At 38.1% G+C, this 144,179-nt stretch overlaps 8 protein-coding genes across 14 annotated transcripts; 5 read left to right on the forward strand and 3 right to left on the reverse strand.

Moving 5' to 3' along the window:
• The first annotated feature begins 25,542 nt into the window (after positions 1-25,542).
• On the forward strand, positions 25,543-28,850 carry LOC104441369 (ankyrin repeat-containing protein At2g01680). The gene is made up of 4 exons (XM_010054499.3): positions 25,543-25,913; positions 26,139-26,770; positions 26,849-27,357; positions 28,070-28,850. The coding sequence occupies exons 1-4, from the start codon at positions 25,819-25,821 to the stop codon at positions 28,742-28,744; spliced, it is 1,911 nt and encodes a 636-aa protein (XP_010052801.2). The 5' UTR covers positions 25,543-25,818; the 3' UTR covers positions 28,745-28,850.
• Positions 28,851-36,771: 7,921 nt separating this feature from the next.
• LOC108959211 (ankyrin repeat-containing protein ITN1-like) lies at positions 36,772-37,359 on the forward strand. The gene has a single exon (XM_018872620.2). It carries the CDS (start codon positions 36,772-36,774, stop codon positions 37,357-37,359), a length of 588 nt encoding a protein of 195 aa, XP_018728165.2.
• An 8,382-nt stretch (positions 37,360-45,741) lies between these two features.
• On the forward strand, positions 45,742-60,402 carry LOC104429733 (ankyrin repeat-containing protein At5g02620). 2 transcript variants are annotated; one of them, XM_039310600.1, is made up of 4 exons: positions 45,742-46,095; positions 46,321-46,931; positions 58,387-58,895; positions 59,615-60,402. In XM_039310600.1, exons 2-4 carry the CDS (start codon positions 46,322-46,324, stop codon positions 60,290-60,292), a joined length of 1,797 nt encoding a protein of 598 aa, XP_039166534.1. In that variant the 5' UTR covers positions 45,742-46,095; position 46,321; the 3' UTR covers positions 60,293-60,402. The 2 variants fall into 2 exon arrangements, with proteins under 2 accessions (XP_039166534.1, XP_010040863.2); XM_010042561.3 differs by lacking the exons at positions 45,742-46,095; positions 46,321-46,931 and adding exons at positions 57,000-57,474; positions 57,701-58,311.
• Positions 60,403-62,171: 1,769 nt separating this feature from the next.
• Positions 62,172-66,981, reverse strand: LOC104429734 (origin of replication complex subunit 5). Its single transcript, XM_010042562.3, has 5 exons — positions 66,938-66,981; positions 65,583-66,452; positions 65,064-65,483; positions 62,841-63,156; positions 62,172-62,748 (listed from the first exon to the last, which is right to left on the reverse strand). The coding sequence occupies exons 2-5, from the start codon at positions 66,419-66,421 to the stop codon at positions 62,698-62,700; spliced, it is 1,626 nt and encodes a 541-aa protein (XP_010040864.2). The 5' UTR covers positions 66,422-66,452; positions 66,938-66,981; the 3' UTR covers positions 62,172-62,697.
• Positions 66,982-72,173: 5,192 nt separating this feature from the next.
• LOC104441373 (COP9 signalosome complex subunit 7) lies at positions 72,174-78,967 on the forward strand. Of its 2 annotated transcripts, none has more exons than XM_010054503.3 (9): positions 72,174-72,632; positions 74,176-74,251; positions 74,764-74,852; positions 75,776-75,865; positions 76,146-76,190; positions 76,296-76,366; positions 77,141-77,279; positions 77,777-77,888; positions 78,484-78,967. In XM_010054503.3, the coding sequence occupies exons 1-8, from the start codon at positions 72,474-72,476 to the stop codon at positions 77,849-77,851; spliced, it is 744 nt and encodes a 247-aa protein (XP_010052805.2). In that variant the 5' UTR covers positions 72,174-72,473; the 3' UTR covers positions 77,852-77,888; positions 78,484-78,967. The 2 variants fall into 2 exon arrangements, with proteins under 2 accessions (XP_010052805.2, XP_010052804.2); XM_010054502.3 differs by having other exon boundaries at positions 77,797-77,888.
• A 2,336-nt stretch (positions 78,968-81,303) lies between these two features.
• Positions 81,304-86,207, reverse strand: LOC104441374 (zinc finger CCCH domain-containing protein 1). 5 transcript variants are annotated; one of them, XM_010054508.3, is made up of 7 exons: positions 86,063-86,207; positions 85,851-85,942; positions 84,814-84,956; positions 83,884-84,713; positions 82,798-82,894; positions 81,854-81,918; positions 81,304-81,768 (listed from the first exon to the last, which is right to left on the reverse strand). In XM_010054508.3, exons 3-6 carry the CDS (start codon positions 84,890-84,892, stop codon positions 81,908-81,910), a joined length of 1,017 nt encoding a protein of 338 aa, XP_010052810.2. In that variant the 5' UTR covers positions 84,893-84,956; positions 85,851-85,942; positions 86,063-86,207; the 3' UTR covers positions 81,304-81,768; positions 81,854-81,907. The 5 variants fall into 5 exon arrangements, with proteins under 5 accessions (XP_010052810.2, XP_039167595.1, XP_010052807.2 ...); XM_039311661.1 differs by lacking the exon at positions 85,851-85,942 and having other exon boundaries at positions 84,838-84,956; positions 85,992-86,182; XM_010054505.3 differs by having other exon boundaries at positions 84,838-84,956; positions 85,851-86,181.
• A 5,240-nt stretch (positions 86,208-91,447) lies between these two features.
• On the forward strand, positions 91,448-99,136 carry LOC104441375 (palmitoyl-protein thioesterase 1). Its single transcript, XM_010054511.3, has 12 exons — positions 91,448-91,654; positions 92,965-93,049; positions 93,435-93,486; positions 93,576-93,596; positions 93,676-93,729; positions 94,835-94,885; positions 96,473-96,535; positions 96,991-97,059; positions 97,294-97,332; positions 97,678-97,800; positions 97,880-97,972; positions 98,706-99,136. Exons 1-12 carry the CDS (start codon positions 91,555-91,557, stop codon positions 98,973-98,975), a joined length of 1,020 nt encoding a protein of 339 aa, XP_010052813.2. The 5' UTR covers positions 91,448-91,554; the 3' UTR covers positions 98,976-99,136.
• Positions 99,137-102,547: 3,411 nt separating this feature from the next.
• LOC104442873 (protein ACCELERATED CELL DEATH 6) lies at positions 102,548-104,706 on the reverse strand. The gene is made up of 2 exons (XM_039311308.1): positions 103,901-104,706; positions 102,548-103,303 (listed from the first exon to the last, which is right to left on the reverse strand). Exons 1-2 carry the CDS (start codon positions 104,571-104,573, stop codon positions 102,798-102,800), a joined length of 1,179 nt encoding a protein of 392 aa, XP_039167242.1. The 5' UTR covers positions 104,574-104,706; the 3' UTR covers positions 102,548-102,797.
• Positions 104,707-144,179: the final 39,473 nt, after the last annotated feature.

The following is a 144,179-nucleotide window of genomic DNA, read 5'->3' on the forward strand; positions in this document are numbered from 1 at the left end:
ATGAGGAAGTGCTTGACCACATGCAAGAGGTTTCCCCCTAATGTAGATAAAATGCATAAATTTTTTACATCATGTAATATCAACATGGCTGGTAAGGCAGAAGGAGATTTTAGTATTGGTAGCATCTTATCGACATGACCATTTAATTAAGAACGTTGTAGGCACATGCTTGCTCGATTCATCATCCTTGATGAGCAACATTTTTCATTGGTTGAGCGTGTTGGATTTTGTGAATTTGTTACTGAGTTACAACATCTCTTTAAACATTTATCACGTTTCACCGTGGCAAAAGATTATATGAAGTTGTATTTATGTGAAAGAACTTCTTTGAATAATTATTTTGGAAAGATTAATTCTAGGATCGCACTCACAACTGATACATGGAGTTCCAATCAAAATCTGAATTATTTGTGTTTCATTGCACATTTTATTGATGAAAATTGGAAGTTGCATAAAAGAATCATTAACTTTGTGGTGATGCATAGTCATAGGGATAGGGGATTGGGAAATTGGTGGAAAAATGCATTGAGGAGTGGGGAATATAAAACAAGGTGTCCATAATTACCGTGAATAATGCTAGCTCGAATGATGTTGCAATTGGCTATTTAAGGGAAAAACTTTCGAAAAAAAAGTCGTTGATATTAGATGATAGTGTTTTGCACATGAGATGTACAGCTCATATATTAAATTTGATTGTGAGAGATAGCTTGACTACGGTACGTGACTCCATTGCACATATCCAAAATATGGTTAGGTATGTAAAAAGTTCTCTGACAAGAGTCAAATGATTTCAATCTTGCATTGAGAGAGAATGGATCGCTTATAAGAGTTTGGTAGTTCTTGACATTGCTACTAGATGGAATTCCACTTACCTCATGTTAGACACCATCATAAAGTTCAAAAAAGCTTTTGAAATGATGGAAGAAGACAATCTATCTGTAAGTGAGCTTAATCATGAAACTCCTAGTGATGATGATTGAGAAAATGCTATTATTCTTTCAAAATTTCTAAAAGTATTCTATGATGCCACCAATAGGATGTCTGGGAGTTCATATGTCACTTCAAATAATTATTTTGAAGGGATAGTTCTTTTGTATAGATATTTGAAAGATGCGGTCAAAGATTTGGGTCATAACTTCAAACTATGGGCGTGAAAATGAAAGAAAAATTTGACAAATATTATAAAAGCTTTGATAAAGTGAATATGATGGTGTTGATTGTGGTTATGTTAGATTATGTGAGTTTCTTGTATGGACAAATTTATGATGATAAATTGAAAATTAAAGAGATGCATTGCAAGGTGAAGAATACATTGGAGCATTTGTATGAATTTTATGAGCAATATTCTCTTATTTCAAGCGATCAAAATTTTGGTGGCCATAATTTGGGTGCAAGTAGTAGTAGTTCCAATACCGATACGGGAGATAATGAAAGAATAAAGAAATATGACAACCAAACTTGGAAAAAAAATGTTTTTATACTCGAGTGAACAAGGGTGCGATGACAATAAGTCCGAGCTTGATGAATATCTTCAAGAAAAAAATGAAAATGATATTGACATGTTGATTTGATGGAAGACCGATGGCTCAAAATATAAGATCATTTCTTTGATGGCTCGAGATATTTTGTCAATTCCTGTAACTACAATTGCTTTAGAGTCAACTTTTAGTACATCGGGTCATGTGCTTGATGGCTTTCGAAGTTCTTTAACTCCCAAAGTAGTAAAAGCTTTTATTTGCACTCAAAATTGGTTGAAATCCGTTCGTGTACCGCTTGATGTTAAAGAGTGTATTGAAAATGCAGAAAAATTTGAGTTTGGTAAGTAATGTTTATATCTTTACATATTGTAATTCTTTTTGTATATCTAATAAATGAATATTTTATTTAAATTTTTTTTTTTCAGATATGGTTGGTCTTAATGCGGAGATTATCGTCAATAAATAAAGTTGGTGGTGTCACATCTGCAATGGGTCCAGTGGTTAAGAAGTCAAGCAAGGTTTTTTATTGGCTTTGTGCTGCTTTAATTGTGTAGAAGTTGATTGATGAACAACTTTATTTTTCGTAATTTTAATGCAAGCTCCTCTTATGTACATTGAATTTTTGAACTATGTTGTCAAAGAGTTTATGAGCATTTAGATGGGCAAAATGGCATGTTTCATGAAGTATTATCAATATTGATTTTTTTTTCTGTGTCTGTACTTAGAATTTTGACTAATTTTCATCCATGTCTTTGCAGAGTCTTGTTGTGCCAAAGGAATCACAAGGAAAGGTTGCAAAGTTCACACTATAGAGTAGATGAAAATTTGAGATCTTGTTGGCACTTCTAGTTTTTCATCTCCTTAGTATATTTTGCTTCATCATTTTCATTTGACTCAGCTGATAAGGCATATGGCATATGGTAAATGTGATGATTTAAGCTTTAGTGCACATATATTGACATATATGGGCACAATAATTATAGTTAATCAAGCATCTCCTTTCCTCTTCGGAAACTTCTTATTGGTTTTGATTATGTATGTCCATATTCTTGGCAGTTGGCATTGGCATGTTTGTTAAAATGTGAGAAGTTACCGTAGAGTATGTGCGTACATTATAGTTCAAATCTGAAAATGAAAAAGAAAAAAGAACTTGTTGGAACCTGGAACCAACCCTAAAACCTGTGACAGGGTAGGTTCCAAGTTCTTGATTCTGATAGGTAGGTTCCAGGTTCCAGACGGAACCGAACTGAAACCTAGAACTGCTCACCCCTAGTTGCGATGCCTACACCCAAACTAGGTAAGGGCGTTGCAACCCTCACCTTCCACGAGGAGGGCTTGGATTTGCATGAGGGCCTAATGCCCCCGCCAGTGGCTGGCAAGGGCCTCCGTGCCCTCGCCTATGGCCAATGAGGGCATAGAGGCCCTCACTAGCTAACAAGCAAGGGTTTTAGGCTCCGCCTAGACCATGTGAGGGTTGCTAGCCCTCGTTTTGGCCAACGATAGTTGGTGATCTTACTAGCCAACAATGTACAGAAAAAGAAAAAAAGAAAGAAAAGAGAAGAGAAAAGAGAAAAGTAATAATAATAAATTCTAAAAAATATTTAAAAATTATAAAATTTGTCAATATTAGTGTCGATTATACCACGTAGAATGACCAGCATCTATATTAGCAATTTCCAATATGAATTAGTTGGACGGACTTAATTGATACCAATGTAGAAATATTTAGAATTAAATCAGTCCAATTGAAAGGTTTAGGGTTGAATTGATATCAATGCAATAAGTTCATGACTTTTTTAGTATTTTTCCCGTGTGACTCAAATAAACACTCTTCATCATCATCATTTGCAATTCTATTTTAATAGAAAATTAGATGGCTCTAAACAAGTCTTTTGCATTACCACTTGTCCATTGTTCATAACAATCGAATAAGCCTATATCCATGGATTTCTGGTATCATGTGGCATCCCAAAAATAACTCACGGCCATGTGTTTTATAAGTAGGAGTTTATTGAATTATGATTTCAAGATTTATGGCCAAGTGAATAAGAATGATCTGGTATTTATATAAATGGATAATTATTGTTGTTGGAAACGCATCCTATGTTCATGTGAGATCAAGGATTTTATTTGATGAGGAAATTATGTATTTGGCCATGAATTTTATAAGTTGGATTTTATTAAACTATGTTGCAAAGTCTTTTGGCCTTTTTATTATGCAATTAGGTATTTATTTAAAATGAGGATTAAGATGTGTTATTAAAAATAAACTTGGGTCATTTAAGTTTGGACTTTAGGCCCAAGTGAGATGGGCCTAAAGTGGGCCATAAGCCCGGCCCCTGTTGATGCATGGAGGGGGAGGAGGAGAAGCCACATGGCCTCCAAGTGTCTTCGGCAAAGGAGACAATTGTCTCCTTCTTAGGGACAAGTGTCCCCCATGCAAAATTAGAATGCATGCATATGTATACAAACCAGAGAGAGAGAGAGAGAGAGAGAGAGAGAGAGAGAGAGAGTGGCTGGTTTTGAGAGAGGGTGAGAGAGAGAGAGAGGGAGTGGCTGGTTTTGAGAGAGAGTGAGAGAGAGAGGAGGTTGCGAGAGAGAGGGAGTGGTGAGAGAGAAGGGGGAGCCGAGAGAAGGAGCTGTCCGCCCGTCACCGCCTGCACGCCGTCCGTCCGTCACCAGTGTGCCGTCCGTTTGCTGTCATCCGCTTGATCTTAGAGGCAAGTTAGGATCAATTTCTACTCTTGCATGTGTGTCTTGCATGTGTGGTTGAAAATCTTGGATGTTTAGAGGCAAGAAATCGAAGCAAATGTGGTTTGCTCTTGAAGATGCTTGCTGATTTTGTGTGTACCGCTCGACCCAGAAACTTGTGGAGTCTTGCGTGCATGTTTCGAGTTCGATTTTGACTTTTATTTCTTCATGAAAGTTGTAGCCAATATCTTAAACTACAACATAGTAAAATTTGGTACAAAATGGTGGAGATGTAAGGGGTCAAACTCTCATCCTGGAGATACTAGATCTGGAATATTTTTGCATGAACCGCCTGAGTCAGAATCTTGTGAGAGCTTGCATGCATGTTTTGAGTTCGATTTTGACTTTTATTTCTTCATGGAAGTTGTATCCAACATCTTAAACTACAATATACTAAAATTTGGTGCAAAATGATGGAGATTTAAGGGGTCAAACTCTCATCCTACGGAGACACTAGATCTGGAACTGTTTTGCTGACCTTGTGGTAGATTTGTGGTTGCATGTTGATTTTTATCAAGAATATCTCTTCTACTTCTTCATGAAACTTGTAGAGAACATCTTAAAGACTAACATACTCAAATTTGAAGTAAAATAAACAAGTATAGCCTAGTGAATCGACTTACTCTTGAAGACGGTAAATCTGGAGACGCGGTACTGGACACCCGAGACTTCATGGATCCATATGGAGACTGTTCTTTGAAAATTGGACTTAGATACCTTCATGAAAGTTGTAGGGGACCTCTTTAAGTAACACATATCCAAATTTCATAGGAAACGAAGAATAATAAGGGGGTGAAAACTCGATATTTCGGAGATACCTACACTGGACGTTTCGGTGCTAGAACCAGAAGCTTCGGATGACTATAGAAAATTATCTAGGACGAATATGGCCTAGATGTCTTCACTAAAAATATACCTTAGGGTCTTGAATACAACCTGGTAAAATTTCATAATTTTTGGAGGTCATTCGGGTATTTTAATTGAATTATTTCAAAAACTGCGCAATCTGTTTCTATCCGAAATTGCATGCTGTATTTGTGTTTGTGTGAAACTCTTTGTATTCTTCACGAAATTGTTATCTTATTGTCTTGTCTATCTCATGTCCTGATTTCATGATTTTTGAGAATCACATGGATATTTGGTACAAGCTGGAATGTTACAAGCTGGAATTTGGTAAACTTCAAAAGGCATGATAAATGGACTATTCTAAATTGCATGGACTCCATTGTATTGTTATGAATGATTGTGTCTTGCTGCATGTATGATGATGATTGGAGATGCATGTATGAATCAAAGGATGAAAGTGATCTTGTTTGCCATTACATCATATGCCATGCTAATTTTGAGACATAAATTGGTGAACATGAACAATGAGAAATGAGGAAACTGTTGGAGGCGGTTGATAATGCCCCGGGAGTGTCGGATGCCAGGTGGTATACGGTACGTAATTCCAGGGGAGGCCTGGTGGTATGTCGGTACGTAATTCCGGAGGGTAGGGGAAACTATTTTCATGGCGAGCCCCGGAGATTTCCTCGGGAGTTTCGAGATGCCCAGTGGTATACGGTACGTAATTCCAGAGGAGGGGGGAATCCTGGTGGTATGTCGGTACATAATTTCGGAAGCCCTAGAGGTTTGTGCCCAGGGGGATGCCTCGTGATGCTAGTTGGGATACGAGATGCTCGGCGGGGAGTGTAAATGCCGGATGCCCGGTTGTATCTTGGATACATGCCGGAGGTTCCTCGTGATGCCAGTTGGGATACGAGATGCCCGAAATGTGGGGGGTGCTGAATGCCCGGTTGTATCTTGGATACATGCTTGGAGGTTCCTCGCAATGTCAAGATTGGGCGCGGGTGGTGAATGTGGGATGCAAACATTGGTCCTGGGAAAAGAGAAATGTGGCGGTCCAAAATGAAAGGATGAAATTGAGAAATTGAAATTGAAATTGAAATTGAAATATGCATGATGATATATGCATGACATGATGAGTGCATGGATGCATGGTAATGATGATGATACACGTGATATGATGATGATGAGTGCATGGATGCATGAAATGATGATGGCACATGTGATATGATGATGATGAGTGCATGGATCCATGGTAATGATGATGATACATGTGATATGATGATGATGATGAGTGCATGGATGCATGGTAATGATGATGATACATGTGATATGATGATGATGAGTGCATGGATGCATGGAATGATGATGGCACATGTGATATGATGATGATGAGTGCATGGATGCATGGTAATGATGATGGTACATGTAATATGACATGATATGTGCATGGATGCATGGTAATGATGATGATACATGTGATATGATGATGATGAGTGCATGGATGCATGATGATGGTAAGTGCATGGATGTATGTGCACCTATGGCATGGTGGTACATGTGACATGATGATGGTAAGTGCATGACATGATGGTGATGACTATATGATGATGTATGTACATGAGGTATGATGACATGTGCATGATATCAAGATAAATTGTGCATGGATACTTCAATGACATGTAATGCTATGATTGTGATGATTGTATGGCATGATGCATTAAGTGGTTTATTGGTCATTTACCTGCTGAGTGGCTGTACTCACCCCTTCGGGAACCAACATTTTAGATTAGTGGATGGATTGAGTGGTTGGATATGACTGTGATGAGGAGGATAGCAAAGGAGGAAACTTTTGGATGCCGATACTGATTAATGGACTTTAAGTGTATAACTGTTGGAGGAGATGTCAGTCATCTTTTGAAGTGTAGCCGAATATAGAAGACTACGGCATTTTGATGTACCAATGAACGATGTCCATCTGGTTTAAGTAAATAAAAGTGTGCGACTTTTACCTATAAATATTTTAGTTGGTGTGCATCATATTCTGAATATAGGAAATGGAATTGTTGGATGTGCTTTCGTATATAAATTGCGTAAGGGACCGATCTAAAAGATGTAAACCCCCGGTTGTATGGACCCGCTGTAATTGAAATGGTATCAGAGTGACATGTTATAAGGAAAAGTGAAAGGAAAGCGAACTGTGGCGATCCTAATCGGATCGGGGCCGTTGAGGGGTGCCACATATCATTTACTTGAAGGCTTGATAAGTTTGTGTAAATAAGCGCACCAATTTTAGAATTGCCTCCATCCTCAATTGTTTTATCCTTGCCCATCACACTAGACAACATTCTTCTTCTTTTGCACTTGTTTATTGTAATACTTGAAAATTTACTATCAACCTTATCATATTATGAGTTACAAACCAATAATACTCTCTACTGCCATTTTCAACCATCCATCTTTGAGTAACTATTGCATTGGATTTTTTGAGGCCATCTTACAATATCTTGATCAATTAAATCCTTATAAAAGTTCAATTTTATCCAAACATGGATTGTTAAGTATCCATTGACAAATTATAATTAAATGAAAAAAAATGGGAATAGAAATTTTTAAGGTCGTACCAAACAAATTCTATTCTTTTTCTAATCGAGAAATAAAAATTTTGTGTAGCTATCAAATGTGTTTTTCTACTCAAAACTTGTCCAAAGAATAAAAATAGGAAAAATTGTTCTAGGGAATAGAAATGTTACCAAACTCGCCATAAATTGACTTCCTTTAATTTTGGTTGCATAAGATGACTTTGGACACATATTGCCAACATACTAGAACTAGTGAATGTGCTAGCTTCATGATTGAAGGAGTTGTTACAATTGCGATTGAAATTGTTGGCTTTGTAACTCGAATGCTTATCTTGTTCTCGATCCATCGATCTTCACTTCAGCTTCGATTCAGTTGTCAACCGAACTAAGTCTCATTTGCCCACACTCGTTGCTCAACACTTAGTCTTTTTCCTGTGTCGCCTTTCAACAAATCCTTATCATCTTTCTCGATTACTTGAGGTTGCCGATTAAAAGGGCTTAGCAAATTTCGCCTTAATCATGTCTTGCTCGGTCTTATCCGGTTGGAGTTGAAGGTCAAGGACTTGGGTAATTTTTGGTGTCCGCAGTATAATACAACCAACACAATTTTAGCAAAAAAGTCAATTAGCTGTCAACAAACATAGTGATCTTTATTTGTAACTCAAAGAATTAATAAGAAAAATAAATTATGAGCGACGGTTGCTTGTGAGCATTGGTGTATAAGTTAGGCCAATCAGTTTGGGGAGGGGATAAAGAGAGACTAATTCGGTCAGTAGTGGAGTCACATACTCAACCTCAGACATTTTCTTTTTCTAAAAATTTGGGTTGTGCTTGTACTTTATGAAATTATACAGTTACTAAACACATTCTTTTACTAAATGAACTATATTTTTTTCTATTCAAAGAATAGAAATGTTATACAGTTACTAAATGCATTATTCTACTCAAATAATACAAATAGAACAAAAAATATATTTTTAAATAAAAATTATTCTTGAGAACAAAAATATTACCAAACGCACAATAAATAGACTTCCTTTAACTATGGTTGCATAAGATAACTTCATATTGCCAATATACATCTTTCTCTGCCGATTATAATCTTTATTTTTTCCTCTTAATAGCATAATCTACCCCTTCAAAGAATATCGTCGATCAAATTAAGCATACTTAAGCCAAAAATGTTGTAGATACTCATTATGGACAAGTGGCTCTTGTTTGCAAGCGGGTTCACTTCTCGTGTGATTTTGCCACTGAACCTGGTGAGGATAGAAATTAAGAGGGCCAACGTGCTCTTTGCGGTGCGTTGAGCTGACCACCGGAGTCGTCACTTGAAGACCGGCCAGAGAGATCATGCCTCGACATCTATAATTTTTGATGTATAAGTAACTTATGTTGGGAAACGGAAATTTTTTCCATTTTATATGGTAAAACCCACGCTGCTTAATGTGGTAATAAATTTCAGTTTACATAGATAACACAGTGATTTTTAAAAGCGACGATACTAGACAATGGTACCTGTACCCATTACAGTTCATAAATTTGATCTTAATCGGCTATAGCAAGTTACGGGTTCATGGATCAAAAGAATATTCCATTTTATGCCTCTCAGAAAAATTATTTGATGATCAAAGAGCATACAATAAACTAGGAGTGATCGGTTCCCGGTCTGGTTTGGCTCCACCTAGGAACAGGGAACGAGTCCTCGTGAACTAGACCGAGAGGACTGGTTCCCAATTTTTTGGGATTGGGGACCGGACTAGACGGTCCCATGACTGGGAACTAGATTGGACCGACCGGTCCGGTCTAGTTCCATTTCCATGGAATCGATCCCTTAGGAAAAAAAAATTGAGAAACATACATGGATTGTTACTATTTTTAGTTTTTATTGCTATTTTTAATAAATTAAAAATATATTTTATTAAAAAAGTTAATCCAGTCCGTCGATCTGGTCCAATTTGGTTCCCTGTCGAAACCGGAACCATACCAACAATCACCAATGGAACCGGGAACTAGACCACATTGGCCAATCTGGTCCGGTTTGGACAGTTCTCGGTTTGGATGATGATCCGTATGCTCATCCTTACAATAAACTAAATCTGGGTTCTTACAAACGGTAGATCTTAAGAGAGTCCCACTAGATCCCACAGTCCGAACACAATAAAGTCACTCTATGTTGTAAGTTCATATAAGAACTTCTCCACCTAAATGGGTCTATAAAAACTTCCCACGGGGAGGCACGGTTGACATGTTACAGGAGCAGAAAGCGTTGATTAAGAAACCATATAAAGTACATTGGACAAGCAGAAGTCGATTGGTACAAATGGATTGAGAATTCAGTCGCGGCAACAAGTTACAAAAGCGAGCTCGAAGAAACATTTAAAAGTCCAAATTGCCGAGGACTTTTCTAGTGTGAGCAGTCAAATTAGCATAATTTCAAAAGAATGACAGGTCCTAGTCTCACTGATTATCTACCATCTGTTCTTAGTTTCATCACTCTCTAAAGAAAAATGCAATTAGCCTAGACTCACTGACAATCCGATGCATTTGTACTAGTCGGGAGAAAGGCCGAAATTATCACTTCCGATCCTTGGACAACTTGGAGAATAAACAATCGTTCGCTCTCTTCTGATCCTTTTCTTTTCTTTCTCCAATTGAAACAAAAAATTTTGTACCTCTTTCCCACAAAATAATTATTAAATGGATAGCTAACTAATTATTTGACCAAAAAGAGCTAACTATTATGTTATTGAGTTGTACATTTCTTTTTCCATTGTACTAAAAAAATATCATTCAAAAAGTAACTGAAGCGCAAGCAAGAATGGAAAAACCTATCTACCAGTTTTAGTTCACAATTGGTTAATTTGTAACTTTAACATGCGTCATTATATTGTAGTATGTGTATCTCAACTACTTACTTTCATTTTATTTGGCGAATCAATAGTCAATTTTTTATTTATTTATTGTGTGGTGCATTAAATATTTTGAATGAACTTGTCCATTCTTCTATTTATAGATAACACAGTGATTTTTTACTTTCATCTCTAACGCAACGGAAATATTATGTTAATTACAATAATTACCTCTCCTATCACAACCAAGAAGAAGATATTTGTCTATCTTTGACCTTTAATAGAGACAACATAATCTGATGCAAGAAAATGCGTCTACACACTCTCCAAGGATCCACTCGAGTTAGAAAATTGTTAGGTAAAATTTCAAATAAACTTGTTAACATGGTTAATTGATGCTCTTCATTCACAGTTTCCATCATCCATAGATGCATTTAGGCGAAAAACAATGTTGTATTCCATAGTGACTGCACTACTAAAATAAAAATGCAATGGAAGATGAGTAAATTGTATATGATGCACATATCAACCACAGTATCGAAGTTGAAAGATATATGATGGTGAGGATATTCTAGGAAAATAAAGTAAGAAATTTGCGGTTAAAACTAAATTTTCTTTACTCCAATATATGATTAATGCTTGCTCAAATTATAACAATGGGGAATAAGTTTGGAAGAAGACAAAGATAAAAGAAATAATGAAATGTAATGGGTGTTGAAGAAGCGGTTATGGTGAAAAAGAGTTACTTGAAAGAAATGTGGATAATTTTGTCTTTTAGTAAAATTAAAACAAAACAAAAAGAAAAAAAGGTAAAAAATAATATAAAATCAAGAGTGTGACCCGAAAGAGATATATAGTTAAGTCAATATGATAGGGGAGTGTCAGCAGCCAATACAATGGTGGAAATAGCAAAGAATTTAACCTTGGAACTAGAACATTTATGACAAATTTATCAAAAACTAATTTTTTGATTACCAAAAACCTCAAAGTGGTAAATATATAACAAATTTTATATTCGTTAGTTTCCGTAAAACTTTATCATCAAATGACTAAATTGAATGGCAAATGGGTGTACTTAATTTGTGATTTTTGTGATATTAACCCAATTCAACGAAAACTAAATAAGGGTAAATTTGTCATAAATATACCAGTTCATGATTTTTTGTTGTTAAAAAATTAGTTTGGAAATAAATATTTTTCTTGGTATTAACCACTTTTATGATTATTCCTTTTAATTTTTGCTTTTAGGTAGATTGAATTTATCTAGTCTTGTCGTTGAGAAAATTGTCATCGTAGGAATAAGTCCGGGCAATGAGATTGTGAATTCTACGAATATTGAAACTACTTCTTGAATATTCCTTTAAATTTTGTTGCTTGTTATTGATTGTGCTAATTATGTATTTATGGGACCTTTGGCACAACCTCTCTTTTTCCGTCCAGGGAAAATGAAGAAGGTTTAGAGGTATTTGCCTAAAGAGGTGGACCAATAGCCTAAATTAGGCGTGGGCTCTCCCAAGCCCATACCTCGCACAACATTGGATTTCGTATTTCAATTCTTAACAACCTAAATATTTCTAGGAGTTGCCACTAGCCTATTGGGGTCGGTTAAAAACTAATCGAGACACGGGAGTGTTGTCTTGATTCCTACGCAACCAGAGATTTCTGGGAACAAGGATTTATTTACGCTAATGTTTCTATTAGCACCGTTGCAATACCACTAACTTGAAAGATTGTTTATTTAAATGAACATACAATCTTGATTACTAATTATGATCTTTATGAACTACTATGTGTCCATGCAAATGTTTTTGTAGGTTTTTTTTTTTTAATCTCTAGACTGATCTTAACATAATTTAGAAAAGAAATTTACACTCAAATTATTGAAAATCGGTGTGGTAAATAACATCCAAAAAATTGAAATGACTTGAAAGTAATGCAGAAAAGAAAGACCCGATACAAGTTGGGCAAATAATATTACATAGCCTTGTTATCATGCCCTTGGACAAGACCCCCTTGAGCAAAATGAGAATTTAAATATGCATGAAATTACTCTAATTAATACTAATCTACACAAAATAGATTATTTACAAAAAAAAAAAAAATGATTATAGAATATCAAAATAGCATCAAGTTAGGACAACGACTTTATAAAATTAGGAAAATCTCATAAATGTCATTTATGCCCTAATTTGATACTATCTAACTTTTTTTCTTATATTTTTGAAATTTTCAGATTTTTTTAAAATATATTAATAATAATTCTTTAAATCGATCTATGCTAACATGGAATAACACAACACATGGATATCACAATAACCGAGCTCAAATCAACCATTTCAAGATCGAAACTTGGTTTGTGCATTTCGTCAAACACTTGACGTGCATCAAATCATCCAAAACCAACTTTCTCGGGCCATGTTTGTGGCCTTCAATCTCAACCCATAAGCAATCTCATGCAGAACTAAAGTATCAAGATTATACTACATGCAAGGAGCAAGATTAGATAGAAATCATAGCTTAAAATACAAAAGAACTAAATTGAAATCGATTTCAAATATGCGAGTTTGAGCTGATTTTGCAAATCTGGGTTTGAAGTCAAGCAAACAGGTTGCATACCCATATTCAAGCCCCGACACTCATCACATATGAGATCTAAGGGAAACATTACTTGATCTAAGTGAAAGAAGGTAACATGAGTTTTCAAATGCAACAAACATCATAGAGAATGACCAATCGAACACATCAAAACAACCTCTCCAAGAAGCACACATGCAAAGTCCACACTAACCAGCCATGAACTAATGTGGATAGGCTTGATTTTTTACGATCTCATAGTTCACACGGTGATTTAAAGACCAAACCAAGTTGACCTATGCATCATTTGTACTCCCATATAACATTAATCCAAGTCACAAAGACAAGTAATGCACGAAATGAGGTGTAGCAAATCAAACAAACTCTTGAAGAGACTTCAATACTTAGAAAAATTCTAGCCTCGAATATTAGTTTTCTAGACTAGTTTTCTTCTTGATTTTTCATGGTTGAAACATGTTCAAAATTGACCAAAAATACATCTAGAATTCTTAACTTGCTTCATAGTTTCTTTTGCAAGTAGCTCTTGGCCAAGGAAACTGAGAAATTATCATCGGAGGCCCGTGGAAGTTGGTTTCTTCAACTGGAAATGAGATCTGCAAAAAAAAAAAAAAAAAAAAAAAAAAAAACTAATAACGAAGGTTTTCGTTGACCTCTAAAATTAGACTTTAAGACCTCTTTCGTTGAAAAAGTTAACACCAAACCAAACTATATGTATTCTAGTTTGGGGTACAAGTCAAGCTTTTCCTTATTTGTTTCTCAATTTTTTCAAAAGTACTCGCTTTCCTTTCCCCGTGACCAACTAGGCTTAATTAAATTCAGTCTTTCTTGGCTTGCTGAAAGGGTGTTTTTCGGGGGGCTTTAGGAGGCCCTCCCAATATCTATTTGGGACGTGTGACTTATGGTTGGAAAGATCTTTGAGTGAAGTTTGTGAAAATTTCACTTTTCTCTACCAAGGTCGGTCTAGAATTTATGAGTTTTTTTTTTTTTTTTTTTTTCTGGAGTTACTTTTGAGGGACCCTTTAGGGGACGACCGTGAACTCTCTCCTCTCCTCCTCGTCTCCTCCCTCTCATGCCTTGAAGGAGCTTGCTTCATAAATCTTATCCTTTGAATTCGGGGATTTTTGGTCAGTCTTTTATCCCCCTACCAAGCCTATCAATAGGGATGCTTCAACAACTTTTGGACTTAGCCAAAATTTTCAATTCTACAACCGTTGAGTGTTTGGATTTTGCTGCGATTTTCCGGTGCTTTCAGCAGCTTATCCTTGACCAATTTCCATCCACTTGTACTACCAATAATGGTCTTCCATCACGTGTAAAGATCAAGCTAATTGGGCGACTGAGTGGAATATGGTGGGGCCACCAATATGCCTACTTAGCAGCTCCGAATTAAGTATTAATTGTGGGTTGGGCTTTGGTAGCTGGTTTGAGTGCTTTAATCCATCTATTTGGCTGCGGTTTTTGATTAATTAGTAAGCTCATATATAGTAATTTAAGATCTTGACCATTTTTCGCAATTGTCTCCACCCAATATTGCAAGAGAGTCCTTCAAAGTTGGCCATTTTCTTATCTGAAAATATCCAATTTAATGCAAATTTGGTCCTTTTGGCTTGATTTGATTGATTCGACTTGGCCCAAGTTCAATTTCAACTTAATTAGTGACCAGATGATGATTTAAGGGTTTAGGCGAATTTTTGTGAATTGGTCCCTCAACTTTTGGAAATTGCATTTTGGCCCCAACTTTTTTTTTTTTTTTTACTTTTTTAGGAAAATCATCTTCCATTAAAAAAGAAACTATACTAAACACTTAGATAATTTATATGCAAGAATTTGACATGAAATATTTTTTCAAAATGATTTTTGGGTAAAAAAAATTTAGGTGTCAACAACCTTATGTGGGATTTTCTTTACTTAGAACTAGAAAATCATTTGGAATATCTTTTGGGAACAAGCGCATAAATGAAATCATAAAAATTTTCACGAATATGCAATTGAATTCTAAAACTTTCAGAAAAAATGCAGCAAAATCTTAAAATTTGTCAGATTTTTCCAATCAAGTTCGTGTGGCAACATCGCCTAATTTGACTAAACAAATGCTAAATTGTCTTATTTCATTATTCTCTCTTTATGCGCATGTTAAATTTAATTCAAGTGTGACCAATACCTAAAATGACATCATTGTTCTAAATTTTATTTTGGACAAGGCTATGGTGACAGCATTGTTATTTCCTATGAATAATGGTGCCTTTTTTTTTTTTTTTTTTTTTTTTTTTTACCGCAAATGGCAATTAAAGTAATATTGGCAATTCGAAGCATAAAATTAACATGGACCAAATTTGGAAAGAATCTGACAAAATATTCCTATTGGCTCTTTTTTCCAGGAACCAACAAGGGCATAAAACTTTTACTAATGAACTTTTTAGCAGCTTTGAATAGCTTCCTTTTTTTTTTTTTGGTCAAATTTGAATAATTACTTAAGTGTGCGTCTATTATGAGAAAAGAGTTTCATTACAAAGGAAAACACTTTTCAGGAAATCATTTTTCTCGGAAATATTTTCCTGTTTTCAGCTTAATGAATTCATATTCTTAATTTTAAACATATATATTTTTTTAGTAATAAATGATTTTTTGTTGACCGATCATTATTAGAAAACCAAATGTATGAAATTCCAAAAAACTAATTTGTGGGAAGTTCTTTCACTTAAACAAACACTCCTACATGCAAAACTCAACTCTTTTGTAGTGAAATCATGAAGACATTTTCATTTGTTATGGATACAATAAAAGTCAAACTAGTATCCCACCCATGTATTCCACATTACTTTATAATATTTCAAATATTACCGAACAAAATAAAAAATTTATACACTACATGCTTAGCAAGTTATGTTATTTTGAATTGAAGTAAGGCCAACATTGAGAAAAAGTATGGCCGCACAAAAAGAAAAAGAAAAGTAGCGAGGTAAAAAATGTAATCATACAAATCTAATACACTTTTAAATTTGTAAATAAGTTTTATTTTTGGTTAGTCACAAGGTAATCACGATTTTGATTCTCTGAGTAAACTTTGATTGTTTTCGCGCTTGAGCTAAAAATTTATGGGAGCTTTAAGTTGTGTGAACAATGTATTCGAGTTTCCATTTTGACATCTATGATCATCTTGTTAACTGAAGTATATTCTTCTTGTGAGACTGCAAGTGTAAAAGAAAGATGTTTTATAGAAGTTAATAAAAATCCTACATTTGTTTTGTCCTTGCAATAAAAAGAATTTCATATCGATGGTGTTTTGCAATAAAAGGTCTTTCCAATTCCATTATTTTCATTTTTTATTCATTGATTTTATTTTTTTATTTAAAACATCCAACTTGGTGGGACCGGCTCGAGGAAAATGGTGGTGGAGAGAGAGAGAGAGAGTAACGGTGCTGTCCTACTCTCATTTTCCCTTTCATTGTCTCCCTCACGTTGAAAAGTCAAAAGGGAGAAGAGCCAAATATAGAGTAAGACAAGCTCGAGGCGCCCCTTGATCTTGACCGGCGAGGGCCGCTCGAAGAGCCAAATACAGAGTAAGACAAGCTCGAGGTGGCCCCCGACCATGACTGGCGAGGGCCGCTCGAAGAGCCAAATACAGAGTAAGACAAGCTCGAGGCGGCCCTTGATCTTGACCGGCGAGGGCCGCTCGAAGAGCCAAATACAGAGTAAGACAAGCTCGAGGTGCCCCCGACCTTGACCGGCAAGGGCCGCTCGAAGAGCCAAATACAGAGTAAGACAAGCTCGAGGCGCCCCCCGACCTTGACCGGTGAGGGCCACTCGAAGAGCCAAATACAGAGTAAGACAAGCTCGAGGCGCCCCCGATCTTGACCGGCGAGGGCCCGCATGCGGCGGCGAGGCGGCGACGGGAATTCATATAAGAACTTTATATAAGGACTTCTCCAAGTAAACTAAATCTGGTTTCTTATAAATGGTAGATCTTTAGGAAGTCCCTCTAGTTCCTACGGTCCAAATATAATAAAGTCACTCTACATTGTAAATTCATATAAGAACTTCTCCACCTAAATGGGTCTATAGAATCTTCCCACAGAGACGCATGGCAGACATGTTACAAGAGCAGAAAGCATAGATTAACAAGCCATATAAAGTACATTGGACAAGCAGAAGTCGATTGGTATAAATGGATTGAATTCAGTGGCGGCTGTTGGAAATTAATCCAGAGATTATACAAACTGTTTGTTGTAGTCAGAACATCAATGTAAAGAAGACGATAATAGCTATATAATATTATTCTTTTTATGTAAACTTACAACTCTTGGAGAAGAAGAAAATAAGATATCATTGAAAAATAACATAAAATTGGAGGTGAGGTACGGATAACCGAATCTCCTTAAGACGATTAGTTCGCAATGGTGCTCCGCAGATTCACAAACTATGCCTCCCAAGATACAACACCTCGAGCCTGTTTGGATTAGCACTATGCAAACAAGACTCAGTCGAACCGTTCAATTGAACCAGCACACTCAGGAAAAACAGAAGAGTCGAAACGTATATCAAAACTCTTTTGGAATCAAGTCGGAAAAACCAAAAACCAAAAATCCCTTATGAAGCTCTATGCTCATATCTATTTATAGAGCTTTTAGTTCATGTACTAAAGAGATACATGAATTAAATAGACACGTGTATCCACGAGATTCATGAATAAAAGATACGTGAATCCAAGAGATTCAGGTATCCAAAGATACGTGAATTCAAGAAATTCATGAACTCAATAAATACATTAACTAAACGATACATGAATCTAAGAAATTAATGAATTCAATAGATACGTGAACATAAAAGTATAGGAAATTCATGAATCCAAAAAGAGATACGTGAACAGAAAAAACGTATCTTAATTTATTGGCTTCCGTTGATCCATTAACCATAATTATAACCATAATTACAACAATCCCCCACATTAATGGATCAACAAAACATTTTTGACTCGAAGGAATCTGAGCATGCCTGTTGAAATAAGTCGCATCAAGATAGGTAGCTTTCGCTTTGAACCTTCTTTAGTGAAAGCTTATCGGACTTACTTAACTAGTCGATGGACTAAGCCTTGAATCGTGAGTTGTTTGTGTAAGCCTAGACAATAAACCTCACACGGAGTATTTCCAATTCAAGATTGGTTCTCGGTTGTGTTCGTTCTTTCGGCCCTGAACCTCTTGGGATTCATGCGTGCTTTAGAAAATCTAGCCTTTAAAGATTTTCATAGAGTCGGCCAGCTCCACGCATATAGGTGCATTCCTATTAAAGATATCCTACCATATCTCACTTGGATGTTATATTCCAAGTTATATGAATCATTAAACGCATAGCGTACCCTTAATAACATTGTAGGAGAGCACTGTTGCATCATAGGAATGGTAGACAATGCTTACACTAGAGTTTCCAAAATTTGCATTGTCCTATTGAACCTAGTTCATGGGATCTCCAATCACATAGGTTAGGTTTCCACCCTAGAATCTCTTTATTGAGTTAAGGCTCTTAAACCCGTTCCCCTCGATGCACAGTTTATTTGCTCTTTCGACAAATCTTTTGTCAGCGGATCCGCAATAATTTCCTTTGACTTTACAAAGTCTAAAGAAATGATTCAATTTGAGAGCAACTGCTTATGGTATTGTGTCTATGACGAATGTGTCTAGACTTACCGTTATAAATCACATTATGCATCCCCACACTTTTAGAAAATTGTAGGATGGTAACTTTTCATTCTATAACTTGTATGGAGTTTTACCTAGCCTTTTGTGAGGTATTTCATTAAGAATATAATTTGTAGTTAAAACTGTCTCCCCCCACAAGTTCTGAGGTAAACCTGAACTCAAAAGTATGGCGTTAGCCATCTCCTTTAGTGTCCTGTTCAATCGTTCAGCAACTCCATTTTGTTGTGGAGTATAAGGTGCAGTCGTTTGGAGAATTATTCCAAAACTAGCACAAAACTCTTTCAAATTGATTGAACTATATTCTCCTCCTCTATTAGACCTAAGCACTTTGATTCGTTTATCAAATTGGTTTTCAACTTCAGCTTTATACTTGACAAACATGCTCATAGTCTCATCTTTGCTAGTTAGTAAATAAACATAGCAAAATCTAGTACAATCATCCACAAATGTGATGAAGTACTTCTTTCCACCTCTACTTTCTACAAACTTTAAATCACATAGATCACTATGGATTAATTGTAGAGGTTCACTTGTTCTTTCAATGGATTTGAAAGGTTTCTTGGCAAACTTGGCCTCAACACAAGTCTCACACTTGTAACGGGCATCCAACTCAAATCTTGGAATTAACCCCAAGTTTGCTATTCTCTTCATTGTACCATAGTTTACATGTCCTAATCTACCATGCCATAGATAAGGAGACACAACAGTGTAAACTGAAGACTTTTCTTTATTAATAGTCTTTGGGCACACATACTTTGAGTTTACATCAATGACAGCCACATTGGCCTTAAACAGGTCATTACATAAGTACAATTTCCCCACATACATCCCTCCTTTTGAAAGTACAAACTTATCAAATTCAAATACAACTTTGAAACCCTTCTTGACAAGTATAGGGCCAGAAATTAGATTTTTCCGAATATCTGGTACATGCAGCACATTCAGCAGGGCGACCTCCTTGCCAGATGTAAACTTCAGGATCACCTTTCCTCTTCTGGCAATCTTTGTTGATGCAGAGTTAGCCATATAGCTTCTCATTTTCTTCATCCTTCTCATAAGATGAGAACATATGTTTATCTGCACATATGTGATTTGTGGCACCCGTGTCTAGCCACCAGCCATTAGTATTCGACACTAGAGATGCTTTAGACATCACCACAGCAGATCTCTCATTAGTTGTAACTGGAGGTGTTGCCATCACAGTAGGCAAGGTTCGTTGAACCGTCCCTCTAGAAACGAAGCCAAAAGCCATTTGGCCTACACTGTTTTGAAAAACAGTCCCGGGCATACCAGTCGTATGACTTGTACCCGCACCACCAAAATTGGTGTTAGCCCAAGGGCCCGTAGCATTGGCTACTACAAATTCAGACCTTGAGGGTTGAACATCTTCCATAGCAACAGTTGAATCTACCATAGGAACATCTCCTGAAACATTCGGAAAATTGAATAGCACTTGATTGTTTTCAACCATCTCAATAATCTGACAAGAACAACAAATAGTGTGAAATAATCGCCTTAAGATTATTGGAAATTAATTCAGAGAATACACAAACTGTTTGTTGTAGTCAGAACATCAATATAAAGAAGACGATAATAACTATATAATATTCTTCTTTTTATGTAAACTTACAACTCTTGGAGAAGAAGAAAATAAGATATCATTGAAAAATAACATAAAATTGGAGGTGAGGTACGGATAACCGAATCTCCTTAAGGCGATTAGTTCCTGCCAATGGTGCTCCGCAGATTCACAAACTATGCCTCCCAAGATACAACACCTCGAGCCTGTTTGGATTAGCACTATGCAAACAGGACTCAGTCGAACCGTTTAATTGAACTAGCACACTCAGGAAAAACAGAAGAGTCGAAACGTATATCAAAGCTCTTTTGGAATCAAGTCGGAAAAACCAAAAACCAAAAATCCCTTATGAAGCTCTATGCTCATATCTATTTATAGAGCTTTTTAGTTCATGTACTAAAGAGATACATGAATTAAATAGACGCGTGTATCCACGAGATTCATGAATAAAGAGATACGTGAATCCAAGAGATTCATGTATCCAAAGATACGTGAATTCATGAGATTCATGAACTCAATAAATACATGAACTAAACGATACATGAATCTAAGAAATTCATGAATTCAATAGATACGTGAACATAAAAGTATAGGAAATTCATGAATCCAAAAAGAGATACGTGAACAGAAAAACGTATCTTAATTTATTGGCTTCCGTTGATCCATTAACCATAATTATAACCATAATTACAACAGCGGCAACAAGTTACACGAGAGAAGTCGATGAAACATGGAAAAGTCCAAATTGCCGGGAGGGACTTTTCTATTATAAGCAATCAAATTAGCATAACTTCAGAAGAATGACAGATCCTAGTCTCACTGATTATACCATCTATTCTTAGTTTTATCACTCACTGAAGAAAAATACAATTAAGCGAGACTCACTGACAATCTGAAGCATATGTACTAGTCGGAGAAGGGCGGAAATTTACCACTTCCGATCCATGCACAACTAGGAGAATAAACAATCGCTCGCTCTCTTCCGATCCTTTTCTTTTCTTTCTCCATCTGAAACAAAAATTGGTGTACCTCTTTTTCTAGAAAATAATTATTATGTAGATAGCTAACTAATTATTTGACCAAGAAAAGCCAATTATTATGTTATTTAGTTGTACATTTCCGTTTCTTCTGTACTAGGAAAATATCATTCAAAAAGTAACTTAAGCACAAGTAAAAATGAAAAGAACTTTCTACCGGTCTCAGTTCACATTTCATTTAATTGTAACTTAACATAAGTCATTATGTTGTAGTATGTGTATCTTAACTACTCAACTTTCATTTTATTTGGTGAAACAGTACTCAAATTATTTAATTATTCATTTTATGGTGCATTAAATATTTTGGATGGTCCCCGTCCATTCTTCTATTTATAGCAACAAACTTCAAAGGACAATCAACCAAACAAGTTTCGGTCTTTCATCTCTAACATGCAATGTAAACATTATATTAATCACGATAATTACCTCTCCTGTCGCAACCAAGAAAAAGATTTTTGTCTATCTTGGACCTTTAATAGAGACAACATAACATTGAGCAAGAAAATGCATCTGCATACTCTCATAGGATCCACTCGCGTTAGAAAATTATTAGGTAAAATTTCAAATAAACTTGATGACATGATTAATTGATGCTCTCCATTCACAGTTTCCATCATGGATAGATGTATTTAGGCAAAAAAAAACAATGTTATATTCCATATTACACTATGAAAAAAAAAATGCAATGAAAGATGAGTACATTGTATATGATGCATATATCAACCACAATATCGAAATTAAAAATTTAAGATCGTGAGGATAGTATAGGGAAAAAAAGTAAATAATTTACAGATAAAACTAACTTTTCTTTACTCCAATTTATGATTAGTGCTTGCTTGAATTATAACAACGGGAATAAATTCAAAAGTAGACAAAAATGAAGGAAATATTGAATTGTAATGGATGTGAAAGAAACAACTAGGGTGAAAAAAGTTACTTGAAAGAGATGTGGATAGTTTTATTTTCTGGTAAAATTTAAACAAAAGAAAAAAGAAAAAATAGGTAAGAAATAATATTAAATCAAGAGTGTGACCCACAAGGGATAATGTAGTTAATTTAATATGATGAGGTATTTTCAGCAGCCAATAAAATTGTGGAAATAGTGTAGAATTTAACTTCGGGTTTGAAACACTCGTGACAAATTTATCAAAACTAATTTTTTGACATATAAAAACCCTCAATTGGTACACTTATGATAAATTTATTATGTGTTAGTTTCTGTGGCAAGCGGCGGGTGCATTAATTTGGGATTTTACCCTTATTTGTCACAAGTGTATCAATTTGTGATTTTTGTGATATTAATCAAATTTAACAGAAATAAAATAAGAATAAATTTATCATAAATATGCCAGTTTAGAGTTTTTTGTGGTTAAAAAAATTAATTTTTGAGAAAATTTATTATGATTGTATCAATTTGTGATTTTCGTGATATTAACCTCTTTTCGTGAATATTCCTTTTAAATTTTGTTGCTTGTTATCTATTGTGCTAATTATATATTTATAGGACCTTAATATGGGATTTTATTTACTTGAAAAGATATATAGAAAATCATTTCCAATATCTATTGGGAACTAGTACATAAATGAAATCCTAAAAAATTATCGCAAATATACAATTAAATCCTAAAAAAAATTTAAAAAATGTAATAAAGTCCTAAAATTTGTTAAATTTATGCAATAAAATTCGCGCAACAACATCACCTAATTTGACTAAAAGAAATGCTGATTTATCTTATTTCATTATTCTCTCTATTACGTGTGTATTAACATTAATTCAAGTGTGAACCAATACCTAAAACAACATTTTTATTCTAACTTTTATTTTGGACAAGGTTATGGTGATGGCATCGTTATTCCCCGTGAATAACGGTGCCTTTTTTACCGCAAATTGCAGTTGAAGTAATATTGGCAATCGGAAGCATAAAATAGACATGCACTAAATTTGGAAAGAATCTCGACAAAATATTCCCAGATATTGGCTCTTTTTTCCAAAAAGAAATTGCAACCAACAAGGACATACATACTTTTACTTATGGGCTTTTTTTTAGCAGCTTTGAATAACTACCTTTTTTCGGTCAAATTTGAATAATTACATAGGTGTGCGTTTATTTTGAGGAAAAAATTCCATAACAAAGGAATATATTTTTCAGGAAATCATTTTTCCCGAAAATGTTTTCTATTTACAACTTAGTGAATTCATATTCCTAACGTTATGTATACATATACATTTTTAGTTGTAAATAATTTTTGTGTTAACTAATCATTATCGAAAACCAAATGTATGAAAATTTAGCAAACTAATTCGTGAGAAGTTATTTTACTTAAACGAACAATCCTGCACATAAATCTTAACTCTTTTGTAGTGAAATCATGAAGATAGTTTTGTTTGTTATAGATACTGTTAAATTTATGACTCGAGTTTGAGATTCACTGAACCTTAAAGCTGCATAAAGGAGGAAATAATTAAAATAAAATAAAAAAAGGAATTTTTCTCATCGGAGTGAAGCCGCCGAAGTTTCTCTTTTCTTTCGAGGGACGTCGCTGCAGCTCTACGCAGAATGGATAGATAAGCCCTGCACGTGAAGATTTGTTAAAGTGGTGGGCCCAAGGTGGATGGGCTGATGGATAAATAAAAGGGGAAAGCTCTCTGCATGTGCGCGTGAATCCAACGTTGGTGGGCCCAGGTCAACTATTTGACCATGGGCACACGATTTCCTTCTTTGGCATGCGCGTGAAGTCAGTTTAAAAGAAAAGAAAACCCTACGTATGAAGCCATACGTTCGACGATCAACGTAGCCGCACGTCAGCGTCGCATGAGTGCTCGGTGTTCCGCCGTTGATCATGAAGAACTAGTCTTGAAATGCCGTCTCATTGTCGAGTGCTTGGAAGAGATTTTCTTTGTCGTGAATTACATTCAAGAAAGATTAGTATCTGTAGCCAATTAAATCTTGTAGTAAGATTTGCGTGTAATTCATTCGTAAAATTGAGAGATTATTTCTTGAGGAATTTTGGGGCTAAACACTACATGCGTTATTGAGTGTAATTGAGACTTGGGAATCACCGAGAGAGTGTTTAAGTGACTTGAGTGTGTAATCTCATTGTATCATCGCTTCATCTATAGTGAAATTTGATGATGTTCTTCCCGTGGACATAGGTCTTTACGACTGAACCACGTAAATCTGGTGTCCGATTTATTTTCTTCTCTATCTACATTATTGTTCGATCGCTCGCCTTTCGCAACGAGATATAATGAAAGTCAAATTAGTATCCCACCTATCACCTATGTAATCCAAATAATTTTATAAGGTTTCAGATATAACCAAACAAAATAAAAAAAATTTATACACTACAATAAGTCTCTTTCTAGCACTTGTGAAACGTAGACATACTGCATTCTTATCTAGTTATGTTATTATAAATTGAAATCAGGCTAACATGGTGAAAAAGTAGGGTGGTACCCAAAAAAAAAAGTAGCGAGGCACAAAATGTAATCATACGAATCTTATATACTTTGAGATTTGCAAATAAGTTTTATTTTTGGTAAGTCACAAGATAATCAAGATTTTGATTTTCTGAGTAAGCTTCGATTAGTTTGGGGCTCTGGCTAAAATTTATCGGAGCTTTAAATTGTGTACTCAATGATTCGAGTTTCAATTTCGACATCTGTAATCCTCCTGTTAAATGAAGTATATTCTTCTTTTAAGACTGCTAGTGTATAAAAAAGGCGGTTCATAGATGTTAATGAAAATCCTACATTTATTTTGTCCTGTAATAAAAGTACTACATATCAATGGAGTTTTGCTGTTAAAAAAAAAATTAAAAATGGAGTTTTGCAATAAAAGGTCTTTTCAATTTTATTATTTTTATTTTTATTCATTGATTTTGTTTTTTTATTTAAAACATCCAACTTGGTGGGACCGGCTCGAGGAAAATTGCGATGGCGAGGGAGAGAGAGAGAGAGAGAGAGAGAGAGAGAGAGCGACGGTGCTGTCCTACTCTCATTTTCCCTTTCATTATCTCCCTGACGTTGAAAACTCAAAGGGAAAAGAGTCAAATACAGAGAGTCAAGACAGTCTCGAGCCGCCCCCGGATCTCGACAGGCAAGGGGCGGCGAGGCGGCGGCGGGAATTCTACCTCCCCACCAACCGCGGATGCAGGCTTTAAATTCTCTCTCGGTGGTGCCGACGGACCACACGTCCTCTCTCCTCCTCGCTTCCCATCTTTCGTCAACCATCTCTGTCTCTCGCTCCCTCATTGCGTCGGCTCTTCCTAGCACCGACCCGGCGAAGCTGCCGGACTTGCCGTCCCGAGAATCACCCTCTGAAGTCGCCGTCTGAAGTCGCTGGTCGTTCGGCGCCGCTGTCTTAAGTAGCCGCGTGGGATCGTTGGTTGTCTGGCGTCGCCGATGATCTGCAGTTGCTGGTCATCCGGAGCGAGCGAGGCGAGCGAGGCTCTACGCTTGACTCCTTTGGCTGACAGCAATATCGAATCGGTTTACAGGTAAATTTTTGAGTTTGCGCCTTAAACTTCAACTGTGCTCAGTACCTTGTTTCTGTTTCACGGTGCTCTGTCGATGGAAGGTGGTGAAGGAGGGTAAGGGTCGGCGCGCAAGCGTCTGCGAGCCCTCGCCTGCGACCAACGAGGGCCGGTGCCAGTCTTGCCTCTTTCTTTAGATGTTTAGCTTTACTCAAGTGAAGCTTAAAGAAATTTTCTTGAACTTCTCAGAACGGGAATGCATCCTAAAGTGTATGAGGCTGCAAAATCAGGAAACTTTGATTCCCTGAAAGAGCATGAAGAGGACATTTTCCACCGAAAGACGCCAAAGGACAATAACATTCTTCACGTTGCTGCTCAATACAAGCAGGTTGAATTCATCAAACGCCTCCTTCGATGTCCATCGGGACCGTCCCTTCTTTGGCAGGTTAACCGCAAAGGAGACACTCCCCTGCACGTTGCTGCTAAAGTGGGAAGCGATAAAGTGGTTCAAGTCTTCATTGATCTGGCTAAGCCACTGCATTCGGACGTTGAAAAAGGGCGAGTTGAGGCATGCAAAGAGCTACTTCGAAAGTCGAATTTGCATAAGGATACTGCGCTGCACTATGCGGTGATGCACCATCCAGTGAAAAACGATGCAGTGAGAGAAGACCATTATTGGGTGGTGAAGTTGCTGATTGAAGAAGATCCTCAACTCTGCAGTATTACTAATGTTGCTAATGAATCCCCGCTTTATCTTGCAGCAAATAGAGGACTTTCTGATATCACTGAGCTGATTTTAGGTGCTTTCTCATCGTCATCCTCTCATAAGAGCCCTAAGGGATTGACAGCTCTGCATACTGCAAGGCATGGCTCACTGACCAGTAAGTATCGTGACATGTCTATGTCAAGATGCTAGAACAGTTTTTTAATTCATGACGTATTCCTATTTTTATGCAAAGGTTGGTGGAAGATTGTGGAAAAGAGACCAGAAGTGATCAGAGAAAGAGATGATATGGAGTGGACTCCTCTTCATTATGTCTCTTGCATTGGCAAAGAGGAAGAAGTGAAACTTCTCCTGCGGCACGACAAATCTGTGGCATACGACTTAGACAAAGAGGGGGACTCGGCTCTTCACATTGCAGCCTTTCAGGGCCACGTAAAAGTCATTGATGAGCTTGTTAAAGCCTGTCCTGATGCTTGTGACATAATAAACAACAAATGGCAAACGGCTCTACATGCAGCTGTTCTCGGTGGACGAGTAAATGCTGTCAAGTGCATACTAAGGACGCCAAACCTGGAGGATCTTGTCAATGAACAAGACATTGGTGGAAACACGGCTCTACATTTGGCTGCACTTCATAAACAGTACAATATCATCTACATACTTGGACGAGACAAGAGGGTGGACATTTTTGCTACAAATAAGGATCATAAGACAGCCCTTGATATTTTTTCTGCTCATAAAGAGGTATGCTTGCTCGAACACCATAGAGCTAGAGTTGTTCACTCGCAGAGTAATTTCTTCAGTATCATTAGAAACTGTGCCCCAGGTGATATTCATTTCAGGTGCAAACAAACAATGCAAAACATTTGGGGTTGGGTTCCTCTAAAGTTAGGGATAAAGAGAAAATGAAAGGAAAGAAATGGAAATAGGAAGGAAAATGCAGAATGAATCTGGACTCTGATGGCTCTTATCCTGATGTGTCAACCACTTTAGAGGTGACTTTAAGATGTAACTTAGGAGAATCCAAATCCAAAAGTTCACATGTGCCTTCTAACTTTGGAAACAACTATCTTGCCACGTTCATATGAATGAATCCGGATATTTTGTACACTTTTTAGGTAAATTCCTTATGTTCCTTTCCTGCCTACTTTCAAACGGTTTTGAGGCAAAAGAGAGAACCTGCTCTCTACCCCATCTGAGAAAAGGACTTTAAAAAATTCCTAGATGATATGATATAAGATACTTGAAACTGTAACTGTTTACTCTAGGAAACTATATTTACTGTTTTATCTAACTGCTACCTTATCTAAAAGACATGAATTCAATGAATTCTCCATTATGTTTTAGGACTTGCCAGGAGTTTTGCTTGTTATAGATGGATTTTGAGTGTGTAAAGATTGAAGTATTTCGCTGGCAAAGACCACTCGTTAATTGATACATTCTGTTCAATTTTTAGGGTGGCTACCAAGCTGCAAAAGTTGATCACTTGTTGAAAAGATATCATGGGAGGCCGTTTTATGAAGACCGTGTTATTGAGTATGTTAGGAAGAGGGACAAACAAAATGTTGAGGGTCAACCAGCTGCGTCGATAATTACAGGAAGTAATATTGCCAACCCGGAAAATTTCTATTCCTCAAAAAGAGGGATCATTGACCTTCAACTGCTAGTGGCAGTGCTCATAGCGACAGTCAGCTTCGCCGCATCCTTCACGATGCCTGGAGGTTATAACCAGGACGGACCCGACCAAGGGATGGCGATTCTTGCTGGCAGGGCTGCTTTCAAAGCCTTTGTGATTTCTAACACAACAGCGTTTGGTTTCTCAATCCTGGCATTATTCTTACAATTCGATACTTGTTTCGTGAGCGATAGGCTACGGGTAAGATACGCCAAGGTCGCATCTTATAGCATGTACGTTGCCATACTTGCAATGGTGCTGGCCTTTGCTACTGCTACATATCTTGTATTGTCCAAGGACACCGGGCTCCGAATCGTCCCTTTTGTGGTGTCTGGAGGTCTCGTGACTATGTACGTCATCGGTGGTTTCCTTGACCCTGAAGCTCCGTTTTGGTGGCTAAGTAGCACTCCTAGAGGATACGTCCGAAACTTATTGTTTGATTATGGGATACTCTAGGAAAGTTGCTGGTGAGTTGAGACTTTTCCTGTATGTTGAGATGTACAACGTGATTGTATCACGGTTAGAAAACGTGAAGGATATACGAGCTTGGTACTTTAAGTGACGTAGCAAATTGTGCGTGGATAGTTTAGCAAGTGGATCACTTTCCGTGCAAGGTGCGCTCGCATGCTCCTCAGGGTACGGCAAGCCCGACTGCACATTCATCCTTAGATCTAGAGTGACTCACGGGGTCCTTTCTAATCAACAACTTTAATTGAAATCGTGACATGATTCACACCAAGTGAGGCCTTCCAAACAAAAAGAGTTGCAATGACCATTTTCCTCAAGGACTCATATGGAATGACACTAGCATTTATAAATTTAACCCTTTGGATAGACAAATTCTATAATACCAATACATCCTAGAGCCTTTTATTATCCCAAGCTTCATGAGAAAAGTCAATTTGTCACTACTAAATAAGCTGCTTTAGCAATCAAACACCGTTACACAATATGATAATTTCTCATCCGGCGACATATGCATCTTGTAAGAAAATCTTACCTATCATTGGAAGTTTGGCTGCCAGGCATCTACGACACAATATGAAATTTCTTAAGTTGGTTTAAATTCCGTAGAACGTTGCACGTGATGCTTCTGTGACTAAGCCACTTTCGTAAGAAAGACATCTGTAACACCGTCGTTCTTTTCCCAATCATGCTGCCAATATAGCTGCATACCAGACACCTTACGTAGGCAAATTTATTTATGTCCACTTCGAATGAGATACGAAGCCTGATATACCTCGACGTGTCATTAAAGTCATCCTAACGTTGCGTTCGCCGGCATCAAAACAGCCAAGCAAGATATAATGCATAATTTGAAAATCGAAGAGTGTGTAACTCGATGAAACTCGAGAGGATATGGCTGTGAGCTCAAGAAGCTTGAGCGGCCTCAGCTTTGTCGAGCTTGGAGCGGTTATGGCCAAACTGGACAAAGAAGACGAATAGTAAGTATAATCCCATTTGGGTGATGTGGGCTCGACCAAAAAGATGAACAATAAGTTTTATCTTTTCTTTTAATTTTTATCCTTTAAAAAAGCTATGTTAACATTTTCTATTAGTCAAATTTGGAAGGAGCTAACGGATTGGGCTTGATTGAATCAATTAGACACGTTTTAAGACTTGACAGTAATTTTGAAGACTTTAAGATCCAATTGTACTTTTGCAATAAGTTTTAGGGTTTCGGATACTCTTATCCCTTTCTAATTATCCTTTATAATCATAGGAAGACGTCCTTCGTATTTCAATTGGGGGCAAAATGATTCTTTTTTGGTATATAGAATACCAAAGCAATTCATGGTTTCTCTCCTTATAATCGTTGTGTTCAAATAAACAGATATGACTAAGTAAATCAACACTTTTTTCGTCTGTTTATTCGCTTAATTTAAATTTTCTCGTTCTTAGCCCTCAACAATTGCCAATTCGTTTCGCAGCTGAGTTTTCATTCTTTTTATTTAGTCGGCTTCCTGAACTCTAATGGCATAAGATAACTATGGAAACATACTGCTAATATGCATCACCCTCCTCTTGTATTGATTACAATTTTAATCTTTTTTCTGTTAATACTATAATTTATCCCTTCAAAGAAAATCGTCATTCAAATAAAGCATACTTAAGTTAGAGGAGGCCATCATTGGGTGGTTATGTTGCTTATTGAAGAAGGAAGATCCTCAATTGTGCAGCATTAATGATGCTGCTGATGAATCCCCACTTTATCGTGCAGCAAATAGAGGACTTTCTCGTCGTCATCCTCTCATAAGGGCCCTAAGGGGTTGACTTCATTTGCAGTTTCCATCATCCATAGATGCATTTAGGCAAAAAACAATGTCATATTCCATAGTGACTGTACTACAAAAAGAAAAATGCAATGAAAGATGAGTAAATTGCATATGATGCACAAATCAACCGTAATTTTAAAGTTGAAAAATTCACGATCTTGAGGATATTCTATGAAAATAAAGTAAATAATTTACTATGATCAGTGCTTGCTTAAATTATAACAATAGGGAATAAGTTCAGAAAAAGACAAAGACGAAGGAAATAATCAAATGTACTGAGTGTAGAAGAAGCGGCTAGGTGAAAAAAAAAAAGTTACTTGAAAGAAATGTGGATAGTTTTGTCTTTTAGTGAAATTGAAAAAAAAAACAAAAACAAAAAAAGGTAAAAAATAATATAAAATCAAAAGTGTGACCTGCAAGAGACAATATAGTTAATTCAATATGATAGGGGAGAGTCAATAGCTAATAAAATTGGTGGAAATAGCTGTGAAATTAACTTTAGAACTAAAATACTTGTGAAAAAATTATCAAAAATTAATTTTTTGATCACTAAAAACCCAAAATTGGTACACCTACACAATTTTTCCTTTCATTTCAGTGAAATTTTACTATCAAATGACTAAGTTGAATGACACGTGGTAATTGGTGGATATACTTAATTTGTGATTTTTATGGTATTAATCCAATTTAACAAAAACTAAATAAGGGTAAATTTATCTTAAATACACAATTTTATGGTTTTTGGTGGTTAAAAAATTAGATTGAAAATAAAAATTAGATTGAATTTATATGGTCTTGTCATTGAGAAAATTGTGATCATAGGAATAAGTCCGGGCAATGAGATTGTGAATTCTACGAATATTGAAACTATTTCCTAAATACTCCTTTAAATTTTTGTTGCTTTTTATCGATTGTGCTAATTATATGTTTATGGGACCTTATATGGGATTTTATTTACTTAAAAAGATAACTAGAAAATCATTTCGATATCTATTGGGAACAAGCACATAAATGAAATTCTAAAAAGTATCGCGCATATGTAATTGAATCCTAATTTTTTTTTTTTTAAAATACAGCATAGTCTTAAAATTTGTCAAATTTGTACAATCGAGTTCGTGTGGCAACATTGCCTAATTTGACTAATTAAATGCTAAATTGTCTTATTTCATTATTCTCTCTTTTATGTGCATGTTAACTTTAATTCAAGTGTGAACCAATGCCTAAAACGACATCGTTGTTCTAAATTTTATTTTGGACAAGGCTATGGTGATGGCATTGTTATTTCCTATAAATAACGGTGCCTTTTTTTTTTTTTTTTTTTACCGCAAATGGCAGTTGAAGTAATATTGGCAATTGGAAGCATAAAATTGACATGCATCAAATTAGGAACGAATCTTGGCAAAATATTCCCATATATTGGCTCACATTGCGGCTCAATACATATAGGTAAATTTCATTAAACATATTATGTTGGAAGTTTGTTTGTAAAAACAAACCAAGTGCATGTTTCATTGTCCCACATAGGAAAAGTGAGAGGAAGTGAGTCAATTCATAAGTGTGGAGTTTTTTTTTTTTTTTTCTGTGCTTAAAGGAATAATTGGGTGTGGGCTAAATCTCACCACACTCACGTGCAAGTTTGATTAGCACTAACCCCTTTGTTATTTTTTTCCCAAAGTATTACATTTATTTGTTTTTTCAACTTCTTCTCAAAGGTTGTTTTGTTTTGAGAATTTTCAGAAATTATTTATAAAAAAAAAATGAAATTTTATTTTCAAGATAACCTTTGGAAAAGATACTTATTTAGTTTGCAACTTTTACTGAAGTGTTACATTTGTTCTTTTTTCAACTTCTTCTAAATGGACACCTTTGTTCATCTGGGCAATTTTCGCAAGGACACGTTTGTTCATTTTTTGCAATTTTTCATGAAGAGTTGCATATGTTTTAAGATAGTTGTGTGTGTGTGTGTGTGTGTGTGTGCAATTTTTCATGAAGAGTTGCATATGTTTTAAGATAGTTGTGTGTGTGTGTGTGTGTGTGTGAGTTTTCGAAAGAACGGATGAGTGATTATTTTTATCTTTTCGAGCCTTTTTTTTTTTTTTAAACTACGGCCATCCTTGAGAAATACTAGAATTGTTATCTAGTATTCTCATTTTTGAGACTTTGTTGTATCTTAGAGGATATTTGCCGGTGACCATTAGCAATGTTGTGGGACAAAAAAACCTTTTAAAAAAATGATATCGCGCTTTAAATTCCGACTTGATTACCCTAAAGATCCAAATTTATTGTTCTACCCAATTCGAAACCATATTTAAACAACATATTCTTCATTGGTCAGCAAGACCGTCCCTTCTTTGGCAAGGTAACCACGAAGGAGACACTTCCCTACATCTTGCTGCTAAAGTGGGAAGCTGTAGGGTGGTTCAAGTCTTCTGGCACAATCGTGGCATTGAATTGCTGAAAAAGTACAAATGGACGCATGCAAAGAGCTACTTCGAAAGTCAAATTTGCATAAGGATACTGCCCTACACTATGCAGTCAGAGGAGGCCATCATAGGGTGGTTAAGTTGCTCATTGAAGAAGATCCTCAATTGTGCAACATCAATAATGCTGCTAATGAATCCCCACTTTATCCTGCAACAAATAGAGGACTTTCTCATACTACTGAGCTAATTTTAGGTGCTTTCTCGTCATTAATCTCTCATAAGGGCCCTAAGGGGTTGACTACTCTACACACCGCAATGTACTACTCACTGACCAGTAAGTATTATGACATATCTACGTCAAGATGCTAAAAATAGTCTAAATCATGACATATTCCTATTTTTCTGATATTGTGAAGGAGAGACCAGAATTGATCAGAGGAGAAGATGTGGGATGGACTCCTCTTCATTATGTCTCTTGCGTTGGCAAAGTGAAAGAAGTTCGACTTCTCTTGCAATACGACACTTCTGTGGCATGCGACTTAGACAAAGAGGGACAGTCGGCTCTTCACATTTTAGCCTTTCAAGGCCACGTCGATGTCATTGATGAGCTTGTTAGATCCTGTCCTGCTGCTCGTGACATAATAAACACCAAAGGGCAAACGGTTCTACATGCTACTATTATCAGTGGACAAGTAAATGTTGTCAAGTACATAATAGGGACGCCAAACCTGGAGGATCTTGTCAACAAACAAGATACTAATGGAAACGCCAAACCTAGAGGATCTTGTCAACCAACAAGATACTGATGGAAACACGGCTCTGTATTTGGCTGTGCTTCATAAACAATACAGCATCATCTACATACTTGCACATGATAAGAGGGTGGACCGTTTGGTTACAAATAAAGATCATTTGACCGCCCTTGAAGTTTTTACTACTCATAAAGAGGTATGTTTGCTTGAATACCATAGAGCTCGATTTGTTCACTTGCAAAGTAATTCTTTAGTATCATTATAAAACAGCGGCCCAGAGGATACTTATTTCAGGTGTAAATAAACAATGCAAATCATATGGGGTTGTGTTCCTCTAAAGTTAGGGATAAAAAGAATATGAAAGAAAAGAAAAGGAAATAGAAAAAAAACTATGCATAATGAATCTGGACTATCTAATGGCTCTTATCCTGATTTGCTGGGAAGGACCACGCATTAATTGATACATTATGTACTGTTGACACCTAAATTTTATAATTTTATTTAGGATTTAAGTGTGTACAAAGTTAAGAATTAGCCACACAAAAAAAAAAAAAACGAAAACAAAAAAATCAGGTCGGGCCAGACCTGGCTTTGGCCTGGCCCGCGCCCCTTTCTTTTCTCTTCCTCCACCCGCACTAGGCCGGCCCAAGCCTCCTTTCTCCTTCGGCCCGGCCCATGCTCGTTTCTCCTCCCTCTAGTCGATCTTCGCTGCAAGACCTGCAAGGAAGAACATAAAACATATCAGCAGCAGAAAGCAGAAGGAGCAGCAATGGAGGAGCAGGGGGATCGAGATGGCAGCGTGATCCGCGGGTCGGGAATGCCTGGCTAGCAACTGGCACGGTCGTGGTCTTCTCGCAAGGTCCTGCAGAAGAGAAAGGGAGAACATAGACACAAAGCAGAGGAAGGATAGGGAGAAACACAGGAGAGGAACCAGAGGGAGGGAGGAAGCTTGAGGGAACAGCTAGACGTGGTCGGAGGCCCGTCCGTTCGCCCATTGCCCGCCGTCCGAACCAAGAGGGGTGAGGGGCTGAAGACAAAGCCGAGACAAAACATAGAGAGAAAATGAGAGAGAGCAAACAAGAACGAGGAGGACAGCTCGAGGGAACAACTAGCTGTTGCCGGAGGCCCATCCGCCCGCCGTTGTCGACCGCAACTCTTCCTCGAACGAGCTCATCAGAAAAACTCCACAAAGGACAGCACACCAGAGCACAGGGAGAGGGCTTCAACGAGAGAGGTGCTCGAGAGTGAGAGCTGGAGTACTTGAGAGAGGGTGGAGAGCCAAAGAGAGGCTCGACCGTGCACGGGATCCAGCTCCCCGACAACTTTCTTCTGGAACTGTGAGAAACCAAGAGAGTTAAGGAGGAGCTGAGAGGAACCAGAGAGAAACCGAGAGGGATTGAGAGCGAGAGAGGAGAGGACGACCCGAAGGGAGAGAGGGAGCTCGAAGGAAAGCTTCGCCATCATCAGTCGTCCGCCCGAGAGCCGCCATCCGCCACCGTGCCCCACCCGAACCAAGTAAGTCCCCTGGGCCTTTGTGTGTGCTCTCTTTCTCGGGTACACCAAGCCGGAGCTCGTGGCCGTTCAGTTCACGCGTGCTCCGGCCTGCATCGCCTTACTTTTGTTTTTGACGTCTTGTTTGTTGGGTGTCGAAGATCCCGTTATGGTTCGACCTTCGTTGAGCCAAAAACCCCTCGTTATAGTAGCGCACCTCATGTGTTTGACAAAATGTCCCAGAGAATCGAGAAGCAACCGGGTTGAATCTCGGTTTGGTTCGTGCTTGCTTTTATATACGTCGGACCGTGCCCGCCTTTTATGTTTCCATTGTGATTTCATACGATTTTCGTGGAGCAATCGTGTATTCTTGAGCCGAGGGGGTTTTTGTGCTCGAAAATGGTTTCGCCGCCGGCGTTTGTGGCCGATGGTGGTCATCGCCGGTCGGAGTGGACAAGCGATAGACAGTGGCGGTTCGGTGGTGAAAAGGCCGCTAGTTGCTATGCTGGTGTTACTGTCTGGGTGAAGTTTGGGGGAAGGCATAGAAGGAACGTCCGGCATGCAAAGAACGCACGAAGAAGAAGAAGACCAAAAGGCAGAAGAAAAATAAAAGGAAAAGAAAAGAAATAAAAAAATGGAGAAAAAGAAAAGAGAGAAAGTGACTTCGGAAATAGAAGTCGCTGAAAAGGGGAGGGAGAGTGCAGTAGATAGGACAAAACAGGGAAAGGACAAAAAATAATTAAAAAATTTAAAAAAATCCAAAAATAAAAAAATCCAAAAATCGAAAAATAATAAAAATTCAGAAAACTTCCGAAAATTCAAACAACTTTAAGAGAACATTAAAAAAAATTTTAAAAAAAAAAAAAACAGAAAATATTAAAAATTCGACTTTAAAAAAATTTAAAAAAAATTAAAAATTTCAAAAATCCAAAAATGATAGGGTTTGGTTAGGAATTGCTACGTTTTGCATTCTCAGTGTAATTACTTGTTCATATTTTGATTATGTCGTATGTTTAAGTTGCATTTCTAATTATGTTTAATTGCACATGTTTAATTTTATAGCAATTAAGATCTTAGTAATTATAATTGTTACTTTAACGATTGCGCACCCGCATGATCACATCGCATGTTAGTGGATAAGTATAAAATTAATCCAAATTGCCTAACAAAAATTTTTACTCTTAAAATGAACAAGATTAGGTACCGATAGGGCACTAATTGATCAATTAGTGTAATTAAGTCCCCGATCCTAGATTCTCTGGTTGCGTAGGAAGTGAGGTACACTCCATGCCTCACTTGGTTTCTAGCCGACCCCAATAGGCTAGTGGCGACTCCTTTTGTGCAAAACTCATAAAATATATCCTAACATCACGCGGGGTATGGGCCTGGAAGAGCTCACACATAATCATGGGCCTTAGGCCCGTCCTTTAAGCAATACCCCTAAACATGTTCCCTCCCCTGATGGTAGGTCGCGACATGTACAATTTTAGATTGGCTACCAAGCTGCAAAAGTCTATCTTGTCTTGAAAGGATCTCATGGGATGCCATTTTATCAAGACTGGGTTAGTGAGTATGTTAAGAAGAGGTTAGACAAGCAATATGTTGAAGGTCAACCAGTTGCGTCTATAATTACAGAAAGTAATACAGCCGACCTGAAAAATTTCGATTCCTCAAAAAGAAGCATCATTGGCCTTCAACTTCTAGTGGCAGTGCTCATAGCCACAGTCACTTTCGCCGCAGTCTTCACGCTGCCCGGAGGTTATAACCAGGACAGACTCGACCAAGGAATGGCGATTCTTGCTGGCAGGGTAGCTTTCAAAGCCTTTGTGATATCTAACGTTACAGCGTTCGGTTTCTCAATCCTGGCATTGTTCATAAAATTCGATGCTTATCTCGTGAGCGATAAGCTAAGGGTAAGATATGCCAAGGTCGCATCATATTGCATGTACGTTGACATACTAGCTATGGTGCTAGCATTTTCTACTGGTACGTATGTTGTATTGTCCAGGAACACTGAGCTCGGAATCATTCCTTATGTGGTGGCCCTATGTCTCGTGACTATGTACGTCATCGGTGGTTTCCTTGACCCTGAAGCTCCATTCTGGTGGTTTGATTATGAGATACTCTAAGGAAAGCTGCTAATGAGTTGAGACTTTTCCTTGTATGTTAAGATGGACAATGCAATTGCGTCGCGGTTAGAAAATGCGAAGGGTATACGAGCTTGATACGTTAAGTAATACATCAAATTGTGCATGAACAGTTTAGCAAGTGGATCACTTTCACTGAGAGGTGCCCTCGCATGCTTGGGGTGCGGCGAGCCCAACTGCAAATTCGTCCTTAGATCAAGAGTAACTTGCTTGGGTCCTTTCTAATCAAAACTTTAATCAAAATCATAACATAGTTCACACCAAGTGAGACCTTCTAAACACAACGAACGCAACTGAAATAGTAAAGTGGGCAATGAAAATTCAGAGAGTATGATAATTGTAATGACCATTTTCCTTAAGACTTTCATGGAAGAACTCTAGTATTTGAAAATTTGACCCTTTGGGTCGACAAATTCTCTAATACAAATACTTCCTAAGAGCTCTTCATTATCCAGCTTCACTAGAAAAGTCAATTTGTCACTACTAAGTAAGCTGCTTTAGGAATCAAACACTCGGTACACAATATGAAAATTTCTCATCTTGGGACGTATCATAAGAAAATTTCACCTATCACTGAAAGAGTTGCTTTGGCTGCCACGCATCTACAATACAATTTGAAATTTCTTAAGTTGGTCTAAATTCCGGAGAAGATTGCACATAAGCCACTTTCGCAAGGAAGACATCTGAAACACAGTGTCATACTTTTCCCTATCATGCTTACCGTGCAACTTCATACCACACACCGTACGTAGGCAAAATTAAATTATCTTCGCTCCGAATGAGATGCGAAATCTAATCTATCTCAACTTGTCATAAAAGTTATCTTAACATTGCGTAATGCATAATTTGAAAATCAGAGTCCTTGTAACTTGAGGTCGACAAAACTTGAGCAAGCCTGGGCCACACGCTTGAAGAGGCTTGAGCGGCCATGGTCGAAGAAGCTGGAGTGGCCATGGTCACGAGCTCGAGTGGCCTCAGCTTTGTCATGCTCAGAGCGGCTGTGGCCAAATTTGACAAAGAAGATGAATAGTAAATATAATCCCATTTGGATGATGTAAGCTCAACAAAGAAGATGAAGAGTAAGTTTTATCTTTCTTTTTTAGAATATTTTTAAAAAGTAATTAAAAAAAGTCATGTTAGCATTTTTCGTTATTCAAATTAGACGAAATTAATTGATTGAATTTGATTGAACAAATTTGAGAGTTTTAGAATTTCGAGTATAATTATCCCTATATAATTTAATAGGACGATCTCCTTTGTTGTTCAATTGTTGGTACATTGATCCTATTTTGCTATATAGAATACCAAAGCAATTGATGGTTCCTCTCTTCAGATGCCAAGTCTACGTAACCAGGGGTACTGTCCTGGCAGTCGGTAATCCTTTTTTGCTATATAGAATACCAAAGCAATTGACGGTTCCTCTCTTTATAATCCTTGCTTCCAAAGAAACAAAAAAAAAAAATTACTAAATAACTCGACACTTGTTTTGTCTACTTATGCACTTAAATTTTCTTGTATTTAATCCTCAACAATTGCCAATCCGTTACATAACTGAGTTTTCTATGGGCCTATTTGGTAACATTTATATTTCTCTATTTTTCTATTCTTTTGTTCCCAAAACAAAAGAAAGAACTTGTCTATAGACTTTAGTTAATTTTTCAATTCTCTAGAATAGATAAATGATTAGTGAATAAATTTGGAACACAAATACAAAGTAAATAAATCTATTTTTCTGTTCCTGAGAACAAAAAGAGAAACAATATCATTTTAGAAAAAAAAAAAACTAAGTATAGCATGATGCTCATCTTTGCATAATCGACACCATTTGGATGAGACCCATAGCCAGACTGGATTTCTTGACCTGATCCAAGTCCCCATTTTTCTAGAGTAAAAAAAAATTAAAAATTAAGAAATTTCAGAAGAATGTTGGAAATAAGATTTTGCGTAGTTTTATTATATTTTAGTGTTAATACTAGTTTAGAATTAGTTTAACATTAAAAAAATTAAAATCTTTTGATAAAAATTGGATTCAAAATTTAATAAATTCTTTAAGGTTTTACTATATGGATTTTTTAATGTTGTTTTCTTTTAGAAACAATGCTAGTTATAATAGCTTGATAACTCCATTGTGAGAACAACCAAGAAGAAGATATTTGTCTATCTTTGACCTTTAATAGAGACAACATAATCTGATGCAAGAAAATGCATCTACACACTCTCCAAGGATACACTCGAGTTAGAAAATTGTTAGGTAAAATTTCAAATAAACTTGTTAACATGATTGATTGATGCTCTTCAGTCATAGTTTCCATCATCCATAGATGCATTTAGGCAAAAAAAAACAATGTTATATTCCATAGTGACTGCACTACTAAAAGAAAAATGCAATGGAAGATGAGTAAATTGTATATGATGCACATATCAACCACAATATTGAAGTTGAAAAATATATGATAGTGAGGATATTCTAGGAAAATAAAGTAAGAAATTTATGGTTAAAACTAACTTTTCTTTACTCCAATATATGATTAATGCTTACTCAAATTATAACAATGGGGAATAAGTTCGGAAGAAGACAAAGATACAGGAAATAATGAAATGTAATGGGTGTTGAAGAAGTGGTTATGGTGAAAAAGAGTTACTTGAAAGAAATGTGGATAATTTTGTCTTTCAATAAAATTAAAACAAAACAAAAAGACAAAAATGTAAAAAATAATATAAAATCAAGAGTGTGACCCAAAAGAGATAAATAATTAAGTCAATATGATAGGGGAGTGTCAGCAAACAATACAATGGTGGAAATAACAAAGAATTTAACCTTGGAACTAGAACATTTATGACAAATTTATCAAAAACTAATTTTTTGACTACCAAAAACCTCAAACTAGTAAATATATAACAAATTTTCTATTCGTTAGTTTCTGTAAAATTTTATCAACAAATGACTAAATTGAATGACAAATGGGTGTACTTAATTTGTGATTTTTGTGATATTAACCCAATTTAACGAAAACTAAATAAGGATAAATTTGTCATAATATACCAGTTCAGGATTTTGGTAGTTAAAAAATTAGTTTGGGAAAAAATATTTTTCTTGGTATTAACCACTTTTATGATTATTCTTTTTAATTTTTTCTTTTAGGTAGATTGAATTTATCTAGTCTTGTCATTGAGAAAATTGTCACCATAGGAATAAGTCTGGGCAATGAGATTGTGAATTCTACAAATATTGAAACTACTTCTTGAATATTCCTTTAAATTTTGTTGCTTGTTATTGATTGTGCTAATTATATTTTTATGGGACCTTTGTCACAACCTCTATTTTTCCATCCGAAGCAAAGGAAGAAGGTTTAAGGGTATTTGCCTAAAGAGACAGACCCACGGCCCTGGATTAGGCGCGGACTCTCCCAAGCCCATACCTTGTGCAACATTGGATTTCGTATTTCAATTCTTAATAACTTAAATATTTCTAGGAGTCGCCACTAGCCTATTGGGGTCAGCTAGAAACTAATCGAGACACAAGAGTGTTGTCTCGATTCCTACGCAACTAAAGATTTCTAGGAACAGGGACTTGTTTATGCTAATGTTTCTATTAGCGCCCTTGCAGTACCACTAACTTGAAAGGTTGTTAATCTAAATGACCACACAATCTTGATTAACAATTATAATCTTTATGAAACTACTAAGTGTCCATGCAAATGTTTTTGTAGGTTTTTTTTTAGGGTTAATATCTTGAAAAACCCCAAACGGGTATATATGTGACAAATTTACCCCAAAACTATTTTTTTGACCGTAAAAAACCCCAAACTGGTATACCTTTGACAAATTTACCCAAACCGATACACTTATGACAAATTTACCATATGTTAATTTTTGTTAAATTTTACAGTCAAATTATTAATGTTATTTGGGATTTTTTGTTTTTAAATTTTTTTTTAATCTAAGTCAAATTATTAATTTAAATTTGTCACAAGTATACAAATTTGAGGTTTTTCATGTCAAAAAAATAGTTTTGGGTAAATTTGTCACAAGTGTACCAATTTAGGGTTTTTCAGAGTATTAACCTTTTTTTTTAAATATCTAGACTAATCTTAACATAATTTAGAAAATAAATTTACAAGTGGTGTGGTAAATAACATCCAAGAAATTGAAATAACTTGAAAGTAATGCGGAAAAGAAAGACCCAATACAAGTTGGGCAAATAATATTACATGGTTTTGTTATCACGCCCTGGGACAAGGACCCCCGTGAGCAAAATGGGAATTTAAATATGCATGGAATTACTCTAGATGCATGAAATTACTCTGATTAATTTTAATCTACGCAAAATAGATTATTTACAAAAATGATTATAGAATATCAAAATAGCATCAAGTTAGGACAACGACTTTATAAAATTAGAAAAATCTCATAAATGTAATTTATGTCCTAATTTGATACTATCTAACATTTTTTTTTAATTTTCAGATTTTTTTAAATATTAATAATAATTCTTTAAATCGATCTATGCTAACATGAAATAACACAGCACATGGATATCACAATAACCGAGCTCAAATCAATCATTTCAAGATCGAAACTTGGTTTGCACATTTCATCGAACACTCGGCGTGCATCAAATCATCCCAAACCAGCTTCCTCGAGCCATATTTGCAACCTTCAATCTCAACTCTTAAGCAATCTCATGCGGAAATAAAGTATCAAGATTACACTATCACATGCAATGAGCAAGATTAGACAGAAATCATAGCTTAAAACACAAAAAAACTAAGTTGAAATCGGTCTTAAATATGCGGGTTTGAGCTGATTTTGCAAATTTGGGTTTGAAGTCAAGCAAACAGGTTGCATGCCCATATTCAAGCCCCGACACTCATCACATACAAGATCTAAGGGAAACATTACTTGATCCGAGTGAAAGTAGGTAACATGAGTTTTCAAATGCAACAAATATCATAGAGAATGACCAATCAAACACATCAAAACAACCTCTCCAAGAAGCACACATGCAAAGTCCACACTGACCAGCCATGAACTAATGTAGATAGGTTTGGTTTTTAACGATCTCATAGTTTGCACGGGGATTTAAAGACCAAATCAAGCTGACCTATGCATCATTTGTACTCCTATATAACATTAATCCAAGTCACAAAGACAAGTAATGCATGAAAATGAGATATGACTCTTGAAGAGATTTCAACACTTGAGAAAAATTATAGCCTCGAAAATCAGTTTTCTGGACTAGTTTTCTTTTTGATTTTTCATCGTTGAAACATGTTCAAAATTGACCAAGAATATATTTAGGATTCTTAACTTGCTTCCTAGTTTCTTTTGCAAGTAGCTCTTGGTCGAGGAAACCGAGAAATTACCCTCGGATGCCCATGGAAGTTGGCTTCTTTAACTGGAAATGAGATCTGCAGAAAAAAAAGAATTAATAATGAAGGTTTTCGTTGATCTCTAAAATTAGACTTTAAGACCTCTTTTGTTGGAAAACTTAACACCAAACTAAACTACATGTATTCTAGTTTGGGGTACAAGTCAAGCTTTTTCTCATTTGTCTCTCAATTTTTTCAAAAGCACTCACTTTCCTTCACCCGTGACCAACCAGGCTCAACACTTTAGAAAAATTCAGTCTTTCTTGGCCAGCTAGAAGGGTGTTTTTTTTTTTTTGGGGGGTGCTGGGCTTTAGGAGGCCTTCCCGATATCCGTTTGGGACATGCAACTTATGGTTGGAAAGATCTTTGAGTGAAGTTGGTGAAAATTTCACTTTTCTCTGCCAAGGTCGATTTGGAATTTCTAGATTTTCTTTTCGGGAGTTGCTTCGAGGGACCCTTTGGGGGACGACCGTGAACTCTCTCATCTCCGCCTCGTCTCCTCCCTCTCATGCCTTGAAAGAGCTTGCTTCATAAATCTTATCCCCTGAATTCAGGGATTTTTGGTTGGTCTGTTGTCCACCTACCAAGTCTATTAACAGGGATACTTCAACAACTTTCTGACTTAACCAAAATTTTCAACTTCTGCAACTGTTGAGTGTTTGGATTTTGCTGCGATTTTCCCGTGCTTTCAGCAAGGTTATCCCTGACCAATTTCCGTCCACTTGTACTACCAATAATGGTCTCCCATCACGTGCAAAGATCCAGCTAATTGGACGGTTGAGTGGGATATGGTGGGGCCACCAATATGTCTACTTAGCAACTCTAAATTAAGACTTAATTGTGGGTTGGTTTTGGTAGCTAGTTTGAGTGCTTTAATTCATCAATTTGGCTGCGGTTCTTGATCAATTAGCAAGCTCATGTATAGTAGTTTAAGATCTTGACCATTTTTCGCAATTGTCTCCACCTAATTTTGTAAGATAGTCCTTCAAAGTTGGCCATTTTCTTATCCAAAAATACCCAATTCAATGCTAGTCCTTTTGGCCTGATTTGATTGATTCGACTTGGCCCAAGTTCAATAGATGATGATTTAAGGGTTCGAGTGAAATTTTACAAAATTTGCGAATAGGTTCCTCAACTTTTGGAAATTGAATTTTAGCCCCAACTTACCATTTTAATTCCAATTTGACCTCCTAGGTTTGGCTAGTCACATTTAGATCATTGGCCCCAACTTGCTTCGTTTTCTCTCTCTCTCTCTCTCTCTCTCTTTACTTTTTTAGGAAAAACATCTTCCATTAAAAAAATATTCTAAACACCTAGATAATCTATATACAAGAATTTGACATGAAATATTTTTCGAAAATGATTTTTGGGTAAAAAATTTAGGTGTCAACAACCTTATGTGGGATATAACCAGAAAATCATTTGGAATGTCTTTTGGGAACAAGCACATAAATGAAATCCTAAAAATTGTTGCGAATATGCAATTGAATTTTAAAACTTTCAAAAAAAATGCAGCAAAATCTTAAAATTTGTCAATTTTTGCAATCAAGTTCGTGTGGCAACATTGCCTAATTTGACTAAACAAATGCTAAATTGTCTTATTTCATTATTCTCTCTTTATGTGCATGTTAACTTTAATTCAAGTTTGAACCAATACCTAAAATGACATACCTGTTCTAAATTTTGTTTTGGACAGGGCTATGGTGACAGCATTGTTATTTCCTATGAATAATGGTGCCTTTTTTTTTTTTTTTTACCCCAAATGGCAATTGAAGTAATATTGGCAATTGGAAGCATAAAATTGACATGCACCAAATCTGGAAAGAATCTTGACAAAATATTCCTATTGGCTCTTTTTTCCGGGAACCAACAAGGGCATATAACTTTTACTTATGAACTTTTTAGCAGCTTTGAATAGCTTCCTTTTTTTGGTCAAATTTGAATAATTACTTAAGTGTGCGTCTATTTTGAGAAAAAAAGTTTCATTACAAAGGAAAATACTTTTCAAGAAATCATTTTTCTCAAAAAATTTTCATTTTTCAGCTTAATGAATTCATATTCTTAATTTTAAACATACATATATTTTTTTAGTTATAAATGATTTTTTGTTGACTAATCATTATTAGAAAACCAAATGTATGAAATTCCAAAAAACTAATTTGTGGGAAGTTCTTTCACTTAAACAAACACTCCTACGTGCAAAACTCAACTCTTTTGTAGTGAAATCACGAAGACATTTCCATTTGTTATGGATACGACGAAAGTCAAACAAGTATCCCACCCATGTATTCCACATTATTTTATAAGATTTCAAATATTACCGAACAAGATAAAAATTTTATACACTACATGCTTAGCAAGTTATGTTATTTTGAATTGAAGTAAGGCCAACATGGAGAAAAAGTATGGCCGCACAAAAAAGAAAAAGAAAAGTAGCGAGGTAAAAAATGTAATCATACAAATCTAGTATACTTTTAAATTTGTAAATAAGTTTTATTTTTGGTTAGTCACAAGGTAATCGCGATTTTGATTCCCTGAGTAAACTTGGATTGTTTTGGCACTTGAGCTAAAAATTTATGGGAGCTTTAAGTTGTGTGAACAATGTATTCGAGTTTCCACTTTGACATCTGTAATCATCTTGTTAACTGAAGCATATTCTTCTAGTGAGATTGCAAGTGTAAAAGATAGATGTTTTATAGAAGTTAATAAAAATCCTACATTTGTTTTGTCCTTGCAATAAAAGTATTACATATCGATGGTGTTTTGCAGTAAAAGGTCTTTTCAATTCCGTTGTTTTTATTTTGATTCATTGATTTTATTTTTTTACTCCAAACATCCAACTTGGTGGGACCGGCTCGAGGAAAATGGTGGTGGAGAGAGAGAGAGTGACGGTGCTGTCGTACTCTCATCTTCCCTTTCATTGTCTCCCTCACGTTGAAAACTGAAAGGGAAAAGAGTCAAATACAGAGTCACACAGTCTCGAGGCGCCCCCCTATCTTGACCTCCGAGGGCCGGCGAGGCGGAGGCGAGGCGGAGGCGGGAATTCTACCACCCCACCAGCCGCGGACGCGGGCTAAAGTTCTCTGTCGGTGGTGCCGACGGACGACTCATCCTCTCTCCTCCTCGCTTCCCATCTTTCGTCAACCATCTCTGTCTCTCGCTCCCTCATTGCGTCGGCTCTTCTAGCACCGACCCGGCAAAGCCGCCGGACTTGCCGTCCCGGGAATCACCCTCTGAAGTCGCCGTCTGAAGTCGCCGGTCGTTCGGCGTCGCTGTCTTAAGTAGCCGCGTGGGATCGGTGGTTGTCACTTAACGTACCAAGCTCGTATATCGAATCGGTTTACAGGTAAAGTTTTGAGTTCGCGCCTTAAACTTCAACTGTGCGCAGTACCCTGTTTCTGTTTCACGGTGCTCTGTCGATGGAAGGTGGAGAAGGTGGGTAAGGGTCAGCGGGCAAGCGTCGGCGAGCCCTCGCCTGCGACCAACGAGGGTCGGTGCCGGTCTTGCCTCTTTCTTTAGATGTTAAGCTTTACTCAAGTGAAGCTTAAAGAAATTTTCTTGAACTTCTCAGAATGAGAATGCATCATAGATTGTATGAGGCTGCAAAATCAGGAGACTTTGATTGCCTGAAAATCATTTCAGAGGATGAAGAGGACCTTTTCCACCGAACGACACCAAAGGACAACAGCATTCTTCATGTTGCTGCTCAATACAAGCAGGAGAATTTCATCCAACGCCTCCTTCGATGTCCATCGGGACCATCCCTTCTTTGGCAGGTTAACTGCAAAGGAGACACTCCCCTGCACGTTGCTGCTAAAGTGGGAAGCTATGAAGTGGTTCGAGTCTTCATTGATCTGGCTAAGTCACTGCATTGGGTCGTTGAAGAAGGACGAGTTGAGGCATGCAAAGAGCTACTTCGAAAGTCGAATTTGCATAAGGATACTGCGCTGCACTATGCAGTGAGAGGAGGCCATCGTTGGGTGGTGAAGTTGCTGATTGAAGAAGATCCTCAACTCTGCAGTATTACTAATGTTGCTAATGAATCCCCGCTTTATCTTGCAGCAAATAGAGGACTTTCTCATACCACTGAGCTGATTTTAGATGCTTTCTCATCGTCATCCTCTCATAAGGGCCCTAAGGGTTTGACAGCTCTGCATACTGCATTGTATGGCTCACTGACCAGTAAGTATCATGACTTGTCTATGTCAAGATGCTAGAACAGTTTAAATCATGACGTATTCCTATTTTTATGCAAAGGTTGGTGGAAGATAGTGGAGAAGAGACCAGAAGTGATCAGAGAAGGAGATGATATGGGGTGGACTCCTCTTCATTATGTCTCTTGCATTGGCAAAGTGAAAGAAGTGCGACTTCTCCTGCAGCACGACACATCTGTGGCATACGACTTAGACAAAGAGGGGCAATCGGCTTTTCACATTGCAGCCTTTCAGGGTCATGTCGATGTCATTGATGAACTTGTTAGATCCTGTCCTGATGCTTGTGACATAATAAACACCTGAAGGGCAAACGGCTCTACATGCAGCTGCTATCGGTGGACAAGTAAATGCTGTCAAGTACATACTAGGGACACCAAACCTGGAGGATCTTGTCAACGAACAAGACATTGGTGGAAATACGGCTCTACATTTGGCTGCGCTTCATAAACAATACAATATCATCTACACACTTGGACGAGACAAGAGGGTGGACCTTTTGGCTACAAATGAGGATCATATGACAGCCCTTGATATTTTTTCTGCTCATAAAGAGGTATGCTTGAACACCATAGAGCTAGATTTGTTCACTCGCAGAATAATTTCTTTAGTATCATTAGAAACTGTTATCCAGGTGATATTCATTTCAGGTGCAAACAAACAATGCAAAACATTTGGGGTTGGGTTCCTCTAAAGTTAGGGATAAAGAGAAAATGAAAGGAAAGAAATGGAAATAGGAAGGAAAATGCAGAATGAATCTGGACTCTGATGGCTCTTATCCTGATGTGTCAACCACTTTAGAGGTGACTTTAAGATGTAACTTAGAGAATCCAAATCCAAAAGTTCACATGTGCCTTCTAACTTTGGAAACAACTATCTTGCCACGTTCATATGAATGAATCCGAATATTTTGTACACTTTTTAGGTAAATTCCTTCTGTTCCTTTTCTGTCTACTTTCAAACGGTTTTGAGGCAAAAGAGAGAACCTGCACTCTACCCCATCTGAGAAAAGGACTTCAAAAAATTCCTGGATGATATGATATAAGATACTTGAAACTGTAACTGTTTACTCTAGGAAACTATATTTACTGTTTTATCTAACTGCTACCTTACTAAGAGACATGAATTTAATGAATTCTCCATTATGTTTTAGGAATTGCCAGGAGTTTTGCTTGTTATAGATGGATTTTGAGTTTGTAAAGTGAGGGTATTGAAGTATTTCGCTGGCAAAGACCACTCGTTAATTGATACATTCTGTTCAATTTTTAGGGTGGCTACCAAGCTGCAAAAGTTTATCACTTGTTGAAAGGATCTGATGGGATGCCGTTTTATCAAGACTGGGTTATTGAGTATGTTAAGAAGAGGTTAGACAAGCAAAATGTTGAGGGTCAACCAGCTACGTCGATAATTACAGGAAGTAATATTGCCAACCCGGAAAATATCGATTCCTCAAAAAGAAGCATCATTGACCTTCAACTGCTAGTGGCAGTGCTCATAGCAACAGTCAGCTTCACCGCAGCCGTCACAATGCCTGGAGGTTATAACCAGGACGGACCCAACCAAGGAATGGCGATTCTTGCTGGCAGGGCAGCTTTCAAAGCCTTTGTGATTTCTAACACAACAGCGTTTGGTTTCTCAATCCTGGCATTATACTTACAATTCGATACTGTTACCAAAAGCGATAGGCTACGGGTAAGATACGCCAAGGTCGCATCCTATAGCATGTACGTTGCCATACTTGCGATGGTGCTAGCCTTTGCTACTGGTACATATGTTGTATTGTCCAAGAACACCAGGCTCCGAATCGTCCCTTATGTGGTGTCTGGATGTCTCGTGACTATGTACGTCATCGGTGGTTTTCTTGACCCTGAAGCTCCGTTTTGGTGGCTAAGTAGCTCTCCTAGACGATACGTCCGAAACTTATTGTTTGATTATGGGGTACTCTAGGAAAGTTGCTGGTGAGTTGAGACTTTTCCTGTATGTTGAGATGTACAACGTGATTGTATCACGGTTAGAAAACGTGAAGGATATTCGAGCTTGGTACGTTAAGTGACGTAGCAAATTGTGCGTGGATAGTTTAGCAAGTGGATCACTTTCCGCGCAAGGTGCGCTTGCATGCTCCTCAGGGTATGGCAAGCCCGACGGCACATTCATCCTTAGATCTATAGTGACTCACGAGGTCCCTTCTAATCAACGACTTTAATTGAAATCGTGACATAGTTCACACCAAGTGAGACCTTCCCAACACAAAGAACGCAGTAAAGTGGACAATGAAAACTTAAAGAGTCCGATAGTTGCAATGACCATTTTCCTCAAGACTCATATGGAATGACACTAGCATTTACAAATTTGACCCTTTGGGTAGACAAATTCTATAATACCAATACATCCTAGAGCCTTTTATTATCCCAAGCTTCATGAGAAAAGTCAATTGTTCACTACTAAATAAGTTGCTTTAGCAATCAAACACCGTTACACATATGCTCTAACGAACTCATCATAGTTTATGGCAGTACCTAGTGGAAAGATCATGTCTCTTGAAGTTCTCCACCAAAATTTGGCATTTCCTTCCAATTGATACTCTGCCAAGGTTATTTTTTCAGCATCATTGCAGTTCATCCACCGGAAAATCTGTTCTATTCCATCAATCTATTGTTTTGCCTCCTCAAGACTTCCCATTCCGTAAACTTAGGTGGTTTCAACTTCAGGAATTGTTCCACCAGTCTTTGAGGGCAATGTTCTATTTCGGGTTGTTGTTGGGCTTGTCTTTCCATCAAATTTCCTATATTGGCCAATGTCTGTAAGATATCTTCCATTCGGGGTTCAGCCCTTGAAGCAAAGGTTTCAACCCTCGATGGGTGAGAACTCCCAGTTTGTACCATAATTTCCTACAATTTACCAAGCATTTGCCTCAGGAACACTTAGTGACTATCGCGACCTATCCTCGGGGAGGGAACAGGTTTAGGGATATTGCCTAAAGGACGGGCCTAAGGCCTGTGATTAAGCGAGGCTCTCCCAAGCCCATACCCCACGTGACGTTGGGATATTCTTAAAAATTTTGCAAAAAGTAGTCGTCACTAGCCTATTGGGGTTGACTAAAACCAAGTGAGGCACGAAAGTATGCCACACTTCCTACGCAACTAGAGAATCTAAAGTCGGAACTTGATTACACTAATTGATTAATTAGTGCATTTTCGGTACCTAATCTTGTTCATTTTATCAAAATAATTTTTGGAAGGCAGTTTGGATTGATTTTATACCTATCCACTAACATGTGAGGTGATAATACGGGTGTGCAATCATTAAAGTAACTATAGCTACCAAGGTCCTAATTGCGGCAAAATTAAACATATGCAATTAAACATAATAAATATGTAAATTAAACACATGATCTAATCAACATTCGAGCAAATAGAGGTCTAATTACACTAAGAAGGAAAAATATGGCAATTCCTAACCAAACCCCATCATTTTTTAATTTTTGAAAATTTTTAATATTTTTAATATTTTTAATTTAATTTTAAAAAATAATAATTTTTTTTAATAATTTATAAAAATGGCGAACTAGGTTGGGTCCGGTCTGACCCGACCCGGTTGGTGTGGGCGGGTCTGGTCTCCGTTCGGCCCATTGGCGGCGACGGGCCCGAGTGGGCTTGAAGCTTTCTTCTTGATATTTTAGTTAAGGCCCAAACAAAATAAAAAGGCCCACCTATTTCCTAAGCCCGCATGAGACCAACCCAAGCCCAATTTGTTCAAAAACCCTACCCATTTCGTGACCCGGCCCAGCTTGCGCGACCCGTATTCTGAAGCCTTAATCCGCGACGCCGAAGGGGTTAGCCAGGATGTCGACGGCGGTGACGCGGCGGACGGAGTGACGTGGTGGACGGCGGCTAGGGGGTTTGACGGTGGCGGCAACGCGGCAGAGTAGAGGCAAAGACACGGCAGCTGGCCCGAGATCCATTAGCGTTGGGAGCAGCAGCGTCGAGTTGCAGGCAGAGCGTGGCAAGTCATCGCGAGCGGAGGCGGGCAGCGCTTTAGCGCAGTGGCGAGCTGCTGCAAGGCTCGCGAACTCTATAAGTGGAGACGTGACGGAGCAGAGGCAAAGACACGACAGTCAGCCCGAGACTTGCTGGCATCAGGGGCCAAAGGTGCGGGTTGCTGATGTGGTGCTAGTGTGGCCCGGCAATGTCGTTGGTGAATGAATGGCAACGACGGCCAACCTGGTGATGTAGCGGAGGGCGGCAACTCCCAAATCTAATCAAGCGTGATTAGATTTGGGCCTTTGGCGGACCCCTGGCTTTGGATCTTAGATCGAAAGCTCCAAGTTCATCCTCTCATTCCCTCCGGTCTCGAATGGGACGAAGGTGGTGGCTACAGTGGCATCGCGGCTCCTGGGCGGCAATGGCGACACGGACAGAGTCGTGAGCAGTAATGGCTTGGGGTCTGCATTCCGACTCGGCAAGGATCAACAAGCGGGAGTAGAGGCAGCGTTGTGGGGGCTCGAGATCCGGTGCTCGGGCAAACAGCCGACCGGAGGCTCGGCAGCCATCGGTCGCAGCAAAGACCGGCGGACGAGTAGAGGCAAGGGCGAGTGTGGCAGCAGCAGCAGTCATTGGGAATTACAGACGAACGGCTACAAGTCGCGCAGCAGGAACGGCGGTGGCAAGAGTCGGTGTTCCAGCTCGGCGGAGGACTGGCGCGGGTTGCAAGTGAGGCAAGGTCAGTAGTGACGGGCGGACAGCGTCGGGCAGGAGGGCGGCGGCTTGGCAAGTGTCAAATTGAGGCGGCGAGGCCTCCTCTCCTCGACCGCCATCCTCCTCTTCGGTTTTCTCTATTTCAAGCCTTTCCCCCGAACTCTCCCTCTCTCCCGCTTTCTTCCCTCTCGATGTCTTCTGGTTTTCCCCTCCCTTTCTCTCGGTTCCCTTCCTCCTTTGTTTCACTCCCCCTTGTTTTTTGCCTGATTCCTTCCACGTTTCCTTTTTTCTTTTTTTCTTTTTTGTTGTTTTTGTTTTCTTTTTGTTTTCTTGTTTTTCTTAATCTTTTTTTTAGTGACTAATTCCTAATTTTGTACACGATTAAGTCCTAAATAAAATTGTAAAATTTAGGTGTCAACGGTGACTCACTGTCACTAGTCAAGAAATAAAGTAAAAGTATTACTAAGTCACATAAGTAACATAAAATGTAACTCCTACACACGGGTAACTTACAATTGTTACCAGTATTTTACGAGTGAAAATCAATCACCCATTATTCATAGTTAGTCAACTACCCTTGGTTAGTGTCCTATAGCGTGCATCATTATATCCTTCATTCCTGCTAATGCACCTTATCACTCCAAACAAAACCAAAGCTCTGATACCACTCGTTGTGGCACCCCCTAACGGCCCCCAATCCATTAGGGTCACCACCTTACTTCTGCATCCTGATTGTCCTTTTAATTTAATCAATGGACTTCAGAGAAGTCATGTGGGGGTTCTATCATATACATGATTGGTCCCATGTGCAATGTATACGGCAGAAACGACAACTCCCATTTCCCTACACACAAAAATGATGCACACACTAAACACATTTATAGATAATAGCTGGACACTTTTATTTACACATATCTACTAGATGGACGTTGTTTGTCGGTACATCCAAAAAGCCGTAGTTTCCTATACCCGGCGATACTTCAAAAGTTAACCGACATCTTCAGCAGCCATTTACATAGGGTCCATCCTTCAATGCCAACATCCAAAAATTCTCTCTCTGCTGTCCTCACCCTCGCAATCACTCCTAGCCACTCGATCCCCCGTTGTCGTCTTCTAGTGGCGATGGCAGCGGCCCTAAAACTTGCTCGTTCCTACGGACGAATAAGACGACATGCTCCTGGAGTACAAGGCCTGAGGGAAGACCGGTGTCAAACATCATGATCACCCTCACTCGTATGTAAGGCGATCCCCTTACGTTGTCAAGATCTTGGTATTCCGACTGCTCCCACTGCAAGTCGATCGGGATCCTGTAGAATGTATCGGGAGGTGCGGGCAACAGAGGCATCGTTCTTAGTCTGAAATATGTTAGTTTCACAAGGGGTGAATTCAACCACTCGGTAGCTAAAGATCTACTAAACTACATTATGTATGACCATTATCATATGATTCATGCAAAATACACAAAACATATAATCTGGAAGGGTAGGTATGCAATAAATTAGTAGAATTTTCTAACGAAATGGTAAGTGCAGTTTAAAAAAACAAAACACGTCATTTCAATCACGCGAGTCCCGATTATAAGGACAAATGGTTATGACACGTCACATACCGTGCCACACAATTTTGTCCCATAATCAAGCGCAACTGTCAAAATGGCGTAACTCAGCAGAAAAATCAACTTTAAAACTCAACAGACTTTTAATTCACTAACTCCCAGAGGACCAGTGTTTGTGTTCCTACGGGCATGTGCACCCAATCTCGGCATCACAAAAGCCTCCGATTTCATATTTCAGTCACCAGGCATCTAGAGCGTATCATGTCTCATCTCTAGGCATCTCACACCCAACCTAGCATCACGAGGAATCGCCAGGGCTAACCACGTCAATGGTTGCCCTTACCCTCCGGAATGTGTATCATCATACATCCGAGCATCCTGACACTCCCGAGAAACCTCTAGGGCTCACTGGTCCCCAAGCATCCAAAGGCATCACCACTACGATCTTCCAAGCATCCCGACTCCCCGGGCTTCGTCGACCCGAGGGTTCAACGACAGCAATAACACACCAACGTAGTAATCAAATCATTTCAATGCCAAAAATGTTTTCAAATCGTCAATACGGAATATCCTTGGGTTTTCCTTTGAAAGTTCCCACTTTCGCAATTACTTTTCAACCCTTTTTGAATCCATATAAAAACTTGAATGATAATTTCCTTTCCTGGCTTGGAACAAAATAATTTATCGAGATCTATAAGTACATCTGAAATCGGCACGTCGATAAGTTCCAATCTCGATCCTGACTCCAATAGTTTAGAATATTTTCTATAAAAGGTTCAGAAATTTTAAAATATAAAACATTTCTTAAAACATTTGAGTACGGTGCCACGGTACTCATAAATTTTAATGCAAATCAAAAGATTTCTAAAACAATTTGTGAACAAAAGTCCCAAGGTTCCACCACCGCAACATTTAGTATACATTCGAAGGTCTAAACCGAAGTACTCACGAAAACTTCTCAATTTTCCAGCCTCAAATCAATTTGGTCATTCTAGAAGTCATTATCCAACATCAGAATTCAAACCATTGCAATCTAACAGCACTTCCTCAAACAACAACAACACTACACTATATAGGTTAGTAGACTCTAACTTGCCTTAAATCCAACGACGTCGACGGCAAGGGGTTCGGAAGCTTGTGGGTCACGGACGCAGCTCGGCAACAGCAAGTGCGAACGGGCGGCATCAGCGGCGTGCAGTGAGGCGCGGCCAAGGCGGACAATAGTAGCGGAGGGCTGGTCCTTTTCCCTCTCTCTTTCGCTTACCCGCTCGTTCGCTCTCTCTCTCTCTCTCTCTCTCTCTCTCTCTCTCTCTCTCTCTCTCCTTCTCGCTTCCGTGCACATTTTGTTCCTTCAATTAGTTGACTCTCTTAGTCAGTCATTGCCTACTTCGTGGCAGCTTGCACCGAGGACAACCGGTGGTAGCCTCGCGTGGCTGCTCGGTCAACATCTTCTTCTCATAACTGACCGGCTGCATGGACTCTTCCCGAGCGTGCATGGGCGCGGCTTCACTTCGGTCGACAATCTTCAAGATTCGTTGACTCAAATCGTCGACATATAAGGAGAAGGCTCGGGGCTGCTTGGGCCAACTAATTGTGGCTGCATGGTCCTTCATGCGTGGTCCAACTTCTCCAAATGTTGACCTTTAATTTCTGCATGTGCATGGGCTGAAATATAGTTACTTGCGTGGCTGCATGGTGATCGAAACAACGTACACAGGAGGTTCGGTTAGTAGGGTATAAATGCGGTGGAAGAGGGTCTCGATCGTGGCGTTATGCAAAGAAACTTTCGACAAAACAATAGGCTATGCGATGATCAAATTATCTTGACGCGACCAAGGTGCGACTACAAAGGTATCTCCTAAGATCATCGCGTAACATGACGTCTAGGTCCGACAATGAAAATGATGAAACGGCAATCGAAAGTGGTGCCAATGACACAATCCGACAGCACTTCCATTGATCTGTCACAGACCGTCATGTATTCGAGATCCGGTGAAATCCGGATGTCACAATTATTCTCTCTTTTACGTGTGTGTTAACATTAATTCAAGTGTGAACCAATACCTAAAGAACATTGTTGTTCTAAATTTTATTTTGGACAAGGCAATGGTGATGGCATCGTTATTCCCCATGAATAACGGTGCCTTTTTTACCGCAAATTGCAGTTGTAGTAATATTGGCAATCGGAAGCTTAAAATAGATATGCACTAAATTTGGAAAGAATATTGACAAAATATTCCAGATATTGGCTCTTTTTTCCAAAAAGAAACTGAAACCGACAAGGACATATATACTTTTACTTATGAGCTTTTTTTAGCAGCTTTGAATAACTACCATTTTTTGGTCAAATTTGAATAATTACATAAGTATGCGTTTATTTTGAGGAAAACATTCCATAACAAAGGAATATATTTTTCAGAAAATCATTTTTCACGAAAAATTTTTCTATCTTCAGCTTAGTGAATTCGTATTCCTAACTTTTTGTATACATATATTTTTTTAATCGTAAATAATTTTTTGTTAACTAATCATTATCGAAAACCAAATGTATGAAAATCTAGAAAATTAATTCGTGGGAAGTTGTTTCACTTAAACGAACAATCCTGCGCGTAAAACTCAACTCTCTTGTGGTGAAATCATGAAGATATTTCTGTTTGTTATAGATACAATGAAAGTCAAATTAGTATCCCACCAATGTAATCAACATAATTTTATAAGGTTTCAAATATTACCGAACAAAATAAAAAAATTTATACACTACAATGAGTCTCTTTCTAGCACTTGTGAAACATAGACATAAGGCATGCTTATCTAGTTATGTTATTATGAATTGAAATCAGGCTAACATGGTAAAAAAGTAGGGTGGCACCCAAAAAAAAAAAAAAAGTAGCGAGGTACGAAATGTAATCATACGAATCTAATATACTTTGAAACTTGCAAATAAGTTTTATTTTTGGTAAGTGACAAGATAATCAAGATTTTGATTTTCTGAGTAAGCTTTGATTATTTTGGGGCTCGGGCTAGAATTAATCGGAGCTTTAAATTGTGTATTCAATGTATTCAAGTTTCAATTTTGACACCTGTATTCCTCCTGTTAAATGAAGTATATTCTTCTTTTCAGACTGCAAGTGTAAAAGAAAGATGTTTTATAGATGTTAATAAAAATCCTACATTTATTTTGTCCTGTAATAAATGTATTACATACAGGACCTACTCAGGTCCTTAAACTGCTCCTGAGTTTAAATAGGGAAGCAGGGAGAACCTGCTTGTTCCCTTCTGTTCCTTTCCCATTAAAAAATAAAGGTAGACCCCACTGGGTTACCCCGCCACTCCCGAAAGGGAAAGGGCTGGCCCAACCCAGGATCCCGCGATGATGCCGCCAGCGAAACATCCTGGACGCATTACAGTGAATGACTGCGCCAGGCTTGGAATATAACCAAGTCCTGGGTGTATTCAAGTTTCAATTTTGACACCTGTATTCCTCCTATTAAATGAAGTATATTCTTCTTTTCAGACTGCAAGTGTAAAAGAAAGATGTTTTATAGATGTTAATAAAAATCCTACATTTATTTTGTCCTGTAATAAAAGTATTACATACCATGGTGTTTTGCAATAAGAGGTCTTTTCAATTCCATTATTTTTATTTTTATTCATTGATTTTATTTTTTATTTAAAACATCCAACTTGGTGGGACCGGCTCGAGGAAAATTGCGGTGGAGAGAGAGAGTGGCGGTGCTGTCCTACTCTCATCTTCCCTTTCCTTGCCTCACTCACGTCGAAAAGTCAAAGGGAGAAGAGTCAAATACAGAGTCAGACAGGCTCGAGGCGCCCCCCGATCTTGACCGGCGAGGGCAGGCGAGCCTCCGCCGGACGACCGGCGAGGCGGTGGCGGGAATTCAACCTCCCCACCAACCACTGACGCGGGCTTAAATTCTCTGTCGGCGGTGCCGACGGACGACTCGTCCTCTCTCCTCCTCGCTTCCCATCTTTCGTCAATCATCTCTGTCTCTCGCCCCCTCTTTCCGTCGGCTCTCCTAGCACCGACCCGGCGAAGCCGCCGGACTTGCCGTCCCGGGAATCACTCTCTGAAGTCGCCGTCTGAAGTCGCCGGTCGTTCGGCGTCGCTGTCTGAAGTAGCCGCGTGGGATCGTTGGTTGTCTGGCGTCACCGATGATCTGCAGTTGCTGGTCATCCGGAGCGAGCGAGGCGAGCGAGGCTGTACGCTTGACTCCTTTGGCTGACAGCAATATCGAATCGGTTTACAGGTAAAGTTTTGAGTTTGCACCTTAAACTTCAACTGTGCTCAGTACCCTGTTTCTGTTTCACGGTGATATTTCGATGGAAGGTGGAGGAGGTGGGTAAGGGTCGGCAGGCAAGCGTCGGCGAGCCCTCGCCTGCGACCAACGAGGGCCGGTGCCGGTCTTGCCTCTTTCTTTAGATGTTTAGCTTTACTCAAGTGAAGCTTAAAGAAATTTTTCTTGAACTTCTCAGAATGAGACTGCATCCTAGAGTGTATGAGGCTGCAAAATCAGGAGACTTTGATTACCTGAAAATCATTTCAGAAGATGAAGAGGACCTTTTCCACCAAACGACTCCAAAGGACAACAACATTCTTCACGTTGCTGCTCAATACAAGCAGGTGAATTTCATCGAACGCCTCCTTCGATGTCCATCGGGACCATCCCTTCTTTGGCAGGGTAACTACAAAGGAGACACTCCCCTGCACGTTGCTGCTAAAGTGGGAAGCTATGGAGTGGTTCGAGTCTTCATTGATCTGGCTAAGTCACTGCATTCGGTCGTTGAAAAAGGACGAGTTGAGGCATGCAAAGAGCTACTTCGAAAGTCGAATTTGCATAAGGATACTGCGCTGCACTATGCAGTGAGAGGAGACCATCATGGGGTGGTGAAGTTGCTGATAGAAGAAGATCCTCAACTCTGCAGTATTACTAATGTTGCTAATGAATCCCCGCTTTATCTTGCAGCAAATAGAGGACTTTCTCATACCACTGAGCTGATTTTAGATGCTTTCTCATCGTCATCCTCTCATAAGGGCCCTAAAGGATTGACAGCTCTGCATACTGCAATGTATGGCTCACTGACCAGTAAGTATCATGACATGTCTATGTCAAGATGCTAAAACAGTTTAAATCATGACGTATTCCTATTTTTATGCAAAGGTTGGTGGAAGATTGTGGAAAAGAGACCAGAAGTGATCAGAGAAGGTGATGATATGGGGTGGACTCCTCTTCATTATGTCTCTTGCATTGGCAAAGTGAAAGAAGTGCGACTTCTCCTGCAACAGGACATATCTGTGGCATACGACTTAGACAAAGAGGGGCAATCGGCTCTTCACATTGCAGCCTTTCAGGGCCACGTCGATGTCATTGATGAGCTTGTTAGATCCTGTCCTGATGCTTGTGACATAATAAACACCAAAGGGCAAACGGCTCTACATGCAGCTGTTATCGGTGGACAAGTAAATGCTGTCAAGTACATACTAGGGACGCCAAACCTGGAGGATCTTGTCAACGAACAAGACATTAGTGGAAACACGGCTCTACATTTGGCTGCACTTCATAAACATTACAATATCATCTACATACTTGGACAAGACAAGAGGGTGGACCTTTTGGCTACAAATAAGGATCATATGACAGCCCTTGATATTTTTTCTGCTCATAAAGAGGTATGCTTGCTTGAACACCATAGAGCTAGATTTGTTCACTCGCAGAGTAATTTCTTTAGTATCATTAGAAACTGTGCCCCAGGTGATATTCATTTCAGGTGCAAACAAACAATGCAAAACAGTTGGGGTTGGGTTCCTCTAAAGTTAGGGATAAAGAGAAAATGAAAGGAAAGAAATGGAAATAGGAAGGAAAATGCAGAATGAATCTGGACTCTGATGGCTCTTATCCTGATGTGTCAACCACTTTAGAGGTCACTTAAAGATGTAACTTAGGAGAATCCAAATCCAAAAGTTCACATGTGCCTTCTAACTTTGGAAACAACTATCTTGCCACGTTCATATGAATGAATCTCAATATTTTGTACAGTTTTTAGGTAAATTCCTTCTGTTCCTTTTCTGCCTACTTTCAAACGGTTTTGAGGCAAAAGAGAGAACCTGCACTCTACCCCATCTGAGAAAAGGACTTTAAAAAATTCCTAGATGATATGATATAAGGTACTTGAAACTGTAACTGTTTTCTCTAGGAAACTATATTTACTGTTTTATCTAACTGCTACCTTATCTAAAAGACATGAAATCAATGAATTCTCCATTATGTTTTAGGACTTGCCAGGAGTTTTGCTTGTTATAGATGGATTTTGAGTGTGTAAAGTGAGGGTATTGAAGTATTTCGCTGGCAAAGACTACTCGTTAATTGATACATTCTGTTCAATTTTTAGGGTGGCTACCAAGCTGCAAAAGTTTATCACGTGTTGAAAGGATCTCATGGGATGCCGTTTTATCAAGACTGGGTTATTGAGTATGTTAAGAAGAGGTTAGACAAGCAAAATGTTGAGGGTCAACCAGCTGCGTCTATAATTACAGGAAGTAATATTGCCAACCCGGAAAATATCGATTCCTCAAAAAGAAGCATCATTGACCTTCAACTGCTAGTGGCAGTGCTCATAGCGACAGTCAGCTTCGCCGCATCCTTCACGATGCCTGGAGGTTATAACCAGGACGGACCCGACCAAGGAATGGCGATTCTTGCTGGCAGGGCAGCTTTCAAAGCCTTTGTGATTTCTAACACAACAGCGTTTGGTTTCTCAATCCTGGCATTATTCTTACAATTCGATACTTGTTTCGTGAGCGATAGGCTACGGGTAAGATACGCCAAGGTTGCATCCTATAGCATGTACGTTGCCATACTTGCGATGGTGCTAGCCTTTGCTACTGGTACATATGTTGTATTGTCCAAGAACACCGGGCTCCGAATCGTCCCTTTTGTGGTGTCTGGATGTCTCGTGACTATGTACGTCATCGGTGGTTTCCTTGACCCTGAAGCTCCGTTTTGGTGGCTAAGTAGCACTCCTAGACGATACGTCCGAAACTTATTGTTTGATTATGGGGTACTCTAGGAAAGTTGCTGGTGAGTTGAGACTTTTCCTGTATGTTGAGATGTACAACGTGATTGTATCGCGGTTAGAAAACGTGAAGGATATACGAGCTTGGTACGTTAAGTGACGTAGCAAATTGTGCGTGGATAGTTTAGCAAGTGGATCACTTTCCGCGCAAGGTGCGCTTGCATGCTCCTTAGGGTACGGCAAGCCCAACTGCACATTCATCCTTAGATCTAGAGTGACTCACGGGGTCCTTTCTAATCAACAACTTTAATTGAAATCGTGACATAGTTCACACCAAGTGAGACCTTCCAAACACAATGAACGCATGAACGCAATAAAGTGGGCAATAAAAGCTTTAGAGTCCAATAATCGCAATGACCATTTTCCTCAAGACTCATATGGAATGACACTAGCATTTACAAATTTGACCCTTTGGGTAGACAAATTCTATAATACCAATACATCCTAGAGCCTTATATTATCCCAAGCTTCATGAGAAAAGTCAATTTTTCACTACTAAATAAGGTGCTTTAGCAATCAAACACCGTTACACAATATGATAATTTCTCATTCGGCGACATATGCATCTTGTAAAAAAATCGTACCTATCATTGGAAGTTTGGCTGCCAGGCATCTACGACACAATATGAAATTTCTTAAGTTGGTTTAAATTCCGGAGAACGTTGCACGTGATGCTTCTGTAAATAAGCCACTTTCGCAAGAAAGACATCTGTAACACTGTCGTTCTTTTCCCAATCATGCTCCCAATATAGCTGCATACCAGACACCTTACGTAGGCAAATTTATTTATGTCCGCTTCGAATGAGATAACGAAGCTTGATATACCTCGACGTGTCATTAAAGTTATCCTAACGTTGCGTTCGCCGGCATCAGAACAGCCAAGCAAGATATAGTGCATAATTTGAAAGTCGAAGAGCGTGAAACTCGATGAAACTCGAGAGGATATGGCTGTGAGCTCAAGAAGCTTGAGCGGCCTCAGCTTTGTCGAGCTTGGAGCGGTTATGGCCAAACTGGACAAAGAAGACGAATAGTAAATATAATCCCATTTGGGTGATGTAGGCTCGACCAAAAAGATGAACAGTAATTTTTATCTTTTATTTTAATTTTTATCTTTTAAAAAAGCCATGTTAACATTTTCTATTAGTCAAATTTGGAAGGAGTTAATGGATTGGAATCAATTAGACACGTTTTAAAACTTGACAGTAATTTTGAAGACTTTTTATCCCTTTATAATCATAGGAGGACGTCCTTTGTATTACAATTGGGGGCAAAATGATTGTTTTTTGGTATATAGAATACCAAAGCAACTGATGGTTTCTCTCCTTATAATCGCTGTGTTCAAATAAACAGAAATTACTAAGTAAATCAACACTTTTTTCGTCTGTTTATTCACTTAATTTAAATTTTCTCGTTCTTAACCCTCAACAATTGCCAATTCGTTTCGCAGCTGAGTTTTCATTCTTTTTATTTAGTCGGCTTCCTGAACTCTAATGGCATAAGATAACTATGGAAACATATTGCTAATATGCATCACCCTCTTCTTGTATTGATTACAATTCTAATCTTTTTTCTGTTAATACTATCATTTATCCCTTCAAAGAAAATCGTCATTCAAATAAAGCATACTTAAGTTAAATATGTTGTAGATACTTAATCTGGACAAGTAACACTTTGTTTGCAAGCCAATTCGCTTGTCGGGTGATTAACAGGAGGAATTATAGGAGAAGAAAGGTGGAAATACAGTTACACGAGCTCGAGTTACACGCACTCTGATTTTCAAATTAGAATCTTCCCACAAAGGCATGGCACACATGTTACAGGAGCAGAAAGCATTGATTAACAAACCATATTAAGTATATTGGACAAGCAGAAGTCAATTGGTATGAATGGATTGAACATTCAGCGCGGCAACAAGTTACACAAGTAAGCGCAAAGAAACATGGAAAAGTCCAAATTGCTGGGAGAGACTTCTCGAGTGTAAGCAGTCCAATTAGCATAACTTCAAAAGAATGACAGATCCTAGTCTCACTGATTCTCTACGATCTATTCTTAGTTCATTACTTACTAAAGAAAAAGAATTACAATTAAACAACGCTCACTGACAATCCGATGCATGTGTACTAGTCAGAGAAAGGCCGAAAAGCTAACACAAGCGTACTGCTATTACCACTTCCGATGCTTGAACAACTTGGATAATAAACAATCGCTCTCCTCCTCACATGCACTCCGAGTGCCTGACGAGAGGGAATGGGAAAATTTTTTGGCTCCCTCCACATTGAGCTTAGTATTTTCAATCGTTGATCGGAACTTTCACTACTTGTTACATTCCAGGACTTCATATCCACATTCTCTTGCATTTTAGTGACTCAAGAGTGATCACAAGGTTGTGCCACATGACATCATCTTCTATATACGTACTTTGCCAGAGGGAACTTCACGCTTTTTGCCACCTATTGTCATTTCACACTCATGAACCAAATAGAAAAGGCAAAATGAAAGTCACATACAGGCACACTTTGGAATTATTAAGCCGGAGAGTTACCTTCAGAGCAAGATCCTCTGTTACCACAGATCGATACCGTGTGGAGCCCTCAAGAGGGCAGGTTCCTCCTTTCACGATGAAATTAGCATTGCAGAGACTCGAAAGTTGCAAGAGAACATCAGACATGAGTGGGCCGTCTTGGCCTTCAACTTCCAAAGAATCCTCCACCTGCACCTCTTCGCCAAGGTAATCTTCGGCAACAGATGTAATACACTGAAATATTGCTAATAGCCTCTCTAATGGGAAACTTCCAGGTCCTTTAGTGAGTAATTCCTCTTCTTCAGCTTCCTTTTGCCCCTTCGCCGTTTCAGAAGGCCTGCAATGGAGAAGTTTCAGATGAAGCAGATAATACATCGAAGACTGGACAAAGACATCAGAAAGCAGCATCAATTATCCACAAAAGTAAGAATAAGATGACACTTACCCAACATGCTCAGAAAAGAATCAAAGAAAGATTTAGCCTTTCTGTCCTAAATTAAAATGAAAGTCATGTCATCTCGAGATGGTCCAGGACATGCAAGGCACCAGTTCTTGCAGTGCCAGGCATGTCTTGCAGGAATGTTTCATATCTTTTCCCATCATTATCATTTAAGACTAAGACCTTTGTGCAAATTTTAATAGTGGTTTGGTCCCAGGTCCCTATTCATCCACCATGTCATGTCAAGCATAAAGAAGGCTATGACCAAAATGACGATGAAATGCTGGGAGCACAGAGTGGTGCTCATCTGCAAATAAAACATTAAGCAACTGATTATATCAATTGACACAACTTTTGCTGTGGTGACAGCTCCACAGGAAGGACAGAGGGCTTCTTTCCTTCCTCCTCCTGGTGCGGTACATGCTTAAACTCACTAGCTTCAGCAATAACCCTCTTAGAAGGTGTGGCAGATGCCACCGCCTCCCTCTTTGTGCAATATAGCAATAGAGGCCATCTTCATAACGCAGGGTGAGGAAGGTATCCACTGGATTTGGACGGCTAGAGCAGCAAAAGATTCCGATATGTACATCTTTGCAGCGCAATAGAAAAAGGAAGAAATTTACTCGGCAGAATCTTTTGCAAATGACAGACATTTCTCTACAGTGGTAGAACATGGTTTTGCAAAAACAGAAGGCCTTTTAATTCCTGGGGAAGTTTTCTTCAGATTGGTTGTGCTTTACTTCAGTATAAGGAAATAAAAGATGCTGCTAAGGTCCATCAAGCATGCAAACCAGTAGTAATATAATCCGGCGTCGCCTATCTATTATCTCCACAACCTAAAACGAGTAGGCTTCCTGTTTGAGATAGATATCAGAAGAAAGGGAGAAAGATATCATCATCAATCTTATCATTTCATGGAGGTAGAAGCTGCAGGTAGAAATTGTTCAGAAATTTACTGCAAGCGAAGGAAGAGTAAACTCCACGCAATAGTGGAGGAGAGTAAACTAGATGGAAAGACCCTTCAGTAAGAAGGGGTGGGGACTGGAGAGATTCAACTATTTCCAAGAGCCCCAAGTTTTCTGTTGGTCTCATAATGAGATTGCTGTACCCCCTGATAACATAGAAGAGTTTCTTACAAATGCTTACCACACTGTGATAAGGGCACAGTATGAGGATTTTAGATAGAGCAGTTTCATAGAAAAGCACATTGGAGGACATATCTGAGTCATTCATTGTTGAGGACCTATTTCAAATAAGCCTATTCATACTAGCCCAAAAGAAACCTCAAGCAATAATAAGTCTAGAGAGGGCCCAATGGAGCCTTCTTAATTGGAGGAGCCAGGAATATAACTAAACCTGTTGCCGAACCTTCCAGATGCATTTGATAGATTTGAATCTTCACATGTTGTTACAAAAAGAATAAAAGGACTCGGCCATTTTGTAGCTTTCAATAAGATGATGAAGCAATGAGAAGTAACAAGAGGTTATTTACTTAAAGAAAGCTTCAGGGTCACCAAGGGTTGCAAAGAAACTTTAATACTTTGGAAGTTCAATCAATTATGACATGCAATGTAAGGAAAAAGGAGTTTCTTCAACTTGAGTAATAAAAATAAAAAATATTAGCATTTGATCGAGAACATTAATAGCAGGTGGCTACCAAGGAAAAAGGAGTTTCTTCAACTTGAGTAATAAAAATAAAAGAATATTAGCATTTGATTGAGGACATTAATAGCAGATGGCTACCAGCAAAATAATCACTGCAGATAAAAAGGATAATGGCATGACTCAATGAAAAATGCACTTACTTTCGTCGTCTTTTTCGGCTATCGGAACCACCACGGGAGTCAAAAAGTGATGCATCAAGAGTTGCTGGGTTTCTTGAAGCAAGGAATGCTGAGATAAGAAGGTACTTTGCTGAGGTAGACATGTGAAAATCCAACTCATCAGATTCGTCATGGGTTCCTATTTTCCTCTTGCTGCCTCTCAGTTCTCTGCCCTTAGTTCTTTCAGCTCCAGAAGAAGACTGACTTAGAACTCTAAATGTCTCATTCAGAAAAAGAGATATATGAGGCTGAAGATTACTGAACAACTTTCTTTTTAGATCCTCACTGGGAACAACTGCCAGGTCATTCAGAGGTTTGCAATATTCCAAGAATAATGACGAAAAGACAGCTGACAATTCATCCAACCTCCTAGTGATTCTGCAGAAAGGCCTCAGTACCGCACTTCCCAACAAACAAATTGAGAAACAAGTTAGATAAAAAGAATTGAATGCTAAAAATGAAAAATAATATTGAACAGGAAGATTAGCATGAGCAACTTACTCAAGGAAGGAGGAATAGAGCTTTGGATATGCTTGGTTTCTCAAGAGAATTTGGCGAAGATCATCTTCGCTATAGTTAGGAAAATAAATAGGAACAGGCTCTATGTAACCCATACTGGAGTAGAATGTATCAGGAGGAGTACTGCTGATAAAGATTAACCCAACCTCAGGAATGTTCAGGATGCTATCAAGATTGAATAAGAGTGGCAATATGCTAGAACTTTTATCCCAATCCCTAACAAGCTCTAGTTTGTCAAATATTAAGTAGACCATGTGTCCATCAATGGATCGCTCTCGCTTCTTGCTAGACTTTGATTTTCCCACATTCTCCTTAAGGCGGTTCACCATACTAACCAAGGCCTCACGAAGAAAATTCACAAAATCAGATGGCTTTTCGCATCGCTTTACACTTGAATATCCATTTGTTGCATTCTTTTGATGATGTGACAGCTGATTTAGAACAGATTCGAACAGTATTCTAGGACTGTAACATGTGCGGCAGCTTGAATAGACAAAGGGTCGATTCAGATATCTAAATAACTGCAGGATTATGCTGGTTTTTCCGGTTGAAGGACCACCATAAACAAAGATCGGAAGCATGGGAGTATTCGAAGGACCCAAAATCTGCAAAAGCTCACGTATTTGAGGATGTCTACCCGGAAAGTTAGACAACAGGACATCCAAATCAATGGGTTCTCCTCCATACAAAAGATCATTGAGTGAAGGAGAGCATATGTGGGTTGATTTTGTCCTTTCAACATCATTCTTGGTTGAAATTGCTGTAGCAGAAGATGACCTGGTTGTTCTACGAGTAACCGACAGCACCTCATCTTCGCCCATTTTTGCTAAAGGGACAGACAACAGATACTACCTGAAATTTAACGAACCATTTTTTCAGAAACACAGCTACAGAAGAATACAATATGAGGCATAAGGACGAATATTAACATATATGTTCCGAGTCTACTCGTTTCCTAAAACAGAGAGGAATACCAAAAGTTGATATTTTTCATAGGGCCTTGGTCATCAATTCCCTATACCTTGCCAAAATATCCCCGTTGAAACACTTGTCCATACAATGCAATTATAAACTCTGCATGCTAGACCAGCACCTTCAATAAAAATAGCATACAATAAGGTGGGGGCCTTAAAATTCGATGAAGTGGAGAACCCTGAACTTCCACGCACGAAACCGAAAGCCCCACTTCCCAAAGGAAGCTTTGAAGAAACAATCTGAGTGACCCATTTCTACAAACACGTTCCGTGCAAAAGCCTAAAGTAGAAATCGACTGGCCTCGACCAAATCCCTCTCAAGAAAACTGCTTAGAAACGGATCAAAGAACACCTTTTACTTACAGGAAAGAATTTGTAGCGGAGGAGACAGAAGACACTAGACGATCAGCTAAAGCAAGCCTCGCATCGTCCGGACGACAATGTCGGAAGTCCCATGAAACCGTTCGCGGTGAATAAGAGCGCGGTAGTGGGTATCCTCTTCTGGGTTGAAGGGACAGAGGTGATTGGACGAGGATTGCAGCGAATGATTGAGGGAAAATGGTCGAAACGGCGAGGCGACAGCAAGAAAGGGCGTCTCTTGTACAGTTCTCCGGCCACGGAGAATGGCGGGAAAAAGTTTTATGAGGGGGTGATTTGCAAAAGGGAAAATTGCAGCGTGGCCCCTGCACTTTGGGCTTTTTATTTTGGAATCCCTCAGAGATTTTTTTTTTTTTTTTATCAGTTTGATCCTTCATTGTGAAAAGAAGTGGACCCACTCCAATTTATCATTGTGCTAGTTATATTTTTGGAGACAAAAGAAACGAAAATAAAATTTCCAAAATTATGCTATGAATCCTAATTCAAAACGTATGCAAAGATCTTTTTTAGCTCGATTTTATCTTGCACTCAATCAAAGCATATGTGTTTGTGTTTGCCTTTTATAAGGGACAATTAATGTAGGCCAAGGAAGCATCCAAAGCAGCCAACCAAACAAAGTGAAAGTACCATGGTTGGATTTATAAGAGCACAATCAAATATTGTCAAATCTAAAGAGGAGGAAGGTAGTCCACAGTACAATTTATATGGTTCCAGGTATTGCCAAAGTACAATGTCAACAGACTATATCTTCATATAGGTTCTATAAGGGCATGGATTTTATGCATTTGAAGCCACTAGAAACTTGTATTTGAAGGCGAATATTTTATTTTCTTAATGATTTTTTAATCCACTATGATTAGCATAATAACATTATGTTTTTTTTCCTCAATTTTAGATGCTTGGTAGTAACATACTAAAAGAAATTTGTTGAGGTAGGACTCCCTCAAACTAAAAATATCTCAAAGTGAATCAAGGCAATGAATGTATAGTGAGAGTTGGATATCTGGTGTAGAATTTGTTTTGTAATGCTGGTTCAAGTTTGGAACATATTATTCTTTTTTTTGGACGGTTGTGATAAAGGAACATGATGCTGGACCTCTGTTGTCTAGTGTGGATTGTGCTTTTTTTTGGCTTGTTGGCTGATTGAATATCTGGTGTAAATTTTGTCTTGTAGAACTTGTTAGAGAAGCTAGTGCAGCAGAGTTAGGATCAGGCCGGGGAGTGTTTCCAAATTCGGTTACAAATTCCACCCAGCTAACCCTTCCATTTTATTTATGTGCAGGGGGATAACCACGGCCTTTGTTTAAGGTCCTTAGGCTAGATCATTTGGTGTAAATTTTGTCTTGTGGAACTTGCTCAAGTTTGGTGTGTATCGATGCATTTATGGATGGCTGTGGTACAGATCATGTTGCTTTCCTTGTAAAGCTTTTTATGCTTTATCATGGATCACCTTAGCCATTCCCTTTGATTGGCACAACATGAACGATTCCTTCGTTCTTTCTTCAATTATGATGATGGTCCCGCAATTAGTTTTCTCAAGCAAGGGCAATCTCTTTTGCTCTCTATTTTGTTTCCTCTTTCTTTGATAAGGTTGACACGAGAATCTAATACATTCAAGATGAAATTTACCCAAAAGCCTCCTATTGATCCAAAACTAATAACGAGATTTACACAAAAATTCATTGCTTTTGCAACATCCTTAATTTGCTACTACAAGATCTACAACCCCTTTCCCGAAATCAACGTTGCTTGCACAACACTGCTCTCAATGATCCTAAATACGAGGACAATTCCAACAGCATCCCCCCATCAACATTGCTGCAAAACTAAGGCAATAAATGTTTGGATTTTTTCCTCACAAGCCTTCAATTGACTTTCCAACATCTCAGTTCTCTTATCCAAGATCCCTTTCTCATTCACCAATCAACAAAATTCTCCATTCTCATGCGATGAAAGACTTAGGATCAATCCATTAAAAAAAAAATCTGAGGTCATCAACCTGTTAATGAGATTATTAAGGTGAGAAGAATACCATATAAAAGTGTGCTTGAACAAGTTCCGATATCTAATCACGAAGACGACTACGGTGATGAAGGAGAGTGCTCGATGAAGAGGAAGAAGAAGAATCAAAGTGCTCCAAGGGAGGGAGAGAATGAGGCCTGATTATTTAGTGATATTAGTGATGAAAAAAATTAGTTTGAGGTAAATTCATCATAGATGTATAAATTTAGATTTTTTCATAAAATTAATCTATCTTCTTAAATGTATTTGCATAATATATATCTATACAAGTTAAAATGGTTAAAATACACATAAATCTATCTCTACGCTAAGCGTGTGTTCATGGTTAGTGTATGATGAATCATGATGCATGAAAAAAATTATTAGTTCCATAGCTTCCTCGCGTTACATTAATTTTTATATCTCAAGGACATTGACTTGTTGCAATATTTTATTTAGGATGCTCTAGGACCGTTCCAATTGCAGACTAATGACTGTGGTCCATAAGCTATGCAATAATAATTTGAATAGAATATACAATTGGTCGATTTCCGTTTACTTTATATTTTCCTTTGCGGCTTCTCCAGTAAGGAAATAGTATTAATGGTCAATGGAATAGTATGTACTGAAAGTTAATTATAATCCTAACTGAGTGGCAAAAGTTTTTTTATATTAAATGCCAACTCTAATTCAATTTGTAAGTTTCTCAACATGCCCGATAGCTTCCGCTTACTGATAATGGGTTTATGCCCATTCCCAATTATAATTTAAATAATTGTATAGTGATAATTTTCTTATAAATTTTTTTGTTTTGGTCGAGATCTTATAGAATTGAAAGCATGACAAAGTAATTTGAAAAATGATCATATCTGAAAATTTAAGGAGGCAACCCTAGAACATTCTAGGCGCGGTTATTTAACAACCCATGGAGCACCTTCTATAATTCGCATCATAGAAGCTAGTTAGTGCGGATAAAACTATATTGTATGAGGAATATAGTCTCCAAAAATTGTAGCTATGTAATTCTTTCTTTGGCTAGAAGTCTTATATGACTTTGCTTTATCGAAATACACAAATTTTGTGAATGAATAATGTCATATTTTTTTTTTTGTTCGAAATATGTCATGTTTAATTGAGAGAGAAATGTCTCCATGTGCCTCTTCTTGTACAAACCAACCATTGGGAAGGTTAGAGAAAGGCAATAGATCATAAGGGGAAATATGCCAAGTCACCCAACCATATTTGCAATTATTTAAAGAGAGAGAGGAGGGCAAAAAAAATGGGAAAAGGACATTGATAGAATCATGATTGTTTGTGGAGTACTTGCTTTAATATCATAATTTTTCAGTCGATTAATTAAATGTTTTACGGTTTTAAAAACATTAATTTAAGTGACAGTGACGATTTTCCTTATCAGAAAATCTGATATGTCATTAATTTAATATAAAAACGCCCGTCATGATTTTCCAGGGAAATAATGTCGTGAAAGGCGTATAGAACCGCGTCATTTCATACTCCTAATTGACAAATTGGGGACAAATTAGGTTTCAATCGTAAACCCTACACTCCCCATTTTTATCTGCAAACGAAAAATTTGCACGTTTGTGAAAAGTTGCTTTCGAAATTGCAATGGAGAGTGAGAACAAGAGAAGCGGCTCACGATTGTCTTGACGATGTTGGGCTCTTCCCCGAGATGAAGGTGGATGTCATTGCTATTGTGCGAATCTTAGGACACCGACATGCTAGTGTCACGGGCCGATCGATTGGGATCGTGATCGCGCGGCGACTCGCTCTTTAGGTCCGTGACACTAGTATCGATCATTCAGTCAACGACATAACAAGCGAAATAAAAAGCACGGAATTGAAGTGAATCGAGAAGGAGTGCTAGTTTTAGGGCTCACCCAAAGAAGGATTTAGATCAATGGAAGAAGTTGAGGAGGTTTGGAGGACGCGTATGCAAAGCATGGATTGCACCGCATCGGGATTAAACTTTTGAGTGAAGTCGGAGGAACGGAGGAGGAGCTTCCAATCATCACGATCGAGAACGGTGGCCATCTCTCTCGACTCGTGCCGATAAAGAAATCGAAAGAACTTATTGTTCAGGAGCCACGATTTTTCACTCCACTTCGAACTTTTTTCTCTTTGGAAAAAAAAGACAATAATGGAAAGTTATTATCTATCATCGGAGATATGTCGTCGGGATAAATCTTTTCCGTTAAAATTATGCTATCCTAAGATTTAAGCAGGTCTTTAAAAAGCTTAAGGGAAAGAAATAGATGGGAGATTTTCCCTAGGATGGGAGATCCCGCAATGCCATTCTTATATTTTCTCTTCGTTGGAAAGACAAAGATAGATAGGGAATTAAAGGGTTTTACGGCGATGAAGATAGGGGTATGCAAAATAATCGAGACCACCTAAATTGCCCGAAACCGGACCAGGACTGCCCCCAACTGGTGGTTCTTGAGGGAACCGGTCGGTTCTCGGTTTGTTCCATGGGCGGATTCATCCATCCACCCATTCGGACCGAACCGATTATATTAAAATAATATATTAATTTTTAATATTAAAAATGAAATTACAAATTAACAAACCTAAATCAAATAATTAAAAAAATTAATGAAAGTGAGTAAAAAGTCCAAAGGGCACCAAATGGAGAGGCACTGAATCTAAAAAGTCCAAAGTGCACATTGACAAAATGTTAAGCAATTGGTGGGCGAAAAGCAAGCACGTGAAGAAAAGAAGAATAGGTCAGGCGGCGAAGAACCAGTAATTGTGGTTGAAAACCAAAATTGTTTACTATCAAAATCGGAGTTTTCAAGAAAGTGATATTATTATTATTGTAAGACCGATTTCATGGATTCACCCGAACCTGGATCGACCTGCGGTTCGATTTTGGGTGAATTCATGCAATCGACGGGTGGATTCCGGTTTCAATTTTTCGAAATTGGTCCTCAATAAATGATTTTCAATTCTAGGTTGAAAATCGCTCGCCCTAACCATGGACACACCTAGATAAAGGCAGACACCACGTTGGACTTCGATTTTGGCTACTGTAGTCACGCATTAGGCTGATATGACACTAAATTAAGCGCCGTAAAATGGTGATACGGCAGTCGGGACTTGGGGAAAGGGGCTTATAGTGTTGAGGTGTCCACCAGACGAAACGCTCGCCTACAAACGAGAAATAAAAAAGAAAAGAAGAAGAAGAAAGAAAAAAAGAAAAAGAAAAGAAAACCCTATTTTCAATTTCCTCTCTCTCTCTCTCTCTCTCCTTTCTCGGTCGATTGCTCTCAAATCCTCCGCTTCGGACACCATCGAAGCTCGATCCTTTGCTGCTCTCTTTCTCTCTCAAGAAACCCTATTCCCTCGTCTTCTTCGCGTACCCAACAGAGGAATTCGCGGGATTAGGGTCGCCTCCTTCTTCTTCTTCTTCCTTCTTTCTTCTTGGGTTTTTTTCTCTATTTGGTTTTTCTTGGTGGGTGTGTACAGCAGAGGAGGAGGAGTTGGAGGAGGAGGAGGGATGGACATAGAACAGAAGCAGGTGGAGCTCATCGACCACTTCGTGAAGCAGGCCTCCGCCCTCAACGGCCCCGCCCTCTCCCCTCTCATCGCCGAGGCCACCTCCAACCCTAACCTCTTCGCCTTCTCCGAGATTCTCTCCGTCCCCAACGTCCTCGAGGTGCCCCTGTCTTTCCTTTTCCCTCTTCTTGTTTTTTTTTTTTGTGTCCTTTCTCCTTTTGAATCTGTTCCCGTGTTCCTCGGTTTTTCTGCGGATTCTTTCTTGTTTTCTTGCTCTGTTTTGGCAATTTGCTTTTCGACGGTGGGGAATTTGGTGCGTGCCTGGGAAGTGTGGTGGCAGGATCGGTTGGGACGATGTGGGCAGTTGCCTGATCGTGGATTGATGGATTTGGGTAGTTCGGATTTTCTGTTTTTCGGGGCTAATGATGGATTTGTGGAGTTGGGCATTCCTGAAAATTGCATCTCCTGGAGTTCATGTCGGTGTTGATTCTTGATTGACCGCGACAGGATCATTTTCTTCGTGTTTTCATGTGTTGGTAGGTTCAGCATGGAGGGTTCCTTTTGCTGGATCTTCTCTTTATCTGTATGAGCAGATTAATTGTTTGATATAGAAGTAATAGCAGTGGATTTAGTAGAATTAGAGGAATGTGTTTCGGTTTGGGATTGTGGATGTTCTTCGTGCCCAAGGAATTTATTATTGATTATTTCTTTTATGAAGTTTGACGTGAGATGAACCGTACTCGGGAGGACACTTCTTTTGTGACTGAGACGTTTGGTTGCGGCCTCTTATGCATGTGCTTGTTCCTACTGATATTATTTCTTTTTAGCCAATGAATACATTAGATAGTCTTATTCTTAAATTGATTAAATAATTTGTATTGAGTAGGTTCAGAATATAAAATTTTAGCATTGATGACGAGATCGTGAAGAAACTTATAGCCTTGCTTGCCTTAAAGTTATCTCTAGTTCACCCTCTTGTTAGGTGATTTCAGGGATAAGTATGAGTTGGAGAAAGCGTTTGTTAGGATCGCTGGGAGAGTTTTCTGCAGCTTTCTTTCTCATTCTATTTATGGGGACATGCAATTCTTCTACTTTTCTGTTTGCTCAGTTTTGGTATTGCAGCTGACTCAAGTGATATCATTATAGCGTATAGATGACCTTAGGCAATTCTTTTTGAAAGGTAAAGTGAACTTTTATTGATAGAGGAACTTTTCAAGTACATTAGCAAAAAAAAAAACTCATTTGTCGTTGTGTTGGAGCACAAGTTATTATTAATTAAAATCAGCAAAAGCAGAATAAGATGAATATGGATCCTTCAAGCTGTCCCTTCTTTTGTTTCTTCCAAATGCATTACTGAGGCATATTGAAGTAGCACTCTAAGCCTTTCTGAAAGGCTCCCATGGCATACTGGCGAATCTCTTAATTTTGTCTGCGCCTTTGTTTATCTGGCTCTCTCCAGTTGCTTAGTTTACTAATATAATTGAATGTATGGGAGCCTATTCATGTAGAGTTTTATTCCCCACCTCTTTATCTTATCCATATCTTTCTTGCTGGGTTCATCTGAAATAGTCTACATTTTCATTTTCTGCAACTTTTTCCAGTGTGCACGTATCTATCATCTGTCTGGTCATTTTGCTTTTTAGATTGTCTGAGTATCCTGATATGCAAAAATTCCTGCTTATTCCTTTTTAAACTCCCTGCAGCTTGAAGGGACCGAATATTCCGTATACCTTGATGTTCTACGCTTGTTTGCTCATGGCACGTGGAGTGATTACAAAGGTAAGCCATCTGTTTGCTATTTTCTATGGACTCTTTTCTGCTCTCATCGTAGATCTTCTTCTTGTCTGTGGGTAAAGCATAATAGGATAACTTGCAGATTCTTAGATTTTAGATTGTCAATAGTATTTCAAACTCAATGACCCGAGTCCAAGGTTAGATCCTGCCATGCTGTTTTCCTTTGATTGGTCAGAATTATTGAAGCATATGTCATTCTTTTAGCTTTTGTTGATGATCTAGATTGCTCTTGAATATTGGTTGCATGCCAAAAACTTATGATCATACCAACCGCTTCAGCATTCTTTTTGTGTTACTTATGTTACTCATTTCTGGTCTTACATTATTGCCTTCTCTGGTTTGTGGCTTGGACATGACTAGACAGCTTACATATCTTTTACGTGTATGAAGAAGAAAGTTGTTTATATAAGATTGGCAAGGACCGCCGAATGGTTGGTTTATTCTTGGAAGAGGCATGATGGCTTGAACTGAATGCCCTGAAACATTGTGAGTTGTAGGTAATACTGGCCAGCTACCACACTTGGTGCCTGATCAAGTCCTCAAATTAAAGCAACTTACTGTGCTTACTCTGGCTGAGACAAACAAGGTGCTACATCGTGAATTGATGGCTTTTTGTGCAATGTCTATGTGTCCGCGCATTATTATGCATAGTGGGATATATCACCCGTGGAGGCATTTTTTGGGTTGGATTAATTACGAAAGTTGACAAAGTAATTTCTACCAAAAAAAAAAAAAGTTGACAAAGTAACTGAAGAAAACTCACAGCCAATGATTCAGAAGTATTAATGTTGTTAGCTATAAAGTTCACATTATGCGGCATGTCAAGGATGACCTGACCATTGAAATGTTATCATTGGCATGATGAAAATGTACTCAGAGTCTGGTCACAATCTCCCTGGGATGAGTATGCCTGTTCTACTTAAATCTAGTTTATGCAGGGGTTGGACTGTTGCGGAAGTTTAGTTTCTCACCTCAAGCAGAATTATAAAAGGTTTACTCAGAATGTATTTAGTTCTCCTTTTGTTCTTGGAAAGGGTTTTAGGTTTTTTCTTTCAACATGTAGTAATTTTTTCTAGGATCTCATTCTCTAGATGGAACAGGAGTGTAAAGTTCTACTCAGTCCTGATCATCTAGCTTACATTCATTTGGTAATGAAGTTTATTGAAATTGTCAAATATTTGCTTCTGAACTGTGTCACGTGACTCTCATCAGTTACTGTCTCTAGCAAGCTTCTGACCCCCAAATAAAAAGAAAAGAAAGACTGGCTATGAACTGAAAGTTTGCTCACGAAGAAACAATGGATTATCTTGTCTTTTCCAGGAACTATTTCAATGTGGTAACAAGTTTTAAGAATTTCCACACATAATGTTCCCTGTTGGACTTATGTTAATTTATTTGTCAAAATCTGATTATTTTAACTCATTACCATTGGCCCGATTTCTTAGTTGATTAATTTTCTCTGACAAACTTGTAAACTTCTTTGCTCTGATTTCTTCGGTCATTTCTCAGGTGCTACCATACGATCAACTAATGCTGGAATTAGATGTTGTAAATGTACGAGAGCTTGAAGATTTTCTTATTAACGAGTGTATGTATGCGGTAGGTTCTCCTTAGCTTTATCAAGTATATCCTTTCACCACCATGATTTTGATCTTGTGGTCTGAGCTATGGTTTTTCGTTGTTGTGGAGATATTGCGCGTGCTAAAATAGTTCAAATAATACAACACTGCAAGTCCTCAGCATCAAGTTTGTTTCTGGCAGCTGTGTTTTCTTTGGGTAGATGAGGAGTGAAAATTTTACAGAAGTTGCGAGCTTATAGTTGCATAATGAACTATTGAGGCATGATGAATGTGCTGATATTTGTTATCTGTCTTTTCAGGGTATAGTTAGAGGAAAGCTTGATCAGTTGAGAAGATGCTTTGAGGTATGAAATTATTACAATGGTGGAATTTGTTTTTCTCCTTGATTGACACTGTTTGTCTTTGGTTGTATATTCTGTAATTTAAATTTTGTGTTGGGTGCATTGCAGGTGCAATTTGCTGCAGGGAGGGATTTGAGACCTGGACAACTTGGCAATATGATAAAAACACTATCAGACTGGTAAGTTATCTCGTTTCTTGTGTGGAACTTTGCCTTAAGTGTAGACAAGTGGAAAATCTGTGCTCTATGATAACGTGTTACTTCGTAACCTTATCAAGCTCCGCATTTCTTAACGTAATTTTATTCATTTGATAACATCCTGGTAGTTTCACTAACATATTTAGTTGAGAGTCATTTTAATTGCTAAATTAAGCGGGAGGAGATTGAAGTTGGATCATTAGTGGTCCATTGAATTTGGTGGTGATGGGAAGGTGGATGATGGCAGTGATGATAAGCAATATGTGATGGTGGCAGTGGCTTAGGTAGGAACTATGGTGAAGGCGGCTGTGATAGAGATGGTTTTTTGGCAATGATGGTGGTGATAATGAAGTGGATGGGAAGTATTGCCAATTACTTGATTGGTAGATGAAAGCTTGTCCTTGTTAGTTCTAACAAAAGGAAACAATTTCAATTTGGTGGAAGAACATTTCTGTTATTGTAGTAATTGGCACTCTTCTTTGGTGACTTTTCCATTTTTGACTGCACTGTATATAGAGATGCAGTCAAGCATTTTGGCAGAAAAAGGATCTTTCGAGTTATAAAGTCCCTTTGAATGACTTCTCAGGGAAATTTTAGGGTCTGTAGGAGGGCAAAGCCATCCATTGCTTAGCCCATGTACTTTTGATATTGTAAAAGCTGCATTTAGCACATTTACAGTTTGAAAACTTATTTGAGGGGTTGACCTGAATGTGGTGATCGCATATGTTGATCTGATGTACTAAAATGAATTCCTAGGTTGACTACATCAGACAATCTTCTTCACACTATTCAAGAAAAGATAAAATGGGCTGATACTATGAGTGAAATAGACAAGAAACACCGAAAGGATGTAGAAGAGAGAGTGGAAGATGTGAAGAAGTCTCTTTCCATCAAGGTCAGTAAAACCCATCCTTATCATTTCGATTGATGTCTATTTTCTTCCCATAGTTTTTGCACTGAATTAATCTCTCCCTCTCTTGTAAGTATTGGTTGTACCTTAATATTGTAAATTTGTTTCCTTCAAGTTTTTAGGTAATTTAATAATCACATAAAGCTACAAGCTATGATTATGAGTACATATTAAATAGTTTTCCCTAGCACAGGTTATCTTATTCCACCAATTCTGAACAAAGAATAGAAAAATGTGGTATAAGTTGCAGTTGCAAGCATCATTAACACAATCAAGCTTTTATATCTTTTATGTCTGGCTGAAGAACTTGCACTGCTTAAGGAGACGAATGCTATTGAAATTGCCATTTTACTTGAGTAGGCGAATACATGCACATGCACACACATTTGTATGTATATCGGTGTGTACACTTATTGGATGCATCAGTCCTTGCTCAAGTTCTGGGATATATTGGTCGATGTGGCTTACTTACGTTCTGGCAGAAGTTACACCCTGTAAGCAGGCTGACATTGACTTCCGAGGGCATGAGGAGATCTACTCTGAACCTGGCGGAGTGATGGATTATGAAGAAGATAGAGGAGGCCGACCCAAGAGGTAACTACATGTCGAGTTTCTTATTTAGTTGTGAAATGTGACATGGGAAATGACACATTGTATGGGTGACTATTAGCATTTCTAGTTTTATTCGTAGCCGACCATCCCTACAGTTTTGTTGAAATGCTTTCCTTGGTATGTTACTCGATCTTATGCATGTTACAATTGAGATCTTTTGACGTTATCTGTCACAAGGGATCATTGAAATCTTACTTTTTTCGTTATGTAATCTTTTTTTTGGTAAAAATTCGTTATGTAATCTTTACTAATGGGAATTTAAAATGATCAATTGGCGGTGGTGGGAGTTAAAAACTTTGCTTTTCTTCTTCTTGACTATTACTCCATGTTCACAATTTGGAATTAATTCCATGCACTAGTTCATGATGCATTCAGTTTGAATGTTATATCCATATGTTGAATGCAATTGGCATATAAATTGCAAAAGTCAGTTGTGAAACCGGTTTTAATCAATTTTTTGAGCTGACCTCTGTAGCCTATTGCACCCATATTCAGAACAGTTGCAATAGGATGGCAGTTTGATGTTTTGTTGATTTTAGATTACTACTTTTTGGTTAATGCACCTGGCAATATGCAGGAGGCGTCACCCAGTATAGATAGATTGCGAACTTTCTGCATGGGATTTTGATGCAACCAGCCAGAATTTTCGCAAAGGCATTGCGGAGCGGATAAAGTGACGGGCCTTTCCTTGACACTGAATTTTCAGTTGATATTTGGAAAAATCACTGGCTTGTCTTTGTTAGGGTTGCTATTTATTGAGTGGGCGGAGCTTACATCGTATTCGATGGCGAGGGCTGGAATTTTACATGGTGGAATACCAAAGTCTTTTTAGGATCTGTTGCCATTGAGCTTTCTCAATGTTTCTTGCGCCAACAGCATTACATTCCATGGATCTGTCATCATTTGATTTCTTACAGTTTATTGGTTCTAAGTTCTCACAATTCTCGCCCTTCTAGCTATCTGTAATATGTATTCTCGCCCAGGAGGCGAAGATAATTTTTCGAATCGTGTGTTTTGATCTCACTCTAGGTATGTGGAGGCATTGAACTCGGTCTTGGAAACCATGGATTCGCTGAGGTATTAGAGTTAATACACATTTACGACACGATGGCTGTCTTTACGAGGGAGTTTGTTTACTTATGGTCGAGATTTTTAAACCTCTCTGATCAAACATACTTAGGTAAACCTCATAAACTTATCACCACGTTGGACTTCATGAGATGGGAAAATGTGCATAATTCGTTGGTTTTGCCATCGATCGATGCGAATCTTACTCGCAATGGAGGTTGCTTGTGAGCGCAACCGAGCCAAGCCAAGCTTGTACTCTGCACACACTGTCAGCTCACGTCTAGAATCATTTTTCTAACAGGTCGGTTTGTACGACAAAATCAGTTTCAAAAGAATTGCTTTTGGATTTTGTCGTGTTTGGATGACGGGTATCACTCGATTGATGAAAAGGGATTTTTCGGGTCAGAGAGGAAAAGTCATTTTCCTTGATTTCTTGCTTCACGTCCAAAATGGAAGAATATGTCCCTTTATACCTAATTTCCTATTTCTCATCAATTTCCTTTGTTTTTCCGATTATTGTCATCGTTTTTTTTTTAAAAATATTTCTACCATTTCGTGAATATTCTTTCATAATTGCTCGCTCCCGAAAAATAAGATCGTTTATAATATATTACATATGATTTGATAGTTTTTCTTCTAATTTCTTTGTAATAATACATTTTTTTTTTTTGTGGTGGATTACAGAATTAATAAAGAAAATGTCATCAAGTTTGCCACTATCACATATCATTTTTAACGATATAAGCTGCCTCTGGTGGATTCCACTTATTATCAAATACCATAAATTCTTGAAAATATTTTTCAGAGTTTCTAGTGAAACAAACCCATTGTCAATAATCTCTCAATATTCAACTCCTCTTTTCATTTTTATCAAGGAAAGCTACAGCCCTCGATCGGAAAGCACACGTACTACTATTGTTTGTGGGACAACCGAAATTTATAAAAATTCTATTCCGTTATGCATTCAAGCTTTCGTAGTATTTCATGATAGGCTTAGTCTAATTTGTTTTTACTAGATTTAATTCATTATCATTTATAGTTTGTTAAGGAAGTTGTAAGTAATATTTTATTTTTGACATTACACATTTACTTTTTATGCATAGCTTACAAAGTCCTACGTAGGGCGTCATAACAAGGTATTGTACTAATTTTGCTCGATACGGCTTCATTTGTTTTCTTTTTTCATATTCTTTATTTTTAATTATTTTATTAAGGATTGTTGTTCACTCTACTGTTCGAGATATCCGTGTTTAGGAATAAAAATTGAAGAGATTGCCTGAGGCAACATTTTACTAAAACAGAGAAATTGACGCTATTACACTTTAGGTAAAAGTAGCGTAACCAAGTCCCGAACACGAAATATTGTAGAAAGCTTTCCCCTCCTTACTTGGCTCCTAACTGAGCTAGAATAAGTTAGGGACGACTATAATCTCCATGGATTGATGATATATGAGGGAACTCGAAATCTTGTAGAAAGCTTTTCCCTCCTTAATTGGCTCCTAACTGAGCTAGAATAAGTTAGAGGCGACTATAATCTCAATGGATTGATGATAAATGAGGGACCAGACTGTACTCGTTGTGGCTTCAATGGACCCATGCCACAAATGGCGATCAGCGCCCAACTAGCAATCTGCTAAACCCTGTCAAGGTTTGTCTTGGGAGGGTTGCGACATTACTCTTTCAAGTTAAAACAAGCTCCGTCTGGCGATACTTTTCGCATGAAGGTGAGGACCACTCATGGTGTATCAACGAAAACTTCAGAGTACTTGCTACACGAGAAAATCAACATTTGTAGAATTGATGCGAGGACGATGATCAAGTCGCTTCGTTCGCTAGGATTCTACTTGCTTGAGGGATCAGTAGAAGAGGAAGGGATGCGTCGCCCGGTCGATGAATTTAGTTTAGCAGTGAGATCATTTGGTCACGGAATGCATTTCATGGACAGCCTGCTATGTTGGTACAAGATTAATGTCGAGGTCTGATGAGCTTCGCCCGTGGCAAGATCAATCAAAGCATGGATGCCTCTGGGGAAGATGATTTCCAGAAACAATGAAGAAGAGGTACAGGAAGGAATAACAAAATCCTGCTCTAGCTCAATTTAAACTGACCAGTGTTGGTTTCATACCGTGGTCTGCATAAACCATATACAAGTTGAAGCGACCGTTATGTCTTTATGCATGTAAAGACTCCGAAGAGGGTCGGCTGAGCCTATAAATTTGCATGTGGAAAAGTGAAGCATCAACCTAAACATGATAACTTTCAATACACTCCTTATTTTCACAATATCAAACTCACAGGTTTTCTGTGTATGTCTTTCAAGTGGGTAAAATTTGAAAGAGTAACAACATTGAAGGTGCTCATTCTGATCGGAATGGCATGATTTGAAGAGTAATATAAAGGCAACATCATCCGAGACAGCGAAGATAAAAATAATACATGCCCTGCAACTGATTGTACATCTGTATAATTCTGACCGAGCCGAACTTAACTGAAAAAAAGGGGGCAGCCTAACCCTTAGGGAGTGAGCTATTATTAACCATTAACATGTTAGAAGCAAGGATGAAAACCACTCTATTGCCGGGCTATGGACTTTGAACAATGGGATCAAGGCCATTTCGTCCAAAAACTCGCATTTTCTGCCACACCGTCCATGTTGACGACATTTTTAGCAGGGGCATTAGTCAGTCAACTACTCCAAGGAACTGAGACAGAGAAGCTAGGTTGTCTCGGGTCCCCTCCTAGTTCCTTTTTCTTATGAGTCGTTCAAGTTTCTTCTCTAGTGAAGAAATACTTACTGAAAGGAAAGAGGCAATAGCAAAGTTCAGATGTTGTCCTAGCGACAATATTGCACAATCTATATTAGTGATAAGGGAAATTACCAGTGCAACCCCGGCCCTTTTCACTAAATTTGCCACTTTTATTGACAATGTCCATCATTTTCCACCTGCATTGTAAGGCGCCTAATTTTCAGCATCGATAAGAGTAATTATACAGTATCTTTACTGCAGGAACATGACAAAAACTCCCTCTTTAACACTGTAATAAACAATTGAAAGAGTAGTTGGCCCAAAAATAATAATGAAAGAGCATCAGTTCTAGACAGAGAAAAGAGCATTGATAAATTAACAGATCCTTGTTTCAGATGTAACGCTGCTATCACCATCGCTTGATAGAACTGAACAAGCAGATAGGTAGACCTAACATGTGAAAGGTGATCCACTGAGAGCTGGACATCAATGTCCGAACTCCACAATGGCAAATAAAGAAAAATATTGTCCTCAAAGACTCGTTGCAAACCTGACCATCAGATGAGTTGTAATAGATTTTGACTATAATTTCCCTAAACTAGTTAGTAGCACCGTATGGTGCACAGGTTAACTAAGTGAGTGGATCATACATGACTGAAACTAATAGAGTATGACCAAAAATACTTCCAGCATGAAAAAATTTCAGTGACCTGTAGGATGAATCGCCACTAAGATAATAGGAAATTGAATAGGATTCCGATATTATTGGTCTCATAGTGCCATCATTTTGCACACGCGGATTATTATGATACAGTTAATACTTCTTCAGAAAGGGATAGAATTAAACAATACAGAATAGGTTACCTATGAAAGATGAAAATTTACAAAGAAAATAGTCAGCAAGCTGATACAGAGCGAGATAGGTCATGACTACTAAATAAGCAATGAACTTACCCTCTCCAACCACAATATGACCTCTAGAATTTCTGGTAAGCTACTTCTACATGTACTCAGAAAAAATGTCTGAAGGTTCAGGTAGATGGACCGAATTGAGCAAGCAATGAAGCATTATTTACCTTCTGCAGCCATTTTCTTCTTTATCTCCTGAGCAACATTAAATGTACCCATGGTGGGTTTGTTGCAGACAAAGCACTTCTTGTTCCTCGCATGATGCTGAAAATAGAAATATAAAAGTTGAATCATTAAGAGTGGGACCAATGTGTGGACAATCCAACTCAGGATTACACTCATGCAGCAACCACAGGCACCCCTAGATTCAGGTACCATGACCAGGACATTTTGAAGGGAACTACAAATTAGAACTCATCCATGACGCTTACAGGAGACATGAGAAAAAACAAAAGCAGCTACTCACATGCCAACCAAAACTCACTGTACTAGCAAGCAACCAAATCCAGATGGCACATATCTGAGCTACCAAAGGATTTACTCTCCACGTATGCATCATTTCAAGTACCACTTCAGAGCACAAATATATAAGAACCATAAAAGGTAAAAACAGAAATGACCAAAGACTGCCAAAATGGCATCACCGAGAACAACAACCATGACTCCCTCTGCCCCCCTTTAAACCCCAAAAATAAAAGTCACCACATTCGCAAAAGGACAAAATCATAGTGATACGACCTGATGTTAGAAATGTTCTAGATTGCCAGTTTGATTACCAATGAATACATCATCCTATGACTAACAAACCAACCCCCCACGATGAAAAAAGGCTAATGATAGCTTAATCCAAACTTAATTGTTTTGACCGTCTGAAAGGTGATTTAAGAGCTTAAATTAGAGGCACCTAAATAAGAATGGTACTTTTGATTCCGTCCAGATCTGCCCAAACAGGCTCATCATATTATCCCAGGGAAGTTGTGGATATAATGCTTCTGTAAATGATTTCACACCTACAGAACATATAACACATGATCCGATCCAACTAAATGCTACAATGGCAGCACAATAACAAATAATGATGACGAAAAGAAAGAAAGAAATGAAAAGAAGAAGATCAAGGAACCGAGCATACATTTCACATATTGGAGACGACTATGAGGTGTACCTTATCCATCCCTAGTAACACAGCATAATGCCAGCATATTCCAGATAAAATGGAAATAACTGAAAAAAAGACTGGACGCAGTAGTTACCTTTAGTGCACAATGCTCACAGAAGTAGTGCTTGCATTTGGTGACGACCGGATCAACAAATGGCTCTCTGCAAATGAAGCATGCAAAGGGCAATTCATCATCTTCTTCATCTTCTATTTGGTCAACATCCTCTTCATCTTCATCATTCCCTCCCAAGGCTAAATTTCTCTTCCTTGCCTTCTCTGCCTCGTCCCACTCCTTCTCCAACTGCCACCCAGATTTGTAATCTCCTCGGTCATGCATAAATTTACATGCATCTCCATATCCACAATAACCAGTTTCTTTGTAATCCTTGCATATGTCAGGCTGATAATCAAACCTTGCTGAGACTCTAATATGAGCTGAAGCTCGCAAGGGCCCATGTGCCCCTCCAGCTTTCTCACTGGATATTGTCTGCTCCCTCCGAAACCCCGCCTTGTAATCAGTGTAACCATGGACCCCTTTATACAGCTTCTCATCACCAGTGCCCTTACTTTTCCCACTTATCTCATTAGTTGCTTGCTCAAGAACTCTCTCTCGAATAGCTCGGGCATCTTTTGAGAACTCAGTCTCAGTTTCCAGAGTAGCTGTTGCTCTGCTATCATGTTCAACTTGAATTTCTTTTGAAGACTCAAATTGAAATATCGGCTTATCAGAATCAACCTTTGATTCTGCAGACACAGAGCTCTTGGAGGATCCAGTTGAAAAATACAGCTTATTGCCTGTCCTTTGACGTTTCTTCTGATTATGTAACACTGAACTCTCCGTCTTGGAATCTTCATCATCGTCTTCTTCAACCATCCGCTTCCTGATATTCTTATTTCTTGATGGCTTCCTGAAAAAGCTACACACTGACAATAAAGAAACACTAAATCAGTATACTAACATTCTTATAAGCAAACTCAGAAGCTGCTGGAATGATAGGAGTTTGTATGGTACATCAGGAATTACCCTGTTCAGATGTTTGCTTATCACCTGTCTCCTCCAAATTTCCTGGTTCAGCCTGCTTAGCCTCACCAGAGTCCGCCATAATGAAGCCTAGCCTACCACTAAAAAACAGGCTCGCCGCTCGTGTGTTCCAGAAAGCAAAGACACTGCACATGCAATTTTATCATAAGTAATCGATGCAAACCCAGAATTGCCAATGATTCGAAGACCACACAAAGACTATCTTTGTTTCCAATATCAACTGATAAGTACACAAGAGTGAACATGTCAAAGTAAAACCTTGCTGAACAGCTAAATCTATCTCCATTTAATGCTTCAGCTTTTATCTATAAACAGAGCCTATACCATCTATGAGGCCTCGTTCATTTACAAAGAAGTCCCATGCGAAACACAACATATATTTTTCACACGATATTAAACTGAACTAAAAATCGGGTAAAGAACATGTCTCCAGCAAACAAGTAGAATAAATTTGGGCAGCAGGGTACGAAACAATAACTAAACTGGCTAAAGAAATTTTAAAAGAAAGAAACCCAGAAAGAGAAATAGATTTCGAAGAAACAGAAGCAGCCCAGCTAGAGAACTCAAAGTCATGCCGACAACTTAGCCCCAATCCAACATCAAAATTGAACCATAAAAACACATTCAACCCGAGACGAGCCGAACCCAGTTCGCCACAAATTGAAGCTCATCATGCTACTGAAGAACAACCAACTCAACCCAGGAGGCGAGCCGCCCTAATCGGTTGGAAAATGAGTCAAATTACACAACGACGTTCGAATATCATACTGTTCTCCAAGAAGGAACGAGAACTCGTGAGATTTATCTAGATATCCCAGCTGAAAAACGCAGAAGAAGAAGTAGAAGAGCAGTATACATTACACGTCCCGCAGAATCCGAAAACGTGGAACCCAAACAATCTCCACCCCGACCCACCCAAGACAGCACTCGTCCGACACCGAAAGAGCAAAAATTCAGATAGAGAAAACAGAAAGCTCGTTCCGTCGCATCAGAACCGAGCGCCCGAAACGCGAACTTACCTCCTCCACAGGCCGGCCTTGCGCCTGAGCTTCCCGTCCTCTCTCTCTCTCTCTCTCTCTCTCTCAAAAACACCGCTACGCTGAATCAATCCCTGCGGCGAACGGATCAGAGAAAGCAATCAGAACATGAATTTCGCTCACCCAGCTCGGGGATTTGGGAATTTATGCGGTACGGAGGTGAAGAATGCCGAATCGGAAGCGAAATTTTGCACCTTGGAGGTGGTCACCGACTCGGCGAAGAACCCCAGAAGCCCTAATTTTTTTCGCTCTGCTCGAAAGAGAGAGGGGGCCCATTCGAGGACGACGCCGTTTTGCTTTCTATTGCTTGTTTTTCTCCAGGTGTTTTTGTCGCGAAGTTGGTTTCGACTTGAGACGATAGCAAGGAAAGGTGTTTCTAGGAGGGCAAGTTGAGACCAAAATATAAGGGGATGCCACGTTCGGATATATTCTGAATTGGATCGATCCGGTTTAAGATTTTGATTTTATTTTTTTACCCCTTCAGAAAGAAAGGACAAATTTGAGAAAAAAAAAAGGTGTAATGTCATGAAAAATTCAAAATCAATATATTTGTAATAAATTTATTTTAACTAATTTTTAATCATCGAAACTCCAAATGATACACGCGTGTGATAAATTTATCATCGGTTAATTTTCGTTAAATTATACCATTAAATTACAGAGTTGGATGATGCGTGACAATTGATGAATGTATCGGTTTGAGATTTTACTTTATGATTTTATTACATTAATTCAATTTAATAGAAACTAATGCACGGTAAATTTATTACAAAAATATTGATTTGGGATTTTTGTGGTAAAAAAATTAATTTGGTATAATTTGCCATATGTTTATTAGTTTAGGATTTTTGTGGTAAAAATTTATTTTATGGTTAAATTTATATAAATATATTAATTTGAGATTTTTGTGATATTAATAAGAAAAAAATTATATCGACCAGATAATGAATCATACCAATTATTGAATTTGAAATAAGAATAGCTTGGAACCGGCTTTTTTTTTTTTCTTTTTTCCATCTGGTCCGGTCTAGTTCTCCTCCAAACCCCTATCAACTAGTATCCAATGTTACTATTAATATGGCCCTTATCTCATATGGCTCGTTATATCAACAGCAGTATATGCGATAATTTTAATTATTTTTTCTTCGCTTAAAAAATTATTTATTCTATCATAACCCAAGAGGGAGGTATAATTTAAGGATGCGTAATTGATCCTGTTAGAGCAAGTCATGGAGACACATATTTGATCTCTATTAGATGAGTGGATACACATCACTTGGTAATGTGGCCTCTTTTTTTTTTTTTTTTTTTGAACTTTTATATTAAATTTTAAAATCCATAGCTGAGCACTCAAAAGGGAAGGGGGATATAGCACCGAGCAACTGGCAAAGTGAGTTATTAGTTGTTTGATTCCACGTTCCAAGATAGGATACATACAAAGAAAGTGAGCTCTCTTAGGTTTTCCTATAAAGAAAGATAGGAAGTGTCGTGGGAAGTGGGATTTCTCGTTTTTGATAACAGACGTCGCTGAATCGAGCGAATGCAATTGTCCTCGATTTCTTCATCCGATTGATATGGATAGGGGACCACAGAGAGGCTTTGATTAGATGGACTTGCTTCGGGCTAATTGGTCCCCTCCCTTTGATTAGATAAATGCCATGGGGTTAGTGGTAGGTTGACAAATATCAGTTGCAATAATAACATATTTCTAAAATAAAGTCCAGTATTTTCTCATGTAAACAAAATTGAAAGAACCTAATATAAGCATCCATTGAGTATGACACCAATGTACAGTCCATATATCAGGCAATATGTGTATGAACGAGTACTTTAAACCATCCATAGTTACCCAAATTAAATAAAGTTTGGCCACATGATTAAAACTCGAAGATGATTTGATCATCGAGTATTTTATTGAGACTAGCTGACATGATTTTGACAATGTACCCACCTCATTAAAGTCATGATAAAGAATGTATTGTTACACCGCATTGGAAATCAATAATAGTACGAATGATAAGAACGTCAAATATCGGAGCCAGTTTCTGATTCTTTTAATAAAATAAAATGAAATCTGTCGACTTGATGAGCCAGCAAGTTGTGGTTTTTGTGGTGTGTTGCGATATGTAGCACCATGTCAAGACTTGTCGTAAATATTGCACAAATATCTACATTGTTTAGAATATAAAATAGTTTACGAATCCAAAGGGTAATTTATAACGTTTAGGATAGCTTTTCCATTTATGAGAATTTATGTAAAGAAAAGTAATTTTTATTATCGTACGGACCCAAAATGCAATTTACAAAGTTAGTAATGTCATGACACAACAAGGGATGGGATGTCTTTATGATTACGTATGTATTCAGTTTATTGATGTTATGGGAAAATAGACATTTAAAATTGAACACTTACTCAATGTATTAATAAAAAATAAATAACCGTCATAAGTTATAGTATCTATGTTCAGTTACTGTCCGTAAGTTATCATAAATTTGTTTAATTTCTCGTCTTTGATTACACCTATAGTCAATAACAACGTACCATCATAAATAGTAACTTTCCTTTACACTTCGTAATTCAAAGATGTTATCACTCCATAATTATCCAATAATATCGTAGTTTCCCTCAAAAGGTCATAACTTAACATTCATATGGTGAGTGACCTTTTATCATTAACAGTAATTTTTCTTCATATTTTGTAACTCGACAATGTCATTACTTTAGTCTCGACAATGTCATTACTTTAGTGATTATTCAATTACAAGGTAATTCTCCTTGATCGGTCATAACTTGCCTACTATGAAGCACGAACATGTTTAGAGGGCCTTCGTGTAGTGTCGGACACCTCGACACGTGTCGAACATGCCAAACACGCTCGGACACGTGATCAACACGTGTTGGAGTTTCCGACACGTGGTCAACTTTTTTGAACGTGTTTGGAGGTTTGTGGGTGGGTCTGCTGGTGCGAAGGGAAGAAGGTGATGGAGAGTGGAGGCAACGGTGAGGGAGCTGACGCGACGCCACGAGCGACGGCGAGAGAGGGCAGAGGAAGAGCAAAGACCAAGATGATCAAGAAGGCTGTGATCGTTGACTGCAACGTCGAGATGGAGAACCGCAATGCTGCGATGAAGGGTTGGACGCAAGGCTACGACGGCAAAGGGGGGAACGGAGGCGAGGCAGTGGCGAGCGATTATGATGAGGCGCCTGAAAGAGAGCAAAGATCAAGAGATAGGGACCGAGCAAGGGAGAGGAGAAGGCGATTGCTAGGGTTTTTGGCTGTTACTTTACGGAGGTTCCTTTTTCAGAGGAGAGGAGACAACGGCTTATGGGTAAGAAAAAGTCTTGTGCAGCGTGACTTCAATTTTGGAAAGTGACAGGCGTAGGCGGTGGGTGGGGTGGGGGAAGAAAGCAAATGGTGAAATAAATGGGTGGGACCCATTTAGCCCCCAAAAAATATTAAATGTTATATAACTTTATTAATAAATGGTAAGGTTAAAAAATAAATAAATAGGCGGGTTAAAAAGTTATTTTGAAAAATAAAAGCACTAGATGTTAAATAATGATAAATTTTGGTCACCGTAGAAAATATAGTTTTATTTTGACTATAATTTCTTGTTAGTTATTTATTTCATCAATAACTTTTGTTAAAGTCAAAAAATTTCTTCTCAATTTTTTATGAATAAATTTATTAATTTTATTAGTATAGATTTATTATAGGCTCTTTTTTATTATTTATTTATTTATTTATTTATGAATTTGAATAAATTAATTTAAATATAATAATTTATCATGTATATATAAAAATATTTATTTAATATATAACGTGTCTCAACGTGTCAGAATTCTCTTTTTATGAGAAATAACGTGTCAGCATGACGTGTCGTGTCGCGTGTCACGTGTCCATGTCGGTTCCATTTAGCTTGCCACTTCCTTTCTTAGTTTTGTACCTCTAAAAATTGAAATTTACCGTAAGCCAAAATGAACACGGTTGCAAATCTAGTTGATACCTTTTCTTTTACGCATAGTAACTTAAGAATAAAATTCGTTACATGATAATACTAACCTTAATAACTAACCAATAATGTCGTAAGGGTTGGACCGATCCTCAACAGCTGTAATTTCCTTGTAAGTCTTTGTGAATAACAGTTATTAATCCCTTCGGAAATAGTAATTTCCTTGAAGTTCTCGTAATTTTGTATTCTTTTGTTGGTCATAACAAATTTATCATAATTCCAATTTTTACCTATTTTTAGTAAACTCACTTCAAACATTTCTTTATAGTTCGTAAATTGAAGGATTCTATCACTGGTCAACTATTTTTTTTGGTGGAAATTAAGGATGGGTTTGATAACCATTTTGTTTCCGAGAAATTTTTTTGCTTAGAAATAAATTTTTATAATTCCATTTTTTAGATGAGTTTTTGAGCATTTGAAAGCATTTACTAATTATATAAAATTTCTACTCTTGGTATTGCATATGAGACTTTGAATTTCTTTTAAATTTTTAATAATTTTATTACATTCTCTCTCTCTCTCTCTAAATTTTTGGTGAGGTTGAGCCTCGCTAGTAATTGGGTGAGCTTAATCCCACCAAACTTGGGCGAGGTTACGAGGCTTGGCCTCACTAGAGGCTGGCAAGGTTTCGGCGAGATCGCTAGTTAGAGAAGAAAGAAGCAAAGAAGCAATTTTTCTACTTGTTGATTCATATTTCAAATCTATTTCCTAAAACAAATTTATTTCTGGGAATAAAATTGTTCAAAATAGATTTCTGTTCTTTTTTTTTTTTGGGAAATAAAAAAAATAGTTATTGTTTGGCCAATTACTAAACTAGGTCTAGGTGTATTTAGAAAGTGTACTTTTATTTCCAATTGATATATCAAATGCTACTCAACATTTAGAAATTATGAAAAAATTACATGTGAATCTCATGGTAAATAATGTTGTTAAAATTTCAAGTCTATTGCATTAGGGGAAAAAAGAAAGAGAGTCAAACTACGTGCACACGACAAATTATAAATTGGACACTAGTATGGCGAGCACTCTCTGCTAGGTCATCATTCTTCAGATTTATAATTGATCAACCTTTATTTATTTCGCTGAAATAAATGATTTATTAAAACATTTTTTTTTTAAAATTTAAACACTTGCATGACTTAAAACAATTAGTGATTGAAAAATATTACCAATAATAATAAATTTTTTCATCCATGTATGTAAGCGCTTAAACAATCATTTTTAAGAAGATATTTTTTAAATCATTTAATTTTCACGAAATAAAATGAAAATGCATGAATTTTTTTTTTCGGTTTTTACACAATATGCAATTGTCACGACTATGTTAATATTGGCACGAGGATGTCCTGGGTAAAAGGAAAGAAGTAACTACTAACTACCACGGTTTTCTTCAACATTTGGCTCATCTCCCTCGTGACTCAACGACCAGACATCATGAGTGGAGATCTTGCCAACAGTTGGAAAGTTAGTTGGCGCTTCCATGGCAGTTCCACACCTATCAATCCACACACACTGTTTCTCTCTCCTTCTCATTTATATACATTAAGCAGACAAAATCCGACAATTCAAGAACGTTAGATTGTTGAAAGAATGCTGGTGCTTGTCAACGATCTCACTAGTTTACTGAACTAGAGCCTGCCCCCCTTTCGTCTTCCTCCGCCCCTCGGCATCAATGGCTTCCTACCCACTGATCACCGTCCTCGGTGCCGTTGCCGTGCTGACTCTGGCCTGGGCGCCGGCGACGCAGTCCCTCCCTTTCGTGGTCTTCCACGGTGAGCTCGCGCCGTCCCATTTGATGCGTTCCGAACGTGTTCGTTAATGCCCGTTTAACCATTGTTTTTCCTGGTTGTGAAACCGTTGTATTCTGTTATTAGGCAAGTGGGGGTCGTTGCAATGCCTATCTTGTGTTTGCTTATTTATTTGCTTCAGTGGTACTTGTGGTCAAGCATAAGTCGTTGGGTTGTATCGCGTACCGTAGGATTTGGACTCTGTTTTCTGTTTGGTTTTTCGAGCTTATTTGACTTCTTGGGCAGCGTTGTTGGTGATCCATCGAGAATTTGAGCTCGGTGGAGCGCAGCATGTTGTTCCTATTCTTTTTTTGAAATGTGTTTTGACCACTCGGTAATAAAATCCGCGACTAGGAAGGGGGAAAAATAAAATCCCATGATGAATTGTGCTTCCATGCACTGGCAACGAATCACTTTGTGGCTTAATTTAATTATGCTTTCGTTAGTTTTCATCTCCTAATCTATCTAGTTTTTGAACAGTAGTTCCTTTTCTATCCTTACTGTTTGCACTGGCGTATTAAGTGCCTCTTTCATTAGAAGAACAGGTACGTGGACTTGAAGCTGTGATTGTCTTGTTCTTCTAAAAAATTTTGGGCAGTGTGAGGTTGTCCTCAATCCATTTGCATCCGACTTGCGTCTTTCCAAGAAACTTTTCGATTATGATCTGTCAAGTCGCATGCTATGAAAACATGTTTGGCCCTTTTCTTTACAACTTAAACTTTTGGGACAAACAATTTGTCTAACATGATATTAGAATTAAGCCCAAGGCTTCAAGTTCTGACAATCACTCGCAATTTTCTCCAGCTTGTGAACCTGTTATTCTATCCATTTTCATGTTTCATGGTTATTTAATTAATTTGCTTCCGTCCACAACCATTCTTGTGCGTGTTAAGACCATCATACGCTCAAGGGGGAGTTTTTAGTCATATGCTACAAATACATTGTTGGCCTGTTTCCTTACCACTTAAGCTTTTACAATAAACGGTTTGTCTAACGTGATTAAAGACAACTACTTAAATTACAAGCTAAAGATGCACACCAGGGATTGAGTAACGCCAAAAATCATTTTTGACCTTGACTAATTCTTGGATGATCAATTCTTTAGAAATGCGTGCCATACGTTTTTGCTCTGCTAAGACGTGTCTTAGGCTCCAGTGTCATAGGAGTGTGATCTGAGAATTTGTAGAAAATGAGCACTGGTGGCACACACTGCATTGTTGGACATGCTGGTCTTGGTAGTTACCCCAGTTGACATTTCTACTAAACAAATGACGTTCATGAGTTGTTTGCATCAGGTATTAGCGACAAGTGCAGCAACACAGGAGTCGCACGCTTCACGGAGCTCTTAAGCAACTGGTCTGGTTCTGAAGGCCACTGCATGTATGGTTGCTTTCTTTGAATCAACATTTTCAGAATACAGTTGCACAGAGATATTTTTCATTTTACTCAATGAAACTCTGTTTTTTTCCTGAATCAATGTTTAATGAGATGCTTTGCCAAGGATAATGCCTACTTTTTTTTGTAGAATTCGAAATTAGTGTCCTATCTGAACCCCTGTGACAATATTTGCATATGTAGAACTGTATTCTTTGTTAATGGCAAAAGTGCATTGGCAGTGGGTTATTTGGTTTAACCTTTTTTATTTTTATGTATGTTGGTCTAGACTTTGCTCCCACATTGGTGCTATGGTTAATCTCTTCTTAGTTCATGAGAAGATGGACTTATTTTTGTTGATTTACTCTTTCCACTGTATCTTCCTTTGTAGTGAAATAGGAGACGGTACATGGGACTCGTGGACTATGCCACTTATGGAGCAGGTAAGTTTTCATTTGACTATTGCTTGTTTCTCTATAATGATTTGCATCTGACGAATCCGTGACAATCTGTTATGTACCTTGCCTTTCAGACTGCCATTGCTTGTGAGAAGGTGTTGACAGTTTCTGGTGAGATATATCATCTTCTGGTACCTGAAATTCACTTTTACTGGAAAAATTTCATTATCACAGGTGAAGAACATGAGCGAACTTAGCGATGGCTTCAATTTAGTTGGGCTTTCTCAGGTAATGACATTGAATGTTGATCTTAATCAAATTATAAGTCACTAACTATGCATATCCTCACGTAGATGGAGCCATTCTGCGGATTCTGTGTTATAGTCATAGACAAGTGGGGAATTTGTTAGATCTACTAAAACCGTAATTTGATTGGACTTGAAATTGAGAAGTTTGTGATTCTGTATTCGATGCAAGAGAAAATCTGCAGCTGTCAGTTGAGTAAGTGAGCTCATTGTGTTGGCAGCATCAAAGAACTAGAGCCTGGTCAGTTTTCTAGGAAACATAACTAGGTCAGCATCTTTGAAATATAGGCATGCTGGAAAAAGAAGTAAAATGATGGTTTCTTACTAAAATCTCTATCACCACTTGGGCTATGGATTAGATCCATCAGAATTTACAATTGGGATGGGAAAAGGTCTTCGATTTGAAGCAAAGCCTCTTCATATTGGTCTTTGAGCAGTATGTTTTGGCTATATAACTTGTCAATCAGTCAGTACTGAATCTCTTCTGATTTATGAGTTTTGATTGGCTTAACATTTAAGTGAATCAGTTTGTTTAGCGAGTAACTAACGTTTTTAAGTACTTGGTCTAAGAAATGAAAAATTATCTGACCAAAACTGTTAGCACAGGACTTAATTCTTCATCATCTGTAGTTTCAATGAGTTTACAACATGTTAGGAAAGAGAGGATGTTGATAATCACTGCACATCGTATTGACATAGATTTTAGTTAAAGCAAAATTTATCCTTGTGGAAAACTTCATGTATCTCTAAAGTCTATGCAAATGCTTAAAAATTATTTACATTGACGTTATAGTAGCCATTATTTAGTGATAATCATGTGGTTTAGATGCTGCAATCTTCAACTCCCTATATTTATTCCATGCCCTTCTATGTTGTACTCTCAGTAATTTTTAGGCAACGTTACCAACATACTGTATCAATGTAGTATATTGACAGCACACTTAATAAGTGATGGATGGATAATAGACAATGTTGCAATCTGTGATTCTTCCTAATGTCTTTGTCCTTTTGCCGTATACCTAATTTTTTATATTCATGGTTAGAGTTATCTGTCTACCATCATTGCAACTTGCCTGCCTGTCTCACAGGGCACCATGATTGGTCGAGGCGTTGTTGAATTTTGTGATGGAGCACCTCAGGTGAGATAAGTTCTATGCAGAGTGACTCGCACTATTTTGTGTCATGCATTCTTTCTTTTCGATGTTGAGTTGAAAACATGTAGTGAATCATTTTATATTGTTCATGGATTTTTTCCCTTCTTTTCCTTTCACAAGTCTTATAATATTCTTCATTATACTACTGCCAAACTTTTGAGATAATGCACAGAAGTGCTCTCTTTCTTGTCTATTGTTTTCTTAAAGATGTTGAAGTATAAAACTTTGAGTTTGCAGGGAGTCACATTTTTAAATAATCTTTTGAGATTGCATGATGCAGAATGACACTTTGTCATGCCGCCACTAAGGTGTAAATTTCTGCAAACAATCTCTTGAGTGGAGTCATGGGCCTTTTAACATCAACCTCTTTCTAGAACATTCTGCTCTGCTAGTAAGACTATGGGCTAGATTAAGAACCTTTATGTTGGCCTAACTCATCTGAAGCTCCTTCGTCCCTTTTCGTACTTTAAGCATGATATAAAGGACACTGAAGCTTCTCTTGCTACTAAATCCCGTATGTCTTTCCTATTCCCTCTCAGAACAGTATATAGAGTGAAGAGGAACAAATATCTCGATGATTGTTTAGTTAGGAATAATTGAATGGAATGATTTCCATGCTGTAAAAAATTAACTTCCTAATATATTTCAGAAGAAAAAATGGTCCACCTGGGAACGTCGGTTTTTAAGGATGATGCAAAAACTGCAGACCACAAACCTTTTGTTGTTTACTTTACGTTTGTGCATTTCAAAGGGTTCTGTTGCACATTGCTACGTTAATTCCATGTCCCACCAGCTAGTGAGATATTTGGAGAACTTTGGATGGAACTTGGTCCCTATGTCATTTTTTATTTTTCACTGGGCAGATATCTCAATGATTCGTAGCAAATACTTTCCTAAACTGCAGACATGAAACAACATGACGTAAATCAACTGCAGACTTTGCTGAGTGGTTTCTTGCTACACTACCTTAATATAATGGATGATTTGCTAACCTACCTTCTTGATGGTGCAGTCCCTTTTGTTGTTATTGGCTAGGAAAAAAAGTCTCCTTCTGCTTAACCAGCAAAAAGGACATTTTATTATATACACACTTTCACCTGGATTGAAATTTGATGGAAGGAAGTGCAGATGTTAAAAGAGAAAAAGGCTTGTTATAGTACGGTACCATATCATGTCACATTTAGAATTTCTAATGGAAAGTAAAAAGTCAGTCGACCCGAGGAAAAGAAAACTCAGTGTCTTCTTTTTTGCATAATGACCCTCCAGTCCACGTAAATGCGGGAAAATAGGAAAAGAAAGAAGGGACTAAAGAAAAGAACAAAGTTATGCTTGCTTTCCACTTGTGTGTTTTTTTGGATAAGTGGAGAATGGAGGATGATTGTTTCCATGGTTCAGTTTCTTTCCTTTGACACTTGATACCCATCTGAAAATTTTTAACTTGCTTTGTTATACAAATAACAAGTTCTCTTAATTCTTTGATCCTCATCACTCTGTTCATTACACGCAAAATCACTTCTCCAGCCTTTCCTTGACTGTTCTGACAGTGCAAGTTTGTTTCTGTTCGTGGAGCAGGTGAAAAACTTTATATCACTGGCAGGTATCCATGCTGGAATTGCGTCGATACCATTTTGTGGAGTAAGTAGTCTATTCCTTTTCCGTTTGATCCATTCTTTTTACCAATTATTAGCAGTGAAAAGGAAGCATGTTCTGTTCGTGTTCCTGTAAGTGAGAGAGTAAGGAATCTTTTTGCAGAATGCGAAAGACTTCTTCGTAAGTTGATATATTTGATAAAGAGATAATCTGTCTGGCTATATGGGAGTAGTTCTCTCCGGTAGAATTGTACAGGACAAAGGCAAGAAAAAATCGTTTTGTCAAGTCTTTCATATATTTATTTGCAAATATCACTAATCTCCCAGTTTAGGATGGAGGATGTTTGTGTTAGGGAAAGGTCTGAAATGCGTTTCTGGTGTGGTTTTAGATTGATTTGGCATACATGCTCGAATGGTCTCTTGGTTGAGGTCAGAAGGTGGTTGAAGTTTGCTTTTATCACTGTGGTTGATTTTTTTTGTTTTTTTTGCCCTCTTTTACAGTCAGGTGTCTTCTGTGTTCTCGTGGACTATTTGATCGAGCTTCTAGGGGTCTACTCTGCATATGTCCAGGTTTGGTTGGTCTTCCTAGTCATTTTCTGATTCACGTTACCCTTTTACTATAATGATACCCAAGGATAATGTTGCTCAGAGTGTTCTCCAGGCTACTTTTTCTGTCATCAATTACTAGCTTCTTTACGTGGCCACTGTAGAAATATTGCGCCAAATTAATTGGCTCTCTTCTTTCATACTTCACTGTTTGACGGCTTCTTCTTGTTTTGTTCGGAAACCTTCATGCAATCACAGGAGCACTTGGCACCCTCTAATTATGTGAAGATTCCAACTGTGAGTATGATTCTGTGTTAAGAGAGAAAATGTTCTAGATAGGATGATTTTGTTTTTTGTTTTTTTAATATCCTGTTGATGGTCCTAATTTTGTACGTCTCTCTATATTATCCAGTGATTTTTTTATTTTTTATTTTTATTTTTATAACCATCCGAAAATAGGTATGGCCCACGATACACTTCGTATAACATAGGAGTTGCGCATATGTTCCATGATTCCCTGTTTTTAGCTTCATGTGTTTTATTTGTTAGTGATTTTTTCGATGCAATATTTCATTTCACTTGCTATTGTGTCACAAAGTCTTAAATGTTCTTTATGGTGTGAATTGCCTTTTGTTTCTGCAGGACCTTGCTAACTATTTAAAAGGTTGTAAATTTCTCCCAAAATTAAACAATGAACTCGTGCATCACAGAAACTCAACCTACAAGGAAAGTTTTGCTAGCTTGCAGAACTTAGTCCTTATTATGGTTAGTTTTGTATGTGTTGTTGATTTTGGACTCTTATCTTTTGCAGCTCGTGATGCTAACTCTTTTCGTTTCCTTCTAGTTTGAGCAAGACACTGTGTTGATACCAAAGGAAACATCCTGGTTTGGATACTATCCAGATGGAACTTTTGATACTCTTTTGCCTGCACAGGAGGTAATTGCTGTGTTGCTTGCACACACATGATTAACATACAGCAGTTTGTCATTGAATTATGGTTTGTTGGTTTCTTCCCTCTTTGAGAAACCTTCCAAATCTTGATGACAAATGAGTCAAAGTTTTTAAAGCACCTTAGCAGTAGTACCTTGAGATGCAGTTATCAGTGTCTTTAGCCACAAGAAGCTAGGTAAATTTTGGGTGATTGTGATGATCACTGTTAAGCAATGGCAAAGTTTGCTAGATCAGGGTAAAATCTCTGGTAACGTTAAATTAACTGTTATTTTGGTTTGCACCTTGTAAGGTCAACCAAGAAATACGACAGAGAACAAGTAGAAACATTTTCTAAGCTTTAAATATGATGATAAACCATATTGGCTGAGGATTATGAAAGCATTATCCTTACCGAGCTCTTCTACTACAATCTTATGGTGTAGGAGGCATATATTCATGACATGGAATGCAATTACATTTGATAGTGAATTATGATTTTCATGTGATCATGGAGAATTTGACTTTGAGAAATGGATAACCTTAGGAGAAATGCATTTACATGAGAAAAATGGACTGAACAGAATGGGTGAAAGAACATAATGCGATTTGGTGTTGTCGCTGTGGTGTAATCTTGTCGTAACATGCTTTTAACCTTACTCGATGCTACATTGTGGATCCCTTTACCATTAATCCAACTGGAAAAAAAGAGGAATGTGTCTAACTGACGCATTTCCTGCAGACTGAGCTTTACATCGAGGACTGGATTGGATTGAAGACATTGGATGAAGCTGGGAAAGTCAAATTCATCAACGTCTCTGGGAACCATCTCCAGATCTCTCTCGCTGACATGCAAAAGTATATTGTACCTTACTTGGTGGATGATGAAGCTTCAGCGAGGAACGTGGCAATAGGAACGGCTTCTAGTAGTTGGACCCCATGGGTTCAGGGTTTGTATCGAAGAATGGTTGGGCTGTTTGAGGATCGGTCACTACTTCTCTCTGTGCATTAGCGAGTGATGCATGCATTCCACCTACGATCATGAAAGACAAAGCGAAATGATTGTTTCTGGCATGAGTGCTCGATTGAATTTTTATTAGTTGATATGGTAATATATTCTTGGCCTTGTCTATCTAATTATTTGATGATGATACTTGCTGGATTGATTTGAAAGTTCTGAGATTACCCAGACATGGCCATTTCTTGTAAAACTTTTGAAATAATCGGAAGGGAAGGATCTTCCATTGGCCATGACTCTTGCTCTCAATAGATGCTGAAAATATTATGGTACTTATGCAGTACTGCGAAACTATGCCATTAGAGAGGGATGCATAGAAGTCGAAGCCAAGTCACAATTCAACAGCAACTTCAAATTATGATAGTAAAAATCACATTCTTCGGCAAACCTTCTGCGGTGTACTAACCTCTATCCATGCCTTCTTGTAAAACTCTAAATGAAATCTGGTGTTCGTAATTGCAGTTCAATATTGCTAACTTACTTAACTTTTAGCCATATCCACTTGTACAACTCACAAGGTGTTGGAAAGTTGCTAATTCTTTTGACATTGGTATATTCATTACCATATCAGTAACTTGCTAACCTCTTACATGATTACTTGTAAAATTTAGAAATAGTTAACTTACAAATCAATTTGACGTCGATAAATTCATTACAAAGTCGGTTATTTTATTGATCTCTACCCTGTCCACCTGTAAAATTTAAAAGAAATTGGTAACTTACAAATCAATTTGACACTGTGGATTTACATCAAAAACTTTTCAGGCATCTGCCATGGTTGAAGAATGTTGGAGTAATCCATGACAACTAAAGTAATGGCAACCAACAAGTAGAAACAAACAAAACTCACTAATGCTACGGAGAGCTTTTTTTTTTAAAAAAAATAAACCCAAAATCCAACACTTTCGTTGCAATCTACGATTATCACCAAACATTACCAACTTGACGTTCAACCGCAATTGCTCAACAGCTGCTGACCCTCTTGGCTTTCATCTGGTTAACTGTGATGCAATTTTGCCGGCGGAAAGTCTAAACCTCTTGGCCTTTGCTGCGCTCCAGTCATCTTGAGCAGGGCAATTTTGCTGGCGGTCAATCCATTTTGAATTAGACAGCTGACGTACAAGTGCTCGAACTTGACAGTTGACAAAGCAAAAGGAAATTTCCCGTGCACAAGGTCACGGGACTATGAAACCGGCCCAACTTATTGGCAGCTTTCCTAGAGGATCCCATAATCAAACATTAAGTTTCTGACATATCTTCCGAAAGAGAAAGATAGCGGCTTGAGTTGATGATTGGGGTGAAGGATACAACCAATCCAGTACACAATCACGAGACATCCGGACAAGACAAGAGGAAAGATTCCAACCCCGATGGTTCTGGTCAATACTACATACGTACCACAAACAAAGGCTAGCACCATCCCGCATATCGCAATGAAAATGCAATATGCTGCGGTCTCGGCGAATCTACATTGGGCCACAGGTCCACCGCCCACAGCAGTATGAAATAGTAGGAATAATACCAGGATGGAGAAACAGAACGCAGTAGTGTTAGATATCACAAAGGCTTGGAAAGCTGCCCTGCCAGCAAGAGTCGCCAATCCTTGGTTGGGTCCGTCGTTGTTATAACCTCCGGGCATCGTGAAGGTTGCAGTGAAGGTGACTGTGGCTATGAGCACTGCCGCTAGCAGTTGAATCTCGATAACTCTCCTTTTTTGATGAATCGTCATTTTCTCCGTTGGCGGTATCACTTTCTGCGGTTACAGACACAGCACGTTGACCCTCAACAAATTGCTTATCTAACCTCTTCTTAACATGTTCAATCTGCCAGCCTTGTTGAAATGGGGATCCATGAGACTTTCCCAACACATGAAAAACTTTTGCAGCTCTGTAGCCGACCTAAAAAATGTACAGAAAGTATTAATTAATGAGTTGTCTTTTCCGGCAAAATACTTCAAGACCCTCACATTACACACCAAAAACCCATTTATAACAGATAGAGCTCCCGGGGAGTGCTAAACATAATGAAGAATCCATTCAATTCATCTCTTTTAGATACAACCAGTGAATGGAGCTTTCTGGATTAAATTATTACAGTTTCGGGTACTGCCATAACTAAATGAAATTATCTAGGAATTGGTTGAAATCCTTTTCCCATACAGGGCAGAGTGCAGAAAAGAAGCAGAAGGGTTTTTAGCTAAAAATTGTACAAACTATTCTGATTCTATTGTATGAATGTCGCACAATAGTTGTTTCAAAGTCAGAAGGTGCCTGTCAACTTTTGGATTGGGATTTTCTCTTAAAGCTACGCTCTATACGGTTGACAGCTCAGCATAAGAGCCATTACACAGTTCAGATTTATCTTGTATTTTTCGTTCTTTTTCCTTTCCTCTTCTTTTCTTTTTTCTTTTTACCTTGTCCTGTTACTTTAGAGGAACCCAACCCCAAATGTTTTGCATTGCTTTCAAGATACTGGTTGAAGACCCGTCTGTTGCATGTATTTGAAATTTATGCTAATCCAATTTTTTTTTGATGATATAGTACGATCATACGACACAATTTTTACAAACGTCATACATTATATTTTAGACGATTAAATATATATCTATCAATCAAATAAAAAATTTAACTAATATTGACATTACTTTATTAAGTGGTTTGTCTTAAACTATACCTTGTTATTCGAATATTTTTGTGACTAACAATATATTCAAACTTAATATTGATTTAAACTATTTTTATTTTATGCAGTTAACTATAGCTACTAATACGTTTCTTTTTCGTGTATCAGATTTTTAAGTGGGCTTTTATATGCAGGAATTCATTAGAAGGTTCAAGACTACAAGTATTAATTGAATCTATAAAAGACTTCTATTTTTAACATTTTTGCAATAATAACTACTCGCAAGATAATCAATTGGTAAACTGAAATTTGTATATGACAATGCAAATTCATAACTATGTTAAAGATTAAAAATAAAAATTTGATTGCAACTTTTTAGCTACAATTGTGTTACTTTTGCAATACTCATAAATAGGTCTTCATAATTTTTTTTTTAAATAGCATATATTTTTTTTTTCTTTTCTGTCTTGAAGGTGGGTGATGGGCACCTTGGGAAGACAATTCTTCTTATTTTACGTTTTACATTATCAATAAGAGCACTCTTCAACGAAAAAAAAATAAACGATTAATATATTTACGAAATGAATGGACCAATTTTTTTTTGTCATCTACAAAAATATTTAGATATAAATTGTTATCGATAATGAAATATTTTTCATTTACTATTATTTCAAGTGATCATTTTTAGGAGAATGTTTTCTAAATTATTCATTTTTAAAAACTCCATTTGTTTAATTGAAATGAACAATTTGAAAAATATTTTGCTACAAATGATCGCTTATATTGCTTAAAATGTTTAGCTAATGAAAAATGTTTTTATTGTTAAGTGCAGTGGGAGGGAATGAAGCTTTGTTTAATACGTAGTTCAACCATAAAGTTCAATTTTATTCAACTCTCTTACTATTATCTATATATATATGAAGTATGAAATCACTCACTCCGAGTCCCTTTTTCAAATGTATGTCACCCTTAATAAAGCAATCTATGTTACTGTTTGCTGAGAAAACTGCAATGTAGTCAATATGCTCAAACAATTGAATAAGCAAAACAAGTTGATGCAAAAAGATTTTGATTGGGTTGTTTGTTTGCACCTGAAATTAGTATCACCTGGGCCATAGTTTCTAAATGATACCAAAGAAATGACTTTTCAAGTGATCAAATCAAGCTCTATGGTGTTCAAGCAAGCATACCTCCTTATGAGATTCCAAAAATGTCACGGGCGGTCAAATGATCCTTATTTGTGGCCAAACAGTCCACCCTCTTGTCTCGTGCCAGTGTGTATATGATGTTGTACTGTTTATGAAGTGCAGCCAAATGTAGAGCCGTGTTTCCATCGGTGTCTTGTTCGTTGATAAGATCCTCCAGGTTTGGCATTCCTAGTGTGTACTTGACTACATTTACTTGTCCACCGATAACAGCTGCATGAAGAGCCGTTTGCCCTTTGGTGTTCATAATGTCACAAGCATCGGGACAAGATCTAAGAAGCTCGTCAATGACATTGACGTGACCACGAAAGGCTGCAATGTGAAGAGCCGATTGCCCCTCTTTGTCTATGTCGTATGCCGCAAAAGTATTGTATTGCAGGAGTGCTTTAACAACATTGACTAAACCGGACGAAGCGTAATAATGAAGAGGAGTCCACCCAATATCATCTGCTTCTCTGATCACTTCTGGCCTCTTCCTCATGATTTTCCACCAATCTTTGCCAATACAATAGGAAATGTCATGATTTAGACTCTCTTTTAGCATATAGATATTAAAGCTGCATTTCATCCCATCTAGTTTTCCCCTTTTTCCATGTACTCGGAAGGAATATGTCATGATTATTTTGAAGTTTCTCTAGTGATCTTGGGTAACACATGTAGAATCTAACTACCTTCAATCTAGCGCAATGCAGAAATTCGTGAAGTTTTTCATTTTGATGAGTGAAATTGTTAGAAATTCATAAAGTTGATTTAGAAGAAGCTTCTTTTATATTTAGAAAGGCATTTGCTCTGTCAAGGTTAGAATAAAAGATGAGGGCTTTTTACTCCGATGCCAATCATTTTAGGAAGTATTGTGCCCAACTCAATTTTATACATATATTGAATGAGGATCATATTGAATAAATAAAAGTAATATTAAATAAATATTGTGTTTATTGTTATATTTTCTTTTAAAAACTACTAGGATAGATGGCGGCCATCCCTGCTAACACCAGCACTCTTACCTAAGAGAGAGAGAGAGAGAGAGAGAGAGAGAGAGAGAGAGATTTTGTTAAAATTTGTTTCACTGGCTTAGAATCTAGGGATACTTACTAGATTTTGGACGAAAATATGTGGCGTGCAGAGCTGTCATTCCCTTAGGGCCCTTATGAGAGAATGACAACGGAGAAACACCTAAAATCAGGTCAGTGATAAGAGGAAGTCCTCGATGTGCTGCAAGATACAGGGGGGACTCATTAGCAGCATTAGTAATATTACACAGTTGAGGATCTTCTTCAATCAGCAACTTCACCACCCCATGATGGCCTCCTCTTAATGCATAGTGTAGCACGGTATCCTTATGCGAATTGGGCTTTCGAAGTAGTCCTTTGCATGCGTCAACTTGTCCGTTTTCAATAACCCAATGCAGTGATTTTGCTAGACTAATGAAGACTTGAACTGCTTCCCAGCTTCCTGCTTTAGCAGCAAGGTGTAGGGGAGTGTCTCCTCTGCAATTACCCTGCCAAAGAAGGGACGGCCCTGATGAACATTGAAGAATTTGTCTAATGAAATTCACCTGCTTGTATTGAGCTGCAACATGAAGAATGTTATTCTCCTTTGGTGTTGTTTGGTGGAAAATGTCCTCTCCATTTCCTGAAATTATTGCCTCCAGAGAATCAAAGTCTCCCGACTTTGCAGCCTCGTACACTTTGGGATTCATTCTCACTGTCTCTCTATCTATTCCGGGATGTAGAGTACTTGTGAGTGAACTCGAATATATAAGCATTAAGTTCAAGTGAGAGGCATTTCTTTCATAGAATATTTTTCAAAAAGCCAAATTGATCTATTTCTTTGAAGTTTCGTTCTCCCACAAGCGAATCGAAAGGAAAAAGATCAAGCAAAAAACAAAACAAAAGAATTCAACGGCCAGGTCACCCAGAAGCTTCTTCTTCTTCTTCTCCTCTTTTTGACTTTTGAACCATCCTGTCTTCCACTTTTCAAAATCAAAATCAAAATCATTGCATATCCACGATACTTCTTGGAACATCATAACTTTAGACTTTCATGCCTTCCCCCGGTGAGTACGTGGCAATGAGAACCATCGTCGATAGTTCTTCAGCCAAGTGAACCTTCAAGGAAGATGTCATCGGATGGTGTCATTCGGATTAGGGAAATTCTAACGAATCAATTCTCAACGGCCATCACAACCACCGTCGCCATTGCTATGCATCACCGCAACCGACATCTCTCCCTTGGCCTGACACCGTCGTTCACTGGCTTGAACATGGCGACAAATAGTCTCAACTCATCCACCTGCCACCACTTAGCCCCTCCGCCACCGCCACTGCCACCTCGATCTCCACCACAACCCTATTTTTAACGCTAAATATTTAAGTAAACAAATTATGCAATCTCGACCAGTTGTGTGCAAAGGCCACATACATCTATGTGTACCATAAAAATCTCTTAATTGGTTATTGATTAACATTTCTATCAAAATAAGTAACGAGTTTATTCATAGATTTAATTCACTTAACTAAGTGACACTTTTTTATTGGTTGTAATATATGAAATGCTTCGAAAAGGTATTTTCCAGCACACTAAAATAAGGTTAATCGGACAAGACCAAAGAAAGCCCTTTTTCCTGCTAGAAAAGCCTTTTTAATAGAAACCTGTTATCACATCGGCATATATGAGTTGTTGTATTGGTAGAGAAGTCTTTTACAATCTCAAACTAGTATGACAGGCTCTGAAGCCGTGCTTTTGTAAGTGCAGTGACCAAAGCTAGAATTTTAAAATGTTGGTGTATTAGGCTCGTGCGACATGTTGTAACGGTAGATAGATCTCGCCCAGCTCGAACTAGTGCGATGCATTTTAACGTCGTATGGGAGAAGATGAATCCAGGTTATAGAGGACAATATCATGTTGGCGGCAAGGTCAGGTAATGCTATTTTTTCTTTTGATCAGAAAATAAAGCATACATATTGATATACGGTCTTGCAAACACCGCCAATAAACCCATTTACCCCTTTGTCCTCTATTATCTTCACTTTACTTATCAAAAGATTTTCTTGCAAACACTACGTATTGAGTTTAATCAATTTGTAACTTCTTTTTTCTTTTTATAGTCTAGGGGCATGGAAATAGAAACCTGGCTATTTGGAGATTCATGGAATGCTTTACAAGAGTTTATAAATCTGTTCCATGAATCGGTTAAATCCAGATTTTTGACCAGTGTAGATAACCTGACTTGGAACAATTTTTACACTGTTAGAATATATGGGGAAAATTGTTCAAAAAGTTTTAAACCTATTGCAATTTTGCCAATTCAGTCCTAAACCTTTTAATTTTGCCAATTAAGTCCTAAACTTTTTCTTCTTAAATAAGTCCATCCGGCCAATTTTGGCCGGAAAATTCACGTGGGGAGGCCAACGTAGGACTGCCGGCGCTGAGGGATTTTACCAATGATTTCAAAAAGTTATTTTTCGCCAAAGATTTCACATATAAACTTGAGAAGTTAATTTTTGGACCTTGGGGGAGGAGACCCTCCACTTCGCGCTAGATCCGTCCTTGTTCGTAAGTCATTATCTTGCGATGTCAAATACCGTCCCCTGGCTATGAAATACTAAGATAAGTATGAGTTTGCGAATAACTCAATAAATTAAGTGAAATATTTTAATACATTTTAAACACGATATTCACGTCTATTTAAGTTGATCACTACGTGTTAGTATTATTGCAAAATTTCAATTCCTACTTCAAATAATTTTTTTATTTTTTCTTATTTTCTTATTTTCCTTTCTTTCTCCCCTTCTTTTTTTTTTTTCTTCTTTAAGAAAACAATATATCACAGTAATTGATTTGGGTGAACGAAGCAGAATCATATCAACAAAGAATCACCATAATCTCTCTATAAATTAACCTCCAAAAGGAAAAAAAATAAAAGAAAAGTAAAACCAGCAACTTCCTAGAAATTTCTTAGTCACCGGAAGTCAGTATTATTGTGTATATTATAATGGTTAAGTGATAAGCAACAGGTATATAATATTAGGCCTTAATTAAACGGTGATATAAGTATGCTGTGACCTTTAGGAAAAGTAATTGTCTTTAATTTGATTGGTTTAAACTTTAGAATTTATTGCCTCGTCTTTACAGTTGGTTTACTCGTTCGGTTAGGCACGACGCTGGATCGAACCAATTATTTGATAATAAAACTTGCACCTTTCGGAAGTAGATTTTTATTTTATTTTATTTATTTTCGTATAACTTAGAAAATGATAAAAGAAATCAGAAAATTACCAATTCACTAGGAAAACTACTTCCCCGTGGCATTTTCAGTGGCGAAATTGTAGGGAAAAAAATTAAGTGCAAGAGTGGCTTAGAGGAGGAATAGGCATAGAAGTTTCCGATCAATCCACCTGCCCCACACCATCGTCATAAAAATCTTTTGGATTACTAAACCATTCAGCAAAAGAGACTGTGCGTGTTGCGGAGGAATTTCTTTGAGCTTTCGAAGAGGAATGTCTTAAATGGTTAAGTGGGAATGGGGACACCGCGGAGGAGTTTCTTCGAGCTTTCCTAGAGGATTAAACAGCACGGTTAGTACAGGGAAGAAATTTCTTTGAATTTTCGAAGAGGCTTAGAAAGGAGAGCTGCGATGAACCAGTTACTATCTCTCCCGACCTCCACTTTGAGCGGACGCCTTTCTGGATTCGACTGCATTGTCCATGCAGCATGGGGTTTCAATGGAAATTCTCAATATTATGGAGCCACTTTCCTTGTTCATTTCGATGGGGATGTTTGCTTAGTGGACTAAGAGCATACTGACCTTATTACACAGGATTTTCTCCAAGTAAAAGTAAGGATCAAAGTGGAACAACCTTTAATTCCTGTTTTTGTATAAATTTCGCTGATTGCTTTCAGGGATTGAGGTTTGCGACGATGAAATCCTTAAACTTTGTTCTAATCATAGCCTCACTGGAAATAGCGCTGAGCGGTGTGTTCGCAGTATGAACAAGCAGGAGAATCATATAACGGTGTGCGTAAGATGTTTGCGACCATCGTTTTTCATGTCGTTCCTTTTTGGAGCAGCAAAAACATTGACGCCCATCTGTGGTTCCAAGAAATGTACAATTGTTCGTTATAGTTTTGTGGATGACAATGTGATGGATTTGGAAGATCAAAATGATAGAGAATCTCTGTCCATGTATGGTAATATTTTCAAACACATTCAAGACTATCGGGAACAGCTCCATCTCGATCCCACACTAGATTATTTACCTGGGCAATATCACTACTCTCCATTCACCTCTCCATCTACAAGCTTCTTTGCCAAAACTTTCAATAAATAAATTCAGATACATTATCAAGGAAGGAAAGCTGATGTTAGTAATCATGAGCCATATCTTCCGCATCAGCAAGAAACCATCATACGTGGTCGTCCTTACAAATTCAACCTGCAAATTTTACACATCCAACAGCCTCTGCTATTTCCCAAATTTCTTAGTCACCGGAAGCCAATGTTATTGTATATATCATATTGTTTAAGTGATAAGTAACCGGTATATAGTATTAGGCCTTAATTAAACGGTGATATAAATATGTTGTGACATTTAGGATAAGTAATTGCCTTTAATTTGAGTGGTTTAAACTTCAGAATTATTTCCCTATAATTACAGGAAGTGTACTCGTTCGATCAGGGGTGCCGTTGGATTGAATAAACTATTTGATAATAAAACTTGCACCTTTCTGAGTAATATTTTTTGTCAATTAATTTTTCAATTTCATTTAACTTGCAAAATGAAAAAGAAGAAGAAGAAGAAGAAAATTACCAATTCACTAGGAAAACGACTTCCCCCGTGGCATTTTCAGTCGCAGATAGGAAAAATAATTTAAGTGTAAGAGTGGTCTACACGAGGATTAGTCAATGGAAGTTTCCGACGAAACAACCTGTCCCGCGCCATCGTCATAAAAATCTGTCGAAGCTAATTCACTTATTACTAAGTGTTTTTCTGCCATTCAGCAAAAGACAGGCAAGGAGACTGGAGGTTGTGCGTGTTGCGGAGGAATTTCTGTGGGCTTTCGAAAAAGGAATGGCTTAAATGGTTGAGTGGGAATTGGGGCACGGTGGGGGAGTTTCTTCGAGCTTTCCTAGAGGATTGAACAGCACGGTTAGAAATTTTTTTGAGTTTTTCAAGAAGACTAGAAAGGAGATTATTACAGACTATCATACGGACGGTCCCCACCTTGGACGGTTGGTGGTGCTTTCCTGATTCTTCGCTGCGATGGACAAGGTGCAATCTCTCTCGACCTCCGGTTTGAGTGGGCACCTTTCTGGATTCAACTGCATTCTCCATTCAGCATGGGGTTTCAGCGTAACTTCTCAGTATTTATGGAGCCACTCTCCTTGTTCATTTCGATGGGTATGTTTGCACAGTGGATTAAGAGCACACGGAATTTTCTCCGAGTAAAAGTTAGGATCCATGAAAATTATTTAAAAAAAAAGTCCAAAATTTATCGTACATATATTAATTTAGTTATAAACCTTTCAATTTGTCCAATTAATTTTAAAATATTTTGATAATTTGTCAATATAGTCATTTCGGCCAATTTTAGTTGTGGCTGATTCGGACAATTTTTATAAATTTTTATAATTTTTTTTAAATAATTTTTTTCTGAATTTTCTTATTTTTTCCAACTCTAAGCCAGCAATCCTTGCCAATCGTTGGGGGAAAGGTGTGGAGCCCTCTTGGCTATCGGTAAGGTTAGCAGTCATTGCCTGTAGCCCTCGCTTGTGCCAAGTAGGACAGTGGTATCCATGTTAGCGATTTCTAGTTAAATTGGTTAGAATGATTAAATTGACAAATCATCAAAATGTTTATAACTAAATTGGTTAAACTGAAAGATCTATCACTGAATTGGTGGTCGTACAATAGGTTAATCACTTTTTTTTTTAATTATCCCCTTTTATACTCATCGGTGATTCCAAGAAATCTTTTTGTTTTGTTATTATTTTGTGGATGAAAATGTGATCGATATGGACGACCAAAATCATATAGAATCTGTGCCCGTGTATGCGAATATATCCAAACATATTCAAGACAATCATGAATAGCTCCATCTGGATCCACATCAGATACCTAGAGAAGTTCTTCCGCAAGGGGCATGATTATTGTTTTGTAGTGAGAGCAGTGTTTTGCCTGACCACTCCTGTCCATTTATCTCTCGATCTGCATACTTCTTTGGCAAGCTTTTCAACAAAGAAATCAAGGCACATGATCAAGGAAGGGATTCTCATCCCAAAGCTACTGTAGTAATCACGAGGCATACCTTGTGCATCAGCAAGAAAGCATCATGCATTGGTCATCCTTACAAATTCAATGTGTCAAAGTTAAAGGAGTTGCAAAGTCCATATTTGCAAAGCAGAGAGAGACACCACTAAAATTTCTAGCGGTGGGCCCCTAGGATGACACGTGTCATCCATTCAATAGATTATTGCAAGTCGTGATATGAGCTGTTTACCAAATATTTTCTTCTAGTCTAAATGATTGAGTGGGGGGCATTGGGGAGGAGTTTCATCTAGCTTTCCTAGAGGATTGGACAGCACGGTTAGTTCAAGGAAGAAATTTCCTTGAGTTTTCAAAGAGGACTAGGAATGAGATTAATACATAGACCATTATATGGATGGTCTTCCCCACCACCAACTTGGACGGTAGGTGGTGATTTCCTGATTCTTTGCTGCGATGAACTAGGTACAATCTCTCGCGACTGCCAATTTGAGTGGGCGCCTTTCTGGATTCAACTGCATCCATGCAGCATGATTTTTCAGTGGAACTGCTCAATATTTATGGAGCCACTCTCCTTGTTCATTTCGATAGGGATGTTTGCTTAGTGGATTAAGAACACATTGACCTTATTACATGCGATTTTCTCCTAGTGAAAGTTAAAAATCAACGTGAAGCAACCTTTATTTCCTGGTTTTGTGATAAACTTGGGTAATTGCTTTCATGGTATTGAGGTTCGCTATGAAGGAATTCTTAAATTTTGCTCTGTACGTGGTCTCACTCGACATGAGGGCCAAATGGCATGTTTACAGTATTGAACAAGTAGCATAACTCATACACAACGTGTACTACATGTTTGTGACGGTCGTTTTCTTCATTTGATTTCCTTTATGAAAGCGCATGGGCACCAAACATATTATACCAATCAGGGGTTCCAAGAAATCCGTCTGTTATTGTTTTGGGGATGGAAAATGTTATTGGTTTGGGGCGGTCAAAATGATGTAGAATCTATGCCCATTGTATGCGAATATTTTCAAATTTGGAACAGCTCCATCTGGATCCTGCACCAGATAGCCAGAGAAGCTCATGCACACGGGTCATGATTGTTCTTTTGCAGCTAGTGCAGGTGTTCTGCTTGATCACTCCTCTCCATTTATCTCTCAATCTGCATGCTTCTTTGGCAAACCTTTCAACAAAGGAATCAAGATACATCATCAAGAAAGGGATTCTCATACCAAAGCTAATGTAGTAATCAAGAGGCATACCTTGTGCATCAGCAAGAAAGCATCATGCATTCGTCGTCCTTACAAATTCAACATGCTACTATCACACATCAAACAGCTTTTGCTAAAGAAAAGGGAAAAGCAAAAACTTAGGGCCCATTTTCATCTCCTGGGTGACTCTTCTTTTTGGAATAGACATTTGTTTATAGACTAGTATTGTATATAAACTCAGTTTGTTTATAAAAGATGTTTTGTAAAAATTTGTATCCTGCTTTTCTATCCCAATTGAATGTTGTATGGGGATTTGTTTATTCACTTCCGCATGTTCATTAAAATGAATGGGTCGGTGACGCATCCTGGGACGTTGCAATTTTATCGACCACTGAGGATGTGCGTGCGCTTGAGCTTCAGGGCGTGACACTTTATATGAATGCGCATGCACATGTGATTCAACAATCAAACAGAAGATAAACATTAAGTACACATGTTGAATCCTTTTTTAACGCATCCCACATTTTGCACTATTGATATTGGTGGAATCACATTTAGTAAATAAATAATTGCTTATTTTAATAGCAATGAGATGTATATTTTGCTATTCGGCGTATTCAAAGTTATGCTAATTATTTGGTTATTGCTAATTTTATCTATCTACTGACATATTTTGGGATCCCTTAAAGGATCAACGATTGAAGAGAAAACATGAACATATGACTTGACATCAGAAGATCAATAATTAAGGAGGAAACATTATAGCTATTTGGTGTAGATAGTGGGAGGGACCATGATTGAGGTACATTTTCACTCAGTTCACGATGAATCGAATCTATATGTACACGAATTTGTCTCTTGCTCCCACGTACTAATCAATATCAAACGATACCATAATTTGACAAAAACATTTGGAACCACTCTGCTCTTTCTAGGACCATGATGATGATATGCTGATATGACAAGATCATGAGAGCAAAATCTGATTCGAATCAATAATTTTTTCCTTGTCGACATGACTGTTGTAGTTTACTTCTCCCATTATTTTTGTTCGCAATATTTTTACTATTTTGCAGTGTTGGTCTCTGTTCTAGACGAATGCTAAAAATATATTCATAAGTGGTCATTGTATTGAGAAAGTTTACCAGATGCCTCCTCTTATAAATACTCGTCCTTCCAACAAAGTGCATCCTCTATGTAGAGCATCTTATGTTTTTAAATGGGTCCTTGTGTGTGGCATTCCAATTTAGGCTTTACCATGGGTTCTCTTGACTTCAAATCTAGTCCTTATGACCATACTTTTTTTGTTTGGTGCACATTTCATGGGTATGTTATGCTGCTTCTATATGTAGATGACATTGGTTGTTTCTAGCGATGATCATATTGGCATATCCAAACTCAAGGAATATCTCATTGTGAAATAAACGACATTGACACGACCCAAACTGATTTTCATGTTGTATGGCATTTATTTTTTTATATTGTTTTTATTAGGATGTGGGAGTAAGAGACAAATTCTTGCATATGCAGATTTGATTCATCTGAGTTGAGCGAAAATGAATCTCAATCAATGTCCAATAGCTTTAATCATAAAGGTTCTTGTTTCCTCCATAATTGATCTTGGATATGAGGTCATATGTTCATATTTCCTCTTCAATCATTGATCCTTTAAGTGGCCACAAAATATGTTAGTAGATGGATAAAATTAGTAGTCATTAGCACACCTTTGAATATGCCCAATAATAAAATATATTGTCTCTCGCTATTGAAATGAGCAATATACTAAAAATAATTTCACTAATATCAATTGTGTTAAACGTGGGATGCGTAAAAAAAGAGGATACAACAACATATGTACTTAATGCTTATCCTTTGTTGGATTGTTGAATCACATGCGCGTGTACACATATATAAGGGATAAGTACACTAGAAGTGCCAAAAGTTGTGTACGGTGCTCACTTTAGTGCCAAAAGTTTTCACCGGCTCACTTAAGTACTAAATCGGAGGAAAACGATCACTTTAGTGTTAACGGCGAGAAATTCCGGCTAAACTGATTACGTGTCATTTATAATTAAAATTATAATATGACTTGGCAAATTTTTTAAAAAATCCAGTCCACGTGGCATGCTTGGCACTTAAGTGATTGTCTTTTAACAACAACTGGCATTGAAGTGATCACTTTAAATAAAATTTGGCACTCCAATGATCACTTTTAATAAAATTTGGCACTTAAATGATCACTATTTATAACTTTTGGACGACATCGTTTAGGGGTTATATGCTGACTAGGTATGCTGGTGAGTCATGTAGGATTGAGAAATTAATAAAATATAGCCACGTCGGGTTTCCGGCAATCCGAATCGGACTTGACACTTAAATGATCATTTTTTTTTTTTTTAAGTAGCACTTAAGTGATCCGGAAAAAACTTTTGGCACTAAAGTGAGCACCGTACACAACTTTTGACACTTCTAGTGTACTTACCCCCATATATAAAGCTTGGGCCAAATTAAGTCATGTGAGGTGTTCACGTGTTAGCTTTACTTGATAAGCTGCCCATGATTATCAGTTTAACAAATTTCTAATCCATCCTTGCAAATATCTGATTTTGCATCTCTAAGTCTATCTTGTTTTGATGGTAATTACTAAGAAGTGTACTAGAAATAATATTATTGTGTATATTTTGGTAATAAATCTCTAATAGATATAAGAAATAATAGAACAATGCATATTTTGGAAAAATGTGTAAGAATAATTTTTATGTATATATAGACCCTATTTTGAAATGCCTATATATTTTATGTGTAAAACCGATTGTGATGATGATGTTTTGAAAGAATTTAATGATGTAAGAATACCTTGTTTCATATTTGACTCATTTTTGACAAATAATATCAAAAGATCTCATGTCGGGCCCATATTGACAAGTAAATTATATCAAAGTCATATTTGGCCCAAAATAGTGTCGATAAATCTTCGATGTACAAAAATAATAGAACTATCCATGATTTGATAATAAATGTTTAAATATAATTTTACATATAAATATACTCTATTTTGAAATATTCACGTATAATTAAATGAATTTTCCATGATCTTGGTAGATATATCCCTTCTACTTCATAATTGATGTGAAAAAAATCCGATACTGGGTATAATTCTAATTACTCTATAATTCATAAGAATAAAGTCCTATATCTACATTAATTCCAATAACTAGTGTTATTTATGTATTGATTTTTTCGATTCTCTCATAAATCTCAAGAGAGCCTACAAAGAAATATTAAATATTTAAAACTTTCTACCCCGTGGTTGGGCATATGTGGGCAATAAATGTTTACAATAGTTACTTAATTAGACATAGTATCTATTTTAAAATATTTGTTGTTGATGGAATAAATTCTTCCATCTAGATACCAAAAGAACATTCAAGAAGAAAAGTTAAATGTTCAAATTTCTATATTCCATGATAGAAATTATATTCAATGATTGTGCAGATTTTTGGAATAAGTATTTAAAATAATTGTCAAACCTACATATATACATTTTGAATTTCAATGGAAGAGCATCTACAATGGATGTAGAAAAGTAGATGGAATGAGTTTGTGGTGTGGACGCAAGCGTGGAAAGGTAATGGAAGAAGTAAACTACAATTGTCATGTCAACAAGGTGAAAATTATTGACTCAGATAAGATTTTGCCCTCACAACACAATCTTGTCACACCGACATAACATCATCGATCCTTAACAAGACCCAAATTGATTTTCATGTTGTATGGCATTTTTTATATTTTGATTAGGACATGGGAGCTGAGGACAACTTGTGTATGAAGTGGAATGAATCTCGATCATTGTCCGTCCCACTTATTTATTCGGGTTCAACATGACACATATTTTTCTATAGCTATAATCACATGTCCCTATTTCCTCTTCAATCATTCATCTTGGATGTCAAATCGTAGGTTCAAGTTTCCTCTTCAATTATTGATCCAGGATGTCAAAGTGTCGTTTTAGTCCTCCCTCATTTTGTTTGAACATTATCAAAAAAGAAGGTGTCGAGATTCTTATTCAATCCGAAACTCCATTTGTTCAAGTTTTGAAAATGCCAAACATCAACAAAAAGTGCCCGAACAATTAGTTTTACTCAAAATATTTATGCATTTCAAATAGAGTCTATATATACATAAAAATTATTTTAAAATTTTTTGCCAAAATATGCATTAGTCTAATATTTCTTAAATAACCATTAGAGATTTATTACCAAAATATACATGATTATATTATCTCTTGTACACCCATTAGATGGTGCTATCAAAAGACACATGAGATTAGAGATGCAGAATCAGAGATTTGCAAGGATGGATTAGAAATTTGATAAAGTAATAATCAAAGGCAGCTTACCAAGTAAAGCTGACACATGAACCTCTCATATGACTCAATCTCGTGTAAGCTTTATATGAATGCGCGTGCACATGTGATTCAACAATCAAACATAAGATAATGAATCCTTTTTTAATGCATCCCACATTTAACACCATTGATATTGGTAGAATCACATTTAGTAAGTAACTAATTGCTTATTTCAATAGCGATGAGACGTATATTTTGCTATTTGGCATATTCAAAGTTATGCTAATTATTTGGTTGTTGCTAATTTTATCCATCTACTAACATATTTTGGGATCCTTTAAAGGATCAACGATTGAAGAGGAAACATGAACATGTGACTTGACATCCAAAGATCAATAATCAAGGAGGAAACATTATAGCTATTTGGTGTAGATAGTGGGAGGGACCATGATTGAGGTACATTTTCACTCAGTTCACGATGAATCGAATCTATATGTACAAGAATTTGTCTCTTGCTCCCACGTACTAGTCAATATCAAACGATACCATAATTTGACAAAAACATTTGGAATCACTCTGCTCTTTCTAGGACCATGATGATGATATGCTGATATGACAAGATCATGAGTGCAAAATCTGATTCGAGTCGGTAATTTTTTCCTTGTCGACATGACCATTGTAGTTTACTTCTCCCATTATTTTTGTTCGCAATATTTTTACTATTTTGCTGTTAAGTGTTGGTCTCTATTCTAGACGAATGCTAAAATTATATTCATGAATGGTCATTGTTGAGAAAGTTTACTAGATGGCTCCTCTTATAAATACTCGTCCTTCCAACAAAGTGCATCCTTTATGTAGAGCATCTTATAGCTTGAAATGGGTCCTTGTGTGTGGCATTCCAATTTAGGCTTGACCATGGATTCTTTTGACTTCAAATCCAGTCCCTATGACCATACTTTTTTTGTTTGGTGCACATTTCATGGGTATGTTATGCTGCTTTTATATGTGGATGACATTGGTTGTTTCTAGCGATGATGATATTGGCATATCCAAATGCAATGAATATCTCATTGTGAAATAAATGACATTGACCCAAACTGATTTTCATGTTGTATGGCATTTATTTTTTTATATTTTTTTATTAGGATGTGGGAGTAAGAGACAAATTCTTGCATATGTAGATTCGATTCATCTGAGTTGAGCGAATATGAATCTCAATCAATGTCTGATAGCTGTAATCATAAAGGTTCTTGTTTCCTCCTTTAGAATTGATATTGGGCGTGAGGTCATATGTTCATATTTCCCCTTTAATCATTGATCCTTTAAGTGGCCACAAAATATGTTAGTAGATGGATGAAATTAGTAGTTATTAGCAGGCCTTTGAATATGCCCAATAATAAAATATATTGTCTCTCGCTATTGAAATGAGCAATATACTAAAAATAATTTCACTAATATCAATTGTGTTAAACGTGGGATGCGTAAAAAAAGAAAGAGAGGATTCAACAACATATGTACTTAATGCTTATCCTTTGTTGGATTGTTGAATCACATGCGCGTGTGCACATATATAAAGCTTGGGTGAGATTAAGTCATGCAAGGTGTTCACTTGTTAGCTTTACTTGATAAGCTGCCCATGATTACCACTTTAACAAATTTCTAATCCATCCTTGCAAATATCTGATTTTGCATCTCTAATTCTATGCTTGTTTTCATGGTAATTACTAGAAATAATATTATTGTGTATATTTTGGTAATAAATCTCTAATAGATATAAGAAATAATAGGACAATGCATATTTTGGAAAAATGTGTAAGGATAATTTTTATGTATGTATAGACCCTATTTTGAAATGCCTATATATTTTATGTGTAAAACCAATTGTTATGATGATGTTTCGAAAGAGTTTAATGATGTAAGAATACTTTATTTCATGTAGAGTCACATTGGAGAAAAACATGATCATTTAAGTGCATCCGGCAATAAAAAAGATATTACGTGATTCTTTTAATTAAATGTTAGCTACGTGGTTTTTTCTTATAAAAAGGACCGCATATGCTAAGAATAAAAAACAATGTTGCACAGTAAAGGAACACACTCTCTCTCTCTCTCTCTCTCTCTCTCTCTCTCTCTCTCTCTCTGTCTCTGTCTCTGTTTTGACTTGCTCGGTCCGCAAGCAAGCGCTAATCCGAGAACTCATTGGCAAGCAAAGACTACGAAGCTGAAGAAGTATAACCCAACAATCAAATCGAGGATGAATAAGATTCTTTGAAGAAAAAAAAATTGTATATTGTAATTGCCCTAAAATTAATTAATGATTGTGATGGTTTAGCTAAAGTAATTTATTTCTGAAAAAGTACCAAAAAAGTTATAAACTTATCGTAATCATAAATTATTTAATTAGACCAAATAGTTTTGAACCTTTTTACATTAATACCAATTGAGTCCATCCGACTGGAAATTGCTGATGTGGATGTTGGCTGACCTATGTGGTACAACTCGTACTAACCTAGACTTTTTTTTAAATAATTTTTGAACTTTTATTTATTTTTTATTTATTTATTTTTCCTTTTCTTTTATGTTCTTTACTCTCTCTATTTTTGGCTGAGGGCCGGCAAGGCGGCTGGCCGACCCTTGCTGGCATGGGCGGAGTCCTTGGACTGGATCTCGTGCTTGGTGTCCTGAAGGTTGAGGATCTCCTAGAGGTCAGCGGCGACCTTTGATGGGCTGAGTCTGGAGGGAAGTGAAGAGAGAGAATCTCCTTCGTCGAAGACGGAGGTGGCTTGTGAAGGATGACATGGGATTGAGTGGTTGAGACAGCAATTGAGAGGAGACGAAGGAAGGGAGAGAACCGCGGATGGAGGAGAGCCAAAAAGCGCGAGTGGGGGAGACATTGAAGAGCTTGGAGGCTGGGGTGGACATATGGAGGAGGAGCCATTGGGCTCGCGGGAGGGGCGGGATGAGAGACTGGAGGAGGTGGTAGGGGCGGCGACGGACGAGGAAAGGTTGGGATGGTGGTGCAGCTGCTGTTGGGAGTGGGGTGGCGATGGCGGCGATATTGAATTTGGAAGGTTTGGGATTGGGAGAAGAGGCGAGATGGGGCTGGTGGGGCTCGTAAGGCCGAGCCTGGCCGGGAAATGCGAGATTTGGTGTTGAAGCATTGTTGCTATTTAGGGTCCTAGTGACTGGAGAGATGAAGCTGAAGAATCGGAGAGACTTTTGCCCAAAATTATTAAAATAACAAAGAACATTAAAAAAAAAAAGGAAATAATAAAAAACAAAAAAAATTATAAAAAAAAAGTTACAATATCATTAAAAATGTCTACGTAAGCACCGGTCATGTCATGTATAATAACCGGCATTCACATCAATGATTTCCAACTTAAATTGATTAGATGGATTCAATTGATACAAATGACGAAATTTTGTACAATTAAAAAATTTAGAGCTGAATTGATACAAATGCAATAGATTTAATAATTTTTTTGATACTTTTCTCAATTTACTTCCAAGAGTTCCTAATTCTCGGCACTGAGCCAAAGCTCAGTTAAAAGGGACCTTAGAGCTTAACCATTGTAGTTTCACTGTACATTCGTCCCCTCTTCATAATAAAAGAGCAAAGATCCTTCTTCATCAACGTGTCCAAGTTATTAGCAGAAGGTGAGAAAATAGCAAAGAAAAAGGGAAAAAGAAGAAGAAGAAAAAACAGAGATGGCAAGGCTTTCTGGCTGGATCCACCAGAAGATGATGAGGCACTACACTGGGATGACTGAAGAAGGTGCAAGGAGCCAAATAAGAAAAATTGAGGTACTGCTGGCCATCACTACTACGATCTTAGTCATTCTTGGGGTCTCCGGGTCATTTAGGTGATGCTGCGGCAACCGCACATTCGCGGTGGTCGCATTCGCGGCCTATACCCTTATGCCCATTGTCATTGCGTACACACTTGGCCTTATCCAAACCGCTTCTACCTGCTATATAGAATTTCCTATCTGGATGACTTATCTAGTGGTGGCTCTTGGAAACATGGATTCCTACGCTGCGCATCGTGTGGAGGACATTGAACGATGGATTCCTACACTGTGTTGCTGACCATGCTCCAATCGGAGCTCCCACGCGCCCACACGCGCCGCCTGAGTGCATGGCGCGTGTGGCGCATGTGCTGCTTGAGTGCACGGCGTGTGTGGCGCACGTGCCAGGGAGCCAAATGACTCCTGGCCGGTTTGACAAGTCCAACCGATCCAAACGGTGACCGGTCTGACCGGTTTGACTGCCGAACCAGGACTGGTCAACTGTCGGGTTGGTTCTGGGTCGGGTCACGGGTCAGCGTCGGGTCGGGCCTACTGCCGCCGTCGGTGACATCATCGATAACGTCCTCCGGCAACTGACCATTGGATGACATCACAGTGACATCATCACACGCCGGTTCGCCGATTGGCACATGTTGCGCATGTGCCGGTTTGCTGACCGTGCGCACCGGTTCGCCGACCGGCACGTGTTGCGCACGTGCCGGTTTGCCGACCGGCATGTGTCGCACATGTGCCGGTTTGCCGACCGTGCACGCCGGTTCGCCGACCAACACGTGTCGCGCACGTGCCAGTTCACCGACTGGCATGTGTTGCGCACGCACTGGTGTTTCCAGCACTTCAGGCGCGTGACGCCCACGTGCAGCGAATTCTGGCTGCCCAAGTGGGTGCGTCCGGCGTCCTCCGGCGGCGATTTACCCATCGTCGGACTCGTTTCGACGAGTACTTTCACCCTATATATTTGAAAATTGATTTCTGCCGAAAAAATGTTTCGAAAAATGGCCAAATCCGTACGGGTGTGCGTGACCCCGAACCCATTCTTCGCTTCGGTTCGATTTCAAGGATTCAGATTGTAATTCCAAGCAATAAACATCCCAAACAATGTAGAATTCAATCTCTTGATCTCGATATGATATGGTAAACGAGAAAATTCGATGAAAACAAGGCAGAAATCACGATCGGGCTTTGATACCAATGTTGGAATTCAAGTCGGCGGAAGACGACTTACCTTTATCCAATGTGCAAACAACAATTAACCCCAGAACGAATGTTGAATTGCAGATGAATCACGAACAAAAGATACTTCACGTTGGTCTGAATGCAATCACAAGGAAAGTACCCAATTTTCACGGTGTAAATGCAAATTGTTCTCATAAAGAAGAAATGGAATGCTTTCACTTTATTTTGATGGAAATGGGAGAGAAAAGGAGCATACGTTCTGCTAACTACCATCAACGGTTGTCTTCGGGAGGCTCTTATACATCTCCCTTCATACCTTTTCAATAGTGTCTTTCCATCGTAGAGTATCAAGGTGAAACAGTGCGTTCCAATCGTACCCCATCATGGACGTAATAATAATAAAATACTACACTCCCTAGTCACCCTTGCAGGACTGAATACATATTTGGTCGTGCTGTCAGCGAAGCCAAAGAAAAATTGGGAGGTTTCTCGATTTCAATGGAAGAGAGGATTCAAAAGCTAAAGATGGGCATTGACAACGAACAATGCCAGGAAACGATTGTTGCTCAAGGTGTGCGGCTAGGAATGCAGCTTGTGAATGCATTAGCAGGTGAGGGGTAAATTTGGAAGGTCTTGGCTGACTTCTGGGTTGATATGATGTTGTATGTGGCTCCTTCGAATGATATGGCCGCTCACGCTAAGTATTTGACCACCAGGGGCGAGTTTGTGACTCACATTTGGGTTTTGGTCTCTCACACGGGCATCATGAGAGATCCACATGGTGGTGAGTAACATGATGATCTAGAGAGGAGCTAAACTTGACCTCAGTTTATTATATTATGCCTAATCAATTATATAAAATGTCTATATGGTTGTGTATGTTTGCAGCAGTCCGTTTATCTTGCATCCATCCCTGGTCAGATTCTAGAAAACTTTTTCGTGTATGATGCATGACCTCTTCTTTTATGTGGTGTAATGTGTTGCTTTATCAAGGGTCTATTAGCGAAGACTTGAATAGGTTGTCCATTTCTAAGATTGTATTATGTCGAACATGGGCAATATGTAATGTTTTTTTGTTGTTGTTTGTTCACACTTTTACATGTTAATATACGATGTTAGAAGCATATGGTAGAAATCCCATATGTTCACCTGAGTAGATTGTTTTGGGAGAGCCTAAGTTTAAGTTCCTCAACATATTCAATTAGATCCACATTCGCTCACGCATGTATTTCAATAATCTCGCTATCACATATAATTTTAATGTTAGGTTTGCTCTCCCTTAATTCCATGTTAACATGTCTCCACATGAATCTTCAATTTGTTGTCTTGTAAGGATTGCAATAACAACCACTACAACCTTCATCCCCTCTCTCTCCCCTCTCTCCCTCTCGAGATTGAACCATGAAGATTGCCATTGGGATTGAATTTCTACATCAAATGCCCACATTCACCAAAAAATCATAAACCTATCGCACTTTTGACAATTCAGTTCTAAACCTTTCAATTTTATCAATTGAATCCTAAACCTTTTTACTTTTTACCAAGTGAGCCTATCTTATCAATTTTCTTGCTAATGTGGATGCCAACACTAACGTAGATAAATTTTATTAATTTTTAAATATTTTTTTTCGAATTTTCAAATTATTTTTTTGTTTTTCAATTATTCTCTCTCTCTCTCTCTCTCTCTCTCTCTCTCTTATAATTTATTTCCCATTTTTTCCTCTTGTAATGACCCGACTCCAAGTTGTGTGGGTTATCGTCGTGATGTCCCAAGCACATTGTTGTCCTGTTTCTTTCTTCTTTTTATTATGAGCATGCGAAAGCGTGTACAAGATCAATCTCTTGAACAACAAACAAGCGGCTAGGAAAACACAACATAGACCACTACTTTTATATCATGTCAGTACATTTACAAGCCATTTTTTCTTCGGGGCACTTTTCTTTTTACATCACCCTTATATATTCATATAGGCTAAGGAAATTCCTTTCTCCTCTAGTGTGACTTCAGCTCTCAAAAATGGTATGATATTTTCATGCCTATAAGTCTGAAAGATAAAGGGGTGAGTCGAGGACTCAATAAGTAAAATCAGTAATCCTCATCTAGGAGGATGACTTGTCATTGAATCAAGCATGCAGACATTTCATGCACAACAACATCGATGGCACATCCATAGCAAATCGTTACTTTACTTCGACTATATGCATATGTTCATACCGGCTTACCTTCAATGCATTACCCACTTTTAACTTACCAAATAATCTACCCTCGACTTATCTAATAAGTTATCTTCAATTTACTAAACAAGCTATCCTTAATTCACCAAGCAAGTTACCTTTGACTTACCGAACAAGCTATCCTTAACTTATCTGAACAAGCTTTTTTACTAAGCAAGCTTATCAAACAACACATGATAATATGTATACAAGGTTCATTAATCGTCTCAACGGTTCTTCCCATACTTTAAGGGACTTCCAGTTTCAAGTTGAGGATCCAGCCCAAGCTAGGCATTCCATACTTTCAAGGGCTTCCTTGTATCAACCAAGGCATTTAGCCTTAAGCCGAGCATCATAAGCATGTTAGTCATTTCAGCTTACCATCAATGCATGCTTTACCTCAAATTTGTTAACCAAACTCATTAATTAACACAAAAGTATGCACAAAGGAGTTCATTTCATTCATCAATCCAACCATTCCCACGATTCATTCGAAGTCCACCGGGCATTCAAGATCTATCGGCCATTTGGAATCCATCATAGGGGTGAGCATATCGGACTATCCAAATTAGGAACTGCTTGGAGTGGACCGGACTAGACTAGTCAGTTTGGTCAAGTTCCCAGAGGGATCGATCTAGTTTCTCGTTTCATAAAAATGGAACCAATTATTGTTGGTTTGGCTCCTAGTTCCCGGGGGGAGAACTAGACCGGACCGGACCGACGGACCGGAAGAACATTTTTTTTTATAAAAAAATGTATTTTTCAATTCCTTAAAAATAGCAATAAACCCTAAAAATGGTAACAACTTTAATATATATATTAAATTTTTTTAATTTTTTTGGCTAAGAGATTGGTTAGGTGGAACAAGACCGGGAATCGATCACCCCTAATTCATTGGGCATTCAAAATCCGTTGGACATTTGGAATCCACCAGGCATTCTATTATCATGAATGAGGCATTGTCGCCAACGCCATGTGACAATGAATCTTATCTTTCATATAGTAATCACATGTTATACAACATACGAATTAATTTATCATTTTTCCTTTTAGCCCACGCATACAAGGCTTGATGGCATGTTCATACAAACATGTGCATGTCATGTTTTATAATACCATAACTACATAATATGCCAGATAAGGCACAAGATTCGTGGCTCGAACCGACCTGTTTACGCACTAACCCTCCATCAAGTGAGACTCAAATCAACATGCCTCAATATTGATCCGAGGCCCAACGAAGTTCGATTTGTCATGTCTCAATGCGACCCAAAGCCAAGCGAGACCCGTTTGTGGCTCAGGGCATGCTTTCACTCGCGGATCCATAATCGTGAGCAAACGATTGAAAATATTGCAAGAAATAGTTTTAGAATAATCGAAACACACAAGCACAGTTAAGAGTACAACTACCTCAAACAACATATCACAATGTCCTAGTTAAGGGTTAAGAGATCCACTTATCCATACAAAGACGTGACTAGCATGTTCACAGTCAAATTGAACAACTTAGCACATTGCTCTAGCCAAAGATTAGAGATTCCACTTACTTAATGCGCTAAAATTGATTTCGCCAAGAGATGACCGTCCGATGGAGATGGTGGGCGTGCAAGAGGGAGTAGAAGGGAGAAAATGAACCGAGGGTTAAAATGAATGGGGTGGTTCTTCTATTTATAGGTCAGGCTTCATTAATGGTCTTAACTTATTTTTCGAGTAAGATTCTATGGTCATAATTACAAGATCTCCTCCTTGCCATCTACATTAGTGAGTCATATCTTCTTTTAATGACTAGCCTCCAAGGAACATGTGCTACTTGTTCTTCAAGCCACTCCTAATTGGTCCACCTAAGTTCGTGAATTCACCATTTCATCATTACTTGGCTAACTTGCTCTACAAGCAAGACCTTAGGTGTAATGATAATCAAATCTTTAGAGGACATCTAAGCTTACAACTAACCATTTTCATTAATGGCTTAGATTTGGACAATCATGAGGTATGGATATTTACCATATGCTTAAATTCAAGAACTTGCTCTCAAAGTTTTGGCCTTTTAGAATATTCTATGAAGTTCTCTTTCAATTGCTCTACTTAAGCATAAACCAATAACTTCTCCTCGAAGACAAATCTTTTAACCATCATTATATAATCCTAAGATGGACACTTAAGACGATGGCAAGGCTTCTTGCATTTAATGCTTGGATTTGTGTAATCAATAATATTCCTCACTAGGGGTGAGCATTAGTCTAGGGTTGACCCTAGATCGGCCTAACCCTATCAGTCTTGATCCGATTCCAAGAAGACTGGGTCAATCCTTGGTCTTAAAATCTCTAGACTAGCATCGTGTGGGTTGGTCCTCGATCATAGGAGTTTAGGATTGGTCTAACTCGGACCAACCTTGACCACCCCTGACTATATAATATATATTTATATTTATAATATATATAATATATTTTGATATATTATTATATTATATATCTAATATATTATATATAATATTCTTATATCTATTCTAAAGAGCAAGCCCTAACTTAAGCGGCGTTACCCTAATTTAAATGGTGTTAAACTGCATTAAATGGCATCAAACGACGTCCCCTCCTTCAGTAACCTAGTTCTCCTTTCATTTTTATCCTCTTCTATCTTCTTTATCCTTTTCAATTTTTATGTGAGAGTAGCTAGTGAGCAACCTCACCTTGCTCGCTGTGTGATGCCTGCAACTCGCTCGCGCTTAACACTCAACGCTTGCGCTACTCGTTGTTGGCTACTCGACACTCTCCCCACTCACCGTTCAACGCCCATGCCGCTCACTGCTTGTCGCTCAACACTCGCACCACTCGCCTCTCTTCGCTAGCCTCGCCCGTTGCCAAATAAATTAGAAGGAAACAAAGCTCTAATTAGAAACCCTCTTTGCTTATGAGAAACGCTTGCAATGCTTGCCATTCGCCACTCGTTTCATGGCTCGCCTTTGTTTGCTTGCCTCATGGCTCGCCCTTGTCACGGAGTTCGTCCCTGTTGATAGATATGTAATTTGAAATAATATGTTTGCCTTTTCATGAAATACAAAAAATGAAATGAAAAAATTATCGATTTGTCTCAGGTTGACTCTGGAACTGGATTGAACCCATAAGGTCAGCTCGATCCTTGGTCCCAAAAATGGGGGACCAACACTGTACATGTTAATTCCTGGGTTAAGTGTTGGATCGACTCAACCTGGACCATGATCACCTCTATTCCTCACATAGCCTATTTCAAAACTCATTCACCAAGTTTAGTTCTTTTAGAATCTTCAATTTCATTTTTTTTTCAAGGAACATAACAAACATAAGAAATAAGGCCATTAGAAGCGCTAATAGGGTTGAGCAAGAGCTCTTTATGTTCATCCCCAATCAACCATTCTAATTGAATCAAGGTTTGGGGCCAAATCACCATCGAGCGAGGTGAATTCATGATTGACTCTCCTTACATGGCTAGGTCGGTGGCTCATCCCATGGGCTTAGTGGTTGGCCCCACGATTGGCACTAGCCAAGTAGATCGGAACATGACCGCTCAGAATTGATTCATGACCGCCCAATGATTCGTGATGATACGTGAACATCCTTTGATCAGCCCTTATGGTTGGGCAATCTTCTATTGGCTGAATGGCTTAAATTCACTTGTGTAGTCATTGGATTAGTACGCGGCCGATCCCTTGATCAATCCATAGCTAGTTCCTTGATCTAAACATGGTTAATCCCTTGGTTACCATTTCGATTAGGCTGATCCGTCCATAGTTGATCCTTAGAATGATCTATGGCCGATCCTTACCACTAGTATATCGAGCTCATAGCCATTTATCATGGGGTCAAAAATTGCGGATCTTACACCTTTGGCTAGTCACCTAGCCTCCAGTGATTGGCTAGAGGCCATGACTGGCGAGCGTTAGCCTCGCGGGCTTTAGGCAAGGTCGCTAGATCCTGGTGAGGGGTGACCTCGCCTAAGGCCCATGAGGCCAACTCTCATTGGCCTTTGGTGAGGGCAAGCCTGCCCGAGGACGATGAGGTTGCCCCTTGCCTAAGGGCCATGAGACCGACCCTCACTAGTCATGGCCTCTGGTTGGTCACTAAAGGCTAGGCGATTGGTTAGAGGAAGAAAAGTAAAAAAGAAAAAAAAAAGAAATTAATAGATAAAAAATAATGAAAAAATTCAAAAAAATTAAAAAATAATAATTTTTGATCACATTAACACCGGTTGTGCCACGTAGGACAGTCGACGTCCACATCAACGAATTTCGGCCAAAATTGGCTAGATGAACTCAATTGGTAAAATGTTAAAAGATTTTAGACTCAATTGGTAAAATTGAAAAGTTTATGATTGAATTGACAAAAAATGCAATGGGTTTAGGATTTTTTGGACAATTTTTCCTATTAGGAGCACATAGTGAAAATCCCATTCCTTTGCTTGGAAAGTTGCCAAGAAAGAGCTCAAATTCAAGCTTTTAACCAATTTAGTTAGACTCATATTCAATAAAAAATTTAAGCCAATGAGTAATTAGCCAACTACGATATATTAACTATCTAACATCATACCAATTCTCTAATATAGGACTTTTCTAACACAATTCATGTGCATCTCAACATTCATTTCCCAAAACCACTAGCAAAGTAGACAACCGTAATGGGTGTGTAACGAAGCATATTGGAGTGCTTTGAATGAGGCTAGTAGTAGGTGATGGCAGGGTTGACATAGTAAGCCACGAACGCTTTGTGCCTGAAAGCTCCATTTTGTTTGTGACATGGCCTCATTGCGCCGAAAACGCTAAGAAATATGTACAAGGAAGGCTATGAAGGTCGATGGAGCCTTAATCCGTGGTGCATTCCGAGTGAAATTGCATAAATCACGCATATTCTCACGCTTGTCCTCTACTTCTGTTAACGCTTGTCTAAAGCAAGCACTATGGAGGAGAGTCTTTGGACAAAAATTCGGACTGGCCATTTCCAGTTCTTTCTTATAATCTTTTGTCCAGTTCCTTTTTTTTCCTAACAATCTAGCTTTTTTTTTTTTTTTTTTTTTTTGGTTTTTTGAAAAGCATTATGTTTCAGTGAAGATTGTAACTATTTTATTTCGAATGTATTTCGAAGAGACTTCGTCCCTTCCGTAAATAGCAAAGCGAAGTGCGCTGCCGCTAATTACTGGAAGCTGAAGATAACACGGGCAAAGTCCTCCGTACCTCCAATTCCATACCATCTCGCTACTAGTTCGGTTTGATTCCACTTTCCTTGGAACCGCAAATGATTGCTAAATAGGCGCAAATGATTTCTCTCATGATGTGGTGCCTACGCCTAGCACAGGTTCTCCCAACCACATGGATTGTGACTTGGCTTATTGATTAACTAATTTTACAATTTGATTTCTACTTTAGCATCCACCACTAATCTATTCTAAGTGGATTAAGGCCAAGTAAGACAAAAGAGCTCATATTATTTTTATGAACCAGAGATTCGTGGGCGGGAGACTTAATTATGCTAGATATATCTAACGTCCATTTTGGTACTTTTTCCTTTTATGAAAAGGATTATACAAGTGATCTTTTCAAATTTTTTTTTTCAAATTTTATCATCCAAGACATGCAAAGCAGGCGATCTTGCAAAAATCACTTAAACAAGCTGTTGGGAATGACTGATCCCCGAAAAACCGGATTTGACACTAAATCGAACCCCTAAATCAATGCGGAAGACGAAGCCCAGGAAAACACGTATCACCGATCGTAAAGCACACCACGGATTCGAGCGTACCTTGTTAGCCACAGATTAAGCACCGACGCCAATAGAGGAAGAGAAATCAGACTCTGTTCGATCCGAGGAGGCCTTAAAGGGAAGAAAAGCGCGCCGTATGCTTACTGTTCTTTCCTTTTGGGAGAGAGAGAGCATGAGAAGAGAAAAGACGTACGTTGAATTGCAAAACAAACGGTGTGTTTTTCTCTCTCTCTCCTCCCTTTTATACCCCCTTCTTTCCACGGGCCCTATTCCCGTGGGCCGGGCTTTCTGGGCCCAACTTGGGCGGACGGGCCTTAAGCCCATATCAAAGAAAGCCTTCATCTCCCACTCGCACATGGTGGGCCGAACAGGATTCTCTTTACCTCTCTTCAACATTCATACCGGTGAATAATCCGTGCGACCAGCATACTTTGAGAGCTCGTTGCTATACATCTGTTAGGAATATATAGCAGCTCATAATGGGCGTCACACTCCGAGTAGACTTAGTATGCAGTACCCTAGATTGATCGATCACATTTATATCTCTCTTGATCTCTTTTAAACAATGATATATATTGTATTCACAATTATAATTATCACAAAGACAGTCATAATTGGTCGAAAAGTGAATACAAAAACTACAATGTGATTCTCCAAAATCGATCTTCCTCTTTCCTTCAAACTCTCAATTTCAGTCCAGCTTGCTTTTCTAGAAATGCCCCATTAGATCGAATCATCTCATGACCATTGGCAACATCCTAAGATATCAAATACTAAATAGAAATCTTGAGAATAAGTAAAAGTCATGAGGGGACTAAAAATTTGAGGAACTCTTTTCCTCAAGAGTCTCACACGTCATAAAAGTTGAGATCAAACTTTTTGCCACTCTTATTGGTCGTCTTATGCATACGTAGTATGAAATACGTATTACGGTATTAACTCCTTTCCCATGGAGCGTATGTCTACATTTTTCAATACCGTACAGATGATAGTTCAGACATACTCAATGTCTAACTTGAGTTCACCTATCTACTCATTCACAAAATTCATCAGAACTCACATCTGGCATCTTAGAAAGATAAAGTAAAATATGTGGGGTATTTTACTTTCAGACATCATAAGCATTATGTCCTCATCTTAACACTTAGTTAAGGCGACATGTGTATTTTAAGCTCGAGCTCTCGATTATCACCTAGATAATAAGCTTAAATACTGTCCCATCTCTATTTATCACACAGTAAATAAAGGCGATTACCCGTGTGAGTGGGCTAATCTTTTATCTGTCCGACATACTTCCTCAACTTATAATAATACACTGAGTATTAAGATCCATAAAGATCATACAAAGATTCATAGGCATTAATCAATGAAAAACAAAATTTCATAAATGTGAACAACTTAGGGAAATTACAATTCAGTACATCAGACTCTACGCAATCCTAGAGATTTTACATGACCACAAAACACATCTCTAGGTATTGGCTTTGTCATAGGATCTGCTACCATTCTATGCGTAGATATGTACCTGTAAGTTCACATCCTTTCGTGCAACCATATCTTTCACAAAGTTATACTTGGTATCTATATGTTTGGTCTTGCCATGATATTTTGGATCTTTGGTGTACGCTATAGCTGCTTAGCTATCACAGTTAACCAATAATGGATTTGCAGCTTTCTCAATAACACCTAAATGATTCAAAAATCTCTTAAGCCAAACTCCTTCTTGTACTACTGTTGATAACGCCACGAACTCAGCTTCCATCGTGGATAAGGCTATGCATGTTTGCTTCTTACTACTCCATGATATGGCGCCATTGCTCAGTAAGAAAGCAAATCCTGAGGTAGATTTTCTTTCATCTAAATCTCCTCCCCAATCAGCATCTGAATAGCCTTCAAGTCGCAGATCTTTTCCTTGGTAATTCAACTTGTAATCAGCAGTTCCCTTCAGATACCTCAGTATTCTCTTAACGGCTTTCCAATGTGCTGGACCTGGATTAGATTTGTATCTACTCACCATTCCAACTGCAAAACATATGTCGGGTCTTGTACACATCATAGCGTACATCAAGCTCCCAACAGCACTTGCATAAGGAACATGCTTCATTTGTTCCTTCTCTTGTGGAGTCCTTGGACACAGTCTATGGCTCAATCCTTCACCTTTTGCAATAGGAGTGTCTATGGGTTTACAATCTTGCATACGAAACCGTTCTAGAACTTTGTTTATATAAGTTTCTTGCGAAAGAGACAACGATCTCTTCGAACGATCTCTTGAAATCTTAACTCCAAGAATGTATGCAGCCTCACCCATATCCTTCATCTCAAAGTTGGAAGACAACCAACTCTTGACAGTCTTAACAAACTCCATATTGCTTCCAGCAATTAATATATCATCAACATATAATGATATGATCACAAATTGATCCTTGGATCTTTTGATATATACACAATGATCCTCATCAATCATCGTAAAATCATATGCCATTATGGCATTATGAAAACGTATATACCATTGTCTTGATGATGCTTAAGACCATATATCGACCTCAAAAGTCGACATACTTTTCTTCTTGGCCTTTCACTATGAAACCAGCAGGTTGTTCCATATATATTTCTTCCTCTAATTCTCCATTGAGGAAATCAGTCTTTACATCCATTTGATGTAACTCAAGATCCAGACTAGCCACTATTGCTAGAATGATGCGAATCAAGGTAAATCTCACTACAGGAGAAAACGTATATTCATAATCAATTCCTTCCTGTTGATTATACCCCTTCGCCACAAGGCGAGCCTTATGCCTTTCTATTGAGCCATCAGCCTTTCGCTTTATTTTGAGAACCCATTTGTTCCCAATAGCTCAAGCGTCCTTTTGGCAGATCAACCGGTTCCCGGACTTGGTTTGATTTCATTGACTCCATTTCCTCTTCCATTGCATTAATCCATTTTTCCTTACTAGGGCAATTCAGAGCCTCATTAATATTTCTTGGCTCATCCTCATCTTGTGGAGCAACCATAAAAGTTTCCCCTTCAATGCCAAAACGTCGACGGGGAATACTTTGGCGACTTGTTCGCCGTATGAGAGATTGCACACTTTGCACATCATTTCCCATCATGCTCCCACTTGGATTAGGCAATGATGATGTCGTATCATCAAGTGGTTGCAATTGAGAATGAGTTGAATTCAATTCATCACTTCTCATATTACTCCCACTTGGATGAACTCCACTAATATCATTATCCTGATCCAAGGTCTCAAATAGGGAACAATCTTCCCCTATTTCGCCCTTCTTAGGAAATTCATCCTCTAAGAATGTGACATCTCGTGATTCAAACTCAATTATACTCCCACTTTCCTGCTCACCTATGAACACATATCCTTTCGAGTGTTCAGAGTACCTTATAAAAATACTCTTCTTTCCTCCGGGACCCAGTTTCCCAAACTTGTGAGAGGACTCATGTGTATAGGCAGCACAACCCCATGGCTTAAGAAAACTTAAGTCCGGTTTTCTACCCGTCTATAACTCATATGGAGTGGAAGTAACTGATTTGGAAGGCACACGGTTCAGTATATAGGCAGCAGTTAACAACGCATCACTCCAAAAAGTAATAGGTAAGTTAGCATGCGCCATCATGGACCTAACCATTTCCAATAGGGTTCTGTTTCTTCTCTCCGCAACACCATTTTGGGAATGACTGATCCCCGAAAAATCGGATTCGACACTAAATCGAACTCCTAAATCAATGCGGAAGACGAAGCCCGGGAAAACATGTATCACCGATCGTAAAGCACACCACGGATTCGAGCGTACCTTGTTATTCACAGATTAAGCACCGACGCCAATGGAGGAAGAGAAATCAGACTCTGTTCGATCCGAGGAGGCCTTAAAGGGAAGAAAAGCGCGCCGTATGCTTAATGTTCTTTCCTTTTGGGAGAGAGAGAGAGCGTGAGAAGAGAAAAGACATACGTTGAATTGCAAAACAAACGGTGTGTTTTTCTCTCTCTCTCCTCCCTTTTATACCCCCCTCTTTCCACGGGCCCTATTCCTGTGGGCCGGGCTTTCTGGGCCCAACTTGGGCAGACGGGCCTTAAGCCCAAATCAAATAAAGCCTTCACAAGCACATAAAAAAATCCAATAATATCCAAGCAAGTAAAGTGCGGATAGGAATGAAACCAAGCCGTACATGGAAATCCATGCAAAGATGACATATAATATGATCACAAATCCAACACATGAACATGTGACGAATTTTCATTATGGAAATTAAACGTACCACAAATTGTGTGACCTAATTAACATTATGCAGTGAAATTGATCTAAACTAAAATGGAAATCTAAAATATCAAAAACATGATAATGTAGTCAAACAACGATCTCATCAAATATCAACATTGAACTAAACTAACATGATGCGAGTTACAACATCAGTTGCAATATATTCATGAGAAGAAAATGAACCAAAATTAGATATAAAGGGAATTGGTTCGGATTAAATAATTTCGAGACGAGTCGCTCTGCATATTCGGTTCGGTTTATTTATGCACTCGGGGGCAAATATCCAGACAAAATCAAAGTATAACAGCTCACATAATTTGAAAATCAAAGATTGCAAACCAGCAGTTTAGATTTTTTTACCTTGAAGCCACGACAAACGCGCTGGAAACTATCCAACTCGGTTCTTCAATTCACCTTCTTCTTTTCAAGCGATGCCTTCTGTTTTCTTTCCTACAAGTCCACACCGCTTTATAGGTGTATGTATAGAGGTCCCACGTGAAGCCGAATAAATTCTGGATATATTTGCTCAATTTTGTGAACTTTTCAGCCAAGACTTTCTTCTAGAAGGAATTACGGTGGTGTTCTTTTTTTTTTTTTTTTTTTGGGTCAGTTCTACTTTACTCCTATTTAAATTCTCACTCTTCGATTTTTATCTTGCCTTCTTATCGGGCGTCAGAGTTGGAACTTACAATTGAAACTAATCTGTCCCCACCCCAACCTTCTCCCGTTCTTCTCCGTCCTCTCCCCCTCGCTCCCGCGGCTGAAAAGGAGGTGTTGTTTATTTGCAGGATTTGTTAGCTTCGATGTTTTTTCAGCATGATGTAAGCCAACCAAAGAAGTCGTTGCCTATTTAGATAATTAAACCATAATAGATAAATCAACAAGAAACCACAAAGGATGTTAGAGACTTAAATGGATCGGTGCAAGTGTCAATACCTACGTCACGAAAAGAGTCAGATGCTTCTATTACCTTATATTGATTAGGCATTTTCGGGATTTAATTGCAAGTTTTGAGGGACGTAATTGCAAATAATTCGGATAAGTTCTGAGCTATCTTAGAAATTGATTCAGTTTTGACAGTTGTCTTTAGATGGAATTTTTTGCAAAAAATCTATTACGAATTTTTAGAAACTCAAAACTAAAAGATTATGTTGATTCCCCTCTCTAGCTGTCCAAAACTTTCGTGTCATTTCGAAGTCGTTTACCTTTTTTTTGCAAATTTTCAAAACCTGAACCCGAACGGGTCGGGTCATAGATCATTAATGGTAATTCACAATTTTCGAGTCAAACGGATAGGAATTGGGGTTAATGGTATTCTAGAGAATTAATTCACACACTTTCAGCTTTCTAAAGGGATATGAATTGCATTAATCGGAGTTCATTTGCTTGGTCAATTGATTTCAAAACTAAATTATCTTAATTCTGGAATTAATGAACAAGAGATCTTACTTGGGCTCACTCTCAATGCTTGGTTGTTTGGGAAATAAGACTATTTGGTCTGAATGCATGCTTAACTTCTTGTGCATGTGCTTGCTAGAAATATGCATAGGATCGATACATGTATGTGGGGAAAACCAAAGGGAAAACTAGATCCTCAATTTGGGGATTAATGAAAATTGACCACCGTTTGTGAACACAAAGGATGGCCAATAACCAATAATCGCAACTTAATCAATTTTAGTGGCCTTAGGACTGGATGATACATGTACACATCCAAAGGCCGATCTCGAGATTCATTTACCAAATTTGTGACTTGTCTGTGATTGTTTTGGTATGAAATGTGCATCTGTATGCGTATCTTGTTGGTAAAATATGTTTCAAAATGGGTTGAACAATGAAATCGGATCGAGTAAAAACAACTCGGACTTTGAGGCGTGATATCACTTTCTTTAAGGATTTATTTGCCCCACAACGTTGCTAATGGTCACCGGCAAAATCCTCCAGGATACAACAAAGTCTCGGATGAGAATACTAAATAGCAATTTTAGTATTTCTCCAGGGTCTCTCTAAGAAACAATCGAAAAATTGGCTATTGTTTTTCAGAAAGAGGACTCGAAAAAATGACAACACACTTTTCTTTCCGAAAATGACAAGTATATATATGAAACAGTATTGCAACTCTTCGTGAAAATTGCAAATAAACACGTCTTTAGAAAATTGTTCGGATAAACCAATGCGACTCTTCGGAAGAAGTCGAATAACAAACAATTGCAATCCTTCGAAAAAATTAAAACCGAATAAGTAATTTTCCAAAGGTTGTCTTGAAAAGACACAAACAAAATTCGGAATATTTTTTTTAAAAATAGAATCTCGAATTTTCATTTATATTTCATTTTCGAAATACTCAAATTAAAAGGCAACCTTTGAGCTAAATAATAATAATAAAAATGAAAAAAAAAAATAAATAGCAAGGGATTAATGCTAATTAAACCGCGGGCGCTAAGTGCGCCAAATAATCGCGCAATTATCCACGCACCCGCACGCGGGTATGGTGGGGTCTAGCCCCACCTAATCACTCCTTTAACTACAAAAGGGAAATCCCACATTAATAAACTGACCCTCCTGCTCCCACATTTTCTATGTGGGACAAAGCAAAAACACACTCATTTTGTTTTAACAAACAAAATTCCAACATATCTTAGTTTCGATAAAAGGACGACCTCATCACGACGTCTCGAGGAGGAGGTGGCCGAAATACCCATATGATGAAGATGGCATGACCGATGTCCTATCTAGTCCATTTGGTTGTATCATTTATCCCGACCATGTCTCGGGCTTTCAATTCAAGATTATATTAAATGCTTGATGAGTTGCAGGTTTTTCTTTCATGTGCTTAAAATAGCTCGTCTTTTACTTCATTTGGGTGTTTACTAATTGCAGCACAATTTCATTAATTGTGTGCTCTATTTTTATATCACGTTAGCTATTTAAATTGCTCTAAAGAACCATACACGTGTGCTTACCTAATGATGCTTTTGCATAAAATTGCATGAAAATGTAAGAACAAATGGATGATCACTTTACGTAACAACCAAACCAATTAGTTACCAAAATGGTGCTAATAGAAACAATTAGTGTAACCCAAGTTCTCGAACCTTCAATCTCTTGTTTTGTGGAAATCAAGAGAGAACTCTTGATCCTCGATTGGGTAATCTAGCCGACCTTAAAAAACGAGGCTAGTGGTGACTTCTAGTTCAATATTTAGGGTGCTTAGAGAACTTTAAAACAAACTCCTTTCGCACAAGAAATGGGTTTACAAGACCTACGTGTAAGATCGATAGTCTGTTTTGCAGTGTTAGCAAATGATGGTCAATTCAAGACCATTCTTTGTACGAACCATTTAAATTGTCTCTTGGACAAATATCTCCAAACTTACTCATCTCCTCGTTCAACCAAGGCGGCGAGTCGCGACAAAGATCACTCTCTCTAGTGTACTAACATGACCTTGTTATCAATAAAGTTATCATTTCCTTATGTCTTTTTGTTGATGACAAAAAGGGGGGAGATGCTAATGTGAAAATGATGTTGATATACATTGACTTTTCTATAACACATCAAAATAGGGGGAGCATTACACAAGCATTACACTAGCTTCGTGCTAATATGTTTGCTATATCATCTATGCTCTTAAGAACTTAAGATTATCTATGTTTTTCACTCTTATTCTACAAAAGATCATCTAGACTAAATATCCAAGTTATATGAATATCTTATGGAGATCTTATCATCTGTTTATGGTGCACATTCCTTGAAAAAAGATTAGCACACAAACAAATCATTTACTTTTACTAGAAGTTTTATCAAGAATTATCTTTCACATATGTGAGATAGTTTTGTTATCATAAAAAAATGGAGAGATTGTTGGAGACACATCTCTAAGTGATTTTGACTCAAACTATTCTTAGTATAACATTTACTATGATAAATGTAGATGTTTGTGACAAGTATTAAAGACAATGCAATGTCCATGGTATGTTCCAAGTGGTAAAGGATCGCAATATGTCTTGATATGGTTTTTCAATAAATAACACCAACATACCTAAAGATCAGCTGATGTTGAATTTTTTTTTTTTTTTTTAAGGTTGTGTGTATTAGTTAATTGGTATTGTAGCAACAAAGTTCATCTTAAAATGTTTGTTGGTTAAGCAAACTAGCTGTTGTAGAAGTTGATATGCCCAATAGCAGAATCTAGATGATAACAGAAATCGAGAAGCTAGGCTATCTGACAAGTCTATCATAAGCTGCAGTGAACAACAATAAAAGCTATACGATGTTGTATCTGAATGTTCAGGAAAAGGATTGTATGTGCAGCTCTATTTTTGGATGGCAGCATCAACAACATCAATGGAGATGGGTATAAAATAGAAGATCTCAAAAGCTAATGAAGAGAGATGTGCAAATACAAAAGGCTGAAAATCTACTATAAATGATGTCTTAAGCAAAACACTCTCTTTCAACTATTTCTCTAAGTGTTATATTTTTGTTGTCTTAATAATTGTGCTAAAGATTAAGTGTATAAGAGTAAGAGTAGTAGCTGAGTCTTCATAGTATGATATATCATGTAAAAGGATTAGTGCTTGTCGATTGTAACTTTCTAAGCAGACTAATTGTGCAATCCGGCCAAACTTATGGCTATTAGTCTAAGGAGTGAACATAGGCTTAGGGTTAAAGCGTAACCACTATACATCATTGTGTGCTTTTGCTTTTCTCTCTTATTTCTTTCACAAGCACACAATACACTCACAAGCTTTGAAACATTATTTTGACCAGATTTTTACGTAGAGTAAGCTATTTTCTTCCAAAGATTGTCAAAATTTCTAAAACAACCTATTCACCCCTCTCTTATGTGTGCAAGCTTTTTGTAGGCCCGAACCATTTTTTCTTCACATGACAGATTTAGTAGCCCAATTGACCTATTTCCATTAGGAACCTCAAAATTGTATTTGCTAGTGAGCTTTTGTAGCTTAGAGCACCCCATTGATCTGGCGAGCTTTCATCCTATGGTCTCTTTCTTCACACGACGAGCTTCAGTAGCCTAGAGTGACCTATTTCCTTTAGGTGCGAAAATGCAGCATTAGAACTTTATTTGCACAGTGAACTTTTACAACCCGAAGCGTCCTTTTGACCTAGCGAGCTTTTGTAACCCAGATTTTTCTTCTTTATACTATGAGCTTTTGCAACTTGGAGAACCTCATTGACCTGGTGAGCTTTTGTAGCTCATAATCTCCTTTGTTTTTCTTGCAAATATCAGGTAAGTATTCTTACCCACCTTAGTTTTCAACCAAAAAAAAAAAAAAAAAGGTGTTTATAGATATGCCCCTTATCATGCTCCTTACACTTGCGTTTGCATTGCTTGCTTTTTCTTTCTTTTTAAGGCTCGGTTTTATTTCCTTTTAACCAAATGAAGTAAAAGAAATGGGGGGGGCCCGACCCTTGTCTTTCTTGGCTGTATTCGCTCATCAAAGCCAGCTAAAGAAGAAGGGATCGGTGACCGAACAGCAAGGACATGGGCGAGTGGTCTGTGAGCGAATCACAATGAGCATGGCGCTGAAAGAAGCAAATCCGAGAGAAGGGTTATGGATGGCTTAGCTAGCTCAGAGTTTGTTAAACGACAGAATGAGAATCTCGTCCCGTCGAGCATTGCGTTCAATCGATGAACTCGTGGCTTAATCGTGTGAAGACTAAGATAAATCTGTGAGGAATAATGATGAGTAGAGTCCGATATGTCATGATTTGGCCAAAAATTATGCTGAATTTGAATCGAAAGCTTGTGTCTTGTCATCACTTGTTTGAAAATTGCTTAAATGGAGCACTGAACTCTAATTCAAGAAATCGAAGCTTACGATCTTTGTTGTGCGTCCGATTTGTTCTAATATTGCTATCTTGTCACTGAATCTTTGTTTTCCATGTGATTTCGTTGCATACCCACCGTTTGAGTGGGCCGTGAGCTTCAGCCCCGGCGGAGCCCGTGGTTTAGGGCCGGTCCAGTCCGTCTTTTCTCCTTTGATTAATGTAGTGGTTGTTAGGCTAGAATTGATATATTTTGCTGTCTGCGATTTTGTAACTTGCATAATCATTGTCGAAGGTGCTCCATCGACAGTAGAAACTGCCGGCCAGCTAGTGGCGGGTGATGACTGGCGTCCGTCGGGATAAACGACCCATGTTGAGTGGTTTGACAGTGGCCTGAGCTTCGGTGATGAGCTCGTTGATGATGGATTTGGCTTCGGTGAAGGAGAAGCATGGTCGAAGAAGGCTTGGGAAGAAGAAGACATCGCGGGGAGAAGAGTAATCAGGAGTTTAAAAAAAAATAGAAAATAAAACAGAAAATTTTAGAAATAGAAAAATAGAAAAGGAAAAAGTATATATATATATATATATATATAGGTTCGATTATAATGAAGGATCTCCTTACTCTAGTCGGGTCGGGTCGGATGGTCGAGTCATATCCAAAGTAATTGAGTCGCGTAGGGTTAAATGAATGGGCCAAGATTGAGCTCGGATTAGGTTGGATTTATTAGAGGCCAGATTTTTTAGAGTTGGGCTTGAGTTGTTGCAAAGGCTCAAGCCCATCAGATTGACGTCATGCTTTTAATAGATTGTGGGCTGGATCCAAACGTAGGTTATTTCTAGTAAAGTTGGACCGAGCCTAAAGCTCAGCCCAATTTCGAGCTCCAACCCAAATCATTAGGGTCTAGGTCAGCCAGTCGGGCCAGGTTCCTTGACCCGGTCCGAAGTCCATTGTCGGAACAAAAAATAATAACAAAATTTAAAATATCATAAAAATATTAAAATAATAAGTCACAAAAAATAATAAGTAAAAAAATGAGAAATTTGAAATAAAAATATGTATATTTTAGGAAAAATAGGAAAATAAAAAATAATTTGAAAAATTGGAAAAATGTGTAGAAAAGTCACCTCAATTGATTCCGTTAGATTTTTCAGTCCTGAATCAATTTTAAATGCACAACCGGAGAAATCAACACCAATCAAGTAAGCATTGAACATCGGTGGTAGATTTAATGTTTGCCGATGATGTCATATTCTTTCTGGATGGAACTATATTAGAATGTCAGAATGTAGCCCAAGTTCTAAATCAATATTGTTATGCTACGGGTCAAAAAATCAACTTAAATAAATCAGGAGTTTCTTTTAATGTTAGCTGTCCAGCAATACTACAACAGAATCTAGCCACAGAACTGAGAGTCCCTATCCAACAGAGAACGGGAAAGTATCTGGGAATACCTACTGAATGGGGACAATCCAAAAAGGAGCTGTTCGCATGGATCCTGGCCAGAGTAAATTCAAAGTTAGCAAGTTGGAAAGAAAAATTATTGACAAAGGCAGGCAAGGAAGTGTTAATCAAAAGCGTGGTACAAGCTTTACCTACCTATGCAATGTCCATCTTCAAGCTGCCCATATCAATCTGCAAAGCCATAGAACAACGAATAGCATCATTCTGGTGGCAAAATGGCGATGCAAAAAGAGGTTTGCACTGGAAAAACTGGGAGACATTGAAAACCCGAAAGGATGCGGGAGGTTTAGGGTTCAAGGACTTTCTAACCTTCAATAGAGCCATGCTCGGAAAGCAACTTTGGAGATTAGCCACTTCCCCCTCAGCTCTATGGAGCGAGTGCTAAAAGGATTTATTTCCCCAATGGGGATGTTTGGACAGCTTCGAAGGGCCATCGACCATCATGGGGTTGGCACAGCTTGATGCTTGGCAGAGACACCATAAAGGATAACATAATATGGTCAGTAGGTGATGGAGAAACTATTCGTATTAGAGAAGACAGATGGCTAACGCAAGGTGTAATAGGAGGACAACCAAATCAGATAGAGTCAAAAATGGTTTCCGGACTGATAGATGTAGAGAACAAAGTATGGAAACAACAGCTAATTTTTCAATTGTATGAGGAATCAATTGCAAATGAAATATTAGCAATCCCTATATGTCAACAATCAAAGCCAGATATGCTAATATGGACAGGCAACAAAACAGGGCAATACTCTGTCAAGAGCGGATATAATCGAGCACGGGAAACAACAGATAAACCAGAACAGAACAGACCCTCTTGCTCTTATCAACCACCGCGTACCTTATGGACTCAAATTTGGAGCCTGCATGTGCCACCGAAAGTTCGATCTTTCCTTTGGAGTCTCTGTCAGAATGCCCTTCCTACGAGGGAAAACCTACATAAAAGAAAAATGGTTACTGATCCATTATGCCCCTTCTGTTGGTCGAATATTGAAACGACAGAACACATGTTATTTCTATGCAAGTGGACGAAGAGAGTATGGGAAGAACAAATTTTTGAGAAGATAAAACCAGATGGAAGTCTCGGGAGAACAGTCGGTGGATTGCCAACGCCTTCCATCGAAATCGAGCTTACCCGACCGAGAACTCACGGGAATGGTTTTGTGGCACATCTGGAAGGCGCGAAACAACTAGATATTCCGATCTAAAGAACCTAGACCCGCAGATCTGGTGAGCACAGCCAGGGAACAAAACGAGTTCTTCAGTCGAGGAAAAACAAAGAGAAGCAAAAAATCAACGGATCTAGCAAAACCTCACCGATGGAGGCCTCCGGAAGGGGATGGGCTGAAAATAAATGTCGACGCGGCATGGTGCTCCGGCGAATTTCTCGGATCTGCGGCGGGTATTGTTCGCGATCGGGAAGGAAGACTGCTCGAGGGTTTCGCTGCAACGATTAGGGTTTCCTCGGCAAGTGAAGCGGAAGCCCAAGCAATCCTACTTGGGATCTCCTATACGCACGAACTCCGGTCGTCTCACGTGCAAGTCTTTGGAACAGAACAGGAAAGTGGATTATTGAAAGTGACAAGTTCATCCGTCGTGGACATGATCATGGGCCGGGCTCAACCGGATTGGAATCTAAAGGAGATTGTGCAGAGGTGCTGAAATGGGCTCAGCAGACATAAAGATATTTCGGTGAACTATTGCCCCGCCAAACGAATGAAGCTGCGGACTGGATAGCAAGGAAACACCGCAATCGGTCTCTTCCACGTAATTGGCTGTTTTCCCCACCTATTCCACTATGGAACTTTTTATGTGCAGATATTTCCACATCTGCATCTTGTAAGTCTCCTCTATAATTAAGAAATAGAATGCTATCTTTTGACCAAAAAAAAAAAAACATCAGTGGCAGAGATTATAGTGAAAGTGAAGACCTTGCCGATGGCATTGTGGAGGAAGCCGCCGCGATAGACCTCGCGCTTCAGTTTCAATGTCAAATGCTTTGTGAAGGTGACGTTCCATTTCTTCGGAACTTCCATGGTAGTTGAATATGGGATGATAATTTCTAGGACTACTTCGGAGCCTAGGCAAGGGCTCCGAGGTCGCCAGATCCCAGGCGCAGTGCGCCGGTGTCCTGCGACCTCAACAAGCCTCGCAACAACAGATCTGGGCAACGATGCGACCATCGACCAGGTGATCAGCAGTGACCATTGATTAGGTGACCGTAGGCGATGAGGCGAGCAATGTTCGCGAGGCGAATAAAGAGAGGCGAGAGAGCTACATTTCGTTAGGCAAGTGCGAGAGTGAAGAGAGGCAAAGGAAGAAGCGCAACATATCTAAAGGGTTTTTACATTAGAATATGGGGGTACTGTGGAATTATGATTAGTGAGTGAGGGTAAGACTGGAAATTCAAAAAAATCATTAACCAGGTTCTGTTGCATGCCAAGAATGCCAGAAAGCTAAGGCAGGGGAGAGGCAGCTTTGGAAATGCTAGCATTTGGGAAATGTATCCCCAAAATTAAATACCAAACACACTTGCATTTGCCCAAGGACCTTTAGAGGTTCAAAGGGCTTTGTAAAGCTATTCCCAAACGCATAAATCTTCTTGTAAAATATTCCAGTTCGTTTGATAAAACAAACCATTCATATCATCAGGTCCTCGTGCCTTAGTAGCCCCCATTTGGAAAGTGGTTCGGCGGACCTCTTCCCTAGTAAGCTGGGCCGTTAACATAGTATTCATTTCCATAGTGATAGTAGCTGGACATTTTGCAAGGATAGGAGCATAATTCCGAGTTCCAACAGAATTGTAGAGTTCTAAAAAGAAAAGCCTTGTCATGCTTTTCAAAAGGCCATCTTCTCTAATCCATCTAAGATTGTCATCTCTCAACATTCGTATTCTATTTCAAATTCGCCTTTGTAGAGACAACGAAGAGATTTATGTGGCTGTAAATAAAATGCATTGGATTGATTGGATTCCTTATTAAGGTCCCCTTGCATAACAGCTACACCCTCTTCAATATGTTACTGATAAATCATGCTGGTTCACCGTTCTAGAAATTTATTAGGAGCCATATCTTATTGAGGCTTTGATGATTAATCTCGGTCCACATCAAAAGTACAAGTCATTATTAACGCAATTTAATTAATATATGTGCTTACTACTAGCACAGTGTATTAATTCTTGATAACCTAGAGTACCTATGAAAGATTTCAAACCGTTTGATTATAGGAATTGCACAATAAGAATAACAAAATAAATTTGAACAAAAAAATCAAGGAAAGGAAATAGTAATGAATCTCTAATTCTAGCGTATAGTACCACCTTAAGGCTGAAAACATGATTCATAGTTTTAACGTCTAAATTATTATAAAACTAACCAAATTACACACACACACACATATATATATATGAGAAATGCAGATACCATCATATCAAATTTTCTTCTCCGAATAAAAACCTCAATCATTTGTCCATTTATAAAATTGTGTGTTAGTTTACTCAATAATGTGTCACACTGTTTGTTTGTCGTTCGAGGCCCACTTGTTTTAAGGATCACTTATAATCAATCCAACACATTCTTTAGTAAATTAATTTTATAAAATAGTTTTGATAAATCTAGCATTCTCTTTCCATTAAATCCTAGTCACAGTCCGGAACACCAAACAAGGCTTAAATTGTTCTCCATGAGTTGTCACAAACCCACTTTTTATGCTTTCAACAGCCGCTTTAAAAAACTCTTTAGAATTCTGATAAGTTATGTACAAAATAGACATCAAAATAAGGTGCGTGCCTGCTGAGTTGCCTGATTTATCCAAGCCCTAGGTGAGCCATCTTCTTGCATTCTTCGATGGTCCGTCTCCATCTTCAAAGGCTCCACAAACACTTAGAACATCACGATCATCATAAACTTGCGCCTATATCAAAGTCAACGGGAAACTTCGAGCAATAATTAGCAGTTTGTTTGTTTGTGTTCTTTTTTTTTAAAATTTTTTGAAAGCCATTCTGCTACGAAGACTTCTCAAAAGTCAAGGCAGACGAGAGAGGTAGATTTGACACTCGAGGTTTGGCTTAGACGACGATGGGAAGATGCCCTTATA

This window comes from Eucalyptus grandis, chromosome 4 (genome assembly GCF_016545825.1).
Source record: "Eucalyptus grandis isolate ANBG69807.140 chromosome 4, ASM1654582v1, whole genome shotgun sequence".
Lineage (NCBI taxonomy): Eukaryota > Viridiplantae > Streptophyta > Magnoliopsida > Myrtales > Myrtaceae > Eucalyptus > Eucalyptus grandis.

What these genes read in the sequence shown, in the direction of transcription:
- LOC104441369 (XM_010054499.3), top strand. Translation starts at nt 25,819, where the DNA reads ATGATCTGCAGTTGCTGGTCATCCGGAGCGAGCGAGGCGAGCGAGGCT. An exon ending in AATATCGAATCGGTTTACAG is followed by an intron (nt 25,914 to 26,138) that starts GTAAATTTTTGA and finishes TGAACTTCTCAG; the next exon opens with AACGGGAATGCATCCTAAAG. An exon ending in AAGGCATGGCTCACTGACCA is followed by an intron (nt 26,771 to 26,848) that starts GTAAGTATCGTG and finishes TTTTATGCAAAG; the next exon opens with GTTGGTGGAAGATTGTGGAA.
- LOC108959211 (XM_018872620.2), top strand. Translation starts at nt 36,772, where the DNA reads ATGCCATTTTATCAAGACTGGGTTAGTGAGTATGTTAAGAAGAGGTTA.
- LOC104429733 (XM_010042561.3), top strand. Translation starts at nt 57,380, where the DNA reads ATGATCTGCAGTTGCTGGTCATCCGGAGCGAGCGAGGCGAGCGAGGCT. An exon ending in AATATCGAATCGGTTTACAG is followed by an intron (nt 57,475 to 57,700) that starts GTAAAGTTTTGA and finishes TGAACTTCTCAG; the next exon opens with AATGAGACTGCATCCTAGAG. An exon ending in TTTTTTCTGCTCATAAAGAG is followed by an intron (nt 58,896 to 59,614) that starts GTATGCTTGCTT and finishes TTCAATTTTTAG; the next exon opens with GGTGGCTACCAAGCTGCAAA.
- LOC104429734 (XM_010042562.3), bottom strand. Translation starts at nt 66,421, where the DNA reads ATGGGCGAAGATGAGGTGCTGTCGGTTACTCGTAGAACAACCAGGTCA. An exon ending in AGCCGAAAAAGACGACGAAA is followed by an intron (nt 63,157 to 65,063) that starts GTAAGTGCATTT and finishes TCTCCATTGCAG; the next exon opens with GCCTTCTGAAACGGCGAAGG. An exon ending in CAGAGGATCTTGCTCTGAAG is followed by an intron (nt 62,749 to 62,840) that starts GTAACTCTCCGG and finishes AAATGACAATAG; the next exon opens with GTGGCAAAAAGCGTGAAGTT.
- LOC104441373 (XM_010054502.3), top strand. Translation starts at nt 72,474, where the DNA reads ATGGACATAGAACAGAAGCAGGTGGAGCTCATCGACCACTTCGTGAAG. An exon ending in CACGTGGAGTGATTACAAAG is followed by an intron (nt 74,252 to 74,763) that starts GTAAGCCATCTG and finishes TGTGAGTTGTAG; the next exon opens with GTAATACTGGCCAGCTACCA. An exon ending in ATAAAAACACTATCAGACTG is followed by an intron (nt 76,367 to 77,140) that starts GTAAGTTATCTC and finishes ATGAATTCCTAG; the next exon opens with GTTGACTACATCAGACAATC.
- LOC104441374 (XM_010054508.3), bottom strand. Translation starts at nt 84,892, where the DNA reads ATGGCGGACTCTGGTGAGGCTAAGCAGGCTGAACCAGGAAATTTGGAG. An exon ending in TAAGCAAACATCTGAACAGG is followed by an intron (nt 84,714 to 84,813) that starts GTAATTCCTGAT and finishes CTTTATTGTCAG; the next exon opens with TGTGTAGCTTTTTCAGGAAG. An exon ending in GTGAGCATTGTGCACTAAAG is followed by an intron (nt 82,895 to 83,883) that starts GTAACTACTGCG and finishes TTCTATTTTCAG; the next exon opens with CATCATGCGAGGAACAAGAA.
- LOC104441375 (XM_010054511.3), top strand. Translation starts at nt 91,555, where the DNA reads ATGGCTTCCTACCCACTGATCACCGTCCTCGGTGCCGTTGCCGTGCTG. An exon ending in TCTACTCTGCATATGTCCAG is followed by an intron (nt 97,060 to 97,293) that starts GTTTGGTTGGTC and finishes ATGCAATCACAG; the next exon opens with GAGCACTTGGCACCCTCTAA. An exon ending in ATTATGTGAAGATTCCAACT is followed by an intron (nt 97,333 to 97,677) that starts GTGAGTATGATT and finishes TTGTTTCTGCAG; the next exon opens with GACCTTGCTAACTATTTAAA.
- LOC104442873 (XM_039311308.1), bottom strand. Translation starts at nt 104,573, where the DNA reads ATGCTTATATATTCGAGTTCACTCACAAGTACTCTACATCCCGGAATA. An exon ending in ATATTTTCGTCCAAAATCTA is followed by an intron (nt 103,304 to 103,900) that starts GTAAGTATCCCT and finishes GTATTGGCAAAG; the next exon opens with ATTGGTGGAAAATCATGAGG.